The 144,179-nt window shown below is 34.5% G+C and overlaps 2 protein-coding genes across 3 annotated transcripts in view; both read left to right on the top strand.

The window, feature by feature from the left end:
• The window catches only part of WWC3 (WWC family member 3), a 187,052-nt gene extending 178,450 nt beyond the window's left edge, over window positions 1-8,602 (top strand). Inside the window, exons 19-23 of the mRNA XM_051984543.1 lie at window positions 620-784; window positions 1,611-1,703; window positions 3,498-3,725; window positions 4,299-4,426; window positions 5,384-8,602. Coding sequence (XP_051840503.1) covers window positions 620-784; window positions 1,611-1,703; window positions 3,498-3,725; window positions 4,299-4,426; window positions 5,384-5,450 — 681 coding nt within the window. The 3' untranslated portion in view covers window positions 5,451-8,602. The remainder of the gene's footprint in view (window positions 1-619; window positions 785-1,610; window positions 1,704-3,497; window positions 3,726-4,298; window positions 4,427-5,383) is intronic.
• A 19,005-nt stretch (window positions 8,603-27,607) lies between these two features.
• CLCN4 (chloride voltage-gated channel 4) lies at window positions 27,608-141,264 on the top strand. 2 transcript variants are annotated; one of them, XM_051984542.1, is made up of 13 exons: window positions 27,608-27,724; window positions 30,124-30,440; window positions 63,527-63,681; window positions 65,195-65,294; window positions 69,824-70,011; window positions 73,132-73,254; window positions 86,791-86,997; window positions 87,093-87,173; window positions 88,670-89,215; window positions 94,076-94,262; window positions 98,412-98,810; window positions 117,556-117,772; window positions 133,927-134,035. In XM_051984542.1, exons 3-13 carry the CDS (start codon window positions 63,538-63,540, stop codon window positions 133,928-133,930), a joined length of 2,196 nt encoding a protein of 731 aa, XP_051840502.1. In that variant the 5' UTR covers window positions 27,608-27,724; window positions 30,124-30,440; window positions 63,527-63,537; the 3' UTR covers window positions 133,931-134,035. The 2 variants fall into 2 exon arrangements, with proteins under 2 accessions (XP_051840502.1, XP_051840501.1); XM_051984541.1 differs by lacking the exon at window positions 133,927-134,035 and adding an exon at window positions 136,865-141,264 and having other exon boundaries at window positions 27,609-27,724.
• The last annotated feature ends 2,915 nt before the right edge of the window (window positions 141,265-144,179 follow it).

Raw genomic sequence — 144,179 nt, 5'->3', positions numbered from 1 at the left:
TCTTTCTGAAACAATGCTTTCCATGTTACTTCTGCTTAAGAATCTAGTTTAATTTCCTCTGAGATCATGTTCATACTTCTCAGTTAGACTTTCAAAGTGCTCTGCTTACTAGATTCACCAAATCTATTTCTCTTCTTTGCTCACCAGGCCCCAATATGAACCCTTCTTTTCAGTACAGTCTCTTCCTACTTCTTCCTACCATTCTCCACATAATACTCTGTTCATTTCCCATAATTACTCATGCTGATTTTTCCATTTGGAATACTCTGCATATTTTTTCTTTGTTACTTTAATACCTCCGCACTCCAATAAATAAAATAAAATAAAATTTGATTCATTTTTTCCCAATTCCTTTTCTTGACTACCCAAGGATCAGTTTTCTTATGTATGATGCTTTTGCTATATGTATTACACACTTAATTTTATATCTTTGAACAACTCTAGTCTTTTTAATTGCATTTCTCATGTCCTCAAGAAGATGAAAAATTCTTTGAAAAAGGGGACCCCCATTCTTCCTTGTCCTCTATCATGTTCAATTGCTTTTGTTGAATGATTACATCAGTTTTATTTCTTTATATCCTAGAAATACTAGTGAGCATAAATGTAATTTACCTTGTAGGTTGATAAGGAGACCAATACAGAGGATCTCTTCCCAGAAGAAGTACCAGTTCTTCCAAAAGAGAGGACCAGCCGCAGGTCTCGTGGTTCTCCTTTTGTTCGGAGTAGTACAATTGTTCGTTCGCAGACTTTTTCGCCTGGAGCACGAAGTCAGTATGTTTGCAGAGTAAGTAAAATATTAGTTTGAGTATATTTGGAATACGGTACAATTCTAGTTCTCTATGAGTGAGGTAAAGATGTGTATTATCCCAAACAATATTCTGAAATATTACTTTTGGATCCATTAATAGGATACCTTTAGGCAACTGGTTATGCTTGCTAAATGTGAAGAAGGAAATGAATTCTTCACTTTCACATTGTGAAAGTGAAATATTCTTCACTTGCCAGGAAAAGGAGATAGATCAAACTATGTTGTTAGGAACTGCCTTCTACTGTCTTGTCTCTGCCCGTGTCCTCCCCTCACCTCCTCCTTCCTCCCGCCTCTTTGCACAGAAGTAATTTATGTACAATTACTGGAGACTCTTGAGAAAGAACTCTTTGTTTGCTTTATGTTTTAATGATTATTCTGGTTTAAGTTATCATGTTGCTTAAATGTTGCTTGAGAATTTGGGACCCTCCTCACATGGAAAATAAGGATGCAAAGTTAACTAATTTGGCACTATAACAGTTATGTATTTATTCTGAGGTAGAGACTAAAACCAAAAAAAAAAAAGAGAGAGAGAGAGAGAGAATAAAATCTTGAAGTCTCTAAAAGAGGCATTATTAGTTTTTTCTTTTAATACAGATTTTCTTCTGACTAGAAGAGCAGTAGCTTTGAATGTTGAAAATTATTTTTATATATGTATTTTGAAAATAAAAAGCTATTATTAAAAAAATTAAAAAGAAATGTGTATGAGAGATTAAGCAGAGTTTCAGGAAGTGTAAAAAAGTTAATTTAGAATAAACATCCAGAAGGCCTGTTGAATTCCTAACTACCTTTGTACTCTTTACAGCTGTATCGCAGTGACAGTGACAGTTCAACCCTGCCAAGAAAGTCCCCCTTTGTCCGAAATACATTGGAACGACGTACTCTACGCTATAAGCAGGTATATTTCATACAGTACTCATATGATATCATTTATTTTTATTGGTTTTTGCTTTTGTTTTTGTTTTGTTAAAAATTTTTAGAGATAATATTTTCTCTCAACTCCCCTCGTGCTTATATGTGATGATTAAAAAGCATCTAAGACCATTCCCTGGGTGTGTATTCTCTGGAGGAGAAAAGATAGGAATAGGAAAACAAAATTACTATCTTGCTTTTAGGTACATGAAATGTCTTGTGAAAGACATTTGTCTTTTGCCTTTTTCTGTGCATGTGAAAATTTTTACATATTTTCCCAATTACATGTAGAAACAATTTTTAGCATTCTTTTTATTGATTTTGAATTCTAGATTTTCTGCTTCCCTTCTTTCCCCTTCTCCTTGAGAAGGCAAGAAATTTGATATATACATGAGCAGTCCTGCAAAACATGTTTCTGTATTTTGGCTTCTATTCTGAGACTTCATACAGAGAAGCATAAGTTGATGGTACAGGGAGGCATTTGAGCATTCTATGAGGAAGAACATCCTAGCAATTAAGACTTCATAGAAAGAAGAACAGACTGTCTTTTTTGAGGGCATAGAATCATAGTTTCAAAACTGGAAGGACTTTAGAGTTCAACTTGTCCAATTTCCTTGTGTTATAGTTGAGGAAATTGAGACCAGGATAGATGAATTGATTTGTCCAAGTAACACTGGTTTAAATTAGAGTCCCCGATTTCTGATCAAGCATCTTTGCCATTGTCTTTTTCTTCACTGTCATTTATATTTCTTTCCTTGAAACACTTGCCTCTGCATTTTCCATCTTGTGAGATTCACAGTGCCAGAGGTTCATGGTACACAGACATTTTAAAATTTAATTGTTTTTCCCACTTTCTCTTAAGCATCATAGCTTGTAGTACCATTATTTTGTTTCTTGAAATTTTTTCATTCTTGTCTTTCTGGTGATGTTGCCAACATTTCTGTTTAAATGTTTTTAAAGAGAATAAGCTTTAATGTTTGTAAAGAGGCTATCGTATTATTTATAATATCTAAATTATATGAATAGTAGTTCTCTGTCTTTTCTTTTCTGAAGAGATTATGTTGGTTTATTCACATTTTGCTTTTGTGATATAAACATATTTAATTTTTAAAAACTATTGATATCTTTTATTTTTACATCACCTTCATTTTCTAACATATTCTTCTCTCCTTCCAGAGGGCCATTCCAATTCTTATCATTAGAAGTTAGAGAAAGAACAGGAGATAGCAAAACTAAACACGTTGACCAAACCCAACAATATATGTGGTATTCTGTGGAATTATCCTCTCACTTCTGGAAAGGAGAGATATCTTTTTTTTCAATTTTTAATTTAATTTTTAATTTAAAAAAACTAGGCCCACATATATTCTTATGTAAATAAATATATTTTTAAAATCTGAAAATACAAAAACAGTTATTGAATCATGAAATGGATCATAGTGCTAATTAATTTTAATAAAAATTTGTTTTCAATGAATTTAAAGGTATTTAGTCTTTAAAGTGAAGAACTTAAGTTACCCAATTGCTTAAAATAAGTTTCTTGGAATGTAAAGTACTCTTAGCGATTAATCTGTTTTATTTAAATTTTGAGAAAGACATGTGACAAAGCTTAAAAAAAAAAGCAAAATAAAAAACTATACACATAGAAAGATAAGCTACCTTTATATTTAATTTCCTCACTGTGACCATAAGTATGTTAAAACATTCCCAATGGTTAGGTCAGAGTTTCAGTTCCTCTCTTCTCTTGCATCTATTTTGGTTTATCACAATCATTTTGTAGTCTTGTAGATCTTCTTTGGCTGAGCTTATGGCACGGACATCCTTAGACCTGGAGCTGGATCTCCAGGCATCACGAACTAGACAGAGACAGCTGAATGAGGAGATATGTGCTTTGAGAGAACTGAGGCAACGTTTAGAAGATGCCCAGCTCCGAGGGCAAACTGATCTTCCTAACTGGGTTCTTCGAGATGAAAGATTCCGAAATTTGCTGAAGGAAGCAGAGAGGCAGGTAAGATTCTATGCATGTATTCTAACTACACATTTCTGATTTATTTCTACATTTGTTTTAAAATAAGGAATTTGAATTTCATACCAAAAAAAAAAACAAACCCAAAAGTTTTCACCATTATTTCTAAAATGCTATATAGAAAAATGCACATAGAAGATTCATAAGAAATAAGTGGAGTCCAGTTTTTTCCCTCCAGGTGAAGGATGGGGAGGAATACTCTTTTATTTAATGTGGGATGGAGAATATTAGAAGATAGACTTTTCTCATATATGGGTGCAGAGGTGCTTAAATTGAGTAGATATCAGTATACAGGAAGCATTGGACAGAGATAATACTGGAATCAATGGGACCTTCTGCTCATCCTCATCTTAATTATATATAGGTAGCTGGGATGCTCTGTCTTGGTCAAACTGAAACTGCCAGGGGGCAGTGTAGATTTTTTTGTAGAAATCTCAGTGTACAAAAAGTACTTTTTTCTCTGTGTTTGTGAGAGTTTGTAGCAAGCTTCTTCCTAGATTGTGTGATTTATTGCATCTATTTTTTTATTTTTCAAAAAAATATGTTTCCCTTCAGACAAGACAAACCAAACTTGAACACCATCAAGAACAGGCAGCTGAAAAAATGCTTAAGAAAGCATCCAAAGAAATATACCAGCTGCGAGGGCAAAACCAGAAGGAACCCATTCAGGTGCAGACATTTAGGTAAGAAAATTAAAATGTTACTCATTCCCTTATTTAATGCTGTCACTTCATTTGAATGTATTCCTCTTATAACAGCTTCATAGATACAATTTATGCATCCCATTCCTTCTCTTTTATTTTGCTTCATATTCTCATGTGAGAAACTCTTAGAACTTCAGGTGTTTCAGATGTCAAAGGAGGTAGAGGAGGGAATGGACAAGATAATTATTAAGCACTAATATTTTATGGCTACTTTTGAAAAATATTACTTAAAGTTTTTAGAATCATTGGAAGGTACCCCAGAGATACTTAGACCAACTTTTTGAGGTTTTTTCAAATCATCTCATTTTACAGATGAAGAACTAATAGCCAGAAAGTTTTAAATGGCTTGTCTAATATATACGATATAGGGGCAGCTAGGTGGTAGAGTGGACAATCATTAGACTCTGAGTTCAAATCTGTCCTCATTTATTTACTAGCTGTGTGACCCTGGGCAAGCTACTTAATGCCTATTGCTTTCCCAATTCTCTCTCCCCCCTCCAAAAACAAAACAAAAATACACAAGGCATAGTAGAAGTAAGATTTGAATCAAAGTCCTTTAAATCCAAACCTATCACCCATCCTTTCTACTGATCCACATTTTTTGGGTAATAGTTATATGGTATCTTCTAGCTCTCATTTATTGGTCAATCATTTTTCAGTTGTGTCTGACTCTTCATGACCCTATGTGGGGTTTTCTTGGTAAAGATATCAGAGTAATTTGCCATTTCCTTCTCCAACTCATTTTGCAGATGAGGAAACTGAGGCAAACAGGATTAAGTGACTTGCCCAGGATCACTCTGCTACTAAGTGTCTGAGGTTATATTTGAACTCAAAAATATGTCAGGGATATTTCATTCTCTCATTTCTGTTGTGTTTATAATGAAGAAAATAATGTTTTTGATCGTCTTTTTAACTCATCATTATCTTCATTGACAGGGAGAAGATAGCATTTTTTACAAGACCAAGAATTAATATACCTCCTCTGCCAGCTGATGATGTATGAAGTGTTGTGTTGTAAACATGAAGTATTTATCTGTTTTATTTTCATGAAGTTATTAGACTAGCTAAATTTATCTTAAAAACGTTTGTGCAAAGCTATTAATATACACATTTTGTAAAAAACAAAAACATATATAAATATATATACATATATATTTTATAATAGTGACTACAACAAGGCTTGGTTTTTCCTTGTTGTGAATTTGACATCTCTGAAGACAGCTTATTTTATAAAAGATCAACTATTCTGTTAAGAGTGTACAGTTTTTAATGCTGTTTTATTTGACTTAAAGGCTGGAAGACAGAAACAAAGTGAGTTCAGGCAAATTCACTGTATTGTAATTTATTTATAGTACTTTTTTTTCCTTGAAGGAAAATACTGACTTTAAGATGTATTTTAAGACTGAAATTTTGTTCTTCAGTATTTGTCATACAGTAGAATGGAACTATTGGGCTGGTTTTGTTTCTGATACCTGAAAATGAAAATACTATGTTCTGAATTTGTCACTTTTATCAGCTTCTAATATTTGTATCTTATGTGTATTGTATTCTTTAGCACTGTTTATGTGTTATATTAAAATATTATAGCCTGCAATGTTTTTAACATTGATTAAAATCCCATTTATGCATTGCAGAACTTAATGTCATAGTCTTACTGTGCACTAATGGATTTGCATTTCTATTTGTCTAATGTATCTTTATGCATTATGTGATCTGTAGCCAGGTATACAAGTTCTCGATTATCTGGGTATGTCAAGATCGTCTGCCTGCCGTGCTTACATTCATTAGTAATGACCAACTTGCCACTTTGCTAAGATGATCCAGCAATGATATACAAGGGATAAAGTAATAGGTGAATAGGAAATCACCATACTAATGTAACCACTGAAGAATATAACCATTCAAATAAGTTAAAGATACTAGCCTCTTTAGGAAATGTGTCTTTAGGAAAGTGAGCAACCATATATATAAAAATAATTTTTTGGCAATAAATCATTTACCTCAGAGTGTTTGATATATAGTAGGAGAACATTATCCTAAATCTGGAGACACGTTGTTCCTATGACATTTTTAAAATGTCATAAATATAGTTCTTAGGCAATAAAATACGTGGTGGCATTTTTTTAAAATTTCACACCATATTAATATGAGATACTGTTATTTGTGAAGTAAGTCCTATTTCACAAAGTTTTGAAGCAAAAAAATTGTTTATGGGTCCCACAAAATGTCACAAAAATTCTTTTTTTTTTTTCTATTTCTTTTCTCATCCTTTGACATTTCCCTAATAAATGAGGCTCCAATCCCTAGTAGTCTTTCTTATCTCATCAATTTCTAGACTCCCACCCTGCAGGCCCAACCTTGCTATCATTTTACATGATTTAAGAGGGGTTTTGCAGGATTATTAAACAGACCCCCAAAGAGCCTGTTTAATAGTGGTAAGACTTTAATATTTATGTTATTTTTAATCTCTATATTTGTTATGTGTCTTCTGGCTTTGGTCTTGCTTTGTTGATATATTTATGCATGTTCACACACATACATACACACACATATTCACAAACTCACAAAACATTAATACTAATCAGAATTTCTGGTCCACAGATAAAAGTATTTTCTACATTTCTGTGCACATGAAAGCCAACAACAGCATTTTCCCCTATCAGAGGTTGCTCCTTGCTGTATTTACCAAAACATATATTTGGCTAACAGAAGATTTATAGATGGGGGATAGTTAGTAAATTTACCTTTCTGAGAATAACATGCTTGCATGGCACTTTTCTGTGCACCTGAAAGCACCCTTTCTGTAGTTGTAAACAAGTATCATTTGCCCTCCTATGGGGGGTGGGGGGAGGTTGTGATAGCCTCAGCTGTCAAATAACCAACTATGTTGGAAAACTGGTATGCTGGTATACCAATTACAATATCAATATTTTCCAAATAGCTCCTTTCACTGCCCCAATTTAGAAATAAACCTGTTTTTCCAGAATGGGAACCTTTCTTTGACCTCCATTTCAACAAATCAAAATGTTAAAAATGCAGCTAGCTCCTTCACTCACCCAATTTGTTTTGTGCTTCCTTCGTTCTGCCTTCCTCTACCTTCTCTATTTTGTTGTCTCTGCAATTACATGGGACCATAACAAGGAGAGGAGATTTTGTTAAATGAAAAACACGAATGTGAGGAAGGAATTGGTCTGTCCTATGCATCAGTGGCAGGAGTTAACTTAATTGGAGAGCCAGTTGTATGCATCTCTGTTGTATCCTGTCGTCTGATTATCCTAACCAAAAAAAAAGCCTGGAGCTGGAATCTTCAAGGTAATGGTTGCAGAATCTCTGACCCAAGACAGGAGGAAGCCATGATTTTGCAGAAACACACTATGATTTTTAATTTGCTAAAATAGTGAAACTTGCCATACCTCACACTCAGTAAATGGAATGTAGGTTCAGTAAAAATGTCCCAGACAATGAATACTCAGTCTGAAAATGAAATCCTAAAGTCTTAAGCTAGTGTTTCCACTAGTTTTCATATTGCCCAATCACTGTGTTACCTCACGAAGAATATTCTGCCCTTATTTGACTGTGATCCTAGGCAGAAGGTGATTAAATGTAGTGGTATCAGTGTTAATACTTGACAAACACCTAGAATATGTCAAACAAAAACAAAGAAAGTTAAAAAGTTGGTTTATTCATAGCATCTCAGTAAGTGAAACGGATTTGTTTTTGTGTTTATAATCATTGTTAACTGCCCAAGAAGCTAACCATTGAAATCAATACTCTTTTGTCATGGTAATAAGTTATACTCAGTATTCATCTCTGTTGTTTTTATTTTTATTTTTTTGTCATGGTCCTCTATGATTCTGTCATTTGTATTCTTTGAAGGCATTTCTTCTACAAAATAAAAATAACTTACATTAAGAACAATGTGAAAAGTATTGTCACTTAAATGGAGAAATGTACCATGTATGGTTACAGGCTATTTATGTATTTTAAAGCAGGAATCAGTCCTAATATTCCATGTATGTAAATTTTAAAATCTCTTGCGATCTCTCTGCTTACTCACAGGAACCATGTGGTAGATGATCAAGTGGTTTTCTAACATGGATCACAAAATATTCCAACTAAAAGCAATTTCCACTGGTAATAAAGTGACCAAAGAAACTTTTCTCATTCATTCATTCATTCATTTAGGTAAGGGAAAAGGAGAGTGAGAATTATACTGTAGAAACAAGCTGCAGCTTTTTAAACTATATGGGTTTGGGGGCATTACTACAGGGCTAAGTCATACAGATCATCATACAATATTGCGTCACTATGTCCATTGTTCTCCTGGTCCTGACTACTTTATTTTTTATCAGTTCACATGAGTTGAATCTTCCCAGGTTTTTCTGAAAGCATCCCACATTATATAGCACAATAATATTCTATTACAAGAATATATTACAACTTGTTCAGCCATTCTCAATTGCTAGGCATCTCTTCAACTTCCATTTCCTTGCCTTACAAAAAGGGCTAAATATATTTTTGTATAATTACTTTTCCTTTTTCCATCTTTTTGGGTTCAGTTATAGTACTAGTATTGTCAGATCAAAGGATAATGCACTGTTCGATAGCTCTTTGGCTGTAGTTCTCCAGAATAGTTAGATCAATTCACAACTCCATCTACAGGGTATTAGTGTCTCTATTTTTCTACATCCCCTCCAATATTTATTATTTTCCTTTTCTGTCATATTAGCCAATTTGATAGGTGTGAGGTTGTATTTAAGAACTATTTTAATTTGCATTTCTCTCATCAGTAATGATTTAGAAACTTCCACTATTTTTAGCACTGTTGCTAAAGTGTTGTGGAAGGAGTGCTTCTCAGTGTATGGAATTCCTCTTAGGGCCTGCTGAGATCAAAGCAAATATCTTAAATACTTAACTGAAGATGTTAATTTTAGCTAGTATCAAGGATCCTATAATGTCACCATGTCACCTCTGAGGGAGCCACAAAGGCATGAGTGTTTCAATTGCACACTGTTTAACATGATAGGGACAATAAAGCTAGGACAAATCCTAGTGTGATCAGCATGTGGTATTCCTAGTACCGAGGATACATTTACATCAGGAATGATACCATACTACTGATGTTGAGGCAAGAGCTTCTAGGTAGCTCAGTGATTAAAACCCTAGGCTTAGAGTCAGAAATACTTGAGTTGACATCCAAACTCAGACAGTAGCTACTGGCTTCTGGCCAGTGACTTTAACCTCCGCTTGTCTCAGTTTCCTCACCTGTAAGATAAAGATAAAAACAGCACTTCTCAGGGGTATTGTGAGGATTAAATGAAAATATTTGCAAAGCATTTAGCACACAATCTGGCACATAGTAGGTGGTATCTAAATACTTATTCCTTCTCTACTCCACTGTTTCTTTGATTTTGATAAGAAACTTGCCAATTTGGAACTATGCTCAAAAAGTTATCTATCTGTGCATACCCTTTGATACAGCAGTGTTTCTACTGGGCTTATACCCCAAAGAGATACTAAAGAAGGGAAAGGGACCTGTATGTGCCAAAATGTTTGTGGCAGCCCTGTTTGTAGTGGCTAGAAGCTGGAAAATGAATGGCTGCCCATCAATTGGAGAATGGATGAATAAATTGTGGTATATGAATGTTATGGAATATTATTGTTCTGTAAGGAATGACCAGCGGGATGAGTACAGAGAGGACTGGCGAGACTTAGATGAACTGATGCTAAGTGAAATGAGCAGAACCAGGAGATCATTATATACCTCAACACGATACTGTATGAGGATGTATTCTGATGGAAGTGGATTTCTTCAACAAAGAGATCTAACTCAGTTTCAATTGATCGAGGATGGACAGAAGCAGCTACACCCAAAAAAAGAACACTGGTAAATGAATATAAACTGCTTGCATTTTTATTTTTCTTCCCGGGTTATTTATACCTTCTGAATCCAATTATCCCTGTGCAACAAGAGAACTTTTCGGTTCTGCACACATATATTGTAGCTAGGATATACTGTAACCTATTTAACATGTAAAGGACTGCTTGACATCTGGGGGAGGGGGTGGAGGGAGGGAGGAAGGGGAAAAATCGGAACAGAAGCAAGTGCAAGGGATAATATAAAAAATTACCCTGGCATGGGGTTCTGTCAATAAAAAGTTATTATAAAAAAAAAAAAAAAAGAAGAAAAGAAAAGAAACTTGCCAAACTATTGACCTGTTCTTTGGAATGATTGTACACCTTCACAATTAGTATACCCTGAAAGAGAGAAAAAGGTAATCTTTACTACAACATCAGTTTAAAAGAGCTCTGAGTTCATTGTCAAGAACTTCAACAAGGAGTCTTTTTTTGAGAAATGTTTATCTGTATAGGACACACCAGTTAATAGAATAATGGAAAGCTACTTTGTACTTAGTTGTGGACATACTGTGCAACTTGTCTATTTGCATACAAAGTAGCCTTAGGGACTGGTGGGGCTGCCTTAAGAATCTTTTGAATTTCCTTAAATCTCAAATTTAGCTCTAATCTGATTATTTAGTATGCGTTTATTGACTGACTTTCTGAGACTGTAGAAACAAATGACCACAACTATTTATTCCAATAAATAGTTAGGGAAGCTAGGTGGTACAGTAGATAATGTGCCAGACTTGAGTTTAAATCTGGCCTTTCACTCTTATTAGCTGTGTGAATCTGGGCAAGTCATAAAATCCTGTTTGCCTCAGTTTCTTTGTCTATAAAATGAGCTAGAGAAGGAAATGGCAAGATATTCCAGTATATTTGCCAAGAAACCCCCCCCCCCCACCACAATGAAGTCACAAAGAGTTGGGACTGAAAAGTGACTAAGCAATAACAATGATAAAAACTAGTTTTACTTCTTGATATGCTGGTAGAAAGTGATGGACACTTAGCTTAATCTAAGCAAAAGAGATCACAATTATACAAAGCCTGGGTGTGCCAGACAATGGCTCAGAAATAGATGTTCCAAGAGAAGCAAAGTGTACTCTAAATGTTACAACTAGTTTCTATATGGAGAGATGACTGCATCCAAGACTGGCATGAGAGAAGTAGCTGCAGGAATGAAGGAGCAGCTCCAAAAAGCATGGGAGTGGACTCTGGTAAAGTAGAAGCCTCAAAGAGTAAGTCACAGAAATGAGAGGTTACTCTGTAGAAATGAGATTGGCAACATGAATTCTTTTTTTTTTTTTTCTTGAGGCAATTGGGGTTAAGTGACTTGCCAAAGGTCACACAGCTAGGAAGTAAGTGTCTGAGATCAGATTTGAACTCAAGGCTTCCTGACTTCAGGGCTAGTACTCTAACCACTTGCAACGTGGATTCTTAAGACATAATTTGACCCTGGATGGATCCTATTTTTGCTAAGCTTACCCAGAAAGACAGATTCAAGGCTAGTGATCTCTTTCTCTTCTCTCTGCCTCCCTCTTTCTGGGAGAGCTGCTGTATCATTGGATTATTGATCATATATGTAAATGTAACAAACTAAAACAGTAGTGGCAACAACTTAGGGAAGGAAAAAGGGGGGAAGAGAGAGGAAGAGATGGAGGGGAGAGAGAGCCAGAGACAAAAAGAGACAAAGACAAAGAGAAAATGAGGATGCATGCAAAGTTAGTGGGATTCTAGCTTTCCTGGCTCCAAGTCACAACTAAAGTCCCACTACATTCCACAAAAAGGGGATTTGTATAAAATAAGAGAATTATTGATTCAATTTTACAACCTCCCAGAACAAATAAAGAACTTAGTCCCAGTTTTTTGACCTAGATCTTGGACCTATCAGCTTTGGTTTGGGAAGCTATAACCATCTGGGATTGGAATAAGATTAGGATCTCATATTTCTTTTCTCACCAATTTGAAAGGAAAATTAGTCCTTGTTATGAGCTAGAACTTGAAACAAGGGGTTAACTCACTGGAATTGATAGAAACAATGCTTATGTTTACACCTTTGAGAGTTCACACATTAGCTCACACATTAGAGTTCACAAGTCTGGGAGATTGACAAAGTTACACCTCCGACAATCCCACTCTTGGAGGAGGAGTCAACCTTTGAGTTTATACCTCTAAAAGAGCATAAAAGGAGTTAAGTCAGTGGAGGAGTCAGTTGAAGAGATTGAGAAGCTGGAGACTGCAGTCGGGCAGAACTGGGGATTCGGAAGAGGAGAGGCTGAAGCTGGCAGAGGTAGAGGCAAAGGACTAGCAACAAGAGCTGTTGGAATCAAGGAAAGCTTAAGAAATAGATTAGTGGATCAGTGGAAAAGGCTAGGTTCACAAGACAGAATAGTCAATTATAGCAATCTAGTGTTTGACAAACCCAAAGCCCCTAACTTCTGGGAAAAGAATTCATTATTTGATAAAAACTGCTGGGATAATTGGAAATTAGTATGGCAGAAATTAGGCATGGACCCACACTTAACACCATATACCAAGATAAGATCAAAATGGATCTATGACCTACGCATAAAGAACGAGATTATAAATAAATTAGAGGAACATAGAATAGTTTATCTCTCAGACTTGTGGAGGAGAAAGAAATTTGTGACCAAAGATGAACTAGAGACCATTAGTGATCACAAAATAGAAAATTTCGATTACATCAAATTAAAAGGCCTTTGTACAAACAAAACTAATGCAAACAAGATTAGAAGGGAAGCAACAAACTGGGAAAACATTTTCACAGTTAAAGGTTCTGATAAAGGCCTCATTTCCAAAATATATAGAGAACTGACTCAAATTTATAAGAAATCAAGCCATTCTCCAATTGATAAATGGTCAAAGGATATGAACAGACAATTTTCAGAGGATGAAATTGAAACTATTACCACTCATATGAAAGAGTGTTCCAAATCATTATTGATCAGAGAAATGCAAATTAAGACAACTCTGAGATACCACTACACACCTGTCAGATTGGCTAAGATGACAGGAAAAAATAATGATGAATGTTGGAGGGGATGCGGGAAAACGGGGACACTATTGCATTGTTGGTGGAGTTGTGAACGAATCCAACCATTCTGGAGAGCAATCTGGAATTATGCCCCAAAAAATTATCAAATTGTGCATACCCTTTGATCCAGCAGTGTTTCTATTGGGCTTATACCCCAAAGAAATACTAAAGAAGGGAAAGGGACCTGTATGTGCCAAAATGTTTGTAGCAGCCCTGTTTTTAGTGGCTAGAAACTGGAAAATGAATGGATGCCCATCAATTGGAGAATGGCTGGGTAAATTATGGTATATGAATGTTATGGAATATTATTGTTCTGTAAGAAATGACCAGCAGGATGAATACAGAGAGGACTGGCGAGACTTACATGAACTGATGCTAAGTGAAATGAGCAGAACCAGGAGATCATTATACACTTCGACAACGATATTGTATGAGGACATATTTTGATGGAAGGGGATTTCTTTGACAAAGAGACCTGAGTTTCAATTGATAAATGACGGACAAAAGCAGCTACACCCAAAGAAAGAACACTGGGAAACGAATGTGAACTATCTGCATTTTTGTTTTTCTTCCCGGTTATTTATACCTTCTGAATCCAATTCTCCCTATGCAACAAGAGAACTGTTCGGTTCTGCAAACATATATTGTATCTAGGATATACTGCAACATATCCAACATATAAAGGACTGCTTGCCATCTAGGGGAGGGGGTGGAGGGAGGGAGGGAAAAAAAAATTGAACAGAAACGAGTGTCAATATAAAGTAATTATTAAATAAAAATTAAAAAAAAAAAAAAAAAAGAAAAAAAAAAAAGGAATCAAGGAAAGCTTACCGGGCTATTTTGGAAGAGACAATAAAGGACCTGAACTTTTAACAGCTGGCTGCTTTTGGAATGATTATTACTTTGAACTGAAACTAAGGCTGCCTCCAGAAAACCTCCCCAAGAAACCTGCTCCCAGAGAGACCGATTATATTTTAGAAAAAAAGAACACTACAAGTTCTCCAGTGGGAAGAATTAAGGAAGTCACTAGAAAAGTAATGTGACCAATACAAAGTGAGTGGAATGACAATTTATCTTGCTTTGCCAAGCTTTGCTCTTAGATTACTTAAACCATCTGCTGCCTTTACACCTACTCATATGCAATAGTACTTGAAGCGGAAGAAAATCCACACTGAATCCACTAGTAGTTTATGTTACATAATTTCAACCAGGCCCTCACTAGCAAAGCTATCCTTTTATACTTCTCTAATTGACTCACCATCATACCTTTTTATCCCTCAAACCTCTCAATGCACTATCTCTCTATTCTTTCTCCACTGAGAATCTTATCTCCTATTTCACTGAAAACAAAAACAAAATCTGAGGCCTTTCTCTGAGAACATCCTCTCCTTCATCTCACATTACTCAGATGCCTTTTGCCACTATCATCTTCATCCTTGTCTCACATGAAAAGATGCTCCTTGCCAACAAAATCTCTGCCACATACACAATTGGTACCATTCCATCCTGTTTCCTCCAGCAAATTGCTCTTTGTATCATCATTCTCTCATTTATCTTTAGTCTTTCTATTTGGCAGCCTCCTGATTGTCTAAAATCAGTCCATGTCTCCACCATCTTCAAAAGATCCCCACTTGATACATCTATTCATCTATTCCCTAGCTATTACTCTATCTCTGTTCTGTCTCCCCCCTTCCTCCCTTCCTCCTTCCTTCTCTCATTCTCTCCCCCTTCTCTCTCTCCTTCCCTCCCTCTCTGTGTCTCTCTCTGTCTCCTTGTTTCTCTGTCTCTTGCTGTATCTCTGTCTCCTTGCCTCTCTGTCTCTTGCTGTGTGTATCTCCTTTTCTGTGATTGAACTCCTTGACAATACTATAAACAACTGGTGCTTCTACTTCCTTTTTTCTCATTTTCCTTAACTCTCTACCACCTAGTTTCTGATCTCTTTATTTAATTGAAACCACTGACAAAGGATTCATCCTGAGTTCAAACCCAGGCTCACACACTTACTAGCTGTATGACTCTGGATAAATCACTTAGGCTTGTTTGCCTTAGTTTCCCATCTGTAAAATAAGTTGGAGAAGGAAATGGCAAATCACTCTAGCATTTTTGCCAAGAAAACCCCAAATGGGGTACAAAGAATTCGACAATTAAACAGCAGCAACAAATTATCTTCTAAATTACCAAATGCTCTCTTAATTGCCATAGATAAATGGCCTTTTCTCAATCCTATTCTTCTTGACCTCTACAATCTTTGACACTTTCCAAGATCATCATCTTGACACTCTCTTCTAAGTTTTCATGATAGTGCTCTCTTCATGGCTCTCTTCATCCTTGTTTGACTTCTCTTCAGGTATCTTTGCTAGATCTTCATTCAGACCAGACTAATTGTGAGCTTCCACTATGACTCTGGTCCTGAACCCTATTCTCCTTCTGTACTGTCTTGCTTACTAATGTCATCAGTTCCGATCTCTATGTAGATGATTATCAAGTCTATTTATCCAACTGTAATCTTCTTCCTGAATTCCTATCTCACATTATCAGATGTCTATTGGACAATCAAGTGTCCCATAGACACATTCAACTCATTGTATCCCAAACTGAAGCTATTATTTTTTCCCCTATACCCTCACGTCTTCCTAATTTCCCTCTTCCTATCTAATGCACTATCACTGCAGTCACACAAGTAGAAAAATAAAGTAAGTGAAAAAAGTATGTTTAAATTTGAACTCAAAAATTTCTCTTGGCTCAGATCATTGTATTGATAGAGTGGGTGAGTCTTTCATAGTTGATTATCATTAAAATATTGCTGTTATTATGTATAATGTTCTCCTGGTTGTTATCTTTAGTTAGATGTTATCTTCAGCTCTTCACTGCTTCTCATTATGTGCACCCCCTTCAATCTGTCACCAAGTATTGTATATGCTACCTTCTAATGTGTCTTGTATCTTTCTCCAACCCCACTTCTATGACACTGCTTCTGCTCTGCTACAGGTCCTTATTACTTCACTCCTAGGCTATTGTAAAAGCCTACTGGTTGATATCCCTGCCTTAAGTTTCTCCCCCATTCTAGCCCACTCTCCATTCATTTGTCAAATTAGTTTTCATGAAGTATTTAAGTGAGAGAAGTGATTATTTCTCTCTTGTATTTAATAATGAATTACTGAGTTAGGATCAAGGTTTTTCTCTTCTCTACTTCCTCATTTAGAACTCAGTTCCTGTAGATTACTCAGGAAACTTTTGAAGTTGAGAGGAAGAATTAAAATCTGTTCAAAAGAAAAAATAAGGTTAGATATCTTCTGGACCACTGTGTTTTACTAAGACAGATCTGGGAAAATGTAGATTTTTTTTTCCTTTTGTCAGACAGTTAATATAAATAGATAATTCTTTTTGATCAAAACTGGGTGGTCAGGCACATATCCCTGACCCTCATTAAAAGAGATCCATTTCTCATTATAATATTAATTCTCTCATCAATTCTTAACTAATCAGAGTTGATTTCAACCCTCAGTTCACTTTTCCAAGAAAATATGAGTGTTGAGTGGGTTCTATGAAGAGTCTTTGGTTAAAGAGAGATAGCCAAATGACCATCCTTTTATTAATATGCTAGCATTATTAATAAAATGATTACTCAGAAACTATGTCTGAAACGTTTTAATATATCACTTAAATATGTCAATATCATATTCAATAAACTCCAATGACTCCCTATGATCTCTAGGATCAAATATAAAAATATGCTTGACATTCAAACTTGTAGTGTGCTTTCTAGAGCCCCCAAGCAGGGGTGCCAATATATACCACCTTAGTGGAGGAGCCATGAAGACAGAAGACCCACAAGGATGGTGGAAATATGTAGTCTGTTTATTCCAAGTTCTTTCACCTTTATATACCCTAATACCTTTATATAACCAATGCAAAACTGTGCATGCGCTAACTATATACTGTACAGTAAGGACCACATAAACAACTTGCTATTGTATGTAGTTTGCCACCTGGAATCACTTTTCCACCTGATATCACTCTGCTTCAATCTCAACACAGGTTGTCACCACCCCCTGACTTCTCAGGAGAAGGCTAAGAGTCCTTAGGGACTCAAGAAATTAGTTCAAGACTCTAGACCTGGAACTCTATCTGTTGTACCATCTAGCTGCTCCACTTAACACCTAGCAGGAACTTAATAAATGTTTGTTGATTTAATTGACTAGTAGCGTACTATATTGCTACATCACTGCCATTAATTAGACAAGGAAATGGTAGAAATGAGCTTTAATAATGTCCTGTTTCTGAGTTTAACCACTACCTGTCTCTTCACTCCAGTGTTGAAGTAAAAGTTACCTAAGTTAGAGGCTGAAGGTTGAATTGGAATTAAACAGACAATCAGTAATCTTGTAAGGACATCCAAGTAGGGAGATCAGAAAGCAATAAAGGCATGAAAATGAGAATGTATGAAGATGTATTGTGGGAACAATGAAGAGATTAACCTGACTGGAGTAGAGAGAGATAAAGTGGAATATCTAGGAGAAAAATCAAATTATAGTGAACTTTAAATACCTTGAACATCAGGCTGAGGAGTTTGGATTTTATCCTATGGGTGATGAGAGGTCTATGGAATTTGTTGACATAATAAAGGTAATTTTAAAAGTAATTTTACTTTAACATTCATTTTTTTTTTTAAATTGTGATTTCCTACACTTGCAGTTCCTTCCCCATCCATTGAGAAGGAAAGAAAATGATATCAATTATACATGTGAAGTCATACAAATCATGTTTCCTTATTAGCCATGTTGCCAAAAAAAAAGCAAGAAAAATAAAGTAAGTGAAAAAAGTATGTTTAAATTTGAACTCAAAAATTTCTCTTGGCTCAGATTATTGTATTGATTAGAGTGGGTGAGTCTTTCATAGTTGATTATCATTAAAATATTGCTGTTATTATGCATAATGTTCTCCTAGTTCTGGCCACTTTCCTTTGTATCAGTTCATACGAGTCTTCCTAGTTCTTTTTGAAACAATCCTGTATATCACTCCTTATAGCATAATAATATTCCATCAAAATCATATACTACTCCTTACTTAATTATTCCCTAATTGATGGATATCCTCTCAATTCCTGATTCCTTACCATCACAAAAAGAACTGCTATAAATATTTTTGTCTGAATAGGTTCTTTTCTTTTTCCTTTGATCTCTTTGAGATATGGACCTAGTATTGGTATTGCTGGGTCAAAGAATGTGCACAATTTGATAGTCCTCTTGGTGGTTTTCCAAATTGTTCTCCAGAATGATTGGACCAATTCACAACTCCACTAATAGTGCATTCGTGTCCCTATTTTTCTAAACCTCTCTAGCTTTTGACATTTTCCTTTTCTGTGATATTAACTTATCAGATAAACATAAGATAATACCTTAAACTGTGATACTAACTTATCAGATAGACATGAAATAATACCTTAAAGGTGTTGTTTTAGGAAGATTAACCTGACACTATTGATGAAATCCTGAGTAACAAGGTGGGACTGACAGAGGAAGACTGAAGTTTTGATTGAATTACTCCTTGAGGCAAGCAGGGAAGGGCACCGATGGGGATCAGTTCAACCTTATACTGGGGAGGTCAAGAGTTACCCCACTTTGCTATATCCAGTCAGAAATCTGAGTTATATTAAACCCTTGAGGTTAAATTTCCCCTATAAATCTGTCCATGGCTCACACCATCTTTGCTGACTCCCTTTTGGAGTTATAGCCTACAATAGCACCCTGCCTCATGGTGCCTTTCCTTTCTTCCCTCTCCCTCGCTACAAGATATCTCTCCTTTCATCTCCCCACCCCCAGGTGTCTTTTGGCTAACTCTTTTAGGGTGCTAAATTCCTTTTCGGATTTAACCTGCCAGTTACCTCATGGAATACCTTTTTTTTTTTTTTGGTTAATTGTGAATTCCACTAAGGAACTTATCTTTTTCATTGTTAACTGCTAAAACCTCTTTCCTTGTTAATTACATGCTCTTTCAATTCTGTTTCATATTTACCATTCCTGGTGTCTGTTGTATCTCTTTATTTTGTCTGTAATCTCTTCTAAATAAACCTACCTTTTGCCAAAGAGAATGGTCATTGTGAATTCTTTACATGACCAAACCCCAATATTTGGTGTCTACACCAGTCTCATTATTTGAGGCTAAACTCCAAACACACCATTTGGAACTAGATTTGCTCTCCTAAATCATATCACTAAGATTTATTAGAAGGGGAAGAGGATGGAGGCAAGGAGGTCTTTGAAGGAGGTCTTAATCTGGCAAGCCAGATTAAGGAAGAAAAGTAATAAGATCTGGAGAAAAAAGAAAATATAAGAGATGACATCAGGAATTGGAGCTTGGTAAGCACTGAGGTGTATGCTGGTGTTAAATTGCTCTCCTATTCATCTGGACCATGAATAAATTATTGTCTGTCATCATCTTGGGAAGCTTTTCAACAGCTTTTTAAAGGGGACTAGGAAGCAGGCTCTCAGTTTTCCTTCCTTTCATAATTCAAAGTTTATTTTTTAAGTAAAAATTTTTTCCCCAGGAATTCCTTTTTTTTTTTTTTTGTACTTGTGAAGGACTGGGATGGTGATTCTATTACAGAGCTTTTGGCTTGGCAGGCACATTTAATATTTTAATAGAGAACTGCTTTACAAAGTATGAAGTGCTTTGAAAAAAAAATTCTGATCTATATTTGGCCACTGGACCCCAGATGGCTCTGGAGGAGAAAGTAAGGCAAGTGACTATGGGCAGTCCTCTCTCACTTAAATCTAATTTACTTGTATGTTATGCTATCACTTCCCTAATATAATGATGGTTCTCTTCAAGAATGAAGGACAACAACCATCTCCATGAGTAAAGTTGCCACACTAGAGGACCCAACTGGAATTATTCAGTTGGTAAATTCCCTCCCTCCCTTTTTCCCTTCTTTCCTTTCCTTGCCAATGGCTACTCTTACTTTTTTTTTTTTTGGTCACTGAACCCTTTCAAGACATTTTGGAATTTACTGACTAGATTTTTTTCTTAAGAACCATGCCTTAAATAACGTTCATTGATTGGCCAACAATAGATCCCAGGCCAAGCCCCAGTTGATCATTGTTTGGGTTATAGAGTGAATAGAAATAGCAATCCTTTTTGTTTTAGCCAGAAACCCAGAGTCTTCTCCTCCCAGATTTACTTATTTATTTATGTATGTATTTATTTTTGGACTAAGTGAAAGAGGAGATACTTTGACTAAATAGCTGCCTAGCCTTAATCACTGAACGAGTGTAGCCTCAGTTAAACTGAGACCTGTTAAAGACCTTAGCTTAAAAAACCCAAAGTCTCCCATTGCATCTAGGACCATATCCAGTCCTCCTGATCTACTTCTGGCCACTGGACCCAGATGGCTCCAGAGGGGGAATTGAGGCAAGTGACCTTGCACAACCCTCCCTTACTTAAGTCCAATGCACTTGCATATCATGGTATCACCTCCCTGATGTCATGATTCTCCTTTGAGAAGGAAGGACAAACAACAACATTATTATTACCTTTGTACTCTTTTTGTGATTGATATGTCCATTATTTGACATATAAAGTTGACTTCATGTTTTTAATAATAATAATAATAATAATAGCATTTAAATAATTCTTTAAAGTTTGCAAAGCACTGCACAAACATCTTACTTAATCTTCAAAACCACCTTGGGACATAGATGCCATTATTATCTCCATTTTACTAATGTGGAAACTGAGGCAGGCAGAAGCAAAATGAGTTTTCCAGGGTCTCATGCAGTGAATAAGCATCTCAGGCAGTATTTGAACTCATATTTTTCTGATCCTAGCTCCACTGAGCCAAACTCGCTGGAAGTTTCACATGAGAGTAATATTATATCCAGTGTATCTCTGATGTTTTCCCTTTGTTATTCAATAGGAAATATTGCCTAAAAGTTGTGTTGAAAGTAAACTTTTTGGACCAATGTGTACAAAAACATTTATCTCTATAATGGCAAAGAACTGGAAATTGAGGGCATGACCATCATTTAGAGAATGACTAAACAAATTGTGATATATGAATGAAATGGAATACTATTGTTCTATACAGAATGAGGGACAGAAAGATTTCAGAAAAAAATCTGGAAAGACTTATATGAACTGATACTGAATAAAGTGAGCAGAACTAGAAGAACATTGCATATAGTAACAGCAATACTGTGCAAAAATCAACTATGATAGATTTAGCTCTTCTCAGTAATACAATGATCTAAGACAATTTCAAGAGACTCATGATGTAAAATGCTAACCACATCCAGTGAAAGAACTATGGAGTCTGAAAGCAGAAAGAAGTGTACTACTTTCACCTTTCTTTTGTCTTTTCTTTCTTGTGTTTTTCCCTTTTCTTCTTATAATTCTTTCAGAACATGAATAATGTAGAAATATGTTTAATATAATTGTACAAGTGTAAACTATATCAGATTGCTTCGGTATGGGGAGGGGTGGGAAAGGGGAAGAAAAACATAAAAATCAAAATCTTATACAAATAAATATTGAAAATAAGTGTAAACATGTTTAACATATATTGGATTACTTGCTATCTAAGGGAGGAAATGGGAGGAAGGAAGGGAGAAAACATTTAGTTTTGCAAGTGTTGAAAAACTATGCATATGCTTTGAAAATAAAAAAGCTTAAAAAAATGAAAAAAAAGCAAACTTTTCTAAGTCAAATAATATGTTGGTTGTTGTCATTCATTCTTGAAAAGAACCCAAATGACATCACCTATATTAGGATTGTTACCAAAAGACTCTGTGGAATTTAGCAGAATCAGGGACTAAGCCAGGATGAGCTGCTGCTGCTCACTGCTTCTCCAATTGCAAGTTAGTCCAGAAGTAGTGTTACAACCAACACTCTTTCAGAGTGAAAGCAAAGTTTTTTATTTGATTCTCGCAAGAAACAGGTATTCTCCCAAACATTATATTAGTTCAGTCCCTTCAAGGTTCAGATTGGTCAGATTTACAGTCGGATTTGATTTACAATTTAGTTACAGTTGGTGGGATTTGCAATCCAAATTACAATTAGGTTGGATTTACAATCCTTTTTATTTGCCCATTCTATATATCAAAAGGCTTGTATCCTGTCTTTGAACTTAACCAGTTTGGGATGCTGGACCCCTTTGTCAGGAATTTTGTTGTTTAACCACTTCCTGGACTCACACAGTGATTGGCTGGAAATATCTTAACAACTATAAGAAATGACCAGCAGGATGATTTCAGAAAGGCCTGGAGAGACTTATATGAACTGATGCTGAGTGAAATCAGCAAGACGAGGAGTTCATTATACACTTCAACAACAATACTATATGATAATCAATTCTGATGGACCTGGCCATCTTCAGCAATGAGATGAACCAAATCAGTTCCATTGGAGCAATAATGAACTGAACCAGCTACATCCAGCAAAAGAACTCTGGGAGATGACTATGAATCACTACACAGAATTCCCAATCCCTCTATTTTTGTCTGCCTGCATTTCAGATTTCCTTCACAGGCTAATTGTACACTATTTCAAAGTCGGATTCTTTTTGGACAGCAATGTTTGGACATGTATACTTATTTTGTATTTAACTTATATTTTTAACATATTTAACATGTTTTGGTCAACGTGTCATCTGGGGGAAGGGATGGGGGAAAGGAGGGGAAAAGTTGGAACAAAAGGTTTTACAACTGTCAATGCTGAAAAATTACCCATGCATATATCTTGTAAATAAAAAGCTATAATAAAAAAAAAGAAAGAAAGAAAAAGGAAAATATCTTAAGATTCTTCAACCCTCCCTTCATTCTGTTTTGACAATGTCTGGAAACCTAACTTCTTGTACTCCTCACAGGGTCAAGGCAAGTGTCAGTTCAGACCAATATGAGCTCCAAAGACTCTACCACAGATTGGGCATAAATAGTCCTTAGAAACATGTAGAGTAGAGATGATTCTAAATTGCACATCTCACACTTCTTTTGAGTTTCGTGTTTCTTTTGAAAATATATAGAGAGGGCTGACAGGTAATATGGAATGAATACTAATTTTGAAGTGAGATTTGGGTTTACATCTTGTTTCTGTTACATGCTATGTGACTCTGGTTCATGGAAAAGGCATTTCTCCTTTCTGAGTCTCATTTTATCTATCTGGAATATGAGGTGGATGGATTTGTAAAGTTTTCATCTCTAAGTCTATAATTTTATGAGTAACTAGCATTCCTTCCCTCAGTTCCATTCCCAACCCCACAGACTTCGATCATTTGAATAAATCTGCCTGGTTGGTCCTATAGGTACTTTATATCTGAAAAGCCAAAATTTCATCTCATTAACCTATTGTACTCTTAAGCCTTGTGAACTGTGTACTTATAAAGGGAACTGGTAACAACACACCAAGTTATATCAGATAGTTAAATTCCCAACTGGTCTCTGGCAATATATTAAAATATTTCCCAAGGATCTCTTGGACCATTTGTAATATGACAAAATCTCCAACATAAGGATTATGCTTCAAATGCATTATTTTAAAGGAAATATGTAGTGAATAGATTTAAAAAATTAAAATTTAAAATTTATGAATATAAATGTTTCCCAAAGCAAAAATTTGGATTGATTAAAATTTTAATCTACATATTTTTAGAAGAACATGAAAAATTTTGAAGGGGACCAAGGTCAGTAGAATGAAAATATCTCACAGGATGAAAAATAAGGTGTGGAGAAGAAGATTTCTGAGTGACTGTTTCTGAAGAATCACTTAATATAGGGTGATGATCATTTGTTTTTCACCTTATTTTAGTGCAAAATAAATAATAAATTTAACCAAATGATAATAAAATTAACCAATATAATTTAAATCAAATTGAAAAAGTTACATTGTATGTGAAAATAATTTCTGGATCTATATTCTTAGAGATGTGAGTACTTCTTCCAGTAATGAAAGTCATAATCTGTTTAATCCTCCTCCTATGGAATTTTTGTTCATATTCTTCCACGAATTTTCCACAGGAGTAACCATGCTGCATTGGTATCCATGCAACATTTTTTTTGCATTATTTTGTTTTAATTTTTTTTGGGTGTAGTAGATATTTTTGTTATTACAACCTCAAACAAAATGTTTAAAATGTAATGCCAGAGAAACTGAGGCAAGATAGAGATTAGAGAATTTTTAATATTTTATTTGAAAAGAAGAGATTTACTGGGACCAAATGGATCCATGGTTTGGTCCCAGGGCTGAATGAGACCATTGTCTCCAAGAATCCAGCAAACAATGTGAGTTCTCAGTGACAAATATATATATATATATAGCTCAGCTACAGGGGTAGACCAAGGCAGGGGTGGAGTCAGAGTGCTGAGAGAGGGACCTGGAAGGGGACTATCATCAATCTGGTTCTGATAGGGTCGGGGGAGGCATTCTGATAAGTAGGAAAGGGATGATTTGTACATTACAAATATTTAAAACAGAAAAAAAAAACTAATAACACATCACAGCTGTAATATTCTTCTCAAAGACAGACATTTTTGAACAGATATTGTACTTTCACTTCTGACTGACTCTGTTTGTCCAACTCTCTCCTAGATAGTCTTATTTTTTTCTAGTTCAGCATCCTTTCGGAAGTTTCTTCTGGTGGCAGAGAAACTTTTTTTAGAAGTGGGTTAGTTGTAATTAGAACATCCTGTTAGACAAACAGCATTGACTCAGGAATCCAAGAACTTTCATATTCACAATATAGCCACCTAGACTGAAAAGATTTATCTTTTTAGGAATCTCTTTGGTTACTTGTGCTTAAAGAAAACTTAAACCATTAAAAAACAAACAAACAAACAAACAAACAAACAAAAAAAAAAAACGAAAAAAACCACATAGCAAAAGAGGCAGCTAGGGATTTGAAGTCCAGTCTCAAATTCACCTAGGTAAGCATGTTTTCCTGATGGTATTCACGATCCTGCTTCTTAGCTACCACTACTTTTTAAGTCAGAAGGAAAAGAAATTTCTCTTCCTCCATTTCCAATAATGGAGACGCACATGCTCAAAGTCATATGCACGGGAGAAAGTGATGAGGTCTAGATATGGGATACCTAAATGAAATTAGGATTTAATTGAGGTCTAGTGGCAGGTTTGGGGTACAGGGAGTCAAACAGAGCTCCCCTGCAACCTCATTGGATTCATCACAAAGATACTGAGTTAAATAAGGTCTAGAAGCAGTGCAAGGGTTCCCAATAAAAGCATTTATTGGCCTGAAAAGCTAGATTGATAAAAGAGGTTTATTATGGGGTTTGGAAGTAAGGTTAAAGTATAGTTAAGGAAATCGGTGAAGGTAGAGATAAGAAGGGCACCAGACACAGAGTTCCAGTGGACAGAGAATCCTGGCATGCCAGTAGTAAGGCTGGCATGTTTGGGACCTCTGCAAAGAGGGGTCCCAGCTTGGCTCCTTTTATAATGTGAGATTTAGCTAGAGGGACCTGTGGATATAGCCTCAAGTTGGCTCAGATCTGGGTGGGGCTGGGACAAGTCAGGATCTTCTATTGGAATTCAAAGGGACCAGGATTTGTGAATCAAAAGGTCCTTGATTGATAATTACACCCACATCAAAATTATCCATGATAATATTAAGAAGTCTAAAGGAAGGTCTCCAGAAAAAGAAGGTCTCCTTCATCCTGGGAATACTCAGAAGGACATGGACAAGAGCTGCTTGGTAGTAGGAATGGATGGCTTATGATCAGCATTGCTGAAGGAAATATAATGATTTCATTAATCCATTGAAATGCAAAAGAAATAAATAATATTTGTTAAATAAAAGAAATAAAATGAGCATTAAAAAAATAGCTTGATAAGTTTGTTCCTTGGTAAGAATGACATTGTTGTGCCAAAGTTCCCTTTTAATGTTGTGACCCAGTTTCTCCAATTATCCTATTTAGTTATTCTGCCTCAGGTTATAACCTTTCCCTCTTAATGTTTGATGAGATAAAGGTCTACCTCAGTTGCTCTGCACCAAAACTCCAGGCTATAATCATTCACTCTTAAATGGTTGATGAGATGAAGGTTTTATATCTTTAGGTTATAGACATTCCTTCTTAATGTTTGACAGGATAAAGGTTTATCCATTTTAGATGTCATTAGAATATCAGTAACCTCCCTCCATTATGTCATCCTAGGGGTGTTCCCCGCCATTAGGTTATCCCCATCAAGGTACCTCCCCCATTATGTCATTGTTCTTGTTATCCTATAAAAAGCTTGCCCTCGGATACTTAAGTGCTGGACTCTTTGAGATGACAGTCTCATCCAGTCCTGGGACCAAGATCCATCTGGTCCTAGTATCTCTCTCTATTTAATAAACTATTGAATTGGTCTCTAACCTCTGTCTTGCTCAGTTTCTTTGGCATCACAACATGTTTTCCCAAAAGTATTTTTTCTTTTATTGGCACCTTTTGTTTTCATTTCATCTCAATCCTTGTAACAAAGATTTAAAAACAGAGTCAAAAAAGTAATTTAACAAAGTTATACAATATAACTGTCTCAGTATATGTAGTATCCTGCACTTAAAAGAGGAATGTGTAGTTTTTGGTTTTTGGCTTTCAATTTTTCTCAGGTTGTGAGCTTAGTATGACACTTTAAAAAAACTCCAGAAAGTTTGAAAAAAACAAAGGAAATAGACACGTTGCTGATAATAACTGTACTGTGTGAATGTAAAAGTTTTTTTTTTTTTTTTCTGTTATTGTTCAGTTATTTCATTCCGGTCTGACTCTGTGACCCCATTTGGGGTTTTCTTGGGAAAGATAAAGAGTGGTTTGCCACTTCCTTCTGTGGAATAAAAAAGTGTAGCTTGATTAATTTTTTCCAGTTACATATGCATATTACAGTCATTATCAACATTTTCTTTTGTGAATAGCAGCTGCAGTATTTTGTGTACAAACGAGCCTTGCCTGGGCACCTCAAATTAATTACTGAAAATCATTCCTAATTGGATGCAGTTTTTGTGTCCTCTGTCATAGAATCTGGTAGCAACAGCCACAATTCAGGAAACAGCTGATACAAAGAAAGGGAGCTAGCTGCTTTCTCCTAGGACTGCTTGTGGGTGAAGGAAGCTGTGACTGAGCTGAGTTTGGAAAGAGGGATTACCAGCCAGTCCAAGACATGTGATGACTTGACTGTTTACCCTCCGGGGCATTCTGGGTACATTAAAGATATAGTCTATATTTAACTCTGCCTCTGAAATCACACTGGGGGACTTTCAGTCCTTCTCAGCCATGCTCTTAGTTCAAAATTGAAGTGGATTTCCTTCGCATTTTCTACATTATGTCCTGGGAGCCATAAACAAGAAGGTAAGCTATTTAAATAATATGCAATAAAATTCAGGAAAACAAATTTTAGATGGGTGTAATGCAAAATAAAATAGCTCTTTTTCAGTTTGGCTTTGCAAACAACTGCAATAGCTGTGTAAACTACAAGGATCGTAGGTGTTTCTGAGATCAGCCTACCGTAGTTCAAAAAGAAAATTTATTAGTTTGGAGAAAAAGTTGAAAACAGGAAATAAGGAAGAAAAACAAATACCAACTTGCTTTAGGAAAACATCATGTTATTTCCCAAAACTGCAACTATTTTGTAATTCTTTAGAAGGGGAGTAAGACTTTCTTACCTTCTCTATTGGTGGAGGGGTGACAGAATTTGGAAGTGAAAAAAATTGGATTGAAAAATCAATCAGTTTTTTAAAAAGAATAGGGAAGAGAAGAATACTAACATATTATAGTTTAACCTAGAGTGAAAATAATGAAATATCCTTTAAAAACAGAAATGAAGCCCTTAAAAGGCTATTGCTGCATTTGAACTTGTGTATTTTGAAAGCATTTATTTCTAACAACTGTATTTGAGATGGTATAAAAATTCCACCTATTTACATCATAATGTCTGCCTCTCAAGTTTTTTTAAGCTACTCTAAGTAAAACTGTGATCACAAATAGATAATTTTTTTCCTAGTCAGTCTGAATGTCAGTGGTGAATGGGATCTGTTGACATTGTACATATTTTCTGACTCACTTCTTAATAAAACTATGACAAAGTGAGTTATCTCAGTAATTACTAGAAGTTTGTTCTTAGAAAATCACCATATTAAAATTCCTTGCTTTAAAAGTAAACACATATATGCACATAATTATAAATCTGTTGTCAGTATAAGTATTCATCCATTCAAGATCTCTAATCACTTAATTTGAATCCCTCCCGTTTGTGTTGGAATACTATATTAATTATGTCAGAATTGTTTTTTAAATCAGTAAGCATTTCTATTTCAGCATATAATAAGCATATAATCTCATATTTGTATAAGTATTTTAAGTTACAAATCAGTAGCTACTATAAATGGTGAAAATCTTTGATATTTTTTATATGAGAGATGTGGTATCTGTGAGAGATACCTATATTTATATATCTTCTATCACAGGATAGTTATCTGTCCTCTATCTATCAGATAGGAGATAACATATCTGTGATATCTCTTATTTATACAGCATCTATCTTTATAGAGGAGCTCTATATCATATACAAAATATTATACCTGCTCTATAGTTAGAATGTAATATGTATCATGTCCTATATCTAGAAGATATTATAGTACTTGTCATATTTATGGAATATAATAGGAGATATTATAGTACCCTGTTTTATAAAGAGAGAATATAATATATCATGTTTTATGTAGGGATAAGATATCACAGATAAGACAATACTTAAACATAGGACAGAGCAAATCTGTGATATCTCCTATCTATATATAGTACTTGGTCTATATGTCCTATATGATTGATATGATATACATTATTACAGATAGGATAGCATCTGTGCTATACATAGGAGATGACATAACAGTGTTATCACACCCACATATCATAGATTTACATCATACATACTGATTTGTAACTTAAAATTAAGATAAAAATGTATTGCATGTATGTATGTGTATTTTTATCATGTGCTTACATAGAAATATTTACTGTTGAAAGAATTATTCTATTGTTATAATTAATGCAGTATTGCAACAGGAATGGGCTTCAAATGAAGATATCAGAGATCTATGAGAGATACCTATATTTATATATTTATACATATATGTATTACATGCATGTATGTGTATTTTTAATCATGTGCTCACATAGAAATATTTACTATTGAAAGAATTATTCTATTGTTATAATTAATGCAGTATTGCAACAGGAATGGACTTCAAATGAAGATATCAGAGATCTTTGAGAGATAATTATATTTATATATTTATACATATATGTATTACATGCATGTATGTGTATTTTTATCATGTGCTCACATAGAAATATTTACTATTGAAAGAATTATTCTATTGTTATAATTAATGCAGTATTGCAACAGGAATGGGCTTCAAATGAAGATATTAGAGATCTAAAAAGCTGAATGAATGCATGCTTATCATATCTTTGGTTTCATATTAATCTTAATATGAAACCACATTTAATATGACTATGAAAACTGATTAACATACACTTTTTTCTCCAAAATAAGGCATTTCATTTTGTTTGTCTTTACCTCTCTTTGAATCCCTAGTATTTTGCAGTACTTCATAAATGCATGTTGACTTGTGATCTTGAGAAGTAATGCTTTCACTTGCTTCACTTGAAAAGCATAGTTTGACCTGAGAATTTAAATTTACAGGCTCAAAAATAATTGCTTTTTTCCCTTTTTTTGTAAATTATAGCAAACAGTTGATTGCAAAAAGAGTGATCCAGAGGATTTCAGCCTAACAGCTCGAAAAAGGCTTAGTGAGAGGAAAAAAGAAACAAACAAACCAAAATCAAAACAAGGAACCCCTTTTATGACTACTTCTTATTGATCTGGGAGGATTCGAAGCGTGTCAGTCTCCGCGTTTCTCCTAGAGACACTGGAAGGAAGACTCGGTCACGTGACTCTCCCTGCTCCCTCCCCATGACGTCATTCCTGCGTTGGCAGCCGTAGCCCTAGAGAAAGGATGCTCTCTCTATCCGTGGGGCTAGGCTAAGCGATGTTGCATTGCAGGTAAGAGGCCTCATTTCCAAAACCTCAGTGTGTTTTGGCTTTTGTTTTTGTTCCCGTTTCCCCTGCCTATCTTTCTGTGTTATTGTGCACAGTTAGGAAGAGCTGGGTCTTGTCACTTTGTGCAGGGGAAGGCTTTAGGAACAGAGGGAATGCAGGTGTCCCTGGATGTCTGCTGGAAGAGCAGGGATCTCCTACCTGGCGCCTCCAGCAGAGGTTTTGCCAAATGGAGCTGGGGGTTGATTAAGACCCATTATTCGGGTGTCTTGGAGAAAGTAGTCGGGGTAAGAGTGGGGGCGGGGATAGGTTATGTATTCATTCCCTTCCTGGAAACTCCTTTCCTGGCAATGCAAAAGATAGGCAGGCAAGGAGTGCTGGGTTATATAGCTTTTGATGTCTTGGCTCACTTCCTAAAAAAAAAAAAAAAAAAAAAAAAAAATAGAAGAAGGAAAGGCCTTCTTCATTGAGAAATGAAAAGATTGCAATTACAAGGACAAAAATGGGGAACAGACCTAGTCTGTTCTGCTAACATGTAAAATATTTCCAGGCTGTTTTAGAGTTTAAAAATGAGCAATTGAACAAAATGCTATTGCTAATTTTTCCCCCTTAAATCAGCTTTTAGCTCCCAAAATTTCATCTAGGCCAAGACTTGCAGAAACATGGAAACTTCCTGTTGGTTAACCCTTTAGAGCCCTTTTTTCATTCTGTAGTTTTTTTGAAACCTGATTTTTCTTGCAGGATTTTTTAGTTTAGCGGGAGCTACTTTAGAATAAAAATGTTCCTCCTGGATCAGTGTTGATTTGCTTGATAAAATAGCTGAGTTTTAGAAATGTAGTTTCTCAGAATAAATCCCCCCAATTCTAGGAACTTTGGGTTCTGATTGTGGGAGGGATAACAGTGGCAGCATTTCTAAGATTAAACTGGTTTTTATTGGGAGGAAAAACACAAAATTGATTAATAAAATACTCTAGCTCTCTCTTCTTTTTTTAAGGACTGAATGGAAGTTGGGGTGAAAGTGGAGGGATTGCCAGAGGAAGAAGGGGCTATGACTCAGCTGCCAGTGTAGGGGTGGGGGTGGGGTCAGGTGACTTCACTTAGCACGACAGGGGGTGATTTTAAAAATATACTTTCAGAGCTTTAGCTTTTGTTTAAAATTCTGTGTCTGTTTCTTCATCAAGGCAGCTGAAAAATAACTATTTGCCTGTGAAAAGTCTAATTAGGGAAATTCAATACAGTGTTTTACATTGCTGTATGAAATGTGTCTACTGGTTTAGCAAAGCAGCCCTTTAGAAATTCCCACAGTCTTAAATATTTATAAAGAGATGAGTATGTCTATACAACTCAAAATGATTTTTGCCCCCATTGCTTTCATTTCCAATCTACTGAAGTGGAAAGATGCTTTCTTTTTAGAAAAAGTAAATTGAATTAGGATTTGGGACATTTTTACTTATTTCCTAACTTGGGACTATCCTGAAAGATTGAAATTGTTGCCAGGCTGACCACCACCTGAAAAAACAGGTATAAACTATGTATGAAAATCTATATTTGCATAAAGATTAAATTCCACTTTGCAAAAGGATTCATCTTTAAATAGCCAGATCCCAGATTTTCTTGTGTTTTGAACATGTCCTTGAAATGGCTTGGACAAATTTGATTTATGCAAACATACGTTTTGAGAAATTAATCTACTCCATCAAGGGAGGTAAACATTTAAGAATTACAAAACACTTCTTAAGGACTCAGTGAAATAAATAGGTCAAGTATTATTATCTCTTTTTACTATGTGGGAGCCTGAGATAAAGTGAGTGAGATCACAGAGCTAAAAAGAGTCAGAGCCAGAATATGATCCTAAACTCTAACACTTTTAAACAATATAACATTGCACAGCATTGAAAAAAAGTTTTATTCATGTCTTTATTATGGGTCCTATACACTTAAATATTATGCCATATGGTTCAGTAGTTCTTGAAGACATTACTGGGGAAAGGCAGAGTACATTAGTACCTTTACTAGACCATTGTAATAAATTGTACATAGTTGAGGAGCAGTAGCTAGAATACTGGGGCTTCGAGACAGGAAACCCATAGTTCAAATTCAGTCTCAGACACTCATTAGCTCTGTGACTCTGGGCAAGTTTTTAAATTCTGTTTTTAGAGTTAAAAACCTTCTCCAGTCACCCATCCATTAAATAAGCTAGAGCAAACCACTCTGTATCTTTGCCAAGAAAACTCCAAAAGGGGTCATGAAAAGTTGGTCACATGATTGAAATGACTCAACAACAAAAGCAACAAGAAATGTAGTAGGTACATGCTAGAAATGTAGTAGTACCATGTAGAGATAACAGAGACGGTTTCTGCCCTCTAGGAACTATTAGGGCATGTGTGTGTATGTTCATGTATATGTAAAAGAGACAGGCACCCATGTATTTAGCAGCTCAGTGGATAGAACTGGGGTCCTGAAGTGGAGATCTGAATTTAAATTCAGCCTTGGTCATTTAGCTATGTGACCCTGGGAAAGACAACCTCTATTTGGCTTAACCCCCTCAAGAAGGAAACAGCAAGCCACCCTAGTATTTTTGCCAAGAAAAATGGACAGATAGTATATTCCATGGGTCATGATGGATTGAAGACAAATGAACTGCAATATATATAGTAAATGCAAAAATACACACAAATACATTTTGTGTAGGGCCAACTGAGGGAAATTAGAAAAGGGTCTTCATCTAGAAGATGGTACTTGTCATACTGGGTATGTCATTAGGGATTCTAAGAGGGGAACATGAAGGGAAAGGGTGTATCCCTGTATGGGAACCAACCTATGAAAAGTATGAAGATAGGAGATTGAAAAAAATAGAGGGCTACTTATGAGGAATACAGCAAGAGGATAATTTGCCTGGATTGTAAATTGCCTGGATGTGCAGGAAGGGAAGTAATGTGAGTTGTCAGGAGAGTTAAATTATGTTCTGAATGAGCTCTAAGAGGGAACATTCCCAACAAAAAAAGGTTACAAATAGTGTGCAAAATTATCTGGAATTATCTGGAAGAATCTCTTATCTAGAATTTCCAATTCCCTTATAGTGCTAAGGGTTAGGAACTGGGCCTCTGGTTTCATTGTTAGAAAGAATGAGGAAACTTCCCTCCAGTCATTCCCTGATAAATGAGGCTTGTGAGAAAAGGCTAGTAGTGTGATCTTGGGCAATTCTGCTGGGCCTGCTTTACAAATTCTTACAATTAAAACTTTTAAGTATATGCTAACAAATTAGAAGCTGAAAAAGATTATTTTTACTAAATAAAACAAAACAGAACAAAAATTTAAAAACCCAAGTTTCTTTTTGAACACATAGTAGGTCCTATATAAATGTTAATCATTTATTATTATTGTTATAGGCATTAATGCACAGCATAATTTCATGCATAAACAGTAACATCTGGAGGATCTTACCTCTGCACAAAGAATCCTTTTATTTTTTATTAACTTGGAATTTGCTTCAAGCCATTTATACGTCATAATTTTACTTTAAATAACAATATTTCAAAGATTTATGGTTTTTGTCAGTGGGGCTAGTCCTTCCATTGACACGATTCATATCCTTATTTGATGTACTTTAGTGGAACATTTTTGAGAATTGCTATATTTGAAAAATGTACCACTCTGGAGCAAACCATTGATTAGTGAGCCTCTCTGAATTTATTTAGGCTGGTTCTCTGACAACACATGTGTGGTCCATTGCCAGGCTTATGGGCAAAGTCTTTGCAGTTAGGTAGCATTGGCTTTGTTTTTGGGAAGCCAGGTTCTTCAAGCCATGTTGAGGTGGGTAAGGAGAACTTAAGGAAGGAGGGCCCAGGACTTAGTAGATTTCTTTCTTTTCTTTCTTTTTTTTTTCTTTCTTTTTTCAGAGGGTTTCCTGATGCCTTGATACCGATTTATGAAATAAATATATCAATATTGTTTGTTTTGTAAACAAAACTTAAATGTCATTCATTCAGTAAACAGTTATTAAGCACTTGTAAAGTGCCAGGTAATATGCTAAGCACTGGAGATAAAAATAGGGTTTAAAAAAAAAAAAACAAATAAAAAAAATCAGCATTCTTGCCTTCAAGAAACTTACTATCTAACTGGGGAGATCACATGCAAACAAATAAAACCAAAGCAAACCTTTGTCCACCCAGAATTTCTGAAGCAGACCAATGATATCATAATGTTGTGACCATTTGTGATTAATTAGACCAGTATGAGCTCGAAAGGCTTTACCACCTAGAACCCGTACAAATAGTCATATAAAAAATTGGAGCGGCGATGCCTCTAAATTTGTGATTCTATCTATTGCAATTCTGCTTTGCTGATATTGCATAACACATGTCTCTGAAGTCTCACAGTTAATACCAAAATTCTTTTTTTTTTAATTTTTTTTATTATAGCTTTTTGTATACAAAATGTACGTATGGGTAATTTTTCAACATTGACCCTAGCAAAAACTTCTGTTTCAATTTTCTCCCTCCTTCCCTCCACCCCTTGCCCTAGATGACAGGTAGTCCCATACATGTTAAATATGTTAAAGTATATGTTAAGTACAAAATATGTATACATATACAGTTATCTTGCTGCACAAGACAGATCAGATTTAGAAAGAAGGTAAAAATAACCTGAGAAGAAAAAACAAAAATGCAAGCAAACAATAATAAGAAGAGTGGAAATGCTATGTTGTAGTCCAACACTCCCAGTGTTCTTTTTCTGGATACCAAAATTCTTTAGAGAGGCTTTGAGAGTGTCCTTGGATCCCCTTTTCTGACAACCAGGTGGGAATGTCTGGTTTGTGTGGGTTTTCCATAAAATAGGCTTTTAGGCAAATATGTTTGATATTTAAACAGCATGGCAGCCAGCCCATTGGAGTTGTGCTCTCTGATGTAGAGTTTAAATTCTTGACAGATTAGCCTAGAAAGGACCTCAGTGTTTGCTACCTAATTTTTTTCACATGATCTGAATCTTCCTAACAGAATTCAAACAGAAGTAGTTTACTTTCCTGGCAGGAAGCTGATATGTGCAGGTTTAAATAGGAATTTATTAAAAGAGGGCAAGCACATTTACATATGTCTAGCCCTTAGCACAACACCTGACACATAATGCATGTTTAATAAATAGTGATTGACATACCCAAGAGTTAACTCCATTTTTCTTGGAAATTGACTTCTGTGGCTTATGTTTCCCCTTTTACTTTTTAATTTTCTTCCATTTGTTTGACACAGTAGGAAAAATCCATATTTCCTTTAGTTTTAACTTCTAGAAGAATTGGTTGGATTAGTCTTTAGAAACTAGAGTTTGTATGTATAGAAATATGTTTCTTCTGAGAGCAGTTATGTTTTTTTGAAGTAGCTTTTGAAACTAATAACTTAATTGATGAGGTACAGAATTTACCATTTTTTACCTTGTTTAAATGGGCAATTGAGCCAAACTCTATGAGTCCAGGAAGTTCTAAAATATTCTATAGCCTAGAGATTATAAGGTGTGTTTCCAGCCCTGCTGATTTCAGTCTGATTCTTCTTTTTTTTTTTTTCTCAGTAGTATTTTATTTCCCCAAATATATGTAGATAGTTTTCAACATTCATTCTTATAAGACTTTGTGTTTCAAACTTTTCTCCCTTTTTACCTTATTTCCCCCCTCTCAAGACAAGTATTATTTCATTTAGATAATCTCATTTATCCCTAGCTAATTATTTGCTTGAGTGTGGAAATGAGTGGCAGTTGAAGAACTTTAGAATTGATGACACTGGCTCTATGACCAAAGCAGAATTGAATTAGCTCAAAGAAACTCAAGATGCAGAGTTAAAGAATCCACCCCAAATGTTTCTCGGGACTATTTTTGTCAGACCTGTGGTAGAACATTCTGAACTTGTTGTATATACTGTAACTTAAGTCTAAAATAATGATATCATTTTGATTCTCTTTGAGAATTAAGGTCAATAACCAACAGACAGCTGATAATAACAACATGTGTGTACATATATTATAGCCATGCATAGGAACACACTTGTATACATAGAGAATTGTACATATACTTGCAAATTTACATATATACACATATATGCCATAACTTTAATAATAGCTCTTTTATAATGTATTGGTACAAAGAGTCAATTATCATAGCATTGTGGATGTACATACATATGCATTTATTTCTATGCACAGAAACAATCATACATGCACACATTTGTGCACACACACAGCGTACACACATATAGATGTAAATACATCTATATGTATGTATAAGTACACAATTTGCATATAGATGCATACGTACTGTCATTTTAACATAGTAACTATTACATATATGTTTTTGCACACACATGCTATCACTTCAAGGTTTGCAAATCTCCAAAGGAACTTGCAAGCATATATAAATATGCATTATCTTATTTGATACTCTTAACGGCCCTGTGAGCAAGATGCAATTATTTCCATTTGATAAATGAAGAAAATGAATTTCAGAGAAATTGAACAACTTGCCCATGGTTGTAAAGCTATCAAATTTTGGAGGTAGGATTTGGATCTAGGTTCAGTTTTCTCTCTCAATACAAATAGTCTCTCCCTTTCCCCCCCATCCCCAAATATTGTCTTTCCTCCCATCCATCCATCAATCTTCCCTGAAAGTGTGTTTGTAAAGAATTCATTTTCCTATCAAAATCCAACCAAGGAGGAGGATTCTGGGAAGATGGCCCAGTAGGTTGGTAAATTTCCCTCACAAGCAGAACAAATTTGTGCCTCAGGGTAAACTAGACTGAAAAATGAAAGAAGACTTGGGGCAGAACTGGGGTACTTCTTGTACAACCCAGCAAAATCAGAAGAAAGGCTAGCTCCACAGAAACACCAAGTTGGGGACTCCTGGGGCTAGCTGAGTTTGGCTGCCTCCTGCTGGGCCTATGTGCACATTTGGGGATCTCCATCTGGGAAGACTGAAGGAACCAAGGCTAGGCTCAACTGTGCAACAGAGACACAGCTCTGGGCAAGAAGGAACCAGCCCCCTAGTGAGTGCAGAGGCAGTGGGTCAGGGATGCTGGGAGCACCTGCAGGAGGGGGGAGTTTGGGGTTCCTGGTCAGAGGGGAGACCTGAAGGGAAGTCAGAGGCATCATCCTCCACCCCATGATAGGAGATGATTATACTAATACTTCTCATTTAAAAAAAAAGAAAGAAAGAAAGAAACAAAAATCCAACCAGCAAAGAAAAAAGAACTGAACTATAGAAATTTACCATGGGAATAGGGAAGACTAGAATTCATATTCAGAGGAGGACAGTGAAGTAAAAAAAAAAACCTTCTACCTCAAAGAGTAATGTTAAATAGCTCCCTGTCCAGAGAGAATTTATAGAACTCAAAAAAAGAATTTAAAAATCAGATAAGAGACATTGAGGAAAAGCAACAAAACATACACACAATCCAAGAAAAACAAATTTATGAAAAAAAATTAGAACCAACTAGAAAAGGTGATATAGAGTCTCAAAGATGAAAATTAGTACTGGGCAGGGGGAAGCCAGTGAAGCTACAAGAGACCAAGAAATAACAAAACAGAATGTAAAGAATGGAAAAAATAGAACAGGATGTGAAACTTCTTATTAAAAAACAACAGATCTAGAGAACAGATCAAGAAGAGAATATAAAAGAACAATTGTACTGCCTGAAAGTTGTGAACAAAAAAAGAACCTTGACACAATAATATAAAAAATAATCCAAGAAAATTGTCTTGGAGTGATAGAACATGAGGGGAAAATAGAAATAGAAAATAATGTATTACCCTCTCAAAGAGATCTTTTGTGGAAAACACATTGGAATATTATTGCTAAATTTTGAAACCCCCGCAGATCAAAGAGAAAATTTCGCAAGAAACAAGGGAAAAAATATTCAGTTATATTGGAGCTACAATTAGAATTATTCAGGGCTTATCAGCAGCTATAATAAAAGACTGCAGGTCCTGGAATCATATATACCAGTAATCAAAAAATACCAGGTCTGTGGCCAAGAAGATCATATCCACCAAAATTATTCATATTATAGGATGAGAAAAAAAATGGACATTCAACAAATTTGCGGATTTTCAGGACTTTCTATCAACACACTCAAACTCAATAGAAAATTTAACATAAGAGCCAATATCAAAGATCAGTTTTTCGAAACTTAAACATTGACAAGTTGTTTTTTTACATGGAAATGCATACCATATATTTAAAATTGACATCAGCTTTGAGTAGCTCAAAACAAAGATTGGGACAGAATAAAGGTAAAATAGTAATTATGTTATACAAACGAGGTGCAGAGGAAGAATAGATATAGGGGCTAATGTCTATTAGTGGGTAGGGGGACTCATAGTTCTAAAAACTTACTCACATTGGGAATGGGTTAAATAGGCAACAGTACATATATGCTGTGAAGGATATATCACCTTCCAAAATCTATTTAAAAAAAAAAAAATAAGGGGCAAGGGATGGGCAGAAGGGGAAGCAGAAAGTGGAGGTAGAAGACAAGGGAGGGATCCATGGATGGGGGGATATTAAGTAATGGCAAGGCAAATTAAAGAGCAGAATTAAAACAATGAGTTAGCAGAGATAGGAAATATGTATATATGTGTGGAGGTGGGTTTGTGTGTGTCTGTATATATATATGTAAAGATAAATATATTTTTGCCTGCTTGGGGAAGATAGGAGTTGAAAGGGAAAAAAATAGAATAAAGTAAAAAAAAAATATGCAACAGAAAACAAAAGAGCAGTCTACAAGGAAGTAAAGAAAAGATAGATAATCATGAATATAATTTCTTCTACTATTATATATCCTTTCTTCAGCTGGTAATTTTTTATTGTATATTTTGAATACTCTGCGATGTTCTGTTCTTCTTCTTCTTTTTTTTTTTTTTTGTATTCCTTTTCTGTTTTTCTTATTCTGTTTTTTTTTTTTTGAAGAAAATAAATTAAAATAAAAAAATAAAACCACAACCAAACAACTGTTTGTTGAGTAATCAACAAAGTTATTTAATTCCTAAGGTAGCTGAATTGATGTGATAATGAAGCTTGAGTTTGGAATGCTTATACTGAATCAAAGATTTAGAACTAGAAGGGAATTTAGAGGTCATTTCCTCCTTCATTATCTGGGTGAAGAAATTGGGGTCCAGTAAGCATAAATGCTTTGCCAAATATCATACGGGTAGGACATAGAAGAGATGGGACTTGAATCCTGTTCTTCTGACTCCAGAGTGGTGCAGTAGATAGACCAGTGGGTCTAGGATCAGGAATGTTTATCTTCCTGAGTTCAAATTCTGAGCTGGGTGATCTTAGTTGGGCAAGTCACATAACTCCATTTGCCCCAGTTTCCTTATCCCTAAAATTATCTAGAGAAGGAAATGATAAATCACTCAGTATCTTTGTTAAGAAAACCTCAAATGGTAGTCACCAAGAGTTAGACACAACTGAAACTGATTCCAAATACGTAATTTTTTTTTCACTGTGCCACTTGACCTATGTCAGGATCCAGATTTGAAGATAGATCTCCTTCTAGGTCCCAGAGAATCCCTGTAACACGGGAGAAAGAAGAAAGAGAAGAGGAGAAGCTGGTTCCTTCTTTTTCATTGATAAGTGAGGTTTATAAATTGGGAACTTTCATGCATCATTTTTTTTTTATTTTTGCTGAGGCAATTGGGGTTAAGTGAATTGCCCAAGATTACACTGCTAGAAAGGGTTAAGTGTCTGAGACCAGATTTGAACTCGGGTCCTCCTGACTAAAGGGTTGGTACTCTATCTACTTTGTTTTGTTTTGTTTTTTTTTGAACAAAATAAATTAAAATAAAAAAATAAAACCACAACCAAACAACTGTTTGTTGAGTAATCAACAAAGTTATTTAATTCCTAGGGTAGCTGAATTGATGTGATAATGGAGCTTGAGTTTGGAATGCTTATACTGAATCAAAGATTTAGAACTAGAAGGGAATTTAGAGGTCATTTCCTCCTTCATTATCTGGGTGAAGAAATTGGGGTCCAGTAAGCATAAATGCTTTGCCAAATATCATACGGGTAGGACATAGAAGAGATGGGACTTGAATCCTGTTCTTCTGACTCCAGAGTGGTGCAGTAGATAGACCAGTGGGTCTAGGATCAGGAATGTTTATCTTCCTGAGTTCAAATTCTGAGCTGGGTGATCTTAGTTGGGCAAGTCACATAACTCCATTTGCCCCAGTTTCCTTATCCCTAAAATTATCTAGAGAAGGAAATGATAAATCACTCAGTATCTTTGTTAAGAAAACCTCAAATGGTAGTCACCAAGAGTTAGACACAACTGAAACTGATTCCAAATACGTAATTTTTTTTTCACTGTGCCACTTGACCTATGTCAGGATCCAGATTTGAACATAGATCTCCTTCTAGGTCCCAGAGAATCCCTGTAACACGGGAGAAAGAAGAAAGAGAAGAGGAGAAGCTGGTTCCTTCTTTTTCATTGATAAGTGAGGTTTATAAATTGGGAACTTTCATGCATCATTTATTTTTTTTATTTTTGCTGAGGCAATTGGGGTTAAGTGAATTGCCCAAGATTACACTGCTAGAAAGGGTTAAGTGTCTGAGACCAGATTTGAACTCGGGTCCTCCTGACTAAAGGGTTGGTACTCTATCTACTTTGTTTTGTTTTGTTTTTTTTTGAACAAAATAAATTAAAATAAAAAAATAAAACCACAACCAAACAACTGTTTGTTGAGTAATCAACAAAGTTATTTAATTCCTAGGGTAGCTGAATTGATGTGATAATGGAGCTGAATAATGCAGTGCACCACAAAGCTGCCTTGCATGTATCATTTTAAATTTCACTTGGGTGAATCAGAATCACTTGGGCACTCATAAGCTATTTAATCCAAAACATATCTAATTAGGAAACATTTATTCAATACTTGTTCTGTGCCAGGTATTGTATTAAGCATCTAAAGACTGTAATGAAATAGAAAGGTGCTTAGATTCAATCAAGAAAGACAGTTTATATTTATTTAATTTATTTATTTTTTATTATATTTATATTAAATATAAATATTTATATATAAGTATAGAAAATACATGTGAAACAAATATAAGGTAATTTCATAGTGACCCATTATCAGCTGGGAGAGGGGAATAAGGAAAGACCTTAGGTAGAAAGTATTGTTTGAATTGAGCTTTGAAAGAAAGTAGGAATTCTAAGAAACAAAGGTCAAGAAGATATGTGTTCTTTTTCATGAGTGATAGAAATGGGAGATAAGGTGCAAAAATATAAAGAACACTAAGATTTCCATTTTGACTAGATCAAAGAGTACATGAAGAATAGTAATATATAATAGCCTGGTCATAAAGGCCTGTAACCTCAAAACAGGTGAGTTTGTATTTGATCCTTGGAGTCGAAGGGAACCTCAGAAGTTTATTGAAAGTGGAGTGACCTGGTCAGACCTGTTTGTTGGACTTGACTTTGGAACTAATCCAGGAATTTTGAGAACAGTCTTGAATTATGCCCAAAGAATTTTTAAACTGCCTAAACCCTTTGACCCAGCAATACCATTATTAGGTCTATTTGCAGAGATAATTAGGAAGAAGGAAGAGAACTTCTGTTCTAAAATATGGATAGCAACTCTCTTTGTGATGGGATGCCTGTCAGTTGGGGGATGCCTGAATAAGTTGTGGTATATAATGGAGTACTATTGTGCTATAATGATGAGCTTGGTCATCTTAAAAAAACATGGATAAACTTGCATTAAATAATGAAAAAAAATGAACAGAACCGAGAAATGAAGAGAACCGAGAACAGTATTGCAATATTGTCTTAAGACTGACTTTGAGCAAGTAATTTTGACTGTTATAAATATTCAAATTATCTATAAAGGATCTATGAAGGTAGATGCTTTCTGCATCCAGAGAATGAACAGATAAAGAGAAATATGTATAGAGTGAAGTATAGAAGTATGTATAGAGAGCAAATTCTATGTAATAACTTTATAGTTTCATGTACAACCATATATATACACACATATATTTTTAATTTGGCAACTGTGTGAAAGATGGATTGGAGAAAGGGAGGGGGAATTAGAAGGGATGGGCTTAATCAAAGGATCTGTTGGAAAAGTCCAAAGAGAGAAGCAATGGAAGCCTTAATTAGTGTGGGGGCTGTATGAAAGAAAGGGACAGATGTGAGAGATGTGGAGGTAGAAGAATGAAGGTAGGAAGATGATTTCAAGGTTGTGAACCTAGATAATTGGAAAAGGTTAGTGACTAATGTGGACTTAACTCTCTTCCCCATTGGGAAGAAGTTCACCTGGCTTTATCAGTTATAACCAATTCCCAGATTATCTCCTTGAGGATGGAATTCTTTATCAATTTCCATTGTCTATCCTTCAAGCTTTTGAGCATCTTTAAACAGCTTTTGAGATATTGATTAAAGTATCTTTTAGACAAGTCTGAGACCTGATCTCCTGGTATTTCATTTAATTATCCCCTCTGAACTACCATATTCTTCTCTGGTCTTGAGAAACCCTCATAGCTGTATTTTCCCTACAAAAGATCTGCTCATGATGATCTTTGCTAAGTTCTTTTCAGTGCTAAGCCTATTATGAGGTTCTGTCTCTTGTCTGTCTCTCTCTCTCTTTCTGTCTCTCTTTCCTTCTTTCCTTCACCTCCCGTCATAGTGCTTTTTCTTTAATGGAGTCTTATTATATAAAACAGAGGATTTAACCTGCCAATCAATGGTGTATTTTCACCTCATGGCATATTCCTCCAATGGATTCTTCCAAACTCCTTTTCTTGGTCCACTTTTTGATAACCCTAATCCTCTTCCAATTCTATTTCATATTTGTCACTCCTGATGCCTTATTTTACCTCTTATTTTGTCTGTAACCTCTTCTCCTAAATAAACCTATTTTTTGCCAAAGAGAATGGCCATTGGGAATTCATAAAATATTTATTGCGAACTAGGAATTGCTACCCTGAACTCATCAGTGACCTTGACAAATAAGGAAATTCAGAATAGGGGTAAGGTTAGGGTGAAGGAGACAGATAATGAACTCAGTTTTAGATATGTGGAGTTTGAATTGTCCATGGAACTCAACAAATAGTTTTAATATAAGAGCAATAAGGTGCCACAGTGGATAGAGTGCTGAGACTGAAAGTCATAAAGACTCCTCTTCCTGAGTTCAAATACAGCATCAGACACTTTCTAGTGTCCGGGCAAGTCATTTAATTATTCTTCAGTTTCCTCATCTCTAAAATGAACTGAAGAAGCAAATAACAAACCATTCCAATATCTTTGCCAGGAAAATCCCAAATGGGGTCAACCAGGACTGAAAAATGATTAAACAAGAAGTTTATAATGCAGGTTTGGATTTCAGGAGAGATAATAGAATTGAATATATAGAACTAGAATTTTTTGGCTAGAGATGGTTATTGAATCCATGGAATTTGTTGAATCCATGAGAGCCAATGAGATTAACAGATGAAAGAGCCTAGGAATAAAGCCTGGGACAGCACCCCTAGGTAGTGGGCTTATAATGATGAACCAACAAAGGCAACTGAGTGAGGATTGGCTAGAGAGGCAGAGAATCCAGAGTGTTTGTGTCACAATAACTTAAAGAGAAGAGAAGATTGTATTGAGAAGTAAGTGGGTGTCAAATACTGTTGAGAATGAAGATAGAGGAAAGGCCATCAGATAAGACAATTAAGAGATCACTGGTAACTTTTGGCAAGAATAGTTTTCCTTGAGATGAGATTTAAAACCAATTTACAAGAGCTTAGAAATGAGTAAAATGAGAGAAAGTAGAGATGATGAATATAGATATTTATTTATATAGACAGATAAAGTATGAGTTTAGTGTAGAAAGGAAAGATTGAGTTTGAAGGAATAAGTGAAGGGATGGAGGAGACACTTAAGGGAAGCTGGTTGTTTTTAATAGCAACGTTGTCCCGTTTTAAGGTTTTAAATTTCCTCCCCTCAAATTTGAGGCTCTTCTTTCACATTATCACCTCTCTTCTTGCCTCAATCTTATGACTTGCCAGCTTTTAGTTTTTTATTAACATACTATTAACATTCATTTTTATTTTGAGAACAGTGCCATCCTTAAAGGTAGTAATGGAATTTAGAATTCCATTAGAATGTCATTTAATATGCTATTCTACTATTTTAACATAATTAGAATGACATAATTCTAATATTTTAATATAATTACACTAATATTCTATATAATATTTGTATTTACCATTCACAATTTTCCATAGATTTTAATAGATATTTAAGTGTTAGAGTTCAAATGTTGGAGTTTGTTCTTCTCTGGGCACAGCCGGTTTAGAGGCTTAGAGCCCTTCGGATGTCTCCAAATCCAAAGGTTCTGTCCTTCAGCCTCTGCCTCTGCCTTCTTCTGTCTCCAACAGAGATGGAAGATCTCTCTTATCTCCTTCTGGGGAGCCCAGCACCAACTTGCCACGGAGAGAGGGCTTCTGGCGTAGCTCCACTGAAATCCCAAAAGTGTTCTCTGCAGCAGAGTCGTTTCTCTCGAGTCTAGCGCGATCAGCCAGCCAAGAGGAAAAATGTATTCTGCCATAGATCCTTCATCGCTGGCTTTTTATCTGCCTCTTCTGAGAGAATGGGATTATGGGTTTTCTCCCATAGTGCTCTCTGGCCCAATGACTTTAAGGGAGGTGTGAACTCTCTTGAAGTTAGAAAGTGTACTTTGTGAAGCTAGCATACTTGTGGAGTCCAATGAGTAAAGGTGGGAACACAAGCCTTGTCTTGATTAGTTCTACTTAGTACCTTGTTTCAGGTTCTGGCCAAAACAACTTCTTGTAAGATTAGATCAACTCTAATTACTTAGCAGTTAGTAAGGATTCCAACATCTCCCCCTTTCTTTTGTTTTAAAACATAGGGGGTTTCTGAGGGGGTACACATAAATCCATCAATATGGGCCAGAACTTTGTAACAGATATACATGGTATACATAAATCCATCAATATGGGAGGCATTATACATAATTTACATGAGCACATAGCAATATAACACAGGCTAGTAGTAATGTAACAAATAACAAGAATCAATCTGAAAATTTACACATGTCCATAAGTCCTAGAAACAGTCCAATAGGATTCCATTGTCCATTAGTTCATGTGCCAGGAATCTAATAATTCTTATGAGCACAATCAGCAACAGAACCACCCGATATTTCTTGGGTCTTCTCCTTTGTTTCAAGGGTCTGCTCCATCTTTCTGCGATGGACAAGGCGAATGCGGCTCGTAGGCACCCATCTGATTCCTTCTCCACCTGTAGAGATGCAAGCAAATCCTCTCCCCAAGCAGTTAGTCTATCTGGTCCCTTCCATTCACCACTTTCTGGGTCTCTCCACATCACCTGGCGATTATTTAAAGATAGTGGAGCTGCTCGCACTGGACACTGCTCTTCTGGTGGGTTATAAAACCTGTCTGCTGGAGCCAGTGCATCTTTATCAAAGATTAAAAAATTAATGGTATAGAGAACTAAATTTAGAAGTTCTCTAGGGTTACCCGTGGCTCCCCCTTTCTTTTGTTGGAGGAGTGTCTTAATGTCTCTGTTTAGTGTTGGCAGGCCTTCAACAGCAGCCCTGCTTAAAAAACCGAAGTACTCATTTTTAACCCCAATTGTTGTAAAACGTCTCTTCCCCACAGATTGATGGGGATTTTTTCAACTATAAAAGGAGTAAAAACTCCTGTTTTGCCTTCAAAAGTCCATCTCATAGGGGCAGCACTAACTTCAGCTGCTATTGATCCTCCTACTCCAGACATATAGGTATCTGCTTTAATCTTTGGCCAGTGACTGGGCCAACTGGCACCTCTAATAACTGTACGATCTGCACCTGTGTCTACCAATCCTTCCAATGGTAGGCCATTTATATAGATAGTGAGCATAGGTCGGTCAGCCGTTACTGCTGCTGTCCAGTATATTTCTGGTTTTTGTGGTCTGGAGTCAGAACCTGGGTGACTATCACGAGGCTGCTTATTAGGATTCTGTATGAGTAAACCTGATGCTACTACATCTCCTGGGTGATAAGTCACACATTGTCTACCTGTATTAGTGACTGGGATATTATCTACACATTCCCCAGTTTCCCACATCAGTGTGTGGATAGACACTGTTTTGTACATACAAGGAGGTGAAATGGTCAAGCCTACTGTGCCTGGAGGTAAGGGATCCATAGGCTGGAGAGGAACAGATTTCACCTCTCCAGGGGGTATCTCAGTTGTCCCAGCTGCATACAGCTCTATTCTCCCCAATTGTAATTCCCTTCTGCCATCAGGTTGCTTCCTGGCTGGTTGACTGTGTAATCCCCTTCTCCCATCATATGGCTTTCTGGTTGATTGGTCATGTCTGGGTACTGGACTTCTAGGCACTCTCTGGGTGCACCATTGGCTGCCATCATGCCCCAAGTGTTTTTTGCCTTGGGCCCTGGGGCTGGGCCCCTCATCCCGTTTCCCTGAATCTGTCTGCATTCTGAGGCCCAATGGAAGCCTCTGTTGCATTTTGGACATGGGGTTTGGGGTCTTGTTCTCCCACCTTGTCTTCCCATTCTATCTCTATACCAACATTGAGCTTTCAGATGTCCTACTTTTCCACACTGAAAGCATCTACGAGTCTCTCTGGAAGTCCCTTGCCAAGAGGGATTCTGTCTTCTCATGTTTGGATTTTAGGAAGTCTGCATCATAGCCTGGCTATAAAAGGCACCTGTGTCCACTGTGGCACAGCGTCTTATGAGTTCCTCTAAAGGAGCATCCTTGCGCAGTCCTAGTATAATTCTTCTGCAAACCTCATTAGCATTTTCCTTAGCAAGTTGCCTTATCAAGATGTCTGTTATTGCATTTTCTCCATTTGTTCTTATGATAGCTGTCTGCAAGCGTCCACAAAGTCAGCGAAGGGTTCATTTGGCCCTTGTGTTATTTTTGTGAAGGCCCCCCCTTTGTCGTCTTTATTGTGAAGAGAAGCCCACGCTTTGATAGCATTATCAGCAATTTGCTGATATGCTGCTACAGAATAACCAATTTGTGCTGCGACATCTGCATAAGGACCTGTACCTGTTAGTAGGTCACAGGTGATTGCAGTATGAACTCCACTTTGAATATTTTGTTGGGCTTGTATCCTACAGAGCTCACTATATTCAGAAAGCCACAAGTAGTTCTGTCCAGGTTCTAGGCATATTTTTGCTATCGATTTCCAGTCATTAGGGGTCAAGATTTCAAAAGACAAATTTTGTAATAGCATCTTAACATAAGCTGATGTAGCCCCATAAAGAGTGCAAGCTTTTTTCAGGTCTTTGAGGATTTCTATATCAAAAGGTGAGTATCTTCTACTTTCTTGACCTGAAGAATTAAACTGTTGAATTACAGGAAAAATGTGGTGTTGAAATTCTGCTACATTTTTCCCTTCTTCTCTGGCCTTAATTAGTCCCTTTTGCAATCTAGTCAAAGGAGCAGCTGGATGCTGGGGGGGAGGTGCTGGATGCCGGGGGGGAGGTGCTGGATGCTGGGGAGGAGGTGCTGGATACTGGGGGGGAGGTGCTGGATGCTGGGGGGGAGGTGCTGTTGCTGTCACTGCCCCCCCCACTACCCCTCCTCCCTCCATCCAGGAGGGTGGAGTTGATGAAGGAAAGTCAATTACCTGCTCCTCAGGTGGGGCTGAGGCTGCCTCAGATTCACCCCACCCTTGAGCCTCACTTAAGTCTCCCTGCCCTGTGGGGATATGGCCATTAATCTGTTCTTTGTCTTCCTCCTTTATCTCAGGCTTCCCCCTTTGGCTATTCCTAGAGTTTTTTCCTTTTTTCCTAGAACAAGTACGGTATTTTAAGGCTATCTGTATCGTATTATATAAAAAAAATACTTCAATGGAAACTGAACGAGGACCGTTTTCATTGTAATATGCGGAGAGCTGTTGACCAACCAATGCCCAGTTTTTTAGAGAGATTTTCTCTTCCTCTAAGAGCCAAGGGGAGGTGCGTTTTAATGTAGCCAGAAGTCTAGCTGCTTGTCCCCAAGTTACAAGTAGCCCTTGATCTTCTATCAGCTTAAGCAGGCTTTCTATAGCACCACTCCTGGGTGGGTCTGGGGTTGGGGGGGTTGGGGTGGGGGATGGAGAATCTTTACCTAGGATCTGTCCCATTTCAGCCAAAAAAGGTTGTACTCACTCAGTTCCTGGTCACTGGAGACTTCTTGTGAAAGTAGGGTCCTTGGTTCCCACGCTTGGGCGCCAAATGTTAGAGTTCAAATGTTGGAGTTTGTTCTTCTCTGGGCACAGCCGGTTTAGAGGCTTAGAGCCCTTCGGATGTCTCCAAATCCAAAGGTTCTGTCCTTCAGCCTCTGCCTCTGCCTTCTTCTGTCTCCAACAGAGATGGAAGATCTCTCTTATCTCCTTCTGGGGAGCCCAGCACCAACTTGCCACGGAGAGAGGGCTTCTGGCGTAGCTCCACTGAAATCCCAAAAGTGTTCTCTGCAGCAGAGTCGTTTCTCTCGAGTCTAGCGCGATCAGCCAGCCAAGAGGAAAAATGTATTCTGCCATAGATCCTTCATTTAAGTGTCATTTAAAATACCAAATCCTACTTTTTTCTTGATTTTTAAAAACTTGAAGTGGGAATATTGTAGCAGGGAGAAAATGAAAATGGGGATGGGAGTGGATATAATTGTGAGGACAAATGCTTGGAGGATTTGGAAGGGCTTAGTATCAGTTATACAAGTGGAAACCTTAAGTTTGGTGAAGAGAAGGGTTACCTTTTCATCAGAAAGTGGGATATGTTAGATGATTGTTGGGCAGTGAAATCAGTCCCTAAACAGCTTCCTCTTTTTATCATGCTCAGAATTATTTGTGTTTGAGGGCATTATAAGCTGGCTTCCCCTAAAGTGTCTTTTCCTTCCTGTTCTTTTTCAAATTTTTTTTTTAAAATTCACTATTTTTAAAGGCTCTTGTACATATCAGACTGAGCCTGGAATTTCCCTTTTTTATTTATCATGAAATGTGAGATATTATGATCATTTTCTTTTAAGGTTTCCATGATTTTACTTTGGTAAAGAGATTCTCTTTCTTGATCAGAATCAGATTTCAAATAATAATTAGTTGTCTTTATTGTTTTTTCAATATTCTTGAAATTTGAAATGAACAGTAAGGCAGGTTCCAAATATATCAGTTATAATTCTTTTAAGGACAAAAATTAATCTCTAGTAAATATCTCCTTAAATTCTTTTGCTCTATCTACACCTCTCTTTTGCCTATAAAATATTTTTATCTTTGTTCATATTTACTTGTGTAAGGGCCATATCTTATCTGTTAGATTTAACTTCCTGATGGGCAGCAACAGTGTCATTTTTCATTTTCATATCCTTAACATTAGGGTAGTTAGGTAGATAAGTAGGTAGAGTGTTGGACCTGCAGTTTTTGGGAAGTCTCATCTTTTCTAATTCAAATCTGGTCGTAGACACTTACTAGCTGTATGACTTGGTAAATCAGTCAACTCTTCCTCATCTGTAAACTGAGCTGGAATAGGAAATGACAAACCACTCCTATATCTTTGCCAAGAAAATTCCCAAAAGTCATTCTGATCACCTTTAGAGGTGAAATAGGAGGACAACAAATAGACTCCAAATGGTTCTCATTTGCTATCATTTTTATATCAGTCTCTTATAATCATCAATGATACTATTTTTGGATACTATACCTCAGTAGGAAAGATACTTAGAAAGGTGAAGTTACTTCATGGCATAATATAATAAATATAATAAATGAATAATATGATAAGTAAATAAAGAACTAGATTCTTCAGAATCAGGAAGATCTGTTTACTTCTTGTCTCTACTTTCTTGTCTCCACAAAATCTTTATAAGTATGTAAACAATGTCCCAGAAGTGTTAATCTAGTTTTAAGTTAGTAAAGCTTATTGTGCAAACTTTAAAAATAAATTTGATGAAAAACATGAAGGAAAGCTTTTTTCATGTTATTTTCTAAGGAAGACCATGTCCTCAGAGTAACACATTGACCAAAAGATATAGAGACACAAACTGGCTGGCTTACTTTGGGCAAAATTCTTAACTTCTCAGTGGTCCAAGCAATGTCTAAATTGCAAAACAGTTTTCAGTCTGGATTGATAAAGGAATTTCCTTGTCTGGATTGATAAAGGAATTTCCTTTCAGGAAATCCTTTCACCAATAAAATCATAAGTCCTGTCCAAAAAAGGAAAAAAAAAAGTTAAAAAAAGGAGTAAGTTGGGAGGAGTGGCTGCTTCCAACAAATATATACAGATATTTTTCCTGGAAGTACTAAAATAGACATTTATTTTTTAAAAGAATGAAAATTTTATTTTCAAAATTATACTTTTCCCTCCCATCCTGTCCTTCCTCCAAGTTGAAAAAGGAAGAAAAATAAAACCCCTGTTAGAAATATGTATAGTCAAACAAAACGAATTTAGTGATTTATTTTAACAATTCTAATAATATCTAATTTAACAATATCTAATAGAATAAAATTTCAAAAGAAAGGGAAGACTCATACATATTATTATCACATATGCAAAAAGCAGTTCAGGAGATTATCTCTACTTTGTCATTTCCACAAAATCTTTATAAGTATGTAAACAATGTCCCAAAAGTCTTAATCTAGTTTTAAGTTAGTAAAGCTTATTGTGCAAACTTTAAAAATACATTTGATGAAAAACATGAAGGAAAGCTTTTTTCATGTTATTTTTTAAGGAAGACCATGTCCTCAGAGTAACACATTGACCAAAAGATATAGAGAATATGAGATCTTATTTTTTGTTTGTTTGTTAATAATAAATAAGATACTTGAATCAACTTTTCTCTATTATTGAGACCTCAACATTCATTGGAAGGAACCTTGGAGTTTACATAGTATAAGTTTTTTGTGTGTGTGTGGTGGGGGAGGGTGGGAAGTGTTGTGGATCCCTTTGGCAATCTGGAAAAAGTTTTCTGTGAAAATAAAGGTTAAATTTTTTTCTTATCTAATTTCATGAGCTCCCTGAAATCTGTCCACAGATTTTATGAATAGATATGTCTCAGGTTAAGAAATTACTAATCTAGTTCATCTTATGCCTATGAAGGCATTCCCTTTGTAACATGTCTGACAAGTCATCAGTCTAGCCTTTTCCTGAAGCCTTCCAGGGAAGGCAAATAACCTATTACTTCCTGTGGAAGGCTATTCTGTTTTTGGACAGTACTGATTTCTTTTCATCAAACTGAAATCTACTTTTCTGCAAATGCTACCCATTATTCTTCATTCCATTCTCTGGGACCGCTGGCTGTCAGTTTCCCACATTAAACTGTTGTGCCAGTTATTAAGGACATCCTGGTAATCTTCTCTTCTGGGGAGATTGAAGCTGGTAGATTGCTTGAGCTAGGGAATTCTAATCCATTATAGGTTGAAAAATGGTTTGGAGATCTTTGAGGATCTTCAGAATGCTTTCAGGGGTTGAGTAAAGTCAAAACTTTTTATAGTAATGCTGTTTTAATTTCTAATATCGTAAATATCAATAGGCATAACTCACATAGAAGTTCTTTGGAGATGTTCTTAAATCATTTTTTAACAGTAAGGGGGTTTTGAGACCAAAAAGGTTGAGAACGACTGTTCTAAATCTTCTCCAGTCTGACCATCTTCACTTCTTTCAAACAATTCTCATATTATAGCATAGTCTCAAGTTCACAATAAGTATTCCAAGTAGGGTCTGAGTGACTCAGATAGATAATGCCAGGAACTCTGAAAGTCCTGAGTTCAAATTCAGTCTTAGACACTTTGTTTGCCTCAGTTTCCTTGTCCGGTAAATGAGTCTAAGAAGGAAATGACCACTCCAGTATCTTTGCCGAGATTGTGACAGAATTGAATAGGACTGAAAAGCAACTATATAACAACAATAACAGACAGCCTATGGCCTCTCTCATTCTGAATGCTATAACTCTCACTGAATATTCTATCTCTTTAAATCTAATTATTGATCTTTCATTCCATTAAAATTTTACATTTTTTTTCACACAGTTTCCTACCCCAGTCTCTTGAAATTATTTTTAAAATAAGTTTTGTAGAATTTATATTTCACCAGATCTATTGATTTGATTCATTACGCTAGCTTGTCAATATCTTTTTTGAATCCTGAACCTTCTTTTTAAAGTATTAATTATCCTATCTTAGAGGACACTAGGTGATTTTGTAGGTAGAGCAATTGGCTTGGAGCCAGGAAGATCTGCCCTGACACTAACTAGCTGTTTGATTCTGGGAAAGTCATTTTATCTCTAGAGATAAATTAGTTTTTTTAATTGTAAAATGGGAATGGTAAATACAAGCACTTCCCAGAGTTGTTGTGAAGATCAAATGAGAAATGCACTATACCTGGCATATAGTAGGTACTTAATATGTTTCCTCCCTCTTCCCTTTTTCTTTCCTTCGTTCCCTGAATCTTCCTTCTCTACTTCTCTTACTCTGTACCTTTCCTAGCTTCATGAAATCTGAAAACCTAAAAATGTCATGGAGGCCTTTATCCAAGTTTTTGATAAGAATGTCTACCTATCTACTAAGAAAACAAAATTTACCCAGCAAAGGGCATTTTGGTATTTGCTCTGCTAATGTCCCCCAGAAAGAGTGACCTTTGGGACTTCTTTTCCAGATAATTTCTAGAAATTATCTGTGACACTTTGCCCTGGGACTTGTCTCTCCTGATTATGGGGCAAATCAGTAAAAATTCCTAAAACCTACTATATATGTATATATATATATATAGCCAGCCCGAGGCCATGTTTCTTATCCCATTTAATCATCTACCAAAAACTATGGACTTAATGAGCATCTTACTCTTTGTCTTGTTGCCATTCTTGTATTTTTTCCACTCCACTGACTCCTTTTTTTTCTTGTTCTATGAGCATGGCGGGTAAGAACCTAGGGCACCATTTTGTACTCCCTGTGATTTTCCAGAGTAAAATTCCTTTCTCTAGCTTCTGCTTCCCTAAATGTGTTTCCCTCTATTAGAATGTAAGCTCCTTGTAGTGAGGGACTTTTATATTTGTTTCTCCAATAATAGCACAGTTATTATTCACTCATCCTGTGTTGAATAAACTAAGCTCAAAGATAAATCCCCTCTAGAACTTTCCTTCCATATACCACAATTTACTCAACCATTCTCCAATTGATGGGCATCCATTCATTTTCCAGCTTCTAGCCACTACAAACAGGGCTGCCACAAACATTTTGGCACATACAGGTCCCTTTCCCTTCTTTAGTATCTCTTTGGGGTATAAGCCCAGTAGTAGCACTGCTGGATCAAAGGGTATGCACAGTTTGAAAACTTTTTGAGCATAGTTCCAAATTGCTCTCCAGAATGGCTGGATGTATTCACAGTTCCACCAACAATGCAGAACTTTCCTTCCAATTGACCTTAGCCTCTTAACGATTTTTTTTTTTTTTTGGGGTCCAGTCATTCAACCTAACTGTATTATTGTTTAGCCTCCATCTGTCTATTTTTCATAATGATACTACTAAAAACATTATCAGGTGTTTTGCTGAAATCCAGGTATACTAGACCTATGACATTCCATTTATCAGTTGACCTGTTGACCCTGCCAAAAATGGTAATCTGGATAGTCTGACTGGACTTGTTTTTGATAGAGTCCAGTGGCTCTTAAGGAGCATTGATTTCCTTTCTAAATGCTCACAAATCAACTTTCTAGACTTTTTTCCAGCAGTCAAGCTCATTAGACTTCCATTTTTTAAAAATTGGCATTATATTTGCTGATCTAAAGATCTGCAGGATCTCTTTAATTGTTAAAACTTATAAAATAGTATTGGTAATAGCTCAGTAATCATATTTGCCAGTTCTTTCAGCACTTTGGCTCTCTTTTTTCTTCCCTCTCCTCTCTCTCCTTCTCCCTGTTTCCCTGTCCCTCTTCTCCCTCTCCCTCCCCACCTCTTATTTAGACAATGAATTACAAAGTGAGATGGTTTCTTCTTTCCTAGGTTCCCATATTTTCTACTTTAGCTACCAACTTCTCTTTTTTTGTGAAAATGAGATTGAGAATTGAAAATTTTCCCTTGTTAGTTCCTCTACTTTGAAAGAATGAAATTATCTTTAAAGCAGAATAAGAATGTCAGCTTCTCTGCTTTAAACAATCAGAACTCGAGCATAGCTGAAGTGCCCTATCACCACTCCATTATGTTTCTGTATCAGATTTGTGATAGCCATGCTGAATTTCTTCTCTTTCCAAGTCATCTTTCTCCTAAAGTATTGCTGCGTCTCTTACCACTGAATTTCACCCAAATGTTGTGTGCCTTGATTTTCCACTCAGATTTGTGGATTTCCTTATAGAAATTATTATAAGAATATATTCTTACATAACATATTATATGTAATATAACATTCTTATATTATTGTTATTTGCTAATAATAGCAAATTTTCCAATTGCTTTTGGATTGCTCCTTTATCTAGTCTTTCCATATATTCAGGAACACTTCTTTAAAGTGTTCCTACCAAGTCTCAATTTTTGAGATCAAATTTGCCTCCCTTTAGAAAATATTTAATTTACCTTTTCTTTTTACTCATATTTTATGTTTGTATGTGGACCATTGAGGCCATATATAGATTTATTGCCAATTCTTTTTTTCTCATTTTTTTTATTTTCTCAAATATGTGTAAAGATAGTTTAATAGTATTTTATATTTCCAAAGATATGCAAAGATAGTTTTCAACATTCACCTTTGCAAAACCTGTTTCAAATTTTTCTCCCTCTCTCATCTCTCCTTTCTCCAAGACAGTAAGCAATCTGATGTAGATTAAACATGAAAATAGTTTTTGACATTCATTTTTGTAAGTCTTTATGTTCCAAATTTTTCCCCCTCCTTCCCTTACTTCTTCCCTCTCTAAGGCTGTAAGCAATCTGATATATGTTAAACATGTTCTTTTATTGGATATTGTCTCCCATCAATTATTGCTTTTTCTTTATTACACTTGGTTTTTGTTAGTTTTTGTAGTTCATCCTTCATTCTTGAAGAGGACTGGTGAGATCCCAAGGGTGATGTCTTGCCTTGCATGTAAATTGGATTTAAGAGAGATCCAGTGGCAAGACTAGTGATGACCTAGGATACAGTGGGAAGGACTGGGGAAGAATTGACACAAAATATCATTCAATTTATTGTCACATTTTGTAGCATCTGGTTTTACTGATATATATGGGTGTTTTCTCCTTTTTCCTCCATGAAGACCTCATGATCAGATTTGCAAGACCCTAGGAAAATATATTTTTATTTCCCCTTATTAGATGCATTTTTAGGGTGTTTTCTGTGCCTGTATTAACAGTACATAAGATTCCCCAGTAGATTCTATAACAGAGATGACTTTTCAAACTGTTTTCTGAGGAAAATTTTCAAATGTAGCATGATGGATGATATCATAAGTAAAGTTTAAGTAGGACAGGATTACCTTTCATATGATGAAATTCTCCAGATGTTCCTTTTTATAGGTGACATTATATTGATGACACTGAGCTCCAGAACACTACAGAATCTTCTAAAACCTTCAGTGTCACTGGAAAGAAAATGGCCTCATTGGAAAATTAGGAGTTAGAAAATTACAATTGTGGTTATACATTCCATTGTCATGTTTCTACATAACATTTTATCTTATAAAATATCAGTGTCCATTGATTTATTAGTATAATAAAACTCTGCTTTTAAAAGAGCTTCTATGTCTTTTATAAAATCATTTTACCAGATGAGAAAAATAAGTAAGGAGTTATTATTTTAGAGAAGCAGGAAATTAACCATAAGGTAGATAGGTCTCTTGTCTTTATCCAGTGCTTTCCCGAACATACCACATTCTACATTTATTTTATTCTCTGCCAAGTACACCCATCAGTGGAGTCCAAATGGACATACAAGTGTATTAAAATTTAGACTAGATGTCATGGTCCATAATCTCAGTTACCAGAGAGACTGAAGCTGGAAGATCTCTTAAACTTGGGAATTTTTTGTTTTTGTGTTTTTACTTAAAAGAGTACCATGTACGAAGTAGAGATTTACTGTTGAATTGAATTAGTCACTGACCACATCTGTGCAAAAATCAGTTGTGCAAAATGTAATGAAATTTAACATTTTATTTTTTCTCCAATTAAATGCTATCCCGTATTAAGATATTGAGCTCATACAAGTTCCCTAAGATAGAACCAACCAGGCGAAGTTGGAAACTGAGCACGTTAAAGCTCTGCTTGATTGATCATCAGTAGTATGACTGGGCACTTCCATCTTGGACTGAAATAAGAAGATCTATTTAAAAAAAAAATCTAGCCTAGTGAAATGGAAGCTCCTTGAGGGCAGGACAATTTTGATTTTGTACTTAGAAGAGTATCTTGTGCAAAGTAGAGATTTACTGTTGAATTGAATTAGTCACTGACCACATTTGTGCAAAAAAAAAAAATCAGTTGTGCAAAATGTAATGTATGCTTTGTGGTTAGTGAAAACATTTTTTTAAATTTTCAATCATATTGGAGTAGACAGAGATAGAGGGAGAGAGAGAGAGGAGAGAAACACAGAGAGACAGAGATAGACAGGCAGAGAGACAAAAAGAGAGGGAGAAAAAGAGAGAGGGGAGAAGGAAATACTGAGAAAAAGGATGAAGATATAGAATTGAATTTTAGCAAGGAAAATTAAAGAGTAATCCATTATGGTGCACGGGATAAAGTGGAATTCCCAGAATTTCCAAAGAGGTTGATTAAGTTCTTACCCACTGTTCTTTTCTCCATTTAGAAACAGGGAAACTATTTTTTTTTAATATGGAAAAGTAACTTGCCCACTGTTCTTTTCTCCATTTAGATACAGGGAAACTAATTTTTTTTTTTTTAATATGGAAAAGTAACTGCAACTGCATGTATCTTTGTAACCCAACCTCTCAATGTCTTGGAAAGCAAACAGATTCAGCAGCTGGACATTGCCCACCACCCTTTTGTGGCCTTTTGATGTCATAGCAGTCTTTTCTGTGATACTTTCAGTAAAGCACAGGGAGAGCCTGTGTTACAGGATTTTATATAACTGGATTGGATGATTATCTTATCTGGTCTTTCCCAGACTGTTCTGTAGAATCCTGGTTCTTTGTGTGATATGAATGTCTTGTATGGGGGGGGAATGCTGACACTTAGTTATATATTATATTTTTGCATTTTAGTTTATATTTTTCCTTACAAAATGTATGCATGAAATTGATTATTAAATCTACTTATCACATTTGGCATTTTTTTTTTTTGAAAATAGACATAAAGTCCTTTAAAGTGTTCCTATTTGCCCCTCATACTAAATAGCTTTCTCTTTATTTCCCCTTGTACCAAATATCAGAGTTTCTCCAATTCCCTCATTTATCAGTTATCTTTTCCCCACATTTTTGAACTTCCATAATTGTGGGAAAATTCTGAGCTAATCTATATCTTCACTCTACGGATGAGGATATCAGATAAATAACATGTAAAAATAAAACATTATATAAATGCTCTTGTATAATGAGGCTCAGAGAAACAAAGAGATTTGCTTCTTAATAGTACCAGGCAGGCCTGGTATTTGAACACAACTTACTTAAGCTCTGTCTAGTGTCTCCCTTTTACATCTTGCTGACTTTTAAAAAGATTAAAATTTAAGAATGGGAGGCTGCTAGGGGGTGCAGTGGATAGAGCGGGAACTCTAGAGTTAGGAAGAACTATGTTCAGATCCCGCTTTAGACATTTACTAACTGTTCGACTCTTTAATTGTCACTTTAATTATATGTAATAATTATCTTTATATAAATTATATGTAATATTAAATATATTTAATTAATATGGCATTTTAATTACTACTTCACCCTCCCTTCCCATTGATCTCCCGAAAAAGAATGGTTCAAAATATCAAACTATGCCAATTATGCAGTACATTTTTTTTAACTCCATAAAGTAAAAAAAGAAGAGATAGTAGGATGAATATTTTTTCAAAATAAAATTATATCTGCTTGTAGTTATTTGTACTTAAAATATACTTACTTAAATGGAAGTAATTATAGTAAATTATAGTAAACTTAAAAAAAATAATATGTCAATTGATGCATCTGGTTTTTCCAGTGTTTAGTAATCAGAGTCTCTGGTTATGTAGATAATAAAATGTTAAACAAATTTTCACCCAATTCATGGTAAGTTAAGAAAAAAAGAGATTTCTGGAAAATAATTATATTTAACCCTTGTGGGTTAGGAATCTTTTCTTCATTGCCTGGAAACAAAGAATAGTCTTGTTTTTGACTTTTTTTTAAGCTAATATGTAATACTTTCATTATGTTTGTGACAATTTGCCTTTTAACTTTGGTTCAGAATAATCATTACTGTAACCACTTGACCACTTTTAGGAGTAGCTAATATTTCTTTTTTTCTCTTTCCCATAGCTTTTTATTCACAAGTTATATGTATGGGTAATTTTACAGTATCGACAATTGCCAAACCTGTTGTTCCAATTTTTCCCTTCCTCCCCTCCACGCCCTCCCCTAGATGGCAGGATGACCAGTAGATGTTAAATATATTAAAGTATAAATTAGATACACAATAAGTATACATGACCAAACCATTATTTTGCTGTACAAAAAGAATCGGACTCTGAAATATTGTACAATTAGCCTGTGAAGGAAATCCAAAATGCAGGCAGGCAAAAATATAGGGATTGGGAATTCAATGTAATGGTTCTTAGTCATCTCCTAGAGTTCTTTTGCTGGGCGTAGCTGGTTCAGTTCATTATTGCTCCATTGGAACTGATTTGGTTCATCTCATTGTTGAAGACAGCCAGGTCCATCAGAATTGATCATATAGTATTGTTGTTGAAGTATATAATGATCTCCTGGCCCTGCTCGTTTCACTCATCATCAGTTCATATAAGTCTCTCCTGGTCTTTCTGAAATCATCCTGTTAGTCATTTTTTATTGAACAATAATATTCATATACCACAATTTATTCAACCATTCTCCAATTGATGGACATCTATTCAGTTTCCAGTTTCTGGCCACTACAAACAGGGCTGCCACAAACATTCATGCACATACAGGTCCCTTTCCTTTCTTTAAGATCTCTTTGGGATATAAGCCCAGTAGTAACACTGCTGGATCAAAGGGTATGCACAGTTTGATAACTTTTTGAGCATAGTTCCAAATTGAGGAATAGCTAATATTTCAAGTGATCACATTTTATTGATTAAGAATATCTGAAATTTTAGACTATTAATATAGTACAGTAAATTGTTTTCTTCATAATTAACATTTTAATGAATGAGAAATTACAGGACCACAACCTTTCTATGGCAGAAGCTACTTTTATTTCCCTAAATTCTTCAGATCATAGTGAGATGTGAAATTGGAGGTGGGAAGAATAATGACAATAAGTCTTGAGCTGGTTGCTTGTCTTGTGTGCTTAGAAATTCCAGAGAGCCATAAAGAGACTGGACCTCTGTGATGGTTTCTAGCCACACTCCCCTTCTTCTGAAATGCTCACATACTGGGTAGAGACATAACAATAATTATGACTCCATGATGAAAGACACTGTACTCCCTTTTAAATGCCTTTTTTTTTTTTTTTTTTTCCCGGGGGGAAAATTTTTCCTAGTTCAGTCAGTAGGGATTTCCTGAAACAGGATTTCTATTTCCTTACCCCTTCCTCAAAATGTGAGAGGATTGCCAATGAAATACTAGAGATTAATTTATGATTATGAAGTGAGACTATTTTATCCAGATGGCAGGATGGGAAAATTCCATTGGTCATGAGATAGAGCTTTGAAGGTTGTAGTCACTTTTCCTTTATATTTTTTTCTTCTTATAGTTTGGAAATATTCAAGACATGATGGAGATAAATACCTTATTGTTCTTTAATTAATTAAAACCTTACTCTAGACTTCCCTAGAATCCTATGTAGGACTGGAAAGGAATTGATCGCTACCTCCTTTTGGCTCACATTATGTGGTGGTTCTCCTTTTCCCTCCCCTTACATTTTTTTTTAAATCCAGATCCATGGCTTTATTTGGACAGCTAAATGGTACAGTGGACAAGTTACCAGATGAGTCGAGAAGACCTGAGTTCAGATGTGACCAGAGATACTTAGTAGCAGTGTGACCCTGGGAAAGTTACTTAACTCTGTTTGCCTCAGTTCCCTGATCTGCAAAAATGAGCTGCTGAAAGAAATAGAAAATGATTCTAGTACCTCTGCTAAGAAAACCCGAAATGAGGTCTTGACAACAATATGGTTTCATAAACCACAAGATGGAAATTCCCCTCTATTGATAAAAATCAACAATTCATCTGTCACTTTTAGTCTTGGCTAGCATGCTGAGACAATAAGCAGCATGCACTTAATCATACTGCTAATGTATGTGTCAGATTTAGGACTTGAAAACAGGTCATTCTTGTCCACTATAACATAAACCAAGATACTTTACTTTTCTGGTATGCTTCCTAACTTTTTTGGTTTCTTTGAGAGCATATTTTAAAACATTTTATTGGTATCTTTTTTATATCACTGCCATTTCTGAATATATCCCATCTGAAAATACTTCTCCCTGGAGAGTTCTATCCCTTGCAACAAAATTTTAATAAGAGGGGAAAAGCAATTCAGCACATTCACTATCTATGAGTGATAGCCAAATTGTGACAACCTACTTTTTTTTTTTTTTTTTTTTTGCTGAGGCAATTGGGGTTAAGTGTCTGAGGTCACATTTGAACTCAGGTCCTCCTGACTTCAGGGCTGGTGCTCTATCTACTGTGCTATCCAGCTGTCCCTTATGGTCCCCTACTTTTGCCAAGAAAGCAAGATGTGAACTTTATTAGGGCTTTTCTGGAGTCAAGCTTTGCCTGTTATAATTATACAGCATTTCATTTAATTTTTTTGTCTTTTTCTTTACATTGTGGTAGTCAATTTGTGTTTTATTATCATAGTTCTGTTTATTTCTGGAGTTCATTCAAGTCTGATGCTGCTTCTCTGAATTCATCAAAACAGAGGATGTTTTTACTTTTGTATTTATACCCCTGGTACCACTAAAGTGCTTGGTACATAGTAAGCATTTAATAAATATTTTTTCATTTATTTACCACAATCTATTTATCTATTCCTTATTCAATTGTGGGGCTATTAGTATTTTGGTATGCATGAGATTTTTCTTTGTGATTTTAGCTTCTTGTCTCTCTCACTCCAGCATTAACTCAAATATGGTATGCATCATACCATAAAGGCTTCTTAAACTGTGGGACCACAGGCAGTTATGTAACTGAATGTGGGAGTTGTGAAAAATTTGGCAGCAGTAAAAGGTCAAATATTCCACCAAGATTTAATTCTTTGTGTAAAAAATAAACAAGCATATCCACCTCATTAGTATGCAAATTTGCTTTTGTGTTTAATAAATGGTAAAATTATATGTATATCAAAGAATTGTTTTAAAATAAATTTCTTTTTATTATTTATTTATTATCAGTAAATGTTTGATTTACATATATATGTCTTATATGTTTTATATATACATATATATATATATAATAAAATAAATATTATATATTTTATGTATCTGTGTATTCAGGGATAACACTGGTAAAAATTTCTTGGGTAAAAAGATATCCTGAGTGGAAAAAGTTTAAGAAGTCCTTGTATAGATGGAGTTGTCTATTTTGTTTTCTGCTTTCCATTGGCTTTTGTTCTGAATTCTGATTCTAATGCATACCCTGCTTGTTTCTGCCAAAGCTTTCCCTTTCTCTCAGTCCTCTAGTCTAGAGGGTCTTAGCCTGTGTGTGTGTGTGTGTGTGTGTGTAATTAGCCACACAGACCCCCACACAGCCTTCTTGGAATAACTTAGAAAATAAAATGCATAGGATTACAAAGGTAACCAATTATATCACTTACAGAGTTATCAAAATATTTGAAAATTTTATAATAATAGCTTATTATAAAGCTAGTATTTATATAGTACCTACTATGTTCCCAGGCATGGTGCTAAGTATTTTTACAATTATTATCTCGTTTGGTTTTTATAACAACCCTGGGAAGTAGGTCTATTATTCTCCCCATTTTACAGATGCAGAAACGGAGGCAGGCAGCCAGAGACTGAGGCTTGTATAGTATACCATAGCAACAAAATACAACACAGTTAAAAAAACAACCTCAGAATAGAGGTTAAAGTCATGACCTATATTTCAAAAAAAGCCTTTTCTTTTAGTCTTGGTTATAAGGAATAGCCAACTGGCTACACATCTGTTAAATCTTAGTAACACGAAAATTTTATTTTTTGTTCTAAATACCAATTCTTTTCCATTCTTTATGCTTTTTCCTTATGCTGATATAGTTTTCTAATAAATGCTATCCTTTTTTGGTTAACTGACTTGTCTGGATTTAAAGCTCTGCTTATTCAGTTCGTCAGAGATTTCCCTTAACACTATATAATGATAGGAGATTGCACATTGTAGAAATGAAAACAAAATTTTTTATTTTATTCCTTTGTTTCTCTAATATCATTAGTTGCTACCGTCTTGGACTATATGATACTTCCCTAAGGGCCCACAAATGGGTACGATTTTTGGCTTGGCACTTGGTTCAGACTTCCAAATATAAAAGGCCTCTTAAAGTTTAAAGTGGCTGCATTATACTGTAGGTCAATAAATCAGTCAGTGTAATCTCTTTATGACTTGTAAGGTGACTAGCCCTATGTTGACCATAGTTAATTTTCAATTTGATTAAAATGTAGTTTAATCTGCCAGTGGTTGTTCTTTCTGATGCAGAAATACTTAAAGGCACCGAGAAAATCCACAATCAGTATTTCTGTAACCACATTTCAGTTGTTTAATTGTCTACTTCTGTGATTCATCCTCTGTAATTTTAATTTACTTCACTCTTTGCCATGGTCTTTATAAAAACCCTTTGACTTGGTGCTAGGTTATTAGTTTTCCTTCTAACTGTAGACGTGATGATAGGGAAGTTGGGAACTGTTCCGTGATCATTCTATCTTTGAAGGAAAAAATAGTGGGTCTGTATTATTCTTCTGGGAAGTCAAGCTGACTGGAAATAAAGCTTAGATTTGAAACTATTCTTGTTCTCTTCCAGGTGTTATTAATATGGTTAATGCAGGAGAGATGAATGGGTCTGGTAACCTGATGGATTTCCTTGATGAGCCTTTTCCTGATGTTGGAACCTATGAGGACTTTCACACTATTGACTGGTTAAGGGAAAAATCACGTGACACAGATAGACATAGGAAGGTATGTAAGTGAATCATTGAATTAATGAAGGAATGGAAAACATTTATTATGAACCAATTATTTGCAAACCATCTAATTAGTTGGGATACAAATACAAGAGTAATATAGTCCCCATCCTCTAGCAAGAAGGAGACAAGTTCTAAAAAGTTTTAATGAAATTTTAAGGTATTAAAACTTTGCATCTATTGCTGTATTTTTCTAATAAATACCTTCCCTTGAGATTTAACTGACTCTTGTTTGGATTTAAAATTCCATATATTTAGTCCATAAGATATTTCCCTTATCACTTACAATAATAGGAAATTATATACTATATTTGTAGAAATGAAAACAAACTACTTGCCTTTTAATTTTTATTCCTGTGTTTGCCTAGTATTTTTGGTTACTATTTTATTTGCTTTATTAAAGCTTAAAGCTGCATTAAGACTTGGAACATTTTAAATAAGAGTGTGATGGCCTTGGAAGGATGTTTTAGTTTAGGTATTTATGGGGATACTGAGTGAGGTTGTAGGAGACTTAATTGACACAATCTTTGTAAAAGTAATAGTAGTATTGATTTGATTACCATTTCCAGACAAAGACATAGAAAAGGAGAGGACAGGACTATGGAGCCGAGAGGTAAAACTCAAAACATTCAGTGGCCTGATAGGAGCAGCTGCAGGGTAATGGGTGGATGATTATATGGGATGGTAATCACAAGCACAAACATACATTTATTAGTTTTATTAACCCCAAGTCCAGAGTTCTTTCCTCTGTTCTATGATGTTGCCAATAATTTTACTAACTAAAATATTTAATTAAAAAGAAAATTCCATCCCTAAACATGGTGGATAATAGTTTACTCTAATTGGGTCTTTGGAAGTAGGGTGCAAAGCATAGCGGATAGAGGGCCAACCTTTAAGCTAGAAAGACGAGGGTTTAAGTTCTGCCTGTGACATATATTGATGGTGTGACCCTGCACTGTAGGAAAATGTATTAAACTAAAATAGAAGTGGAGGTATGGGTTGGGCACTAAACCATACATAAAAATCCATATGGGTCATATCGATTTAGAAAACCACATACTTTTATAAATTTCTTTTTTCTTTAAAAATTAATTTTTATTAACTTATTTTATTAGTATTTATTATAATTATGTATTATATTATTATCATATTATTTATTATTTTTATCACTATATCAGTACATTAAAATCAAAAAGGAACTACATTTTAATCTGGCTCAGGACACATTCAGGGGTGCTATGGACTCCAGGTGGCCATGAGTTACAGGTTTGATATCTTCGAAAGTATAAATTGAAAAGATGATGCCAGCTTGCTCTGGCAAAGGAAATTTTCTCATGAAAAAGTTCTGTAAATCAGTGAAATCACAAGTCTAGTCCTATCCCTGGTATACTTTACTCACTTATTTTATGAAATAAAAAAAATGAATAAAGTAAATGGTAAAGATATCATTCTGAGTATGCCCACAGCAAGTATTAACAAAATATCATACAATTTCTCCTTGTTTTCAGATAACTAGCAAAAGCAGAGAATCCATATGGGAGTTCATCAAAAGCTTGTTGGATGCTTGGTCAGGATGGGTCGTGATGCTTCTCATTGGTCTTTTGGCAGGTATATTAATGATGATTAATCATTAAATAATTAAGCACATAACAAAATGGAATTTATCATAAGAAAGAGAGAGTGTCTTTGATTCCATCCAAGAGAGCTTAATTAAATAGCAAAATGAAGGAATTAAATGGCTCACTTATAATTTATATTCATAGTATAAACCCCAAAAGTAGTGTTTCAAAGAGGGTCTTGTGTAACTGTAATATTGGTAAGACTTTTTTTTTTTTTTTTGCTAATGCATAGCTTTCCCCAGTGTTGTCATTATTTTATTGTACACTTTTCCACCTCCCATCCTGTTTGTGTATACTATAACAAGCTATATGATTTGGGAAATATCATGGACAAAATAATACCTTTTAGGATGGGCTTTGTACAGATCATAATGGACCTATGAAAGAAACATAAAACATCCTGAGTCTCTGAACATTCACAAGGTTTCTTAGCCAAACTTCTGAGTGGAATTATGAGGAAGTCACCAAACCAGTCTGAGTTCCAGTTTTATTGGATTATTACTCTATGATCCAAGTTTTTTTTTTTTTTTGAGTAAAATTATGCCTTTTAATGAGAAACTTGAAAGAAAAATTAATAGCTCAAAACAAGCTGGAACGTCTTAACAAAACAGTGAACAAAACTCTAATAAAATGTGATCCAAGATTTTGTAATTGCAACGTCCTGTGAATCAATTATTTGATACTATGATTCAGTATCTGCTTTCTTATCAAAATCTTGATAGTCTATATTATAGATATATAATTTTTCTTTTTGAGGATTGAAAGGTTTTTTCATCAAGTTAGGGAGATCCCTTTAAGGAAACACCCTGATATGGTTCTGCCAATTATATTATTTCTACTCTCCCCAACCAGTAGTTCTCAACCCCTAGCTGTCATTGTATAAATGACAAATTCCTGTTTCTTATTGCTACTTTCTTACTCTCCTATTCCACCTTTATCTACATTTCACTCCATTATGTTCTGACTTTTTTTCTCTATAGTTAACAAATTTGCTTTCATTTCACTCTTTACATTTTCTGACATTCATTGAGACCTACTTCTTTCCTAATGACATTGCCTCCCCAGACACCTTTTATAGTACCATTTGTATTTTCATTTAAACCTCTTCCTAATTCACTGGTTGTCATGAGGAAATTAAAATATTTCTTGGATTCCATCACTCAAGATTCTACTTTTGCCACAATCACTTAGTAACTTTTCTCCCTTTGAGGTTCATTCAGTCTGTAATTATTGTTCAGACCAGATTCTTAGAGCTATAATCTGTTGACTCCCAAGAAACTTTTATTTTCTAAATGAGTTAAGTAACTAGTTCATGGTCTTTCTCTTTTTCCCATCTTCTGTCTTTAAGACTAGGGCCCAGGTTCTTGAACTGTGGTTTCCAATACCATATGGGGCCTCATAATTGAATGTGGGAGTTATGAAGTTATAATTTATTATCAATAAATTTTTGATTTGTATATCTATTTTATATACCTGTTATATACATGTAAAAATTTCTCAGGCAAAAAAGAGGTTGTGAGTAGAAATGTTTAAGAAGCCTGGTACTGGGGAACTTTAATATACATAATGATAATCTTTCAAATATCCTAATGCTCCATTGCCTTAATGTATTCATTTCTCATGATCTATTCCCTCATTCTACCTCACCCCATTAAAGTCTATCTTCCATTTAACTGTGAAAGTGACCTTAAAGTACAGGTCTGACCATATCATACCACCTTCTTACCATTTAATAAACTCCAGTTTATTGAAGTCTTTACCTCTAGGATACAATAGATAATCCTCTATTTGGCTTTTCAAATCTTTTATAACCTTCTCCCTTCCTACCCTTCCAGCTTTCTTACAATCTATTCCCCTCAATAAATCTCACAATCCAGTAACACTGACCTTCTTATGCTTTCTTGTACATAAAACTCCCATCTACCTTTTCCCTGTTTTTCATACCTAGAATTTTCCCTCCTCATTTCTAACTCCTGACTTCCTTGTTTTTCTCTAACTCTCAATTTAAATCCCTCCTTCTGCAGGGTCTTTCCTGGTCCTTCTCAATATTAATTCCCTTTCTTGGAGATTATCTCCAAATTATGTTGTACATATTTTATTATATAAGTATATACTTATGAGTCATTCATTAGATTATATACTCCTTGAGGACAGGAACTATCTCTTGACTCTTTTTGTATTCCTAGTGCTTAGTACAATGATTGGCGCATAGTAAGCACTTAATAAATAATTATTGACCTAAGTATGCAATAGTCTACTACCCCTGTTGCCAAGATGGGACCTCAATCATAAAATGAGAGTCAGTGGGAAAAAAAGGAGTTAAGATATGTGAATTTTAAGACCTTTTCAGCCAACCTTGTCAGCATGCAACCATCTAGAAACAAGAAAGAAATTTGTGTTGCAATTGATGGGGAGTTGTACTATAGAACAAGAATCAATTTATTTGGATTTTATGTATCTATGAGTTTGTATATATATTCTTGTTTGTTTTATAGATTTATAGAATATAGCAGAATATGTTTCTTGGTCTAGGAGAGAGATATAATTTTGGAAATTAAAAAAATTGACTCTGGATTCTCCCAAAATCTAACTGACATGATTCTGGATCTCTAGTTTACTTTGCAACTACTAGGATCTATGATTTCATTCAATAGGCATTTTATCAAATTTGTGCTAGATACTGGGAAACTTTATTATGTGCTTTTGTTAGATAATGTGTAATATGCTCGACAAAGAACTGACTCAAATGTTATCTCCTACAAAACATATTTTTCTGACTCCCCCTTTTGTTTCTGTTCATCCCCACCCCCCAATCACTATTTAACTCACTATTCATTTTAAATATGCTATTCCTTCCCCCAGTAGACTATAAGATCCTTGAAAACAGAAGCTGTTTATATTTGTCTTTCTAGTCCTATTATCTAGCATAATGTTTGATAAATGCTGCTCCCCTTCTTCCCCCCTCCCTATCTCTTTCTTTGCTTCCTCTTTTTCCTCCTCCTTTTCTTCCTTCTTCTCTTTCTTGTTCTCTGATTTTTTTTTTTTTTTTTTTTTTTTTTTGCTGTGTTTCCTGCACAAATTTTCTCAATATGTTGCAATCTGCTCATACTATAACCGTAATTCCTCTGAAACTTTGGTATTTTAGGAGGTACAACCATACAGCTCTGAGTCTGAAGACTATTTTTTCATTATCCAGTAGTTTGTTACTTGGTACATTCTACATAACAATTCTTTGATAAAAAGGAATTTTGTTCCTTCTTGTCAGAGTCAACATTTCAACAAGATTTAAAGAGTAAATCTAGAAGATCTAGGTATTAACTATGAATTGGAAAATAAATGTGATGGAAATTTTTTCTGCAAAGTGAAAAATAGTGATTTTTTTCCCCCCATCCTCCTCCTGGATGGATGGGCAGGTTTGGAAACCCAGACAGAAGTCTAATCCATCAGCTTGGTCCTTTCCCCAGGTAGCATTCCTTGTGGGAGCTCAATGACCTTCCATTTAGAGCTGAATGATGGAACATAAGGTCCTTGAGAAGTAGGGCTGTTTTGTCTTTGTATTTGTCTGGTAGGGAGCTTAAAAGATGCTTGTTGATAATTTAACAGCATTTATATTCAAGCCTACTTTTGAATGGGTTTCCTTATGATTCTCAGGTAAGATGTGAGGAAAACTACCCACTAGATGTCACTGTTGTGCTACAAAAGAGCTGATAATTGTACTTTTCCAACAGAGTAGGGAAGGAATTTCAGTGAAATTGTGGCTCAGGGTACCGAATGTTGAAAAGTTGAGCAGAAACATTCGGTATAGTAGAAATAGAAAAACTTCATTAGCATGATGATGCTTGTGTAGATCTGAAGTAATACATTAGGGAAAGAGCATCTGAATAATTAAATCAAATTGACAAAATTAGCTTCTTTCAGATCGCTGCTAAAATCTCACTTTCTAAAAAGGTTTTTTTCCCCAATGCCCCTGAATTCTAATGCTTCCTCTTTTGACTATCTCCAAATTATCCCCGTATAAAGCTTTTTGGTACATAGTTGTTTGCGCATTATATTGCATTTTGTACATATTGTTTGCATATATATGTATGTGTGTATGTATGCATATGCATATATTTTCATGCAGACACATATGTATGTATACACATATGTACAAAGAGGGGTACATACATATGCATATGTATGCACACACACACACAGAATCAGGAGCTGCCTTTTGCCTCTTTCTTCATTCCCAGCTTTTGTCTGGCATAGTAAGTGCTTTAATTAATGTTGGTTTTTTTTTTAATTGACTGCTATATGACATTTCTATATCAATTTAAAGTTTAGAAATCACTTTGTATACATATTTCACTTGTTGAGAAGGACACCAAAGGACCTTTCCTGATTCTCCACTAATGCTCAACTTGTTGTAGTCCAAACTAATATCCAAGTTGTGTTTTCCTATTCAATGATGTTAGAAACTAATTTTTCTTGACCTCAGGCAACTCCTTTTGGAAAAAAATGATTTTGTTTCTTTAGGTACTTTGGCGGGAGTCATAGATTTAGCTGTGGACTGGATGACAGATCTAAAAGAGGGAGTTTGTCTATCTGCATTTTGGTACAGTCATGAACAGTGTTGCTGGACATCCAATGAGACCACTTTTGAGGACAGGGACAAGTGTCCATTATGGCAGAAATGGTCCGAGCTTCTGGTAAATCAATCAGAGGTATGTACCTGAGTGAGATTTCTGGTTAAAAAGCCAGAAGACCCATTTAGAACTTCTTCTTTAGATTGAGATAAAGCACCTTCATGTGTTGGTTTCCAGATTAGTCCAGGACCATCTTTATTTAACATTCAAGCTACATGGGTTTTTTTTTCCCTTTCCCTTATCTATGTGAATATCTTTGCTGATATAAGCCAGATTTTAGTTGGAAATCCCTTCAGGAATGCCTTATTTATGTGGGCATATGTGGGGATGTGTAATCATAACTATATATTTAATATATACATGTGTATATGTATGTGGATCACTAATACCTAATATACATCTCTGTCTCTTTATATCTTTGTTATATCTATTTCTATCTTTATAAATACTCTGTAAAAAGGATTCCTGATTTCATTTGTGAAAGTGTTCTTTCTATCCATTTAGCAACCCTTTTATCCTTTAATAATCTGACTTTGTGAGTTGCTTTGATTAAAACAAAACCATTACCTTTAGCTAGACTGGTTCTTGAATAATGGACAATCAGTCCCTCCCCATGCCTAGTTTGATAGGACTTGCTAGAGTTTGCCTTCATAAGGGTCATATCCTTTCATCTTAGTATAATGTGCTAAGATGAAGCAATGGACTAGAACTTACTGGGACACTCATTTAGAAATCTGTATAATTAACATGTATTAACATCTGTTTATAAACACGGGAATGCATATATATATAATTGAATATATACAAATATGTAATATACCAATGTATATGCAATACTCTGTATAGATAATTCCTGTAGATCACTCATGTGTATATATGCACTGTGCTTTGTGTGCATATGCATGGTGTATATGTTCTCATGCATTCTACATATGTGATATATCTATATCTAGTTATCTTTATAAGTATGTATTATGTGTCTATGGACTTCTTTCATTGAGTGTTTTATATACCATTGAAATTATAGGTCTGATCTAAAAAAACAAACAACTGTATATGCATTTTTATCCTCGATTTTCTTATCATGTAACATTTATTTAGTTATATTAAAAAGAACCATTTTTGCCTTATACAATCATAATCTGGAATAAGACATAATAATAAATTTATGATTTTCTTATTTTTTATGCTTATAGTAGAGGAGTGATTTGTGAATATATGATGAAAGGAAAATTGATTGATGAATTCTGTAAAAATATGACTTAAAATTAGAGAATTTAAACTTTAATTGGGATGTTTTATATAGCCTGAACCCAAGACCAGCACAAAAGGATGTAGTCAGTGCAATATAAGAGTTGATTTCTTACTCAGCTTACAATTTATATATAGTGACACACACATATACAAATCATATATGTGAGTTTATTTTTAAATAAGATATATAACATATATTGATAAGTATAACACATATAATAGAAACATGCTTATATAAAATTATGGATATGAAGTTTTATATATTATATAAAAAGAAATATATATATATATATATGTATATATATATACATACATACATACACACACATATGGCCACACGTTTATCTACATACATATAAATCACTATGGATATACATACATATATATATATGTATATATGTGTTTATATGTGTGGATATGTGTGCACACACATGTGCCCTTGAGAGAGCAGAAACCCAAAGAAAGACTAGAGTTGATTGTCTACATTCACATTAGGTGTAATTTGAAGAATATTTAAAATGTAACTGTTCTTGGAAGGGACCTTAATTTATGCAGACGTTTTCTTTCTTATGCCTGATTGACTTGCCATATCTGAAGTCATTTGGAAAGTAATTTGCTATTTTGCTAAACCTTTTTCCCTATGGTTTTATATTGATTTCTTCAAATCCATTAAATAAACTCAGCTCATGAAATTTCACACATTTACCATGGCCTCTGTAAGTTCAAAAATAAATTCTTGATTTGGATTGGTGAGAGTATCTTACACATTTTGAAAATGCATCTTTTTTATCCTCTTTGAAGATTATGCTACAATATAATGGATGAGTCTTAATAATAGTGAGACAGTTTTTTTCCTGCTAAAAAAGATATTTTTAAATGAGTGAAAGATTATTTCTGACTATATATGTTTTAATTGATGGAACAGTCTAATACATAATTTTTGTATGTTAATATGTACAAGTGTAGCTGTGTCAGCTATTGAACTTTTGAGTGATCCCACTGTGTTTTCATCCCTCAGACCATCTGACTAGAGAATAAGGGGAATATCCCATAAAAGTAATCCTTGATCAGGGACCCTTTTGTACTGTTTCCATGACAACAAAATGAATACTGTACTCATAAACTTTCCCCTCTATAGATTTGAACATGTTGTTTGAAATAAATGGTTGAATGAATTGGTGAACTAATTCAGTTCTTAAAACACTAGAAGCCCAACTTTTATTCAGTGGTGTCCTCTTTTTCAAAATGGTTGCCTGCTGTTGTGTAGACGTGGCTTCAATGAATACTGAAAGAAACGATCTATTTTATAGTAGACAAAACAAATCTGCTGTGAACTGGAAGGCAGAATTTTTCTGGCTTATTCCTTCCACAAACATTTGTAAAAGTTATGATTAGAGCAAACAGTGTAATTCACTCTTTCCGTGACCAGATATCCTGCATAGCAGCAGGCTACTATAAACAGCACATGTAGAAACCTTGCAATATAATCACATATTCTGTACCAATAGCAAAAGCAGATAAAACTAACACCAGTCAATTTTTTTCTATAAAATTAAGAGTAAGTAAATACAGAAAAATAAAAGATAATATTATTAAAAATATAGGAAAAATATGTATAGATTAAGGAATCTTACCTATAGGCCACAGATTTTTAAGGAATCTGTCAACTTTGGGGGTAAAATCTTTATTTTTATTCACTGCTAACTGAAATTTAGCATTTCCTTCACTTATTTTAAAACTTTTTTTTGAGGAGGGGTCCATGTCAGATATTATCAAATTGCCAAGAAGTCCATTAGATGAAATAGGTTAAGAACACCTGCATGGAACATTAACAAAACCTGGCCAGGTTCTCCATGACTTTGATCTGAATAAATTATAGGGTATATTGCTTTAGATTTTATAATGTCTGATGGTATGTTTCCTGTTTTGTTTTCATTTGTTTAGGGTGCGAGTGCATACATTTTGAACTACTTTCTGTACATACTATGGGCTCTCTCTTTTGCATTTTTGGCTGTCTCCTTAGTCAGGGTGTTTGCACCATATGCCTGTGGTTCTGGTATTCCAGAGGTGAGTTACTTTTTGGCTTTATATACTTTTTATGTCTTTTGTTTTGTTTTGTTTTTAGCTTTTTTATTTTATTTTATTTTTTTTAGTACAGGTAAGTGAAAGCCTGTCTGACAGACATAAGTCACATGGCCTTTGGAAACTAGAACTCATAAACAACAAAAACACATATGGCAAAGAAATAACTCATAAATAAAACTATGATGTAATGTAGGCCAAAGAAATAAATTGCTGCTAAGAAATCTTAGCTGGTGACAAAGTATATTTTCCATATTCTGCTGTGTCAATGACAAGGTAATCACAGTATTTCTTTTTTTTTTTAAGTCAGTTTTCAGGCTATACAGCATATAGATATGTATAAATATTTTGGATTCCTTTAAGTTTTCATCATTTAAATATGATTGTGTTCAGAGGAAGTAACCTCTAGATCAGTGGTTCTCAAAGTGTGATGCAGTGAATCCTGGAGGGTCTCTGAAATCCTTTCAGAGGGTCTACAAATTCAAAATTAGTTTTTTTTTCTATTTTTGATAAATATCTATTATGTAACCCATATAAACAAAAACTTTTTGGACATATTCTCAATAGTTGTTAATACCGTAAAGATACTGAGAAAAAGAGTTTGAGAACCACTGCTCTAGATCATAGTAAATTTTTGAAACCAGAACCCTAAACCAAGTGGGACAAAATCAGAAAAATAGCAAAGTAATAAATAAAAATAGTTCTAAATGTACAACTCTATACAAGTGAATAAGAAAGAAAATGCTTGAAGAGCAATGAAAAATCCCTCACAACAAGACTGTTGTTTTCTCCATAATCACCTAAGTCAATAAAACTGTGGGAGAGGGAAATTCTGAACAATTAGACTTGTTTTCCTTAGTCTCAGAGGGTAGAATAAGGATAAGGAATAGATATTGAAAAGAAGGTTTATATTTAATCTTAACAGAAAAAATAATGTTGTGGTGAATTTGAAAAAAAATTGGTAATGGGAGAATTATCTGATCTTAGACAATTTATTGAATTTGATCTGTCTTTTGAAAAATATTAGAAACCTGCTTGGTTCGGTTGCTAAAGAGTTGACATTAGCTCTAAGCTCTGCCTTAAAGGGACTGCAACAATTCTAACATAAGTTAAGAGACTATGATAAAGACAAGGGAGAATTCTGTATCTAACTTTTCACTGATTAGAAGAATAAAGTAATAGAATTATCCTAAGCATTATGTATCAAAAAAGCCAACAGAACTTTTTTTTTAAATAGTGTTTTATATTCTCCAGTTATGTGTAAAGATAAATTTTAATATTCATTTAAAATAGTTTTTGAGTTCCAAACCCTCCCTACTTTGCCTTCCTTTTTCCTAAGATGGTAAGCAGTTTTATATTGGTTATATATGTGCAATTAGATTAACAGAGTTCATTCAAATGGAAAAAAGAGACTTTTCAGTAATAGTAAATTGAAGTCTCAATCTTCAGAGTATTTTTATTCTTTACTGGTTAGTCAGTGCTAATGCTTAGCTAGTTATTGATAGTACTGTAATAGGCACATGTTGTACCTGAGAGGTGTGGTTGAGAGGTTGGGATAGAAACAATAGGAGGTAAAGTATACTCCTTTTCTTTCACCTATAACTAGTAGGGAAACGCTGCTCACATGTAGTTACCATTGTCTCTGGGTAAGCAAGAATCACCTTGATTTGAGGGGAAAAAAGAAAAATAAATAGACCCAGGCTATGAAATAGTAATAATAATAACAACAACAACAACAACAACAAAATTGAAACTGAAGAATATAGAATATGAATTCTGGAGTAAGGAGAATAATGAAATTTATTGATTGGGAAAGAGGTGGGAGGAGTGAAGAAAATGGTTGGAGGAAGAAAAGTATACTACTAGGGCTAGGGAGTAGCTTAAAATTGGGGTAGGATTTGGAGGGAGGAATTATTTCAGGGCTTCCTCTTTCTATATTACCAATCCCACAATTAAGAAGCAATATGAGCTTAGGAGGGACATTCTACTTTTCATCCAAGTAGTCAAGAGGTATGAGAATTGAGAAAAGGCTATTAGATTGCAGTTTCTGTTGAGTGATGTAAACATCGGAGCCACACTATATAGAATTAAGAAGAGAATAAGGTGGAAGGAAGTGGATTTTAGCCATAAAAGATCAGAGAGATAGGAAAGAGTAGCTAGCAAGAATGGATGAATCAAGTGAAGATTTTTTTTGAGGGTATAAGATAGACATATTTGTAAGCAATAGGGAAAGAGCCAGTAGAGAGTGAAGGTGAGTGAAAGAGTGGTATTTATTCGTTTTACAGGGCATTTACTGAATTCAATTTAAACCAATCTGTTGCATTTTGATTTAGTTTTATGGAGAGCCAACTGGTTCATAGTTTATTTGATCTTATCCCCCTTTTATGAAAACTTTGCTGGAAATATTGATGCCCTTCTTTAGAACATTTGCCTCTTAACAAGTTCCACTTTGTACTCTCCTCCCTTTTCCACAGACCTGGTTTCCAGGTGTTTTGGTGTTGATATTTTAGTGCTAAATTTTCAGTCTATTTATTTTCCTTTTTTCCCCCTCAAATCAAGGTGATTCTTACTTCAGTCCTTGCTTACCCAGAGACAATGGTAACTACATGTGAGCAGCTTTTCCCTATTAGTTATAGGTGAAAGAAAAGGAGTGTACTTTACCTCCTACTGTTTCTATCCCAACCTCTCAACCACACCTCTCAGCTACAACATGTGCCTAATACAGTACTATCAATAACTAGCTAAAATAAAAGGTATTTAGATACCTTTCCTGGAATTGGTTTTTTTTCTCTCCTTTTTAAGGTAGGATATTGATGTACTTTTCTATTCAATTGATATGAATAAAACCTGTGAAATGGTCACATACTCAAATTAATATTATGTAAATATGGTAATCCAGTATAAAGGAAATATGCTATGAGAATTCAAATGATGCAACTAGTTAGGGGTATTCCTTATTCACACTAATCAGGACCTACTTTTTACTATAAATATTCCCCTCCAACCTCCCAGCAGTATCACTGAAGTCTACATATATGTAGTTATACATACACATTTGTAAGGAAATTATTTAATCATTTTTGTTGAAGGTTTTTCTATAACTAAGTCACATAATAAAATTGAATTGTTAAGTCTCCAGTCTGGTCCTTTATCAACCTTTTAATTTTGAAGACTCTTATGTGGTGTTTTTCTTCTTTAAAATATAATATGAAGGTTCTCTCTGGGAGCAGGTTCCTCGGGGAGGTTTTCTGGAGGCAGCCTTAGTTTCAGTTAAAAGTAATAATCATTCCAAATGTAGTCAGGTGTTAAAAGTTCAGATCTTTTATTGCTTCCTCCAAAATAGCCCTGTTAGTTTTTCTTAGAGGCCTCTCTCTCTCCTTGGTTCTAAGAGCTCTTGCAGCTTTGTCCTTTGCTTCTGCCTCTGCTTTCTTCAGCCTCCAGCCAGCATCAAGGTAAAAGTTGTAATGAATCTCTCTTGCCTTAGAGAGAGGGCTTGTGGGCTTCCTCCCAGAGTGCTCCTCTCCGACCCCTGGGAATGTTCAGAAATAAAACTCTAACCCAAAGTAACTAACTAACCCGAAGCTAAGAGTCTCTTTATATATGATCTCCCAAAGATTGACTCCTCCTTCTGGAGGCAGGGATTAAGGGAGGTATGAATTTGGATATCTCATACTAAACCCTGAAATCTCCCAAATGTGTGAAACTCCAATGAATACTTAAATACTTCTTGCTTATATGAGCTCTCTAAAGCTGTGAATACAAGCATTGTTTTTATCAGTTCTATTTAGTACCTTGTTTCTTATGGCCCATAACATCTACTTGTAAGATCAGATCAATCATACTAAATTAGATAATTATTGTCTCTATCAACTCTAATGACTTAACAATTTGTAAAGATTCCAATGCTCTTTTCTCAGCTGACATAATCAAATTTTCCCAAACTAATGAAATTAAAGTATAAGCCAGTCTAAAATTAATTCTAAGTCTGGCGAATAAAAAATATAATCCTTTATAGATGAGTTTTGTAGCCCAAGCTGTCTGTGAGATTATAGCATACACGTACATCCATAACCTGATTTGTGAGCTGCTAGTTTCTTAGCAGTTAAGAATGTAAAAGGCTTATCCATCTTTGTATTCATTACTTCATTGAGGAACTCTCTCTTTTTTTATTCCCAAATATGTGCATTTTTTCAAAGATTTAATGTAGCTATGTCTCTTATTGGGTACTAGAATCCTATATTCAGTTTTAGATTGTCTATTTATTTACTTCATTGCCTTACAAAGACAAAGCATCAATTAGAATCTCTTTTTCAAGCCCTTATCCATCAAATAGGAAATTTTTAGCAATAAGTATGATACTACATCTTGTTTATGGAGCCTCTGCTATGGATTTGATGCTTAAACCAAAAGAATCCACTCTTAGGTTGATTCAGAAGTTTTCTGTGCGTTTCTTGTGACATCTTTACTTCCATGGTAATTTATTCCATGTATTCCTTTTTTTTTTAAATTGAATTTCTTGTGCCATAGTTGGTATCTGCAGAAGTTTTTATCATATGTAATTATAAAAAACTTTTTTCTAGTAAAATCATTTGTTAGCCCTCAGATATAGTTCTGAATTGATAACCAAAATATTAGAAGCTGAACTTTTGTCCGAGAATGATAACTAAAAGTAATTTCCCCCTCTCTCCTGCCCATAAACCACCTCTCCTGACATTTAAGTGTGGCAGGAAACTTTGGATGGCTGACAAAGCTTTTATGAAAAGGTTAAAAAAAAAATAACCCCCAAAGTGAGGAAAAAGCGCAATTTAAGGGATCAAGTTTCTTACTCAAGGTGCTTTTATAACACCGATGAAAAGAGGTACAAAGAAATATTGTATGAACCAAATTATAGATATATACTGAATTTTTAAGTTGTTAAGTGTCCAACTTACCTATATATGTATATATAAACTATTGCCATATTGCCCAGAGAAATTCCCCTTTCATTTCTTAATACTTGGAAATCCCCTCCCTTTTTCTTCTTTTTTGATCATCCTCTTCTCTATGATACATTTTTCTTTTTTGATTTTTGATATATTACTCTTTGCTGATTTTTCTCCCATGTACCTGATCACTCTTTCTCAATCTGTTTTGCTTAATCTTTTTCTAGGTCATTCTAGTAATTGGGGTTACCCATAGGTCTCTATCCTGGGCCCTTTGCTCTCTCTACTAGTTTGCTTGGTGATGTCATGAGCTCTGTGGATTTTATTATCATCTCTGCAGATGATTCCCACATCTCCTTATTCAGCCATAACCTCTCTGTTGACCTTATCTTATATCTCCAAACTTATAAAGTCATCATATTCTAAACAGAACTCTCTTCATTTTTTATTACTTTTATTTACTTTTAAAATGTACTTTTATTATTATTACTCTTCCCTATTCCAAATTATCTTATTACTGTTGAAGGCACCATCCAGGCTTATAACCTAAATGTTACTCTATCTTACACCTCCATTCTGTTGCCCAGTCTTAATAATTTTATCTTCACAGCATATCTCAATCCCCCTTGTCACATAGCCATCACCCTAGGACAGGCTCTTATCATGTTGCACCTGGATTATTGCAATTGCCTGCTGGTTGATCTTGCCACAAGTTTCTCCCCAGTCTAGTCCATCCTCAAAGTAAATTTCCTAAAATATAGATCTGACCATGTCATCCTCTTACGCAATAAACTTCAGTAGTTTTGTGTCACTTCCAAGATCAAATATAAAATATGTTTGGCATTCAAAGTCTTTCATAACCTACCCATCCCTCACCTTTTCAGTCTTTTTACACTTCACACCTTTCTGTCACCAAATAATTTATAATCAAGCACACTGGCTTTCTTGCTAGTTCTTTGATAAAGCATCCTATCAACTCTGGGTGTTTTCACTGGCTATTCCTAATATCCTGGATGTTCTTCCTCTTTTTCTCCACCTTCTGACTTTGTTTCTTCCTTCAAATCCCAGCTTAAATCCTATTTTCTATAGGAAGCCCTTTCCAGTCCCCAATCCCAATCCCCAGTCATGTTGATTATTTCATATTTATCCTGCATATAAACATGGCTGTTTGTATGTTGTCTCCCAATTGGTCTTTTGTATGTTTTCTCCCTAATTAGTCTTTTATATGCTATTTCCCTAATTAGACTATATGTTCCTTAAGAATGGGGATTATATTTTCTCTTTCTTTGAATCCTCATTGCTCAGCAAAATAGTGCCTGATCACATGCAAAGCATTGAAGTATACAAATAGGAAAAATCAGACAATCCTTTCTTTCCAGGAGTTCACATTCTAATTAGAGAGAAAATACTTGTAGAATATTTTGACTGTCTATATGTGCCAAAATGTTTGTGGCAGCCCTGTTTGTAGTGGCTAGAAGCTGGAAAATGAATGGATGCCCATCAATTGGAGAATGGTTGAGTAAATTGTGGTATATGAACATTATGGAATATTATTGTTCTGTAAGGAATGACCAGCAGGATGAATACAGAGAGGACTGGCGAGACTTACATGAACTGCTAAGGGAAATGAACAGAACCAGGAGATCATTATATACCTCAACAACGATGCTGTTTGAGGATGTATTCTGATGGAAGTGGATCTCTTTGATAAAGAGATCTAATTCAGTTTCAATTGATCTAGGATGGACAGAAGCAGCCACACCCAAAGAAAGAACACTGGGAAATGAATATAAACTGCTTGCATTTTTGTTTTTCTTCCCAGGTTATTTATACCTTCTGAATTCAATTCTCCCTGTGCAACAAAAAAACTGTCTGGTTCTGCACACATATATTGTATCTAGGATATACTGTAACCTATTCAACATGCAAAGGACTGCTTGCCATCAGGGGGAGGGGATGGAGGGAGGGAGGGGAAAAATCGGAACAGAAGTGAGTGCAAGGGATAATGTTATAAAAAATTACCCTGGCATGGGTTCTGTCAATAAAAAGTTATCAAAAAAAAAAAGAATATTTTGACTATAAATCCGATAGAAAGTCCCACAGTCCTTTGGGTGTAGTAGCAAGACTGAAGCCTTTTCTTTAATGTCATTGTTACTGATCTTGAACCAATTGATGGTGCCAAGGATTTCGGTAGCTATAGCTCTAACATCTGGAGGAGCAATTACCAAGTTGCATCTTTACAGGTTTATGGGCAGGAGAGATGGGAAATTATTTTTGCTTCAACTTCTCATATTTTCGTTCTTAAGACGGGACTGACTGAGGACTAAGATAATTATAGTTTTTTATAATTACATAGGATAAAAACTTCTTTACAGGGTGCTTCCTAGGATGATGACTGAGGGCAGTGGGCTGAAAACAGTGCCATTCCCATCACTTAAGATGTATTATCACAAGAGTTTTCAAAATGCTCTATATTTCTGAGACCACGGTCATTTGAAATTCATAAATTCTTAGATTCTCACTCATCTGAAAAATTCTTGAACCTTTATAGTTTCTCCATGTGTATATCTTAGAAAAGGAATTAGTAACTATGAAAGATCTATGAAGGAAGATGCTATCTACCTCCAGAGAAAGCCTTCTCTAGTATGGAATGGGAAGAGAGGGAAGAGACAGGTCATAACTTTAAATGTAGCAAAAAAAAAAAAAAAAAAAAAAAAAAAAAAAAAAAAAAAAAAATTAAAAAAAGAAAAGGAACTAGGAAGAGTCAGTGAAAAACATTATTAGCAATAATAATTGTTGGAAGAAATGGATTTACCACAAAATTTTATGTAGACAATTCTGAAGAATATTTAGAAATTATTTTTCAGAAGTATTCAATGGTATTTCATTGTTTTGGAAAATGCCCAAGTGATGGATAAAGATAAATATCCTAGTTTGTTTGCTTTTTTTCAAATGTAACAGAATCCCATCAAAACCTTAGTGTCTTAGAATCAAGAGCTGAGAGAGCACCTACCATGTGTTAGTCAATTCCTGCCTTCAAAGATTGCATTCTGTTGAAGAATTTACATTCCATATCTCCTTTCTAGATTATTATTTAATCCAAGAATTCTTAATTTTTTCCCCTCAAAAAGCCTTTTGAAAACTATAGAACTCTTCTTTGAATCAGGTTAAGTGCATAAAATGAAATAATAGGATTGCAAAGGAAATCATTTATTGCAATGTAATTATCAAAATTAAAGCCCTTTGCAAATCTCAAAGTGCTATGCAAATGATAGCTATTGAAGAATTTACATTTCATATATCCTTCCTAAGTTATCTATCATTTAATTCAAGAGCTCTTAATCTTTTTTCCCTCAAAAGTCTTTTGAAACTTATAGAACTTTTCTTTGAATCACATTTTTAAGTGCAGAAAATAAAATACATAGGATTGCAAAGGAAATGAAATTTATTGCAATATAATTATCAAAATTAAAGCCCTTTGCAAACCTCAGAGTGCTATGCAAATGATAGTTATTATCATTATATTGTTATACTATTATGATATTATATACTTAATAATTCATTGTTAATAATAAAGTATTTAATTCTCTTTACAAATAGCCTAAGACATATTCAAGAGCAAATTATCTTGTCTTTAGACTTATTAATAAAATCAGTGTTATAGAGTTGTCTAGTTTTTCTTTCCTATTGCTCTAATTCACTAGCAGTTGCTGTGAGAAATCAATTCAAATTAAACAGCAAATCATTTGAATATTATTTTACATATTTATTATGGATTTGCAGATGATGTCCTCAAATCCTCTTAAAAGAAATAGAACTTTGACAAATATTATGAAGGATTTGAAATTAATTACACAAAATCAGAATTTGAGTCTTTGCTAAAATTCACAATCTAGCAGTTGACAAGATGTTGGTGACTTCTGGCAATAAATGTCATTTTCTCTAGTTTGATTAGACAATTATATTAAATTATTTTATAGAATTTTACAAGTACTGGTCAATTCTCTTACTGTTATGAGTCAGATAATTGATGGTGATATTGCCCCAAATTGTATTTCTCTTTCAAATTATGCCACAAGAACAGTCAGATCCTTAAAATGCAATATAATCATTTAATAATAGATTTGGAAAATTTGTTGAGGACATTTGGTTGAATTATGTCTCCCAGGAAATAATTGTGCCTATAAGATGCTTGTCAGGTGTTTGCAGTGCCTGTCCTAGTTAGAAATGCTAAAGAAATGTTCATCCATCATAATTTGGGTAATAAATATTCCCTATCCATGTATTTTTTTCTATGTGTTTGTGTGTGTGGTAATTGGGGTTAAATGGCCTACGGTCATATAGTGTCAAGTGTTCAAATTGGAATTTAGGTCCCCTTTACTCCAGGACTAGTGCTCTATCCACTGCAAACTAGCTGCCCCATGTGAATTTATAGTATTAACAAGATTATAACATATTTGGAAATTATGATCTTAACATATCATCTCATTTGATGTTCATACCATATCGATTAGATAGATGCAGTTATTAGGCCCATATTACATATGAGGTAATTGAAGTTGAGAGTAATTTTTTTTAAAACACAGCTGGTATCTAAATGACAATATGAATCCAAGCTTTCCCAACTCCAACTTCTTATTCCATGTTGTCCAATTTTTTTGAATGATTAGGAATCACATTTAAGGAGGCATTATATTATTATGGGACTTGATGCAATCAACATAATGTTAAACATGGTAGAAATATATGTTAAATCCAATATATGTATACATATTTATACAATTATCTTGCTGCATAAGATACACACACACACACACATAAAATGTAAGATAGGAGAGTTTTGGGTGCTAGAAGATTGGGAAGAATACATACTACTGTTTAATGCTTGAATTGACATGATCAAAATATGATACCACAAAGTTCTTCCCCTGGGTCCCATTTTAGCTGAACATTTTATATGATCTTAGTTTCACTTAAACAATTGGAACTGGTCTGAATCATCTCATTGTTGAAGAGAGCCATCAGAATTGATCATCGTATAATCTTGTTGGTGCCATGTACAATGATCTCCTGGTTCTACTCATTAAAAAGTTGTTTTTCATGTTTTTGTGGCAACTTAATCAGTGGCAATATCATCTGATTCATTTCAATTTATTTTGTTTCTTACCTTCTTTCAGGTAGTTTGAGAACAAAATCTCTCACTACCCTCAAAATCGACATATATCCAGCTTTCTTTTTATATATTTGGTCTGTTTCAACTATGGAAGTAGAAAAATTAAAAAAAATAATCCTTGTATTTTTAAGGAGCTTACAGTTAATAAGGATACTTATTACATTTACATTACATACAAGGATACAAATTACATTTAATTACACATAGATAATGTGTGGAATGTAATGTAGCAAAAGACATATCTAGAGTTTCCAATATAAATTGGAGGAAAAAGATCTTACTAGGGGAATTGGAGAAGGGCTTTATGGAAAAGATGGCAGCCAAGGTACATTATAAGGAGGGGAAGGATTTCAATAAATCGGCATGTATTTTATATGTGACAGAATGACCTGTGCAATTGTGTGGAGGTAGGAGCTGGGATAGTTCAGTTTGGCTAGAACATAGAATATATGGGGAGGAGGTTAATAGTATGGAATAAGACTGGAAAGGTTATTTGGAATCAGATTTTTTTAGAGTTTTAAGTGGCAGGCTAAGAAGGTTTGATATATTTATTTAAGCCTCGAGGCAATAGTAAGACTTAAAAGGCTTTTGAGAGAAGGAAATAAAGAAAAGGAAGAATGAAGCAAGGAAGAAAAAGAAGGAATACAGAGAGAAAACAAATATATATATTAAGAACTTAGAATGTTCTAGGCACCATGTTAACTTTACAAATCTCATTTGATGCTCATGACAATGCTGAGAGTTGGATACAATTACTATCAGTGACTTGTCCAGAATAACACAGTTAGTAAATGTCTGAGGCTAGATTTGGATTCAAATCTTTCTGACTCCAAGCCTAGCACATATATCAACTTATATCACCAGTTAACTGTCTTTAGGTAGAGAATAGAAGTGATAGTCACATAAGGATGATTATTTTGTCCACTGTGCAAGAGGGTGACTTGCAGAGGGGAGAATCTGTGAGTGAAACTCCTATTATAATAGTTCAGACAAAGGAGAATAAAGGCTTGAATTGGGGAGGTATCATTTTAAGTGGAAAGGGAGAGATGGGAAGAGATATTCTAGAGGCTTGTGGGAATAAGGAAAAGTGAAGAGATAAAGATTTATGAAAGGATGACTGGAGAGCAGACAAAGATGAATCCTGCATTGGACTCCTGTTTGAAATGGGACTTTTAGATAGAGTTATCTAGCCATCGATGATGTGGGACAAGTTCAAAATACAGATTAAGATTGCATATATTAATTTGGGAGTCATCTATGTAGAAATTACACTTAAAAACATGGGAGTGGAAAAGATCACCAGGTGGAGATAAAGAGAGGAGATAAAAGAGCTTAGGATAAATCTCCATGGGATACCCAGTCCATGCTGGGTAATGAGAAAACATTATGGATGAATTTTTTAGGTGTTTAGCAGAGAAAAGAAGTGATATTTAAGATAGTAACTGAGTGAAGGGACATTTTTTGGTGGGAGAGGAGGAATTAAGGGAGACTTGGAAAGGAGAGGAAGACTTTAGACGTAAGAGGGATATGCATTAAAGCTAGGTTTTTGTAGAAGAGGGGAAAAGAAAGAGATTAAGGACTTAACTAGAAGATTTTGCATTCACAAGACGACACATTTCATCTTTTTACAGAATGGAAGGAGGAGAGGGATTTATGGGCACAAAAAATCTTACAATAAATAGATTACAGAATTCACAATGAATGTGGCCAGTCTTTTCAGGAAAATGGAGGGCAAAGTCAGATGTTGAGAAAGAAAGTGATGGGATGGAATTGGAGTCTTAAGAAATGGGAGAAAGGTTTGGGATGGCCACCTTCGGGACTGAGATTAGCAATCAGTGAATAAAAATTGTAAATTATATAGTAATGAGATTATACAGCATTAATTTATGGTGATCCTTTTTAATATTACTTTCTCCAATAGTCAAAAGAGACTTAAAAATAGTACAGAATAAAATTGATGGTCTGAGAGTCCAAAAGACATTTTATTTACATGATGTAAATAGTTCCAGACAGTGATGATGAAATTCTATGTTCATATTTTACAAAATTGCAGAGATATTGGTCACACCCTTGTTGACCACATGTGGATTCACATTGGCTCACTGGTACACAGGCTAAATTTATCTTTTAATGTGAAAGTTAATCTTTAAATTATCAGTGAGAATATCTAATATTGAAAGAAATCTACTCCATATAAACTTCTTTATCTCAGCAAATAGCTGAGAAGGATATCAATGCAGAGACAGTTATGTGCTACAGTGAATAATGTTATTGAATTTTGGACTCAATAATATTTAACACAAATACCACTGGACAAGTCATTTAATTACTTTCAGCTTCAGTTTTCTCACTAGTAAAATGGGGGCGGGGTAATAATAGTACCTACTTCACAATGTCATTTTGAGGATCAAGTGAGAGAACCTGTAAAGTATTTTGCACTAAGTAAATGTGGCTATTATGAAAAAAGTTCATTTTATCATTTTTAGTGACTATGCTCAAAGACAATAAAGTTTGGGGATAAGTACTTCAATATGTAAAGCCCATTCTCCAGAGAAGTATTATTTTAGTTCCAGTTGAAATACTACTGAATGTGTAAAGGAAAGACATATGTTGAGTTTAAAGAAAATAGCTTATTAACTTGTCCTTAGTAACTGAGGTCAACATAGCAAAACAATGAAATAAAAAGAATCTACCCACCATCAAAGCCTTATTCAATAAGATTTTACTAGCATTAGGGTTATTAATGTAAACAATGAGAAATTTCTATACCCCACATATAGTTGCTAGGAGAACATTATTAGATAAATTATTTACATATTTTTGACAATAAAAAAATTACAGTGTTTAAAGCAGTCATGTTCTAGACATTACATTGAAGGTGATATGAGTGAAGTACTGGTTTTGGTATTATTACATTTAGATTTTAATTTCATTATATTAGGTAGCATGAAGTAGTAGATAGGGAGGGAACCTCAAAGATAGAAAGATTTCTGATTGATACTGACCTTGTCCAAATTATTTACTTTCTTGTGGTCCTACACAATTTTCTGAGATTTTACATTTCAGTAAAGGTTCAGACCTACATGGATAAGGGGCATTCCCAGTGTCAAAGAAATCACTGGTAGATCCAATTCCTATTCCTGTATTTATGTTTTAACATTATACAACATAATACAATGCAAAACACAAATAGGAGGCAGCATAGATTTCAATATTCATTGTTTATTATGATAAATAAAAACTGCCGTGTGAAAAAAAACTATTTTTTAAGGATGTAAGCAATTTCTACGTGCAATTATAATGCCATTTTTACTGTTTGATTCAGTAATTTCAAAAAGCAAACATCTTTCTCTAAGTTAATTTTTTTTTCTAATTTTAGAATTTTATTACCTTCTTATTCAACTTTTCCTCCTTTCTGTCTTTCAGATAAAGACTATCTTAAGTGGTTTTATTATAAGAGGCTACTTGGGAAAGTGGACACTCTTGATCAAAACTGTTACCCTAGTCCTGGTGGTATCTTCTGGCCTAAGCCTTGGAAAGGAAGGCCCTTTAGTACATGTAGCTTGTTGCTGTGGTAACTTCTTCAGTAGCTTGTTTTCCAAGTATAGCAAGAATGAGGGAAAGAGAAGGGAGGTAAGTGGCTCAGCTTTCTTGAGTAGTTCATTCTCCTTCTTCACAGCTGTTTCATTGACGAACTTGGCACTTATATATAAATATTTGCATTGTAGGTACTTTCAGCCGCAGCCGCTGCTGGGGTCTCTGTCGCCTTTGGTGCCCCAATTGGGGGTGTACTTTTCAGTCTTGAAGAGGTAAGAATAAACAGTTTAGAGGATTAATAATTTTGGAGGTGGAGGGACAGAAGGGTGGAGTGATTTTATCAAATGTTTTTTATAATTGTTGAAATAATGGAATACACTTCTGACTTTTCTGGGCTTAAATTTAAGGAAAGTGATACAGAGGCTGGTTGTCGGTCATCAACCAAATTGTATCTTTTTTTTTTTTTTTTTTTTTAGAATTTTAAAGAATTTGCCGTTATACAAGGGTTCACTTGAAGAAAACAAAAAACAACTCTCCTTTATCCATAATGAAATATTTTCTTAAAATTTAAGTCTTTCTTTTTCTTACTCTTAGAATAAATCCTGGGGATTGCTTTAATACTTCATAACTAAACAGCGTTGTTACTCTCCCTTTTAATTTTTCTCTCTTTTCAAGATGGTAATGAATCAGATTAAAAACAAAACAGAACTTAGAAACTTAATAAAAATTTCCTATTATGTTTTAGATTTGATTAAGTTCATTTAAATGTTTTTGTTGATGTATCTTACTCATGTCTAAAATTAAATGAGTAAATTGACTGTTGTGTTTGGGGCTTATAATATATATTTTTTTGATAAGCATTTGAATATAAATACTAGGATAAACCTAACTGTGACTTAGCAATCACTTAGTCCATCCTGTTCATTTTACTTATGGGGAAACTGAGTTCAAGAGAGGTGAAGTTATTTGCTCAAAGTATTTTACTAAATGTGAATAGCACAGGTGGCACAGTGGATAGAATGGAGACAGGAAGACCTGAGTTCAACTGGTCTCAGGCACTTACTAGTGTGACTCTGTGCAAGTCCCTTAACTATTTGCCTCAGTTTCTCATCTGTAAAATGGTTAGAGAAGGAAATTGTCAAACTACTCTAGTATTTTTGTCAAGAACGGGGTTGCAAAGAATCAAACATTATTGAAATGTTTAAATGATAATAACCAAATAATATAAATTTATATTATTATAATATATATAAATAAATAATATATATTATATATATTAGCACCCTAGTATTTTTGCCAAGAATGGAGTCAGAAAGAATCAAACATTATTGAAATTATTGAATGATAACAACCAAATAATATAAATTTATATTTACATAATATATATAAATAAATAATATATATTATATATATATTAGCATTCTAGTATTTTTGCCAAGAATGGGGTCACAAGGAATCAAACATTTTTGAAATGATTGAACAATAACAACTGAATAATATAAATTTATATTTATATAATATATAAAAATAAATGATATATACTATATATTATTAACTAAGATATTAAAAATAAAAATATATAAATAAATATTAAAATAAATTTGCCTATGGTAACATAGTCACTTTGTGAAAATTGTGGGCCTAGAACTTATTTGTCATGATTCTAATCTAGCTTCATTTCAATCTTATCATCATGCATAGTGTTCTGAGATGCAAATTTTACCTCTCTCCTGGCTAACCCCTAATTATGTCTGTTTATTTGTTTCAGGTCAGTTACTACTTTCCCTTAAAAACTCTCTGGAGGTCATTTTTTGCTGCCCTGGTGGCTGCTTTCACACTGAGGTCCATCAATCCCTTTGGGAACAGCCGTCTGGTTCTTTTTTATGTGGAATACCACACGCCCTGGTACATGGCTGAACTCTTCCCCTTCATCCTCCTTGGTGTCTTTGGAGGTCTCTGGGGAACCCTTTTTATTCGCTGTAATATTGCCTGGTGTCGAAGAAGGAAGACCACACAGCTAGGAAAGTATCCCGTGCTGGAGGTCATTGTGGTGACAGCCATCACTGCCATAATTGCCTATCCTAACCCATACACTCGCCAAAGCACCAGTGAGCTCATCTCAGAGCTGTTCAATGACTGTGGAGCTTTGGAGTCCTCCCAGCTCTGTGATTACATCAATGACCCTAATATGACCAGACCTGTTGATGACATTCCTGATAGACCAGCTGGGCCTGGGGTTTATACTGCAATGTGGCAGCTGGCTTTAGCCCTCATCTTCAAAATCATCATTACAATATTTACTTTTGGCATGAAGGTAAGGGGAAGGACGCAAAATAGTGACCAACCTGAAATGTCTGGTTTAGCCGTCTAATATACAAAGAGGGAAAAGAAACATAATTAGAACTGAGATAACTGAGATAACCTGATTGACATGATACCTGGTAGAAGAAACTAAACTGTATTTATCTTATCTCTTAGTGAATGTATATTGTTAGTTACTGAACTATACTTTTTAAAACCCCATAGATATTTCTTGTGAGAGGAAAACTCAAATTGTACAAGATCTAGAATGATGATATTAGTGGGTAATCTCTTAGTACATCATTAGTTGCTGAATTATACTTTTAAAAGCCACAGATATTTCTTGTGAGAGGAAAGCTCAAATTGTACAAGATCTAGAATGATGATGTTAGTAGTTTATCTTTTAGTTGATACACATCATTACTAAACTATACTTTTAAAAGCTATGTAGATGTTTCTTATGAGAGGAAAGTTCAAATTATGTAAGATTTAGAATGATGTTAGTGGGTTATGGTCACCATTAGAGAAAAAGAAGAATTCAAATCTGGTTGAAACATCTTGGTAAAAAGCAAAACAAAACAATCCCCCTAAGAAACAAAAAATACAGCTCTCCCACTCTTAAAAGGTTTCCTCAAACTTTCAGTAATATAGGCAGCAATTAGAATTACAGAATCATAGACTCTTGGAGTTATGGGAAACCTTAGAAGGCATCTAATACAATGTCTTTACCTGATATAAGAATCACCTCAAGTAGTAATTTTTCTGTTTCAGATGAAGAAAATGGCTTCTGTTAAAAATTTTTCATAGATTCTTTTGTTTTCTTAGTCAAGGTTATTAACCTTTTAGGCACACATCACAAGAAACATCTCCTAAAAAGATGAAGAGATTAAACTTGATCTTCCAGCTCTAAAATATTGCATGACTTTATGGTTTGTCAGGAAATCATAGTGAGGAGAAATACTGATAAGGAACATAAATGCTCACTTGAGGAACATAAGTGAATCAGCATAAGTGCTCAAATGATCACAAGTAAGGCATTTTGTTGATCGTGTGTGTGTGTGTGTGTGTGTGTGTGTCCCTCCTGAAGGCCACAGTGATACAGTAGTTCAGATGTATTTTGGGCCCAGATCACCTGGATTTCTTCCCTTATATCTGATTGTTGTCATTGGACAGATTCACAGGTTCTAATGGTATGAGGACCTTAGGATTAGTCAGTCATTGAGTGGTCTGAACTGTGAATCCCCTAATCAGCCACAAGGATACGATGATTTGTAAAGTTTACTGTCTCACACACTTGGATTAGAAGAAGCTAACTTTTGCATTCCTACTTTTAAATGTAGCTGAACCAGTCAGTTGTTAACTACCTAGGAACTTCCCCAAATATATGTAAATCAATCAGTGGTTGGACATGGAGTCACTTTTATCAGCTAGAGCCTAGTAAAAGGTCAATGCTAACATGATTATATTCTATCCAATTCAAAAAAGCATTTATCAAGTGCTTACTGTTTGCTAGGCATTATGCAATGCTGTGGATTTAAAAATAAAGAATAGTTCTAGTTTATATAACATAATGATAGTAAATATATATTATTATATACATTATTACATATAATATTATGTTATTTAATAACTCGAAGCAACTAAAAGCCTTACACCCTTTAAGATATAAATTGACCTATTCCAATCCTTCTAGCTGCTATTGCTACCTTCTACTACTCTTCCCCACCAGGAAGAATGGGGAGGAAAGTTTTGGAGGAAGAGGGAAAAGAAAATATAATACTTATAAAAGAATACTTACAATCAAGTAAAACAAATTTCTGCATTAACTGTGTCCAAAAAATAGATGTTATTTTCTATAGCTTGAGTTTATTGCATCTCTTTCAGGAGGTGGGTATCATCATGCTTTATTATAAATCCTCTGGAATAAAGAGTTATTACTATATTGATCAGAGTTCTTAAGTCTTTCAAAGTTTTTACAATATTGTTGCCCTTGTGGTTCTGCTCATTTCACCTTGAATCAGTTCAAACAAACCTGCTCAGGTTTCCTTAAAACTATCTCTTTGATTTTTTTTGTTTAACACAGTAGTATTTCGTTACCCTCATATACTATAATTTGTTCAGCCATTCCCCTAAGGAGCATCCCTTTAGTTTCCACTTTTTCTATGTTACTATAAAAAGAGTTGCTATAAATATTTTTGTACATATGGTTCCTCTTCCTCTTTCTTTCATCTCCGGGATATATGTTGAGGTTGTTTTTGCTTTTTTTAATCTCCTTATTCTATGCCTTACCACAGCCAAAAGCTAATGTACTAAAACTCTTAATGTAGGCTAGGTTTGTATTAAGGGAATTTGATCTAAGTTACTTCCTGGCTGCTAGGAATCCCTAGAGAGCATTGGGTTTGAACAACTGTCCCCAGAGAATGCATTTTAATTGTTCCCTTGAGAAACAGTTTTCTGTTTTTCAGAGCCCTTTTGTTAAAATCTGCCCAGAGTGAACTTCTAATAACAATTCCATGAAGAGACAGACTTAGTGGAAGAACTTTGTTTTTCTTTTGTCAGACAATGGAATTGAATTTTATCATTCTCTTTCAAGTCTATTTTTGTGCATTGTTTCTTGTAGGCCAAAAAAAAAAAAAAAAAAAAAATCAAGTTTATTTGAGTGTGTGAAAATCAAACAAGAGCTTTTTCTTTTTCTTTCTTTTTTTTTTTTTTTTTTTGGGGGGGGGGAAGGCTGGTACATTTGATTAAGTGGCTGAAGGCTTCAGAGGATTAATCTTCTTACATCCGAGGGACTCATTTCTTAGACTTCTATTATAAGAATGATAGCATGTTTTTTGAGCAGAGAGAGAGAAGATACTAACCTTTCTTTTGACTCACCAGGGATGAAATAAACACAGAACAAGGTGAGCATCCATAAAGGGCATCATTTCCTCCAAAGTGCCCCTAGCTTTAGGGATCAGAGATAAGGAGTCAATGACAGATGCTATTAACTTCTAGGCCTGTTTAGTGCATCGATTAAGATCAGCGACAGGAATAATGAAAAAGATGATTCATGAACAAAGGTCAAAAGCAGTCTCAAAATTTAAAGAAAAACAACTAAGCATAGAATCTAGTATATTTTACAATACATCATTAATCAATAACATCAATAACAAACTATCTTGAATATATTTTAACTTTATAAAGAAACCAAAACATTTAATATTACAGTGATAACTAGCATCCCTCCTTCCCCCAATTAAAAAAATTTCCCACGATTCCTTTTACTTATATGGCATATTTATTTCTTGTAATCCTATCTCTAAAACGTTCAAAATATTGTAGGAAAAACTGACAGGCTGGAGCAATTAGGACTTTTAATTAAGGTTAAGTGGCTATGTATTAAAGAGAATTAATATTTTTAAAGCATTTTGGAAGATGGGAAACTGCTGAGAAAAAGGATGGGTTTTTTTATTTCACCTGTGAGCAGTTAGTGGGTCCCCCCCTTTTCTTTTACATGCTGTGCTTGACATTTAATTTTAAAATCCATTCTAAATGACACAGAAAGGAGAGAGATAAAATAGCAGAAAATCTCTTATGGCAGAGGCTCATTTCTATATATTATTTGCAGTTGGGTTTATCACTTCTGTAATCCCTAACAAGCAAATCAGAGATATTGAAGAAGAGGAAATGAAAGTGAAAATCTCTTCTTTCAAGGTAATAGTGGGCTGTGTAGTGCATTTTGAAAATATTAGAAATCAGTTATACTAGAAAGGGCATTGGTCTTGAAGTCTGAAAAATTCACTTTGAGGCCTGGCCCTGCCACTCACTAGTTCAGTGACATTGTTGGAAATACTCTTTGAACTTCTGTTTCTCATCTATGAAACACAGGAAAAAATATCTATAAAAGCATAAATATCTCCAGTTTCACATGGTTATTTCTAGGAAAACTTATGTCAGAGCTTAAATAAGGTGTATTCTGTAAGCTGGAATACACTCTTTCCTTCCTGATCTCCTACTCTTACAATCACTTGCTTCTTTCAAAGCCTAAATAAAGGGTCATTGTCTACAATGAGGCCATTCTTGATTTCCTCAGCCACTAGTGCTTTTCCTCTGAAATCACTTTATTTTTACTTTGTGTAAGGTAGGGAGTTTTTCAATTTTGTCTGTGTATTTCTTAACAGGTAGGATAGTACTTGGCAGATGGTAGGTATTTAATGAATACTTGTTGGTTGTATTGTTGTTGTTATTATTATTATGTCTTAGATCTAGAGCTAAAAAAGATTTCCAAACTAAAAGATTTAGTTTCTAAATGGGAATTGTAGTTAATATTATGCAACTGCTTCAACAAGCTGAAAATTGTTTACTTTTTATGTTAACTTAACAAAATATTCTTTTTCTGTTTCCCTTTCTCTTTCTCTTCCTCTCTGACTTAAACTCTCCCTTTCCCTCCCACCATCTCTCTGTCTGTTTCTGTCTCTTTTTCTCCCTCTCCCTCTCTTCTGTTCTGTTTTGTTCTCTCTCCCTCACCCTCTCTTCTCTCCCCATCTCCCTCTGTCTAGGATTAAGAAGAAGAAAGTTGTGATTATACTTCCTCCTAATTATAACCATATAATAGTTTGATTGTTAGGAGGGGCATGTTCCTAAATGTTAAATGTTAAACATCAAATAGAGGGTTAGAGGTGGGGAAGATGTGTAGGATACATTTTTAGGTTTCATCTGAATTACTAACTTTTTTTCTATCACTTTCTTAAATTCAGATAATCAATAATACTGAGTCAAACTATAATTTGTAGATTTTGCTGGTTGGAATAGACTGCCAAAGTCTCTGGGATATGTGGGCCATTCTAATCCCCATATCTTATGCCTTTGTTTTCTCTGTGTTTCATTGGAGATCCCTTCAGGCCTTTTCATTCCCAGCATGGCTGTGGGAGCCATGGCGGGCAGAATGGTGGGGATAGGAGTAGAACAGCTGGCTTACCACCACCATGACTGGATCATCTTCAGGAACTGGTGCAGACCTGGGGCAGATTGCGTCACTCCTGGACTTTATGCAATGGTGGGAGCTGCAGCCTGTTTAGGTATGTTCTTCACAGGGGGGAGAAGGGATATGACTCATGTTTATGCTCGTGTTAATTTTATGTACTTTGTTTTAAAAATGAAAGTTGGCTAGGAATTATAGGTCTACAGACATTCAGGCTTTGCTGTCCTAAATTATCATTCTCTTTTTGTTTCACCAAATATAAAAGTGGGCCCATCTTCATAAGTTTTCAAGGCATGAATTTTCCACAGAGACTTCGCTAAAAGGCCCAATCATGACTTAAGATAGAAATAGATGAGGTGGCTTTGTACCTCTGAGAGAGAGAAAATATTAATGCCATTTTGGGACAGAATAACCTTCTTAAGCTTTTTTGTTAAGTGGTCTGGGAATGAGAACAGTAGGGCTGTAAATTTGGCTCTGTATTTGATTTTGTAATCCCATTAGAAATGCTGAAATGAGGCTATGGCTGTTTTTCAAAGGAATAATGTTTTGTGTCTTTTTTTTTTTTGGTCCAAAATGGATTGAAGTGAGGGAGTTTTATCTAGATTTATCTTTTCTAGCTGTAGATAAAGGACAGCTGCTTCTTATTTGGATGCCAAATTGTTACTATCTCATCTTCATTGATGGTGATGTTATTCATACTGTGCAATGTTATCTTTATTTTCTGATTTGGCAATCCATATAAAAGTTTATGTGGTTAAAAAAAATTATTCACTAGTGTCTCTTTTCTCTTTTTACTTGCTCCTGGGGTTAAGAAGACCCGAGTACAAATATGGCTCAGACACTTACTAGCTGCGTGACTCTGGCAAGTCACTTAACCTTGTTTGCCTCAGTTTCCTCATCTGTCAAATGAGCTGGAGAAAGAAATGGTAAATCACTCCAGTGTCTTTCCCAAGAAAACCCCAAAATGATTCATGAAGAGTTATGTGACTGAAAATGACTAAACAATGTAGATAACTTTCAAAATTCTATATTTGCCCCTTTCCTCTCCCCTGAAATCTGGTCTCAAACTTCCAATTGGCTATATGACATCTTCAGGTGGATATATCAGGTGGATATAGTGATGATAATATGCCCATAATATAAGTCACCAAGATCACCCACCCCATCAAATCTGATTTTTCTCCCTTTTTTTTGTTTGATGTACCATCATTCTCCTAGTTACTCAGGCTTTTAATTTTAGTAGTCATTTTTTACTCTTTTCTCTCCTTGTCTTCTTCTTCTTCTTCAAATACTATCGGTTGCCATTTAAGTCCTGTTGATTGATAGAAAATACCCTGGTGATGGATGTACTCCTTTTTATGACTGTAGTAGAATCCCTCATCACTTTTAACCCGCCCAATTGAAATATCTTGCTAGTTTGTCTCTTTGCCTCAATATCTCTCCCTTTTCTAATCCATCTTGTATTACTTTCCCACTGCCTAAATGATAATTTATAAATTTCTTATATGAACATTCAACAATCTCCACAATTCCAACCTGCCTTTTTTTTCCATTTTTAATAGCATTTTATTTTTTCTACAAATACATGCAAAGATAGTTTTCAATATTCACCTTTGCAAAAACCTTGTGTTTCAAATTTTCCTCTCTCTTTTCCCCTTCCCCAAGACAAGCAATCTGATGTAGATTAAATATGTGCAGTTCTCCTAAACATATTTACATATCTATCATAAGAAAAATCAGATCAAAAGGGAAAAAACCATGAAAAAGAGAAGGCAAAAAAAGTTGAAAGTAGGGTATACAGTGCTTTGATCCACATTCATTCTCCATAATCCTCTTTCTGGAAGTGATGGTTCTCTCCATCTTAAGTCTATTGGAATTGCCCTGAATCATCTCATTATTGAAAAGAACCAAGTACATCACAGTTTATCATCACATAATCTTCTTGTTACTATGTACAATGTTTTCTTGCCAACCTGCCTTTCTACAATTACTTCATGTCCCATTTCATGTAGCTAGTATATATCAGCTAAATTGATCTGTTTGCCACTTCGTTATTTTGTTCTGGGGCAGCAAGGTGGAACAGTAGGAAGAGTGCTGGACCTGGACTCTGGAAGATTCATTTCCTTAATCCAATCTGGACTTAGCCACTTGTTGGATATGTGACCCTGGACAAGTCACTTCACTTAAACCTGTTTGCTTTGGTTTCCTCATCTGTAAAATTAACTGGTGAAGGAAATGGCAAACCACCCCAGTAACTTTGCCAAGAAAACCCCAAATATGGTCATAAAGAATTCAATACAACTGAAAAACAACAAAGCTTTGTCTTGACATTTTTTTAACCTCTTTTTATTTTTAGGTATTGATTGCATTTGCTAGAATGGCCTTCCCCTGTATCTCCGTTGAAATTCCTTTCTTCATTCAAGGTCCAGCTCAAGTTTAATCTACTTTATAAAATGATCCTTGCTTTCCTCCTCTCCTCCCTTTTGCTGGAAATGAACTCTTTCTTGAATTTCTTTTTCCATTCTGGCATCTCTTGTATACTTAATCATATTCTGAATTTTCTTAATACATAGTTGTGAACATGTTTTATCCTTTCTCTTCCCAATTAGATTATAAATGCTTTAATCTGGACCTGTCAATTCATTTTTTTTATTCCTAAGTGCCGTTTAATACCTTGCACAAAAGTAAATACTTAATAGAAAAGTGTGATACAGGGCAAAACAAGCTGGATTTGGAGTCTGAAGAGCTTAGTCTTTTTTATTCCTTTGTTAAAAGCTATATTAAAATGTTATATAAATATGGTTTATTACTAGTATTGCTGCTGTTAGTACCATTACTCCTGGTTTATAATACAGCATGAAGTTAATGTTAGGTCACATTAGTTTTATTAATATACTATTGATCCTTAAGGGGTGGTAGTGAAATCTATTAAGGACTTATCAGTATCCTTACATTAAAGGAATAATAATTTCAGTTTTTTAAATAATGCCAAGGAACATAATTCTCAGGGGATGGAGGGAGAGATTGGATAGATGAACATACATTGGTCAGTGACATTACTCAGCTTATTCCAGGTATGAGGGGATGAATTCCAGTTTGTTACATTAGAAACCTTGATAGTTCATACATCAACAACACTAATATATATGTATGTATGTGTATATATGTGTGTGTATGTATATGTATGTATGTGTATGTGTATATGTGTGTGTGTATATACGTGTGTGTGTGTTTATATATCTTGGATTACTTGTCATCTAGGGGATGAAAATAAAAAGCTTCAATTAAAAAAAAAAGAAAAAGAAACACTAACCAGAAAGTTCTTTGGTCCTTGTGTACGATTTCTCAGATTTGGGACAATGCCTTAGCTACCCAGATAACCTGTATAGTTGAGTGGTGCAGAATGAGTTCAGTGACTCAATTTGATATAACTTATTTCTCACTCAAACTGGAGGCCCTTAATCAGAGAACTGGACAAGATTTCACTAGAATAAGTAATCTTTTCTTTGTTATATGTTGTAATAGTGACTGATATTTATATTGCATTTTTAGGCTGCTAGGTGAGGCACTAGATAGAGTACCAGATCTAGAGTCAGGAAGACATCTTTCTGAGTTCAAATAGGCTGGCTTTGTGACCCTGAACAAGTCACTTAAGCCTGATTGTCTCAGTTTCCCTATCTGTAAAATGAGCTGGAGAAGGAAATGGCAAAACCACTCCAGTATCTTTGCCAAGAAAACCCCAAATGGGGTCATGAAGAATTGGACATGACTGAAATGACTGAAGAACAGCAGTATTGCATTTTAGTTTTTATACATGATATAATTTCAATTTCACAATGATTCTATGAAATAATCAAAGATGCTATTATTCCTATTGACAAATGAGGAAATCGAGTAAATGATGGACAAGATTTTAAAACTAGGTCTTCCTGAATTCAAGTTCAAAATTTTATCCTGTACACCATGTAGCTGTCTAGTATATATAATTTTTGTAGATTGCTGCACAATTCCATACCGTTGTGTTAATATGGGAATCAACTCCTTGAGGTGGAGGTAACATAATATGGTGGAAAGAACATTGTATTTGGAGCCAGAAAATCTGAGTTTGAATCCTGTGATATTGGGAACCATATTTTTCAGGTTCTTATTTTCTCATATACAAAATGGAGAACATTGGCTAGACCAGCCTAAATAAGTTAGTTCCTTTGAAACTTTGGAGCCTGACTAGATTTCCTTTTCTTTGCAGGTGGAGTTACCCGAATGACTGTTTCCTTGGTGGTGATCATGTTTGAGTTAACAGGAGGTCTGGAGTACATTGTACCGCTAATGGCAGCCGCTGTGACGAGCAAGTGGGTAGCAGATGCTTTTGGAAAAGAGGGAATCTATGAGGCACACATCCACTTAAATGGTTACCCATTTCTAGATGTGAAGGATGAATTCACTCACAGGACACTGGCAACTGATGTCATGAGGCCCCGGCGCGGGGAGCCGCCACTTTCCGTGCTCACTCAAGACAGTATGACAGTGGAGGACGTGGAGACACTGATTAAAGAAACGGATTATAATGGCTTTCCTGTGGTAGTTTCCAAAGACTCAGAGCGCCTTATTGGCTTTGCCCAGAGAAGAGAACTCATTCTTGCCATAAGTGAGTAAAGAGAATAATATTTACTAAGATGCTAATAGTAGTATTAACATAAAATGAAATGTGAAAAATTAATAATCTGTAAGTAATGAACAATGATAAACCAAGAAACTTGGAAAAACTTGGTTCAAGTTCAAGACTTAATTTACTTAATGGCTGATTTATTAATACCCCCCTTTTAAATGACCCATGTATTAAATTTCTGCTCCAAATCCCTCTCCTTGTCTGGCCCCATCATCCCATCAGATTAGTTCATAAGTGAAGGAAGGGAAAAATCTATTAAAATCAGGGACCACTTATTTCTAGATATGGTGCTCTTTCCTCTGTCTATCCTTTACCCACTTTCCCTGATTATTTTTACTTTATTTTGTTTCATAATCTTAGATTAAAAGAAATAGAAATTTATATGTTTAAACAAAGGTAGTCTTCTGATAATACAATATAATATTCATTCATTTGCATGAATTAAACTGTGTTGTTTCCCATCTAATATCCATTTTTACTGGAAGAATGTGAATTTTGATGAGCAGAGAAGCATGCTTTGTGGTTAAGGCACTATCAAAATATTTGGGTACTTGAGGAGAGTGGCAGTAGGAGATGAGAGACAGTTAAAGAAATAGAGATGGAAAAATGTGTAGGACAAACATTAAACTCAGGAAATGAGTCTTTCTCCTTTTTCCCCTTCTTTCCTGTACTCCCCATTGTCAACTTCAGGATAGGATTTGTAGTTAATCTATACAGTAAATTATCTAATATACTATCTATATTATTTTTTACACATATATTCATATATATTATAGATGTTATAATTCTATATATATATATAAAATATGGTATCTATATATTATCTATAGTAATCTAATAGTAATTAATCTATAGCAGTAGTCCCCAAACTTTAAAAGTATAAATAAAATAATTTTATTTATTTTATCAATTTATCAATGGATAAATGAATAGATAAAAATAAAGACAGAAAAATGTGTGAGACAAACATTAAATTTAGAAAATGAATCTTCTTTCTCTTTCCCCTCTATTCCTGTACTCCCCACTGTCAGTTTCTGGATAGGTATTTGTAGTTAATCTATGTAATAAATTATCTAATATAAGTATCTATATTACATATATGCATATATTTACACATATAGTATATTCATATATATTACAATTACACACTTATATATCATAAAATACATATTATATGTAATATGATCATATATAAATATATTATATAATATGGTATCTATATGTTATCTATAGTAATCTAACAGTAATTAATGTATAGTAGCAGTTCCAAAATTTTAGAATATAAATAAAATAATTTTATTTATCTATTTTATCAACTTATCAATAGATAAATGAATGGATGGAAATAGAGATGGAAAAATGTGTAGGACAAACATTAAATTGAGGAAATGAGTCTTTTTCTTCCTTCCCCTCCCTTTTTGTACTCCCCACTGTCATTTCAGGATAGGATTTATAGTTAATCTATACAGTAAATTATCTAATATACTATCTATATTATATTTCAGGATAGGATTTGTAGTTAATCTATATAGTAAATTATCTAATATACTATCTATATTATATATATTTATACATATATTCATATATATTATACATATGTTATAATTATATATATAAATATGGTATCTATATGTTATCTATAGTAATCTAACAGTGGTCAATCTATAGCAATAGTCCCCAAAATTTTAAAGTATAAATAAAATAATTTTATTTATCTATTTTATCAATTTGTCAAAAAATGGATAGAACTTTTTTAAAGTAGTTACTGTATGTCAGGTACTGTGCCAAGCATTCAGAATACAAATTTAAGACAATTCCTGCTGCATAGGAGCATCCATTGGAAACATTCTTAACAGAGGAAAGAAAATACATAAAAAGGGAGCTGGAAAGGAGGACATATTGTCAAGGCATGATTTGGATGTAGTTATGAGTTGGTAGCCTGGGCCTGCAAAAAATAAGATGAGAGCTTGCCTATTGATGGGAGAAAGGTTACAAGAAAAGACTGATGACTAGAGTAGTCAGACAGATAGGAGGGAGAATGAAGATAAAATCAAAAAAACTGAAAGGGGACTGGAGGAGAAGGTGACCAGCTGCATCAAAGGCTAATTTGGACTGGACAAGAAGGATGAGGATTGAGAAAAGACTATTAGATTTGGCAATTAAGAGATCACTAGTAATGTATGTAGCATTATTTCTTCAGATAATGTGCTCTCAGTCCTAAGTGATCCATTTACAATTGAGCTTTTAAGATACAACCTGAATTTTAAACTAGGAATTGCTTGTATATAGACTAGATATATTTTGGTTAATTGTGTTTATCAAGTTTGAAATGAGCTTGATTATCTTATGTTCTGTTATATACTTTATTTTTTATCTGAGGAAATAGTCTATAAGAGGATTTTCTTTTAGTTTGAGACCAGAAGCACTTAGTAACAGTATTCTGATAAAAGTTTTCAAATCTACTGATTTAATAAGGGATAATATCTTAGATTTGTACACAAAATTCATAAAATTTTAAAATCATATGCTTTGAGTAAGAGAACTATCTTTTGAACAAAATACAATATAGAATAAAATCTTTTTTTTTTTTTAGGGGAATACAATTTATTTTGAAGGTTTTAAGAAGATATTTACAAAAATATTTTAAAAAGGACTGAATACTGTCAGGCTTTATATTTTACAATAACAAATATTTCTAGCAAACTGTAATATTTCTTATACAAATACAATTTAAATTCAAGATATAAAAAATCTTTTGAATAAAAAATAATTTAAATGAATTGAGCAGCTAGGTAGCACAGTAGATAGAGCATCAACCCTGGAATCAGGAAGATTCCTTTTCTAGACTTCAAATTTCACTTTAGACACTTACTAGCTGTGTGACCCTGGGCAAATTATTTAATGCTATCTGCCTCAGTTTTCTCATCTGTAAAATGAGCTGGAGAAGGAAATGGCAAACCACTCCAATATTTTTGCCAAGAAAAACCCCCAAAGGGATCATAGACACAACTAAAATGACGGAACCAGCAGCAACTATTTTAATACATGAAGGATGGATGATTTCTTCAAGAAGAGTCAGATTATTTTTCTTGGGTTAACTGAGTTTCAGAAAGGTTAAATAAGGCTATGAATTTTTAGTTTCCTCTTAGTTTCTTTCTGGTTTATAGAGCCCTTGTTTTTTATTAGTCCAATCTCATATAAGAGACCTATAGATTTGTGGCCAATTTAATTACTTTCCCTTGGTCTTTTCCAGATTTACTTTTTTATTGGGGTCTGTCAAGCAGAGTTTGTTTTATATATACAGTTATATATATTCAGCTTTGTCATTTGTACAATGGTAGAAGAATGTCTTCTTTTTTGCTATTTCTAATTCTTTTCCTGATGATTACTGGCACTGGATTTATAGAACCATAGATTGGACCCTTGAAGGGACCTTAGAGAACATTTTTTTCAATGGATTTATTTTATAGATGAGAAAACAGTCTGGGAAGGGTGAAATAACAGCAAGGCAAATTTACTACAACAGTAAATAGATTTCTGGACCTGGAGTCAGGAAGAACTAGGGTCAAATATAGTCTCAGACACTTAGCTGTGTGACTCTGGGCAACTCATTTAACTGCTCTCTGCCTCAGTTTCTTCATCTGTAAAAATTGGGATAATAATAGCACTTAGATCCTAGTATTGTGGCAAATAAGCTAATATTTCAAAAAATGCTTTGCAAACCTTAAGATTCAATTTGGTTTCCTCTTAGTTTCTTTCTGGTTTATAGAGCCCTCATTTTTTATTAGTCCAATCTCATGTAAGAGACCTATAGATTGAACAAAATGTTCTCTAAGGTCTCTTCAAGGGTTCAATCTATGGTTCTATAAATCCAGTGCCAGTAATCATCAGGAAAAGAATTAGAAATAGCAAAAAAGAAGACATTCTTCTACCATTGTACAAATGACAAAACTGAATATATATATAACTGTATATATAAAACAAGTTCTGCTTGACAGCCCACGATGAAAAAGTAAATCTGGAAAAGACCAAGGGAAAGTAACTAAATTGGCCACCAATCTATAGTTCTCTTATGTGAGATTGGACTAATAAAAAACAAGGGCTCTATAAACCAGAAAGAAACTAAGAGGAAACCAATTTGAATGAAGATCCTCCAGCTAGAAATATTAAATTTAATTCCATGGCATCATGAATCTATTGACTGATCATGACTATATTATGGTTAGCAACCTGAACTTTTCTAGGAACTATTTATATTTCCAATCATAATAGGACAGATTGCTTTATGTTAGGAATATAAGACATGAGTATTATAACATACATAATATATGATATGATATGATATAACATAACAAAACAAAAGCCTGGACTGAAACTATACTGCCATTTTCCTAGTACATTTGGCATTTTATAAGATCATTCTACTGTTTTATTCTTCTCAACTTAGCACTTTACTATCTGTGAAAGCTTAGTGTCATCTGCACAACTTGGATAACTGCCTATATATTCTCCTTTTAGTATGATATATAAAAATGTTCCATAGACTAGTCCCAGACCATCCCTGGTGGATTTTACAAGTCTTTTTCTCTGACTGGAGAAATCCTTTTTAAAATTTACACTCTGTTTCTTATCTGTATGCTACTTTCTTATCCTTATTAAAAAACTATTCTCTCAAATCCATGGTGATTCAACTAAAAAAAAAAAAGCTTTTTGAAAATCTTAATAAAAGCATATCCACTAGTTTCCCCTTACCTAACTCTCTCAGTGATGTCAGACATAATTTCATCTGACAGAAACCATAGTGCTTTTCTCACCAAAGATTATATTTGCTTACATATTTGGGATACCTTTTTTATATGTTAGAGATAAGTATAGAATTGCATCGTAATTCTGTTCTCTTTAAATGGAGCCTAGGCTTGTTTGTTTTTAAATATTTTAATCAGATGTCCCTTTTAAATATATAGTCTCTCTAAGGACTTTTAAACCAAAGGTACAATTTGAAAAACCTCACAGAAATAATAATGTCAGTGAATCAACTACCCATTGTCTAGCTGAACAGGCACCTGCATAGAAACTACTGGCTAATTACTGCTCAAACACATTTCTGTAATCAAATGGTAAATAGTAATTGTCATCAAATTATTAGAGAAGGAATTTAGGTTTATGAACTGATAGCTCTCTAGGTAGTAATGTTTGGAATGCCTGTAGACAAAAAAGTAAATGTAAACAGTATCTTTATGCTTTCAATCAGACAGGTAATAACCTAGGGGAAAGGGAGTAGTAGTATTTACCCTTGAGCAATTAGAGATGCTTGTCTTAGACAAGTAGAGATAAACAGGAAAAGTTTGCCTCTCCAGGTATAAAGGATAAAATTAATCTTTTATGTTGGTGGAACTGTATGTCTTTTTGGATTGTAGGAATAGGATCAGAATGGTACAATTTTAGAGTTTGAAGGGACCTCAGAAATCCTATAGTCAAACCCACTTCAGAAAAAAAGAATCCTTTACTTACAACATGTATGCTAAGTGGTCTTTTAGCATTTGTTGGAAGATCTTCACTGATTGATTCACTGAGGTAACCCATTACCTCCTGTGATAATTCCTTCCACTTTAGTGTAACTATTTGTTGGGAGTTTTTCTTTACTTCATACCTAAATATGCCTCATTAGCTTTTACTCATTACTCTTAGTTTTCCCTGTTGTTCCCAACAAACTAAATTTTATCCCTTTCCCACATGTTAAAGAAGGAAAGGAAAAGAATAAGCCTTTATAGCCCCTTCTATGGTGCTAAGTGCTTTATAAATATCTCATTGGTTCTTTACTATTATAACCCTTTGAGGTGTAGAGTAACCCATTACCTCCTGTGATAGTCCCTTCCACTTTTGTACAACTATTTGTTGAGTTTTTCTTTACTTCAAACCTAAATGTGCCTCATTAGTTTTTATTCATTACTGTTTTTCCTGGTGTTCCCAACAAACTAAATCTTATTCCTTTTTCACATGTTAAAGAAGGAAAGGAAAAGAATAAACCTTTATAGCACCTACTATGGTGCTAAGTGCTTTACAGATATCTCATTGAATCCTTACACAATAACCCTTTGAGGTAAGTATTATTATTATCATTTTACAGGTAAGGAAACAAAGGCAAATAGTTATTATTGAACTTGCCCAAGATCAAGCTGGATTTGAATTCAGGTGTTGCTGACTCCAAGCTTAGGGCTTTAACCACTGTTCTTCCTAGCTGCTTTAAAATATCTCTTCCAATACTGTAAGACAGATTTTATGTCTTTCCCCCACACTCTGAATCTTTTTTTCTTTAGATTAAATATTTCCAGTGCCTTCAACCGATCTTCGTAAGACATGTTTCAAATCCCTTCACTATACTGGACAACTCTCCAAATTATTAATGTCGTGTTCAAACTATAGTACCTAAACCTGAATCTAATATTTCAGATACTGTTTGACCAGGGCAGAATAGAGGGGAATCTATCATTTCCTTGTTTTTGAAAGCTAGTTTTTGGTATAGACCAAAATACTAGCATTAACTAGTCTTGTCCAAAGTTGTCCCCCAACTTGTTCAAAGTTGTTCTTACAATTAAAAAAATATTTTCCCCCAGTTACATTTAAAAGCTTTTGAGGTTAGTAATTAAATAAATTGGTGTCTACACACATTCCATCTTTCCTGCCTAGAATGTTCTCCTTTATCACTCTGTTAGAATGTTTATCATCCTTCCTTCTGTTCAGGTGCCATGCCTTCCATAAAACCATTTCTTTTCTTTTCTTTTTTTTTTAAATAAAGCTTTTTATTTTCAAAACACATGCATAGATAGTTTTCAACATTAATTCTTGCAAAACCTAAATTTTTTCTCCCTCCCTTCCACCATCCTCTTCCCTATATGGCAAATAATCCAATATGTGTTAAACATGTGCATACATATTTATACAGTTATCTTGCTGCACAAGAAAAATCAGATCAAAAAGGGAAAAAATGAGAAAGAAAGCAAAATGCAAGCAAACAACAACAAAAAGAGTGAAAATGGTATATTCTGATCCACACACAATTACAGTCCTCTCTAGTTCTCTTCATCACAAGACCATTGAAATTGGCCTGAATCCTCTCATTGTTGAAGAGAGCCACAGTCCATCAGAATTGATAATCACACAGTCTTGCTGTTGATGTGTACAATGATCTCCCGGTTCTGCTCATTTCACTCAGCATCAGTTCATTACATCTCTCCAGGCTTCTCTGAAATCATCCTGTTGGTCGTTTCTTACAGAACAATAATATTCCATAACATTCATATACCATAATTAATTCAGCCATTCTCCAATTGATGGGCATACACTCAGATTCCAGTTTCTAGCCACTACAAAAAAAGGCAGCCATAAACATTTTTGCACATATAGGTCTCTTTCCCTTCTTTAAAATCTCTTTGGGATATAAGCCCAGTAGTAACACTGCTGGATAAAAGTGTATGCACAGTTTGATTTTTGAAAGTAGTTCCAAATTGCTCTCCAGAATAGCTGGATCCATTCATAGTTCCACCAACAATGTATCAGTGTCCCAGTTTTCCCACATTCCCTCCAACATTCATCATTATCTTTTCCTGTCATCTTAACCAGTCTGAGAAGTGTGTATTGGTACTTGAGAGATGTCTTATAATTTGCGTTTCTCTGACTAATAGTGATTTAGAACATTTTTTCATATGATTAGAAATGGCATAAAACCATTTCTTATCCTCCAGTTGCTAGCATTTTCTCTTTTCACCCCATAACCTTGTATTATGCTTATCTGTACTTTTGTTGTCTTCTGCCAGTCAAGTATAAGATACTTTGGGATGGGACTTTGTCTCATTAGAATCTAGCATAGTGCCTTGTGCATAGTAAAATCTTAATGTTTGTTGAACTGAATTTAAAATGGACAAGAAAAAAGTTCTTAAATTGTAGAATATAGAAATTATGCTAAGTATCCTGACTTGAAACTCTAGGAAGTGGTATCTTTTTTCAAGGGGGATAAAAGAGACTCTGGAGATAAGGAACGTTGCAGTTGTCTTCTCAGGAGACTTTTAAAAAAGAGAGAGAACCCTGTTAGGGGGAGCAAGTCAAAGAGATTGTAGTTTTTGGTCCAATGGTATTTTGGATCTGTTATTACATTTAAGGAATTTCTGGGAGAAATAACTTTTAAGGATACAGGTCAGCAACTCATTGTTAACTTTTTTTTTTTAGAAGGTTGTCTAGATCCCAAAGCTTCTTAAACTGCATTGTGACCTGATGACCTGATGGTCTTGTAAATAATGAATGTGGAGGTCATGAAATTGTTATTGATTATTAATAAATGTTTGATTTGTATATCTATTTAATATACCTACTGGATACATATATACCTATCTATATATCTATATTATATATACAACCTAAGGCTGCATAAAAATTTCTCAGAGACAGAGTGAAAAAAAAAGTTTTAAAAGTCCTTGGTTGAGGATGCTGAAAAATGATTTACTCATGATCACAGTGCTAATATGGATTGCAGGAAGGATTTGAGCCTCAGTTTTCCCAAATCTTGGACCAGCCATGACAATAAATTGTCTCTCAGATATACAAATTTCTTTCTCCATAGGTATTTTCACATGTTATAATGAAGGTTTTAAATTGTCACTAATAAATGACATCGGAAGTTCTCTAGCTTCAAATCCAACAAAGTCATTTCAGTTGTGTCCATCACTTTGTGATCCCATTTGGTGTTTTCTTGGCAAAGAACCAGAGTAGTTTGCCATTTCCTTCTCCAGCCCATTTTACAGATGAGAAAACTGAGGCAAACAAGATTAAGTGACTTGCCCAGAGTCACAGCTAGTGAGTATTTGAGGCTAGTTTTGAATTCATTATGCCAGCTAGTTACCTCATAAAACTATAAATTATACATAACACTTGCAATAATTATGCACAATTTATAGAGAAAATTCTTTTGGTTATTTATACTGATGAGTTGTGTTGCTGTTAGCTCATTATCAATATAATCATTATTCATTCAATAAATATTTAATATAGTCAGAGCAGACCAATTCCAACAGCTTATTCAAGATCAATTAGACTTTTTGTTTTCATTTGCTTCATTTCAAAGATTATGCAATTCACATTAACAAATGTCAATGAACACTGCTATGTGCCTAACACTGTGTTCATTTTGGGTTTGCTAAGCTTTTTACTACATACCTTTAATGGTAACATATATTGGATCCATCGTTTCCAGTACTGCCTAGGACCCATATCGATGTGTGATCCTGGGCAACTGCTCAGCAAACTCAGGCAGCTTTCTAAAAATAAAAGTTATAGATAGTCAGTATGCAACAGTGGAACCATGCAGTCAATAAACTTTTAAGTGCCTGCTATGTGCCAAACACTATGCTAAGTACCAGGGAGACAAAGAATACCATATGCCAATTTCTACTCTTTAGGAGCTCACAGTCTAATAGGGGGAGATAACATGCAAACAACTTTGTCCATATAAGATCTATACAGGATAAATTGAAAGTAATAGTAGAGGTAAGGCACTAGACATAGGGAGGATTGGGAAGAGCTTCTTGTAGAAGGTGGGATATTTTAGTTAAGGCTTGAGGAAAGCCAGAGAAAGCATGAGTAGAGACAAAGAGGGAAAGAATTCCAGGCAGGAGAAACAACCCGTGAAAATGCTTAGAATTGAGACGTGGCTTTTCTTGTTCTAAGAATAGGAGGGAAACCAGCATCACTGGATTGCAGAATACATGGTGGAGCATAAGGTATATGAAAATTAAAATGATAGGATTGGGAGATGGGAAGGTTTAATAAGTAAACAGATGACTTTATATTTGATCTTAAAGGAAATTTCCATACTAGGAATTCCTTTTATCAGTGAAATCACAGGACCGGACACATTCCTCTCCCTTTCTAAAACTTTAATGTTACCATCTGTAACCAGATGGAATATTAAATTGTATAACTCTTTCCTTTGTGTAAATTTCTTTCTTATTGCTTCCTCCTTCCCTCTCTTCCTCCCTCTTTTCCATCTTTCCTCCCTTCCTCCCTACTTTTCTCCTTTCCTCTTTTCCACCCTCCTTTTTTCCTTTCCCCCTTCCTTTCTTCCTTTCCTCCCTTTCTCCCTCCTTTCCTTCTTTTCTTCCTTTTTCCCTCTCTTCCTTCCTCTCTTCCTTTTCCTCTTCCTTCCTCCCTCTCTTCCTTTCCCCTCCCTCCCTCCTTCTCTCCTTTCTTTCCTTTCTTTCTTTTCTCCCTTCCTCCATCCTTTTCTCTCCCTCTCCCTCCCCCTTCTTCCTTCCTTCACGGAGTCTTTCATCAAACAATATTGCTGTTACTGTGTACAATGTTCTCCTGGTTCTACTCTTTTCACTTTACATCAGTTCATCTAAGTCTTTCCAGGTTTTTCTGAAATCACTCTACTAGATATTACTTAAAGCACATTATTCCATCACAATTGTATAGCACAACTTGGTTAGCAGTTTCCAAATTGATAAACATTCTCCCAATTTTCAGTTTTTGCCACCCACTACAAAAAAAGCTGCTATATGTACAAAAATATATCTCTGAAGATCTTATCAAAATCTCTGAAGCATTTTTATAGTTCTAATTCATGCTACCTCTTTGATTCTTTTTCCTTTGTAGATTCACATGACTGGGGATTTGTATGACTTTGGGTTATCATCTTATCAATTAATATTCATTAGATACTGTTTTTGGTTCAGACTTTCCTTTTCAAAATAACAGACTGTTATAAAATTTAGAATGGGTAAGATGGAGTACTCCTATTTTACTGATGAGGGAATTTAGCCTTAGAAAAGGTAATTAAGTTAGTTGCCCAGGGACAAATGGGTAATGAATAGCAGAGTCATGGTTTGATTCCAGGTCTTCTGACTTCAATATGAATGTTCTTTCTTATGTATGTACTCTGGCTATACTCTTAGGGTGGGACAGCTATATTTCTCCTTAAAGTTCTTGGGTTCCCTAAAGGTTTTTTGGGGTATTTCTCTTTTCTGGCCATCAGTCTGGGCCCACACTAGCTCTTCTTTCTTAGGGGGCCAGTGATTAGCAATTGTTTTTAACTATTTTTCAATATGTACCTTTTCCAGAGGAATTTTTACCTTAAAGTCAGAAAGAACAAACTTACAAATATTTCACCCAAATCTGCAGGGTGTATCCTTTCCTATACCAACTCACTTTTATTTTTTCTGATGGAATAAGCCCAAAACTTAGCTTAGTTCCCACATAGCATTGTTTCCAAAGATTGCATCATTGCTGGAGAAATCATTTACCAGGAGGTCATTTTTGAAGAATGTTTTTTGATCTCTGGCTAATAGATGCTGAATTTGCTACAAAATCTGTCCTAGATTCCATCTCTTGGATCTCTGTGGCTTTCTCTCTTATGGTTGAAAACTCTTCTATATCTCTCAAATAGAAAAGAATGAGCAAAAAGATCAGATTGAATCCTTTTCTCGGGGCTATATCATTTCAAAGGCCCTTTCCTGTGCCATGTAGTCATGTAGAAAGGGTCACCCAGTTCCCTCATCTAGTGCAATGAAAAGAGATTGTTGCCAGAATGAACTCAGACCTTTTTTGAAGATGCTGACAGCCAATCAAAAAAAATAAATAAATCTCCCAACCACGTGGTGAGCCAACCAAAACCAATTACAGGGTTCTACACATCCCACAGTCTCCCTAAAGCACTTCCCTTAAATATCATAACAATTCTCCCCAAAGCATCTGTCTTGCATTTTCTGCAAGAAGACACACCATCTGAGCAAGCTGATAAGGTCTATGCATGTATCAGAGCTCTGTTATAATTATATCATACTTCCTCTATTTATTGAACTATACTTTGAATTCTATGGGAAGTCCTACATAAATTTCTAGGTGTATTGCAACAAGTGACTTTCTAGTTAAGTTCTCCTTGAGGAATAAGGGAAATACAATGACAAATGCATGAATTATTCTGTTTCTATTTAAAATATTCAAAACAATTATTTATATAATTAGTTGTATCAATTGATATTACAAGACACAATGAACAATTAATAAAATAAGTTATGCTTGCATTTGCATTTGCTATATGGGCAAATTTCACAAGTACTACAGTTTATACATATCAACAAAGGACAGATTCAATCAATATGGAAGCATAAAATGTCCTTCAAACAAATTTTAAATCTTTGAAATTTAGGTTCTAAATAGAAGGATGATGGTCAGTGAATATGCTAATTTTCATCGTTGTGGTATACATGAAGTTCACATTAGTACTAGTATTATTATTATTTATGATTGCATAAACTATAAAGAAAAATGACTTTTTTTAAACAACGGAGTTCACTTTCCAAATATTGTAGCAAACATATCATTTTAAAAAGTTCCCTGGTAGACTAAGGATTATATTTCAGATCTTCTGGCTTCCAGGCCTCCTACTCTCTTGCTAGGCACATCTGTTTTTCAGATGAAGTAAACAAAATGAGAATAGAGAGGAGAGCTGACAAAGCCACAATGTCAACTCCTTCCTTCTTGGATCATGTTTAAGTCTGAATCCTTTTAAATAAACTGCTTGAGATCAATCCAACACTCTGGAAAAAATTAGAGTAACAAACAAGAATGACTAATAATACTACTTTATTCATTCTATATATCTTTAAATGCCATCCAATGATAATTTTTGAAGGGTTTTGTTTTTTACTTTTTTTGGTGCTTTGGCTCTCCCAAGAACAATGTACTGAGTACAAACTGTACATTGCATTCTCTACCTGTTTAGTATTTGTGGGCCAGATATTAATAGAGAGTCTTTTTGTTTATCCAAACTAATACATCTTCATCATCCATCTAAACAGATGACTTCAGTGTTTTTAAGAGACAAGATTGCTGTTTGTTTTTCCACATGAAAGATGTGCACATTGTATATTTATTAGTCAAAGCTTTGAGGAGGAAAATCCACAACATGTTTTCTTCTATAAATTCTGAGCCCTTAAAGTCTAAGTTTCTTCTCATTTCCTTTTTCTTCATGGAAGGCCATGTTAAAAAATGAGATAGATAAGGATTTTAGACTTGTATTATATGATTTCCACAAACTCTTTATGAGCACGAAATGGTCTCCAATGGTCCCATGACTAGAAAAATTCGTATTAACAGTGACTTTGTATAGTCAAACTAGAGACGAAGTTCCCCAAACTTAGCTTAGACTGGTCCTTTGTGTAATAGAAATGTAATTCTCTCTAATCCATCACTTGTCTTTACAGTTTGCTCTTCTAGCATGGTTTCTAAGAACCTAATATTATCTTCACTTCGTAATGAGAGCATAGTGTAAGACTTTCATGGAGAATTCTCTACATAAGTTAAAACAGAATTCAAAAACAAAAGCTGCCTCTTGTCTACATTGGTAGCTCTTAGTACCATATTCTTCACTCACCAAAATGTATTTTTTGCTAAGAAATTAGCTCTTTCTGGTGCATTTGAAATATAATTTATGGGTCATATGAGATGGGAAGCTCTAACTTTGGGCTCTATTTGGTGCACCTGGGAATTGAGGCTTTTTTTTTTTTTTAAACCTACCATCCTTTCTTATTCTCTAGTTCACTTACCCATGGGCCCTTCAGCAACTCTAGATATAATTTGCAATCTCTGGATAAGCCTTTATTTTCTACTTCAAGAATCCATATCAAAGTCTTTCTGGAAAGCAGTGATGAATACTCACTATGTGAAGAATAAAATGAACTAACTGTGTGATCACCAGCACTATCTCAGTTCCATTTTGTGTATACTTCCTTTTGGCAGTGAACAGTCAGACATCTTTTGTTGAGTACCTTCAGGATGTTATTCAACATAATAACTTAGAACTAGGTTATCCAAATTTGGGTAGGTATTATTTACTCAATGTTAGATTAGGTTTTCAAATCTGCTTCAAAACAGGTTCAGTTTGGAGAATATTTTGAGGTTCTTATTCAGTAATTTAATGTATGTTGATTCAGTTCTAGTTCAAATATGTTTCTTGAAACTCGACAAACCGTTAAAAATTCATCTGTGTTTACATTCAATATTTGATTCCACAAATTAATTCTGGATCGACATTTGTTATACATTTGAAGCTTCAGGTTAGAATGTATAGTAAAATTTTAAAGAGCAGTTGTTGGAATAGCTAGAAACATGCAATGTGATGGTGGAGAATCATCCTGAAGATAGGAGCAAGTAGAATTTCATTGAGCATTTTTTGTAAAATCACTAAAAAAGAGAAGTCTTGATTCAGCAAAGAAGCATTCAATGCAATACAGACCTTTGAAAAGATGGATCCCTGTCAGTGTATTTCTGATTGAATCTCATCCTTTTTGATGTTAACCAGAGTGGGCCCCATCATCTGAAGACGTTTGCTCTGCAAGCCAGCCTTCTGTTTCTATTTTAACTAGGGCTTATTCTCTCCACTCCCATCTCAGTGTGATCCCAAATGCTACCAGTTTTCCATTAGAGTAGTGTAATGTAATGAAATCTGCAGAGAATACTGTTTTAGTCTTAGTCTTTCAAACAGAAATATAGACGTATCTTAGTGTATGAGAAGAGATTTATAACAGATCTGGAACCATTCTTAGGGAAAACTTTTGCCATATATCTTATCTAACCTTTTTCTACTCACTAGTCCTAGACAGATCTATTGAAATCAGTAGCTTTGTTTCATTTTTTTACCTAAAAAAAGTTTTCAACCTAGCTATCCAGCACTGCATTAAGTTGTTTCTAATGAGCTCTAAGTTCTCAGCAGAAAAAAATAGGGTGATTATAATAGTAACTTTACTATTATTATTTTAAAATCCAAGAAATGACTCATTTAAAAATATGAAAATTTAAAACAAAAAAGAAAAAAAAAGTGATTTTTCCTGAGACATTTCTCTTTCCTCTTGGGGATAAGTGCATTTAGACTTAAAGTTCTGAATGTGAAGGCAAATCTAGTCTCAGCCTTCTCATCCTGCAAAGAGTTCACATTCCCATTGTGAAAACTGTAAATTAATTTGCAATTAACAAATGTCATTTTAAATATGAAGAGTAACTGGGTACTTTTGAACCTTTCTCCTGTCTTTATTGGGAACACCAGGATCACCCAACCCCACACAAAGGAGTAATAGCTTGTATTAAATCCATCTTTAGAAACTTTGAAAGGATGACATATGCTCTGGATCTCAGTAGTAGTGACAATTGTATCACAGAGTCTGCCTGTTAAGAATGTTCAGTTTGTCCCTGTTGCACATTCTGTAGGGAAAGAAATGTAAGGCCAGAGTGATGAACTTGATGTTAGGAAAAACCAGGTCCAAGCCCAGCTTCAGATACTAAATGCTTGGGCAAGGCAGTTTCTGTTTCCTCTTCTGTAAAATGAGGAAAATAATTGTACTACCTTCCAGTTTTGTGAAGTTAAAATGAGATAATGTGTGACAAGTACTTTGTAAACTTAACTTATTCTTATTACGAATAATCCAATTTTCCTTACTTTTTCAGTGCAGTTCATATAGAAATGCTCTTGGAAAAATTTGCTAACCTGCTATTATTCTCTAAATGTTTGATATATTATATATTGTGCAGGTATATAAAAAGATTGCTTTTGTGCAATTGAATAAAATATTGGGAGAGGATCTCATTTTCTCTAAGTACACTGAAAGCATCTCTAGGATAATCCTAGCATCATACAGGATGCTGAGGATTTCATTCCCATGTGGTTTTGATTTTTTTCTATTAGGGCTTTATACAATATTTTGAAACTCTTTGAATCTATGTAATTTGGAGATTACGAGAATTCAGAATAGCTGCATTTATTAAAATGTTGTTCTTAAATTTTTATAGATCATAGTCTTATCTGGGCCATTGTGGGAAGAGGGAAAGTAGAAAGGTAGTAAACAAACATCTAATAAGCACCTCCTCTGTGCAAAGCACTGTGTTAAATGCCTTTAAAAATTATTTTAACCTTTACAACAACCCTTTGAAGTAGATATTATTATGACCAATTAATAATTAGGAAACTGAGGCAAACAGATTAAGTGACTTACCCAGAATCACATAGCTAGTAAGTGTCAGAGGCTTGATTTGAAGTAAAGTCTTCTTGGCTCCATCCATTTTGCCATCTAGCTGATCCAATTGTCTAAGTAAAAGGTGATGAGAGACTAAATAGTAGGGGTGGCTTTGTGAGTAGAGAGAAGTGTATGGATATAAAAAAATATCAAGGAAGTAATCAATAATACTGAGCAACTGATTGGATATGGGTGGAAAGGGAAAAGCTAAAGATACCTCTAAAGTTATGGATTCGAGTGATTAATAAGATGGTGGCACCTTGAACAGAAATTTGTAATAGTATTCTGCTCTCAATACAACTGAGATGTTGAGATCTCAAGGATAGTATGAAATTTTTGCAGTAAAAGGATTGGTATATGTTAATTTGTGAAAGATAGTAAGCTCCTGATACATAATTCTGTAATTACTAGACTGGGGCAGAGTAGCTGTGTGCCACTTGAGACTGTTCTTTTTTTTTTTTTTTTTTTAAATAACTTTTTATTGATAGAACCCATACCAGGGTAATTTTTTACAGCATTATCCCTTGCATTCACTTCTGTTCTGATTTTTCCCCTCCCTCCCTCCACCCCTTCCCCCAGATGGCAAGCAGTCCTTTACATGTTGAATAGGTTACAATAGCTTTTTATTTTCAAAATACATACAAAGATAGTTTTCAACATTCACCTTTGCAAAATTTTATGTTCCAAATTTTTCTCTCTTCCTTCCTCTTACCTTCCTCCCCTAGATAGCAAATAATCCATGTGCAATACTTCTATACATATTTCTACATTTATCATGTTGCACAATAAAAATCAGATCAAAAAATGAGAAGAAATAAGAAAAATAACGCAAACAAACAACAACAAAAAGATAAAAATGATATGTTGTGATCCACATTCAGTTCCATAGTCCTCTCTCTAGATGCAAATGGCTGTTTCCATCAAAAATCTATTGGAAATGGCCTGAATCAGCTCATTATTGAAAACAGCCACATCCATCAGAGTTGATCATCATTATAATCTTCTTGTTGTATATAATGTTCTCTTGGTTCTACTCACCTCCCTTAGTATCAGTTCATATAAATCTCTGCAGGCTTCTCTGAAATCGGCCTGCTCATCATTTCTTACAGAACAATAATATTCCATTACGTTCATATACCACAACTTATTCAACCATTCTCCAACCGATGCACGGATATCCATTCAGTTTCTAGTTCCTTGCCACTACAAAAAGGGCTGCTACTACATTTTTGAGACTGTTCTTTTTTAAAAAAACTTATTTTATTTTTATTTATTGATCAAGCATTTCTATAACATAGTATAATAAAAAGGATGAAACTACAATTCTATTATGTACAACTTGTTATTTCTTTTAAATATATAATAGTTTTCATGTAAATTTCTTCCCTCCCTTTTTTTCTTTCTCTCCTATCCTAGAGATGTCTACCATTAGACACAAATAGGTGTGTGCTTATATGTAAAATTATTCTATACACAAATTCTGTTTATCAGTTTTTTCTTTATAGTTATTGTGAGCATTTATTTATTTTTATCATAGCTTTTTATTTATAAGTTATATGTATGAGTAATTTTACAGCATTGACAATTGCCAAACCTTTTGTTCCAATTTTTCCCCTCTTTCCCCCTACCCCCTTCCCCTAGATGGCAGGATAACCAGTAGATGTTAAATATATTAAAGTATAAATTAGATACACAATAAGTATATATGACCAAACTGTTATTTTGCTGTACAAAAAGAATCAACTCTGAAATATTGTACAATTAGCCTGTGAAGGAACTCCAAAATGCAGGCAGGCAAAAATATAGGGATTGGGAATTCAATGAATGGTTCTTAGTCATCTCCCAGAGTTCTTTTCGCTGGGTGTAGCTGGTTCAGTTCATTACTGCTCCATTGGAACTGATTTGGTTCATCTCATTGCTGAGGATGGCCACATCCATCAGAATTGATCATCATATAGTATTGTTGTTGAATATCTCCTGGCCCTGTTCATTTCACTTAGCATCAGTTCATGTAAGTCTCTCTAGGCCTTTCTGAAATCATCCTGTTGGTCATTTCTTACAGAACAATAATATTCCATGATATTCATATACCACAATTTATTCAGCCCTTCTCCAACTGATAAGCATCTACTCAGTTTCCAGTTTCTGGCCACTACAAACAGGGCTGCCACAAACATTTTGGCACATTCAGGTCCCTTTCCTTTCTTTAGTATCTCTTTGGGGTATAAGCCCAGTAGAAATACTGCTGGATCAAAGGGTATGCTCAGTTTGATAACTTTTTGAGCATAGTTCCAAATTGCTCTCCAGAATGGCTGGATGTATTATTGTGAGCATTTATAATAGTTATTAAGTTATTCACTTAAAGTTATTCTTAAAACAATATTATTGTTACTGTATGCAAAGTTCTTAGTTCTGCTCATTTTATTCTTTATATCTTGCAAGCCTATCCATGTTTTCTGAAAACACTGAGCTCATTATTTCTTATAGCACAGTAGTATTGCTTCGGTCATATACTACAACTTGTTTAGCATTCCTCTGTTGATGGGCATCCTTGCAATTTCCAATTCTTTGCCATTACAAAGAGAGCTATTATAAATATTTTAGAATATAGAAGTTCTTTTCCTTTTGCTCTTTATTCTGACCATCCTTTTGCTTTCATTGCTTAGAAAATGCCAGGCAGAGACAGGATGGGATCGTGAGCAATTCCATCATGTATTTCACTGAAGAGCCCCCTGAATTGCCTGCAAATAGCCCCCATCCCCTGAAGCTGCGGCGCATTCTGAACCTGAGCCCCTTCACAGTTACTGACCATACTCCCATGGAGACAGTGGTGGACATCTTTCGGAAGCTGGGACTCCGACAGTGCCTGGTGACTCGTAGTGGGTAAGTTGAACAGCAAACTTGAATTTAATTTCAATCGGCATTTAACCACCTATAAAGCACTGTCTTCAGCCTTGATATGCAATACAAAGATAAACAGGACTTACCCTGAAGAATCTAAACTTTCTATTGATGAATATTACATGCAAACAGTTAATTAGCAGCAAAAAAAAATTGAGGAAGCAGGGAATACTAATAATCAGGGAGATCAGAATAGAGGAGGAGAAATGGAGATAAGAAGGAAAAGCATTTAAGGCTTGTAGAACAACTAAGGCAAAGACAGAGGCAGGATTTGTAATACTGAGTTGGGAAACAAACAAAAAAAGATCAATTTGACTGGAATGTAAAAGTTTATAAAGGGAAGTAACACAAAAAAAAGTATGGAAAAGTGGGCAGAGTCCAAATTTTGGAGGAATTTATATGCCAAATTGAGGAGTTTGCATTTTTATCTTAGAATAGCAGACCACTAAAAGTACTTGAGCTGGAGTATGATGCTGAGACTTTTCCTTTGGAAAGATGAATTTTACAATTGTGTGGAAGATGGGTTGAAGAATGATGCTGAAAGCTAGGAAATGAATTAGGGGTTTATTTGAGGCAGTCTGTTACTAGTACTCTATCTAATCTTGTAGAGTGTAGACTGGGATCAGGAAGCCTCACACAGTTATTAGCTATGTGACTGTACAAGTCACTTAACCTCATTCTGTCTCAGTTTCCTCCTGGAAAAATGAAGAGAATAGCAACTCCTTCAACAACAATATGGGGGTAATAATAGCACTTTGTTGTAAGAATCAAATGAGATATTTGTAAAAGTGCTTAGTATAATGTCAGATCCTCGAAAAATGCTTATTTATGTTCTATTTTAATAGTCTAGCTAAGAGAGAGCTCAGATAGAAGGGGATGAATAAAAATAGATCATGGACATAGAATCACCATAAGACTGGGAAATTAGCTATAGGGAAAGAGGGAAGAGCTGAAAATGTCCCTAAACAATGGGGGAGCACAAAAAGGAGAGAGTGATGGTGGTGATGGGCACTGATCCAGTGTGATGTAAGAGACAGTTTCAAGGGCCTCTGTTCACATCACAGTCAGTGCTTCTTAAGAACTGAGAAATCTGAGACAGAGACTACGTGATTTGTACTGTATTTTTTTGTAAGTGGGGGCAGAGACACAATAATCCCTTGGCATCTTACTTTGAGCAGCAAGCGTGTTCTTCTCAAAAGTGTTATTTTTTTTTTTTTCTTTCTGTGAGAAGTTTGGATGTGAATGCAATACAAAACCGGACCCAGACTACTTGAGCAATTAATGAAAATATACTTAGCAATTGGACCCCTTTCAACCTATGAATAATGTCTGACTATGTATCATAATCACTGAGATAAACCAGCTTTGAAAAGGAATTTTTTCTTTCATTCACTCCTGCCCTAAGTTCTGAAAATGGAGATATCTGATTTTGTATTGTAGGGATTTGAAAATGAAGAATAAACTGTGATCAAAAACACAAAAAACCAGAAAAACAACCAAAAATTCACTTCTCTAGCTATTATTGAAACATTATGGAAAAATTGCCATGATTTTAGGAACCATAATGTAAATTAGGATAATTAACCAAGTTGCATTGTTCCAGTAGCTGATGGATTATTTCATAGTATATTATATGGCTATTTCATTGTCATTTTATAAGCATGTTTTTTTTTTTTTTTTTTGGTAGTGTAGACTGATCATTGCAATTGAAAATTCTGGATCTGGAAACTCTGGGTGTAATATCATGATCCTATGAATTGCTCAATCATTGCAAATCAGTAACTGACATGTAACTTGAAGGGTTTGCATACATGTTTAATATATTGGAAGGGAGGACTTGAATCCAGGTTTTCTTGATTCCCAGGCCAGTTTTCTTGCCACCATAATTCTCAAAATTCTCATAACTGCTTCTCATAATTCTATGTAGAATATATAAAATGAAATATGGGGGTGAGGGAGGAAAAGGGAGACTGTATAAGCCTTCCTGGCATAATAATAGTGATAATTATGATAGTAACATATTACATGGCACTTCATTGTTTAATGTAGACCATTTTGCAAACCTTAAAGTGTTATACAAATGCTATTGTTGTTAATTTTTGAAAGCACTTTTACACATAATTAGCTCATTTCATCCTCATGAAAACACTATGAAACAGGCAAGAAAGCTATTATTATACTTATCTGACAGATGAAGAAAATGAAGGGACAGATTCATTAAGTGACAGATACAAAATTAATGGCAGATATAAGACAAAATGAAAGCTAAAAGAATAAAGGAGCATTATAAATTCTTGAAAAGCAAAGTAAATGTGTTAGAGTAAAATTCTTCTGGAAGTTTGAATGTAGGATGGAAAGATATTGAATATTTTATTGTTAACTAGGAGAATGATCCTTTAGGCTGTAGTTTTGGCAGACAAAATAGGGGAAAGTCATATCAAAGACAACTCAGTAGACCCTGATATTAGATTGAATATGAGAAGAGTATTGGATCATAGCTGTCAAACTGGAAAGTACCTCTGAGATCACCTTGTCCAATTTATTCATTTTTCAAATGATGATACTGAAGTTCAGAGAGATTACTAACTAATAAGGGTCTGACATGGGATTTGAATTCATTGAATACATGGGATTTTGATTCCAAAGCTCATGCTTTTTCTCCTGACCCCTAATGAAGATAATGCTAATGTTTTAGATTTGGGGGAAACCAGGTAGATTCTTTGACAGTAGTGGGAAAATTATTTTCATTTGTGTGCATGCACACATGTGTGTACACACACACACACACACACACACACCCCCCAGCTGGGATGATTTTAGCTGCTTAGAAACTAGCTTAATTTTCCAAATGCTGGGCCACTGGGCCCACCAAACAACCTGGTGGCTTTGATTGTAAAAATTGCCAGATGGTATTTATGCTTTAGAGTAAGGATTGAGGTAGATATTAAAGTAATGTGTTCCCTTGATTGTAAGCCTTTGATGATCCATTGTTTGACCCTGTATTCTCCTGAGTCCTATTAAAAAGGCAGATAAAAATCTGGTTAAGGAGACGAAAGGAGTCCCAAAGTCCAGCATAGACTAGAGTGAATTGGAAGCTTCTGTTATTAGACCAAGATAGGTATAAACTGATAAGCCAATACTTTTCAGTCCTTTTCCTGGCATATATAGGCAATATTGCTTGAAGTAAATAATTAGCTCTGCTAGATTATAAGTTCCTTGAGAGCAGGGACTGTGTGTCTTAGTACTATTCATACCCCATACAATGTCTTGCATATAGTAGATATGCAATAAATGTTTAATGAATTCAAGTACTTGACCTTGATTCTGGAGATCATTTCCCTAGGTAGTATCTAAAGTAGACTTCCCCTACTTGAATTTCCAGTATTCTGGAATATTATGCAGAATAAATACCAATGTGGTCACCCATAGTATTTCAAGTTTATAACACTTTAGACTCTTAAAAAAAAAAAACACATAAAAAAGTAGATGTCAATTATCATTGGAATTTCCAATTTAGTCAGGAAATTCTGCCCTTAATACTCTCTCACAACTCATTTATTCCCAAGAGAGTTTCATGTGAAGATCTAGGGACACAAATTGGCGCTGAATGTTCTGTGAGAAAACAAAATCACACTCTCTCTTGTTGTATTTTTTAAACAAACACAGATGCTGATATGTTAGTGCTGGCAAGATATCCTTATTTGCTAGTTCTTTCATCTCCTTGGGCTTCCAGCCAGGTTCGGCATGTCTCAAACATGCTCACTCTTCATATTCATTCCTTCTCTTTGTGCTTTCCCTGCTGAAAATTGCTAACAATCTTCAAATGTCAGGATCACCTGGTTTGTGGGGGAGTGCAGGCAGCTGGAAGATAGGGGCAAGGCTGAAAAAGGGGCCTCCAGCTGCTTTTTAAAATACCCAGAGTCCTGAGGGAAAGGCACAAATAGTATTAGCAGACCCACATAGACATAAACTGGTACTGGTGGAGAAGACTATGGCCTTTTGCCCCCTGAACACCACAACCTGGGAGCCCATTGAGATGGCAAGAGCGGTAAATGGTGTTAGGTTTCCCTGAAGAAAACTGAGAAAGCTAAAGTGAGAGAAAGGTAATTCTCTTAGGATCTTGGCAGGGGGGGTGAAATGACTATGTGATTCCAGTTAACCTCCGAAAAATCCAAAACTTAAACTGTTCTTAGTGGGGTAGAGCCTGTTAACTATACTGGGCTCCATTTACTCAAATTGATAGCTGAGAAGGATCTCAATTTAAATGAATTAGGGCATCTTGTCTGCTGCCAGACGGGGCTTGTCTTCCCCTTTGCCCAAGAAACAGAGGATGAATGGTCTTTGTTCTTTGTAGTGTATTTTCCTTTTCAATCTAGGATTCACACTGCTCTGTGTGAACAAATATAACATATATATATATAAAATAGAATACATATATATATAATAGAATAGAATAGAAATTTCCTATATATATATATATATAAAACCTATATAGATATAAACTATAGATAAACTACTGAAATGATTTTGCAGTTTGTGGCACTGGGGGTGATATTTTCAAAGAGATATTCTAAAAAATAGTTTCAGACAAATGACTGCTCTTTTGATGTTGTCTTGAGGAAGAAGGAGATCTAAAACTGCTTCACATCTGCCTTATAGGAACTGGTTTGTGGGTCATAGATGTATTTTTGTCCACTTGGTGAATAATGTGGGTCTGTCAACACTTAGTGATTGGAAGATAATTCAAAAAAAGAGAGAAATTAGAGAAGCATTTGAGAGATAGACACAATTAAGTACAACAATCAAGGAAGGCTGCTTTGAAAGGGGAAAGAACAGCACACAGGAGGAAGAATTTTGAAGTGGAGGGATCCTATTAGTTTGTAAGTTTCATCCACAAAGCCTCTGCCTGCCTTTTAAAAAACGAACCAGAAAGCAAAATGTTATAATGGTAGCCCTTGTATTTATAGAGAATAGGACTGGGAAGAGTGAATGAAATTTTTCTTGAAATCAGAGCTTTTTTTTGTTAGAGGGCTTGCTTTTTAATCTAATATCAACTGCAAACTTGCTCTTATTCTTTGCTAGTTTTAAAAAGAGGAATTCAATCTTCTTTAACACTTATAAGCACTTAAGATCTTTTTTCACAGGAACTATTGACAATTTTCCTAATTTTACAATTTCTCTATATAACTTAACAAAGTAGAATTATAATACAGTGCTGATCTTAAAGCTAAGAAGACTTATGTGCCTGTGCAGATCACTTTACTAAGTTCTCTGTCCTTATTTCCAATCTCAAAGACTGTAAATTTCAGAAAAGGTCCTGACTTAAATTGGTTGCTGTTTCTTGCCTTTGAGATTTCTATGCCAGTGAAATCACAGGTCTAATCACTTCATTTTGCATCTACTGCTTAGCCTGGAACAAGATGTCCCTTCCAGTTTAAGCTCATCATCTCTAATCTTTATTGAGTCTTTTTTTTTTCTTTTTTTATTTGTGTCCAACTTCTTGGGACCCTATTTATTTATTTATTTATTTATTTATTTTTAAATTTTTAATAGCTTTTTATTTACAAGTTATATGCATGGGTAATTTTACAACATTGACAATTGCCAAACCTTTTGTTCCAATTTTTTCCCCTCCTTCCCCTCACTCCTCCCCTAGATGGCAGGATGACCAATACATCTTAAATATGTTAAAGTATAAATTAAATACAAAATAAGAATACATGTCCAAACCATTATTTTGTGTACAAAAAGAATCAGACTCTGCAATAGTGTACAATTAGCCTGGAAGGAAATAAAAAATGCAGGCCGACAAAAATATAGGGATTGGGAATTCTATGTAATGGTTCTTAGTCATCTCCCAGAGTTCTTTCCCTGGGCATAGCTGGTTCAGTTCATTACTGCTCCACTGGGACTGATTTGGTTCAAATCCAATGAAAAACTCATTGCTGAGGATGGCCAGATCCATCCGAATTGATCATCATATAGTATTGTTGTTGAATATCTCCTGGTCCTGCTCATTTCACTCAGCATCAGTTCGTGTAAGTCTCTCCAGGCCTTTCTGAAATCATCCTGTTGGTCATTTCTTACAGAACAATAATATTCCATGATATTCAGATACCTCAATTTATTCAGCCATTCTCCAACTGATGAGCATCCACTCAGTTTCCAGTTTCTGGCCACTACAAACAGGGCTGCCACAAACATTCTTGCATATACAGGTCCCTTTCCCTTCTTTAGTATCACTTTGGGATATAAGCCCAGTAGAGACACTGCTGGATCAAAAGGTATGTACAGTTTGATAACGTTTTGAGCATAGTTCCAAATTGCTCTTTGGGACCCTATTTAGACTTTCTTGGCAAAGATACTAAAGTGGTTTGCCATTTCTTTCTCTAGTTTATTTTATACAAAATGAAGCAAATAGAGTTAAGTGACTAAATTTACATAATTAAATTTGTATCTTTCAATGCTGTCTTATATATCTGTGATTACTTCTGGTCTTCTTTTAAATTTTTCCTTGAAGTTGAAGAATTGATGCGCTTCTTTGTTTTTTGTGTGTAATCTAAGTAAGATTAGACCTTAAATCTATATCATATTTTTATACGCAAATGAATCCATGTTTAGAGCAATGAGGATTTACTTCTCCCTTCCACCTCTCCATCAGTACAAATTTTGATCTGTCCATACCTTCCCATTCTGTGTGATTTTTATACATATATTTCCATGTATCATTTATAGATGACTTATACAACATAATAGATTTTTCTCTGGGTCTTTTAATATTTTGTAGATACTACTGCAAGATATTATCCTTTGTACTTGCTAAGACTGATCCTTCTCCATTTCTAGTCATATATATCCTGTCCTTTTTATTCAGAAGTTAACAAAATAAAAATTTTCATATACTTTATGGATTAGAAGGTTATATATGTAACTGTGATTCTTCATTATAAAATAATCATAAATAGCTCCCATTTATATAGTTATTTTGCATGCAAGTCATGATTGTCAAGCTTCTGTAGTTATTTAAAGCCACCTTACTTTATCATTGTCTTTTTGGTCCTCCCATGAAGATCATGGTATTCCATGATTTGCAGCTACACTGCATTATGGAAAGAATACTGGTGATGAAGAGATGAGCTTTTATTTCAGGGAATAACTTGTGATCATTGAAAATGTTGGAACAGTTTTCTAAATGCGCTTTAGTCCACCTTTCTCCTATTCAGTGATAGGGTACATTCAGTCTGTTTACAGTGTATATCCAAGATACAGCTAAGGCTTTACTAACACGATTGTGCAGCTGGGGAAGTAAGGGGGAGAAGGGGAGCAAGGCAATAAGGGTTAAGTGACTTGTCCAGGGTCACATAGGTAGTAAATGTCAAGTGATTGAGGCTGGATTTGAATTCAGGTCCTCCTGACTCCAGTGCTAGTGTTCTATCTACTGTGCCATCTAGCTGCCCCCAAATATATTCCTGATATGTGCTTTAATCATGAGAAAGCGAGCATTTGGGGCCAGTAGTTATTGATATCTTCTCAACCAATTTTTTCTTCCTTTGGTATTTTTCATTCTTTAGGAATCTTTCATTCTTTGGCATACCTTGAAAATTAATTCCTTGGTTCTTTTAAAATCACATCACTGCACTTTTTTTCTATGTACCTTTGATTAGTCCCAGATGCTCTTTTTGGCTTCATTTTTCTAAGTATATTGGTAATTCTTTGCTTAGCACTTTGGGAACTGAAGTGTTAGTCTAACTGTGTGGGCTTCTCTGTGATTTGTGATGAGAAGAGATCATTGTAGAAATGCTGGCAAATCTGTTCCAATTTGTATGTATTTGTTATCCTTCTTTCAGTTCTATCCATATGTTTAGAGAGGAGCATATGTCCAATTTAGGACTTATATCAAATTTTTTGCAATCTCTTATACTCACTCCAGTGTTTTTTTTTTTTTTTTGTTGCTTTTAAATGATTGTGTTCCAAATTTTCATTCTTCCTCTTCTATAATGATTTTTAAATTGTTTCTTTTTTTTCTGTCACTTGGCTCTCATGTGTCTCTTTCTTGGGCTTACTGCTTCTTATTTTAAGTGGGCTTTAGGCTCTTATTTTCCTCCTTATAGTGACTTTTATATTGGATAAATTTTAAAAAATTTTTATTAAAATTTTTTTTTAATTTTCAAAATACATGCAAAGATAGTTTTCAATGTTCACCTTTGCAAAACCTTGTGTTCCAAAATTTTTTCCCTCCCATCTCTTCAATCCTCTCCCCTAAACAGCAAACATGGATGAACTTTAGGAAAAAAAATTGTATTTTATTTTTTTCAAATACTGCAAAGGTAGTTTTCAACTTTCACCTTTGCAAAACCTTGTACTCGAAATTTTTCTCCCTCTCTTCCCTCCTTCCCAAGATAGCAAGTAATCTGATATAAGTTAAATATGTGCAATTCTTCTAAATATATTTTGGTTAAATTTAAGTTAGTTAAGATGGATAAACTTTGGATAAATTTAAGAAATGGTTATGATCTGGGATGTCATTGTTTGACTTTTGTTGGAATTGCTTTAATTGCATTGGAGAGGAGAAGTTCATCATCTTTGTATTTTTTTCCTCTTTTTTTTTTTTTTTTTTTTTGGAGGCAATTGGGGTTAAGTGACTTGCCCAGGGTGACTAGGACGTGTTTTGTGTTTGAGGTCAAATTTGAACTCAGGTTCTCCTGACTTCGAGGCTGGTACTCTATTCACTGCACCATTTAGCTGCCCCAGAAGTATTTTATAATTATGTTTCTATAATTCCCCAATTTGTCTTGTCAGGTATGCTTGCAACTCCTCCTCCCCATCCTCTTTTTTTTTTTTTTTTTTTTTTTTTTTAAATAACTTTTTATTGACAGAACCCATGCCAGGGTAATTTTTTACAACATTATCCCTTGCACTCACTTCTGTTCCGATTTTCCCCCTCCCTCCCTTCACCCCCTCCCCCAGATGGCAAGCAGTCCTATACATGTTAAATATGTCACAGTATATCCTAGATACAATATATGTGTGCAGAACCAAACAGTTCTCTTGTTGCATAGGGAGAAATTGGATTCAGAAGGTAGAAATAACTTCTCCCCATCCTTTTTAATTAATTTGTGTGTGTCTGAGGCTATTGGGGTTAAGTGACTTTGCCTAGAGTCACACAACTAGGAAATATTAAGTTAAGAGGTCACATATCAGTTCAGATCCTTCTGACTTCAGGACCAATGCTCTATCCACTGTGCCTTCTAGCTGCCCCTTGTATTTCCTTATAATTGATGTTGCTTTTGGTCACTGATCAAAATCACTGATTTGCACACAAACAGCTGATACTAAAATAATGCTTATATTAAAAATAAGCCTTTTCCGGTCAATATATTAATTCCTTAAAAAAAAAATTGGTTTCCATGCAGTACCTTTTAATCCTATTTATAATATAATGAAAATATTCATTATATATGTGTGAGGCTTCTAAATGATTTACTAGCCTTTGGCCTCTTTCATTTATCATAGGAACAGCTTAAGGAGTTAGCCTAGGTTTCTGACTTCATTGGTTTTTAGAACTACAACTTAGAGAATTAGCTATAGTATTGAAACATTAAATGATTGTCATGACTCTATTACAGGTAAGACTTGAATTCACATCTTCCTGGCTTTGAGACTAGCTCTTTATCTACTCTCTCGTGATCTTATAATTGTAAACCATACTTTCTTCTCTTTTTCTCAACAGTATTTTATTTTTCCAAATACCTATAAAGATAATTTTAATGATCATTTTTGTAAAACCTTGTTTCAAATTTTTCCCCTCTGTCCTTTACCTCCTCTCTCCCCAAGATAGCAAGCAATATGATATAGATTAAATATATGCTAGCCTTTTAAATATATTTCCATATTTGTCGTATTGTACAAGAAAAATCAGGCCAAAAGGGGGAAAAAAAAACCATGAGAAAGAAAAAACAAAGAAACAAAAAGGTGAAAATATCATATGCTTTGATCCACATTCAAGTCTTTATAGTTGTCTCTTCAGATGTGACTGTTATTTTCTATCTCAAGTCTATCGGAATTGCCTTGAATTCTCCACATTGTTGAGGGAGAGCCATGTCCATCACAATTGAACATCACATAATCTGATTGTTACTGTGTACAATATTCTCCGGATTCTGCTTACTTCCCTTAGCATTGGTTCGTGTAGATCTATCTGGGCTTTTCTGAAATCATTCTGCTCATCATTTCTTACACAACAATATTCCATTACATTCATATACCATAACATATTTAGCCATTCCCCAACTGATGGGCAATACACTAATTTTCCAGTTAACTATACCTTCTAATGTATTTTTCACTATCTTCTCCTGTGTCTACCTTTCCTTTAAAATCACCAAGACATAATATAAGTATTGACTTAGTTTAAATAATCTTATCAAGTTTTTTCCTAGAAATTCTTTGCTTTTTCATTTTTAGAAAAGATTATCTCTATGGTAGTTTTTCTCTCTGTTCATCATGAACATTGTAAGGGAAGATAACCAAATGCATCATGAAATAGTATTTGTTTCCCCGAATGCCTGACAAAACATTTCATTCATATTTCTGAGGATAGTTGTGAGCTTTTCTACAATTAATTATAATTTCTTTGTTTTCTAATATCACATAAAATGTCAATGGTTCTAGTTCTCTAGTAGTGTGTCTACTTGTTGGTTTTTGAACACTGATTTCATACTTAGAGCACAAAATTGAAATTTAGAGATGATCTATAAACTATGCTTCACAGCACCTTTTGTCCCCTAACCATTTTGTAGGTGTTACAAGCAGAGTTGCCATGGACCATGTAGTATTGACAGCTACTAATTTTTTCATTTTTTATTTTTGGGTTGGCATGAATAAAGAATTGTTCATATAAATGTTCAACCTGCTGGTTATTAGTCTGTTTATATTTTGTTGGGCTGATTGTCAGATGGCAATCTGTCACTGAGTTCATACACAAGAAGAAAGAAAATAGATTTTAAAAATACTTTGAAGACAAGTGATGATATTTATAATATCTTGAATTAGAAGCAGTCACAGAGGTAATCTGTTCTTTTAAAAAATAATAATAGCTTTTTATTTTTCAAAATACATGCAAAGGTAGTTTTCAATATTCATCCTTGCAAAAACTTTTCTCCTTCCTTCTCCCCCTTCCTATTCTTAGGCACTAAATAATCCAATTTAGGTTAAATGTGTTCAGTTCTTCTGATCATATTTCCACATTTATCATACTGCATAAGAAAGATCAGAAGAGAAAAAATGAGAAAGAAAAAAACCAACCAAACAAAAAACAAAAAAAAAAAGATGAAAAAAGATGATAGCATGATGTGATCTACATTCAGTCTCCATAGTCTTCTTTCTGGATGTGGATAGCTCTTTCCATCACCAGTCTATTGGAATGGCCTTGAATCACCTCATTGTTGAAAAGAACCAAGTCCATCACAGTTGATCAGCACATAATCTTGTTGTTGCTGTGTATAATTCTGTCTTGGTTCTGCTAACTTACTGTTAGTTCATATAAATCTGTCCGGTTTTTCTGAAATCAGCCTGTTCATCATTTCTTACAGAATAATAATATTCCATTATATTCATATACCACACATAACTTAGTCATTCCCCAGCTGAAGACCATCCACTCAGTTTCCAGTTCCTTGCCACTACAAAGAGGGCTGCTGGAGATAATCTATTTCCCCTTTTTACAGATGAAGGGGCTGCAGCACAATCGGAAAGGTTGTGAGTGACCCAACATCACATTGTAAGTTAGTAGTATAACCAGGATTTCCCATCTTCCTTTGGGTTCCAAGATCTTGTGTGGATCCAATTCCAACCAATGCTTTCCCCGTGATGGTAACTTGGATGTCCTTACTGTTGTATAAGTAGTCCCTTAGGAACTTGTTCAGGTGGCGAATTCTGGGAAGATGGCAGAGTAGGTTGATAAATTTAAAGCTCTCTAGATTTTTCCCACAAATAGAACAAATTTGTGCCTCAGGGTGAACATAGACTGGTGAAAAATCTAGAAGATTTGGGGCAGAACTGAAATCTTAGTACAACCTAACCAGATGTGCAGAAAGACCCCAGGCCAGGATTAATGAGAATTTTGCTTCCAGGACTGTTTGTGGAGTGGATTAGGAATGTCAGGGATCCTGGGGAGAAGGAGCCAGCATACCTGGTTAGTGCTGGGGCAGGTGTAGGTACTCTGCTGGCTGTGGGCACTTGCTGGAGGATGGAACTCTTGGTTTGGAGTTCCTGGTCAGAAGGGAGAACAGAAGGAAAGTTTGAAGCATTATCCCAAGTTGCTTACATTAACACCCCTTATTAAAACAAAAAAATGAATTGGCAAAGAAGAAAGAACTCTATCTTAGAAATCTATTATGGGAATAAGGAAGACTAGAGTTTATCTTCAGAGGAGAACATTGAAGTTAAAAAAGCTTCTATGCCAAAGAATAATGTGAAATGGCTCCTTACTCAGAGAAAATTTATAGAACTCAAAAAAAATTTTTTTTAATCAAATAAGAGACATTGAAGAAAAACTAAAAAAAAAAAAAAAAAAAAAAAAAACAAGAAAAACAAGAGGATGATAAGAAAAAGAACTTGACACAATAATGCATGAAATAACCCAAGAAAATTGTCCTGGAGTGATAGAACATGAGGGGAAAGTAGAAATGAAAAAAATCCACAGATCTCAAACTCAATGGATCCTTTGTGGAAAACACACAAGAATATTATTGTCAAATCTTGAAACCCCCAGATCAGAGAGAAAATTATGTAAGAAACAAGAAAAAAAAACAACTTAAATATGCTGGAGTTGCAATTAGAATTATCCAGGACTTAGCAGCTGCAATAAAAGACCTCAGATCCTGGAATTATATTTACTGGCAATCAAAAGGATTAGGCTTGTGGACGAAAATATATCCAGGAAAATTATCCATAATATTTAATGAGAAAAAAAATGAAGTTTCAACAAGCTTGCAACTTTTCAGGACTTTCTATCAAACAAACCTGAATTTAATAGAAAATTTAACATATGAGAACCAATATCAAAGATCAATTTCAATGAACATGGACAAATGGCTTAATTTTTTTACATGGGAAATATATACATGTTTAAGATTCATATCAACAATAGGGTAGCTCAAAAGAAAGATTGGTAGAGTTAAGGTAAAAATAGTAATTATATTATACAAATGAGGTACAGAGGCCTTAGGGGGAGGGAGTCTTTGTAATTCTGAAAATTTAATCACATCAGGAAGGAGCTTAATAGGCAACATTACATATATAACATGAAGAGTATAGCACCCTCCAAAAATCTATAAAGAAATAAAAGGGGAAGGATGGGCAGATGGGAAAGCAAAGGATGTGGGAAGAAGATAAGTGTGGGAAAGTTAAGTAATAACTAGCAAGGCAAGTTAAGGAGCAGAATTAAAGCCAAGTCAGCAGGGATAGAAAAGAGTGTGTGTGTTGTGTGTGTGTGTACATATATATACATATATATGTACACACATACATAAATATATTTTTTCTTAACTATAGCTTGCTGGGAATGATTGGGAAATGAATGGGGGAAAAAGAATAAAATAAGATGTGAAGCAGAGAACAAAAGAACAATTTACAAGGAAGTAAAGAAAAAATGGACATTCATGAATATAATTTCTTCTATTAATATGTATACATACACACATACACTTTCTTGATCTGGTAATTTGATGTTATATATTTTGAATCCTTCTTGGTATTTTGTTGGATACATGACAATGTTCTCTTTTGTTTTTTTATTTTATTTTGTATTCCTTTTCTGTTTTTCTTATTCTGTTTTTCTTTTTAATTAAAAAAAAAAAAAGAAGCTTGGCCATGTGAGAAATGTTATACACTGAGCAGATTCCCAAACTCTGGAAAATTATAGGTATCTCACTATAATTTAGGTGGTAAGTAAAATTTAAAGCTATCTTGAGGGTTGTATATATGAATAGAGAGAATCTTCTGACCTAGGTCTCATTTTGTCTAATGGGAGGGTACCTACAGCCAAATAAACAAGGAAACCTTTTTGATTTTTAAGACTCACATAGGCTTTTGAGTTGACCCAAGGAAGATCCTTAGAGATTATTTGTGGACCATGGCTAAAGATGACACAGACTCCTTTAGTCACAACCTGGAATACCTATTCTCTGGATTAATATGTCTTTCAGGATAGGGTAGGTATTCAACAGTTCAAATATGGTCACTAAGGAAGTATAAGAACTAAATACAGATATTTAGAGGTTTCTGCAAGCTTATGGCTGTTATTAAAAAGACTCTTATTTGGCTAGGCACTTTGGGAATAATATTCCCTTCTATCTGAATGACTGAGATGATAGATACTATTATTATGGAAATTGAACTCCTAAAGCAACTAAATCTAAGAAAAAGATAATGGGTAGTGAAAACTTGAGAGACAAATTGAAGCAATAAACCTTATTGTGTCTAAGTATAACAATAGCCATTGTTCATTCTTGACCTGGAATGGAGGTGAGGGATGGGAAAGTAAGGGGGGATGAGTTGTTTCTCAATAGCAATAGATCTTGGAGACTGAAAAAAATGAGTGAAAAGATGGAACACTTCTGACTTCCCTTAGGTATTTTGTTTCAATATTTTGACAAACACTGGAACTGGCTTTGTTTACTGGAATCAGATCTAGGCTTTTTCATGCCAATTTTTAAGTTCCCCAAGTTGAAAAGTATGAAACATTCATTGCAGATGTGAAAGTTTTCCCTAAATAGTCCATGCATAAAGTCTAGGTGTAGCACTTATGCAATGATGAGCATTTTGTGGGGAAATATTTGACCTATTTTTTTTCATTATGTTCAATCTACTCCTACTTGATATATTTCTATAGTTCTGATTCTTCTAAGATTGTGAGTTTCTAGTTTTGCATTTTATCTTGATTATATCCCCTTTCAACAGTGAAGGACTCCCATTTATACTCATCCTTGTTCATTTGTGCCTGACTTTTTAAGAACCCATTTGGGTTATTCTTGGCAAGCCTAACTTTAAAATATTAAGTATGGTTTCTTTTTGCTGTTTAGTTGTTTCAATCATGTACGAATCTTTATGACCTTATTTGGGATTTTCTTGGTAAAGATAATTGAAATGGTTTATCATTTCCTTTTCTAGATCATTTTACAGATGAGTAAACTGAGGTAAATAAGGTCAAACGACTGGCTCAGAGTCACATAGTTAGTAAATGTCTGAGACCACATTTGAACTCAGCAAGATGAGTCTTTCTGTTTACAGGTCCTGTACTTTATCCACTGTGCCATTCACCTAGCTGCCCCTTCAGTGTTATTGGGGTTGCTCAAATTGAAAAGACTATTTATTGGCTAATTTGTGGGGCTTTGAATGAGTTGTGGAAATGAGTGAACCACACTGACTCCCATCTTTGTGACTCAGTTTCATATTCTTTCTATTCAACTATTGAAAAGAATAAAATTATTAATTGATATTATTATTATTTAAATCCTCCAGTGATATTATAGCCTTAAGCTTTTCAGTTAAATAGATCTTAAGTATTACAAATGATATGCATGGGCCTGCATAGGTTGCTTTCAAATTAAGAATTTTTTATCTTTTTCTGTTATCTTTCCATCTACTTTTAGTTAATATCTCGGGCCCAATCCTAAAGAATGAAAGTTAGGAAGAAAGGCATACAGGGATCTTTGGAAAGGAGAATGAAATGGGAGGGGGTGCTCTCAGAGCTGCCAGAAACTTTTATTGGGTCCCAAATGACTATCAAGTTGCAGTCCAGAAATTCCTTGACTTAGCATAGTATGTGTGTGTGTTGGTATGATTTTCCCCTAAGTTTAGAAATACTTTGATTTCTATATGCTTTAAGCATAAAATGAGAATTATAATATCTTCCTACTTCACATGGTTATTGTGAAGATCAAATGAGAAGTCTGTAAAAATAACAATGAAGTATCATTACTGCCACTTTTTAATTCAAATGATGCTACAGTATATATGTATATATGACATAATAAATAAAAGAGTTGGCCTTTTGGTTAGAAAAACCTGAGTGCAAATCTTAATCTCTGACACATTGGCTATGTGCAAATCAATTAATTTTTCTGTGCTTATAGGTAACTGATGAAGAAGAGTGTAAATTGGAGAAAAGACAGTGATCTGCACTGATAAAGACAGTTTACTTGGGAGTTCCTTCTATCTGTATCCTTAATCCCCACATATAATCATTGTTGCAATTCTGTGTCTTCTAGATTTACCTCAAACCTATTATTTTTTCCTTAAAGGCTATATTTTCTGCAAGCAGATTGGCATTTGATTCTACCATTTTTTTCTTTTTATATTTAAAATTTTTATTGATATTTTTTACACTGCCTTTATTGATGATGATATTCTTCTCTCTGTCTTCCCCAATAAGATAGCTTTATTATGTAAGACCAGTTCAACAAAATTATTCAACACATCAAGGACAACTAGGTGTACAGTGCTTAGGGTATTGGGGGCTTGAAATCAGGAAGACTCATTTGAATTCAAATCTGGCCTCAGACAGTAGCTATATGGTCCTGGACATGTCACTTAACTCTGTTTTGAGTTAATCCCCTCATCTGTAAAATGAGCTGGAGAAAGAAATGGCAAACCATTTCAATATATTTGCCAAGAACTTTCCAATTGGAGTCATGGAGAATCACACACAACTGAACAACAACAACAAAATTCAGCATGTCAGCCAAGTATGATAGTTTGTGTTCAGTGTTCCTCACTCATAGTCCTCTATTTCTGAGGGACATTTTCTCATTTCTTTTTCAGAGCCAAACTTGGTCGTTATAATGACAGATTTAGGTGTTTGTTCTTTTCATTTCCATGGATTCTGAATTATATATGCTGGGTTTTTTTCCCTTTGTCTTTATTCTGCATCAGATTCATAGAAATCTTTCTATGCTTCTATGACATATCATTTTCCCCCTATAGTACTATATTATTCTATTAAATCCACATACTACAATTTGTTTAACTCTTTTTTCAGACAATAAAGATTTACTTTATTTCTAGTGTTTTGACCACATCAAAAAAAAAAATGTTGCAATAAATATTGTTGTACATACAGGGCTTTTATTTTTAGTTATTTACTTCTCAGGGCATATGTCTAGCTATGGACATTTTAGTCACTTTATACAATTCCATATTGCTTTCTAGAATCGTTGTACTAATTTACAGCTCTGCCAATAATATAGTAGCATTCCCATCTTTCCACAGTTTTCAACTTTGACAATTCCCATTGTTTTTCATCTTTGCTAATCTGCTAAATGTATAAAGAGAATATAAAGAAAAATATCTGGGTTATTCTAAATTGCTTTTCTTTTTGTTAGTGATTTGAAACATTATTTTCATACAGTTGTTAATAAGTGTTAGCATTCTATTGTAAATTATTTCATCATATTCTTTGACCATTTGGGCAATGGATTTTGTTCTTAAATATTTCTCTTAGTTCTATATATTTTAAATGTGATACCTATAGCAGAGATATTTGATGCAAAGATTCTTTTCTAGGTCAATCACTTCTCTTCTTAATGTAGTTTCTCAAACTTTTCAATTTTTGTAATCAAAATTAGCTCTTATATCTTCTGTAATCACCTCTTTTCCTTGTTTGATTAAAAATTTATCCTTTGCCCATAACTATGAAAAATATTTTTCTTTTATTTTTTGTGATCTTTAATATTCAGATCTATTGTTACATATACATATACAGACACAGACACACAGGTGTGTCTGTCTATCTAGCTAGTTATGTATGTACATGTATGTATGTATCTGCTAGTGGATGGAGTAGCAGGCCTGAAATCTGGAAGACTCATCTTTGTGAGTAAATCTGGCTTCAGACACTTACTAGCAGTGTGACTTTGAGCAAGACACTTAACCCTGTCTGCCTCAGTTTCCTCATCTGTGAAATGAGTTGGAGAAGGAAATGGAAAATCATTCTAGTATTTTTTCCAAGAAAATCCCAAATGGAGTCATGAGGAGTTAGACATGATTGAATAACAACCATGTGTGTGTATGCATATTAATATGTATGTGAATACATATATATAATATATTTGAGGGGATGGTATATGGTATAACTATTGATCTAAAACTAATTTTTACCACTCTTCAATTTTCCTAGCAATTGTTATCTGATAGTGGGTTTTTCTCCCCTGGATAATTAATACTTTTGCATTCATTTAACATTGGATTATTGAGTTTAACTGTTTGTGATTCTCCCTTGTCTATTTTGTTCTATTGATCTACTTTATCATTTTAAACTAGTATTCAGTTGTTTTGATTTGTATTTTGAAAGAACTATTACCTACTTAGTTCTTTTTGCCTTACCCTTTTATTTCCCATGATATTCTGGATCATTTGTTCTTCAAGTGAATTTTTATTTTATTTTGTCTAGCTCTGAAAAGGATTCCTTTGCTAGTTGTGATTAGCACAACACTACATCTTTAAATTAATTTTGGTAATGTTGTCACTAGCAGCTACTTAGTGCCAAGTAATTCTTCAATTACTTGAATTCCTCATTATTCCTCAAAGGAGTGTTTTGTAATTTTACATATACAACCATTGACTGTGCTTCGGTAGATTGACTCTCAGGTATTTTATGTATTTTATATTTATTTCAAATGATACTTCCCTTTCTGTTCCATTCCTGGATTTTGTTATTGCCATATAAAATGCTATTGATTTTGAAAGCTTATTATGTAGCCTGAAACTTTATTTAAGCTCTGTGAATTGAATCAGTTTCCTTGATAATTCTCTGGGGTTTATTTGATGCTTTTTTTTTAGTGGAAAAGTCAAGAAGCAGCATTTTCAATTTTCCTCAGTTTGCTTAAGAACTTGAGCTCATTTAGTAATATGTTCTGATGTCAACACCAAACTTGGTATTTCCTGTGATACAGAAAATAGAACCAAAATACTTTTGGTTTTCAGCTTCTATGTTCTGAACAAGTTTTATATTTTTTCAGTGGAGTTTAGCAAGCTATCAGTGACCTCTTGTTTCTTTCTTTTTTCCTGTTTCAGGAGGCTGCTGGGCATCATAACAAAAAAGGATGTGTTAAGACATATGGCCCAGATGGCGAATCAGGACCCTGAATCCATCATGTTTAATTAGGGCACTCCTACTTCTAAGGCATGTGAATATTACTTTGGAGAAAAACGGAACAAAAAAAGGTTGCATTGACTTTTTTTTTTTTAAAAAGAAACTAAAATGCCACCAAACCAAAATGAAAACCTTTACACAGGGAGCAGCATGGAACAAAACTTTGAAAGGAGTTGAAGAAGAATGAGACATTTATTAAATGGGTATATAGGTTAGCACTTTAACCCTCTACAAATTTCAAACTGTGTTTCCCTAAAGTGTTTACTAACAATTCAACTGGTACCCAGGTACGTATAAATAGTATGGTCTATACATGGCAAAGGAGGAAAAATAATACTAGAGAAATATATCAATCTAGAGGACCATGTGGGAGGCCTTAACTTAGGAACAAATGTGAAGCTTCAAATTCAAAAGCAAAGAGGATAAGTATGTAAACCTCTTTATTTATTTGTAACTGAAGTTTTGTTGCTTTGTTATTGAATCATAAAAAGACAGTTGTCATTTATTTTGTTTTCAAAATTAAATTTGAAGAGATTTAAAGCTGTAAATATGGAAAGAAATCCACTCATGAAAAGTGTTTTGTTTTGTTTTTTCTGTCTTCTCACATATAATTATTTTGGTCACCCAGTTGTAGCCTCGCCCATTACCATAGCTATGTTAAAATCAAAGATGTTTGGGAGAGTGAATTTTTTCTCTATGCAAGACTTAAATCTTAAAACTGCACTATGAAAGTATTCTTGATTTTGACTGGATTTCATTGCTGTCTTTACAAAGAAACAAAACTGATGATTTATTTGTATCTGAGTTGCATTAGCCTAATTTCTCCATTATTTCTCTTGATTAAATCTTCTTGAATACAATTCAGTTCAGCATGGGTCAGTAGAAATACTTTTGGCCACTAGCATGCAATAAAAACTTGTCCTAAATTCCAAGTGGGGGTATATAACAATCATAATTATTTAGCTTTTGTTAATACCTTCTTGTCACCAGATCTTTTTAATTACTGTAGTCAAATAGAATAAAGGTTCATAATGGAAAGCCATTCTGACTCTTAAAAAAATTCCCCACAAAATCAAAACCCTACTAAATAGATAATAAATCTTTTCCATTCTGTTCTCTCTGGGATATAACCTAAAGAAGCAGTTTTAGCATGTTCTTTCAAACTGGCTACCAAAACATTAGTCTCATTTGTCTTTACCTTGGAATGTAAATGTACTTTTTCTTTCCCATTTAGGCCTACAATTTGGGAGAAGGAGTTAAGATGTCTTAGGGATTAAATGATGGTGCATTCATTTTAGGTGGAGCTTGTCATGTCACCCTTTTTGTTTTTTCTGTGGCTTTTTCTTTTCTGGATCCAGTCCTACTCTTTTATGACACAGTCTTTTTGAAGAATGAACATTTCAGTTGTCCCTAATGCCTGCCCTCTTCCCTCACTTTGCCTTAAGTTCCAAGAACAGAATCTACAATCTTGGCATTTCAGATTGGTTTTAGACATAAGTTTTTTCACTTTGGATAAAAACATGTCACAAGGAGCAGCTAAGTAGCAGAGTGGATAGAACACCAGCCCTGAAATCAGGAGATCCTGAGTTCAAATGTGGTCTCAGACATTTAACACTTCCTAGCTGTGTGTGACCCTAGACAAGTCACTTAACCCTAATTGCCTCAACAGCAACAAAAAAAAAAAACAAATCCACATGTCAGGAGTGTATTTTTGCGAGGCTTCCAGGTGACAGAGGAACATTGAAAATTTCGGTTCAATTTGTTCAAGTCATATTACACTGACACAAATCAGTCAATCCTGATTTTTTCCTACCCTACCCCTCACAAAGTAACAGAAAACTAATTCATTAAAGAAAATCCAAGAGTTAGATAATAAACATTTTTAAAATTTTTTTTTTTTTTTGTGAAAAAGGTCCATTTTTTTGCTCCCTCGGTAATCTTCAGTCACATCAATAACTGCCTTTGTAAAAGTTGTTATGTATTAAACTTGTTTGCACGGAAAGTAAGTGGAATGGATGGAGTCCCTGGTTTAAAGTCAGTTCAAATCTAGCCTCAGACACTTACTAGTTGTGTAACTCTGAGGAAGCCAATTAACACTAAAAACTTTGTGTTTGTTTTAATTTTCTCATATGTAAAATGAGTTTGAGAAAGAAATGGCAGATTGCTTCAGTATCTTTATTAAGAAAATCTCAAATTGAATTATAAAGATTTGCATATGACTGAAACAACTGAACAACAAAAAGTGTCCATACTTAATATTTTAAAGTTTGGTTTTTATCATGGGGAGTTTAAGTCCAGCAATGGATAAACTAAAGTATCTCAAAGTATAGAAGAAGAAAAGTAAAGTTAGTGGCAGAAAATCCTTAGCTGGGAGGAGCACAGTATGGATAGAGCATAGGTCCTAGCTAGGAGTTCAAATGTGATCTCAAACACTTAACATTTATTAGCTTTGTGACCCTGGACAAGTTAACAACTCCAGTTGACTTACCAAAAAGAAAAGAAAAGTCCTTAGCTGATTGATTTCTTTGTCTTGTACATGATATTATTCCCACTCTTCAGATCATATCCTTACTGCTCAATTAGAGTGAGTCAGAGTTTTGATTTTCTGTGATCCAGAATCACTTTTAAAAACTAATTAGTTTATTGTAGTTTTAAAAAGTGAAATTCAACAATGATAATATATGCAAATATTAAAACTATAAAATTTACTTTTTTAGTAAATTTAATTCTAATTCAGTAGGATAAGTACTAGAAATTGGACTCATGATTTTACTGTTATTTATACCACAAAGTTTCCTTTCAATCATGATTTTTAATCACTCCCCAAAACAGTCCCAGGATCAGAATAATTGGGTTAAGGTAAATAATGAGAGGGAGCTTAATTGCCTTTCTGTACCATCTAAAAACAATTTGGCTATTCTGTTCTGTTTTCTTGAAAATGTACATTGATAATTCAATTATTGTTGTGTTACCAGTTGGTGGGAGAATCCTGGGGCTACTTTGTGTAGACAAAAGGGATATTTCAATCCTATTAGCCTAGAGATAAAAGGAACAGTTATAGGAAGTGGGTCAGTGGTATTAATAATTGCATATAAGGGAAATGTATATTTTTTCAACTGGTATATATTCATTTGCAGGACCAAAGACTTTTAGATTTGTTTGCAAGAGTGATCTGATTGTTTTACCTGAGTTTTATGGAATAAATACACTAGCAGCAGGGCTCCCCAGCTTAGATTTTCTGCCTCTCTCCCTATTCTGTGGTACAATAGAGTCAGAAGATTTGAATTCAAATTCTAATTCTGCTACTTGCTACTTTTATGATTTTAGGCAAATCATTTATCTTCACTGATTCTCATTTTCCTCAACCATAAAATGAGAGGTTTGGACTATATAATCTCTAAGGTCACTTCCATGATCAATCCCATCTTTCTTTTTTTTACAGCTAAAGAAATCCATTCACAGACAAACAAATGGTAAATCAAAAGCAGACAAGCAAATTGTTCTTTAAAAATGAATTCTCTGGAAACAAAGATTGTGTACTATTTGATTGTGAGATAAAATTTCTGAGAACAATTTAGATTATATTCAAAAACTGACTTGATGTTTGACTTTTCTTCTAGAACCAATCTTTCTAGAATTGTTCTCAAATTTTGCTCTAATTTCTTTTGCTGGTGTTAGGTTGACCATGAGGCATTGAAGACTAAGCCAGTGAACCATGATGCTGGCAGGTTCTAATATGCTGGTGATTAATAATTTGTTGGGCATGACCACACAGGAAACAGAGTAGTCCCTGCAGTCTTGACAGAAGGGAAATTATCAATGTATTTCAGTCTTATAAAGGCTACAAATTTGAAAATTTAGCACAGTATCACCAACTTCAGGGAGTAATGATTACTTCAGTATGTAATTTTAACTTGCGGGTGCTGGATTGGAAAAAGTGAGAAACCAAATGGATGAGAAATCTTGAACCATGACATAAGTTCAGTATTGTACTTTTGTTTTAATTTTGCATGAACAGTATTTTGTGAATCTTAGTTTCCAACATTTATTCTAGAGGCTAGCTAATATTCGCTATAGTGGGTGACATTAATCAGATCCCAAATTAATTACCACTAGAATATAATTAATTTTATGTCCTGGATATGCTAAAAGTGAACCCATGTGAGAACTATACAAGATCTATTTTAATTTGGTTTTGGAATGACAGCATAACAATGTCAACTTAAAAAAAAAATTGTAGCACATTGTGTAAATGTTGGCACTTTACTGAAATTAATGTTTGAACTCTATTTTTAAAATAAAACAAATATAGTAGACAGAGTATGTTGTGAATTGGATAGATGCTTGTTTCATAACATGTATAGGCTATGAATTTAAATAAAATACAGCTTTAGGATATTTAATTCAGATAAAATAACTTAAAATTTAGGGATTCAATTTTCAACAAATACTAATTGAATAATATACAGTAACATCTTGTTATGCTCTGGAAAGATATAGAGGCAAATGAAACAAAATCTCTGCTCTAAAAGCACTTATAATGTAGTATTCTTATAGCAAACATGTGAGCCTTCCTTAAATTTTCTTTACCTAAAGGATTTCAGTGCAATGTATATGCTGTCTCCCTCCCCGTATGAATAGTTCATTTTATTTTTCTTTGGCTTCTATCTTATATTCTCTATACACACACACATACACACTCACTCTTAGCCTGACTTCTTTAGAACCAATCCATTATGTAATATAATATTTGAGTTTATGTTCAAAGGGGTACCCATACCCTCTCTAGATTGATTCAGTCATTCCAGCACGCTCTCACAATGGCAGGTTTAAGTGAGTTATTTTTTGCATGGATGTTAGCCATAGCTATGACCCTGTCATTGCCACTCAAATTCTCTCAAGGTTTCAGTAGTATGAGAGTAGTAGTGGTCATGGGAAACCCACTCTTGTCAGTGTAATTCTCAGCCAAAAGCATGACCCTGTATCTACAGCTCACTCTTTTATTATCTTGGAGGTATGTGTGGGGGGATTCAATCCTTGGCTATTCCTAGTATGACTCCATTTACATAAATCAATCATAGTAATATCATTGACAATTAAACATGAAACATTTGCCAAATGATGAGGCAAAAGCAACAATAACATTTATTCTGCAGAAGAAAACGGTAATCTAAATATTTCCATCTATCTCTGCATCTGGTTCCTTCCCTCCCACCAATGTACATGGAACTCTTACAGATAGATGTATTTGGGGAATTTTGGTAATTGATATCGACATAATTGATGTCCTTGGTCCCCTTATAGAATATAAAATATTTACATAGGATACTCTGTCCAGCAAGCCATATACTGAATAAAAATGGCTTCTTTGCTATATGTTCATCAATTTGTCTCTATGCTCTTCTGGGCAAAATCACTTTTCTGCTGATTTCAAGCTATTGAAATGGACAAACTCTTTTAACACACAGCAACCCTCAGTAGATTACTGAAAGAGTTCAGCTTCTTCAAGAACAAGTAGTTCCCTTTAGCTGAAAAACTGCTGCCAAGCTCTTAGATCTGCCCTGAGCCCTGAAGAATTTTTTTCATTCTTTAGTGATAAACTCAAATTTATTACTCTTCAAAACAGAGGACTTCTGCTTTGTCCAAGTCTCTCTCAGCACAGCTACTTTCTTCTCACAACAAAGCTGATGCATAGCCTATCTTTCCTCTATTTCTCCTTCTGAAATCACAAGATTTATTTTTTAATTTATTTAAAATTTTTTCCCCCAGGTGTAAGATGGAACAGTGAGTTTACACAGCTTTTTACTTTGCAGCAGGACTAGGCTTTTTTCAATGACCTTTCAGATCTTGGAAATCTATCTATCACACTTTAATTAGCTCTTTTTGCTCTGTCAGATTCTTCTGCACAACCCCTTCCTACTCTCAAAAAATTAGTTTTCAGTAAAGTCATGTCTCTATTCTAATCATTGTATTACCCAGAAAAATAGCTGTTGAGTCTCCTTACCAGTCTAGCTCCTGAAAGTTTCTTTCCATAAGCAATTTTTCTTAAAGCTTTCATTGATTTCTCCCTCTTTCCTATGTCTGCTAGGCCAGATAAGTGGTACAATGGCTAGAACATAGGACTTGAACTTAGGAAGATCTGATTATGAATCCTATTTTAGGCATCTTATTTGCTCTGAGATCTGGAATAAGTCAGTTAATTTCAGCTTCAGTTTCCTTACCTGTAAAATGCCCTAAGAGTAACATATTTGCAAAAGGCTCAGAACAGTGCCGTGATAATAATAATTGGTTCTTTTCTCTCCTCTCCCTTCCCTTCTATCTGAGAAGATCCTTAGAATAGTTTGTATCTCCCTTCAGCATTTCTTTAGAGAAGATATTTCATCTCAAGTTATTTTTATCCATTTTCCTTACACAAGCAATTTTTTCCCCCTTTTTTATATATTCCAGCAACCAAAATGTCCCAAAGAGGCAATAACTTTACAGGTGTGTATTGACACATTTTATTCAGATTTATACATATTAAAAACTTATGTTCATGATTATTGAGATTAGGCATACTTTTATGCTTAATATAATATTTATTATAGTGATACGCTTATACATGCAAATTGGATTTTGTATGTAACAATGTAAGTGCCCTGAGATCAAGTAAAGGGAAAAATCACTTTCTGCTTAGAGCATCAGGAAAGCTTCATGGAAGAGGCAGCATTTGAACTTGGGTTTGAGGAGTGTGTCAGTAGATATAGATAGGGAGATTATTCCAGGCAGAGGGAATTCTTAAGAAAAAAAGGTAGATTGAAATATGTTTGGAGTTTGTTTAGTACAGTTATTCCTTCCACATTGCAACTTTCCCATCATAGTTTTGATGTGTCATGGGAATTTTCTCACAGCAAAGCTGATGCATAACCAATCTTGCCTCTATTTCTCCTTCTGAAACCACAGGAACCAAATGGGCAAAGGTTTTTTTGCCAGACATTGCAAGTGACCCAGAGCCTATAACCTAATGTTAAATCCAAATTTTACAATAAGGTAAAGAAATTGAGTCAGATAATTAATAATTATAATAAATTATTATATTAATAAATATAATAATAATAATAAATAAGGCGACTCTGCTTTATTTCAATCCAGTTCGTGCAAGTCAAGGCATCTCATAATGTCACTGGTTCTCTTTAAAAAGACAACATAAAAGAAAGAAAAAAAAAGTTGGACATCTCTAGTGTTAAGAGAGAGCCA

Source organism: Antechinus flavipes, chromosome 3, assembly GCF_016432865.1.
Source record: "Antechinus flavipes isolate AdamAnt ecotype Samford, QLD, Australia chromosome 3, AdamAnt_v2, whole genome shotgun sequence".
NCBI lineage: Eukaryota > Metazoa > Chordata > Mammalia > Dasyuromorphia > Dasyuridae > Antechinus > Antechinus flavipes.
The sequence above is the reverse complement of the archived record's forward strand: the minus strand, read 5'-3'. Positions and strand labels throughout refer to the sequence as shown.

Excerpts from the sequence above, each read along its gene's own strand:
- CLCN4 (XM_051984541.1), top strand. The coding sequence starts at position 63,538 with ATGGTTAATGCAGGAGAGATGAATGGGTCTGGTAACCTGATGGATTTC. Across the intron at positions 89,216-94,075 it reads TATTTACTTTTGGCATGAAG|ATCCCTTCAGGCCTTTTCAT; the intron begins GTAAGGGGAAGG and ends GTTTCATTGGAG. Across the intron at positions 98,811-117,555 it reads AGAACTCATTCTTGCCATAA|AAAATGCCAGGCAGAGACAG; the intron begins GTGAGTAAAGAG and ends TTCATTGCTTAG.